Source organism: Limanda limanda, chromosome 14, assembly GCF_963576545.1.
Source record: "Limanda limanda chromosome 14, fLimLim1.1, whole genome shotgun sequence".
Taxonomy (NCBI): domain Eukaryota; kingdom Metazoa; phylum Chordata; class Actinopteri; order Pleuronectiformes; family Pleuronectidae; genus Limanda; species Limanda limanda.
This window is the reverse complement of record NC_083649.1, coordinates 352,026-469,525: the sequence shown is the minus strand read 5'-3', so window position 1 is coordinate 469,525 and position 117,500 is coordinate 352,026. Positions and strand designations below refer to the sequence as shown.

Genomic DNA, 117,500 nt, shown 5'->3' with positions numbered 1-117,500 from the left:
AAACTGAGCCAAACTGAGCCAGACTGAGCCAAACTGAACCAAACTGAACCAAACTGAGCCAAACTGAACCAAACTGAACCAAACTGAGCCAAACTGAACCAAACTGAGCCAAACTGAGCCAAACTGAACCAGACTGAACCAAACTGAACCAAACTGAGCCAAACTGAGTCAAACTGAGCCAAACTGAACCAAACTGAGCCAAACTAAACCAAACTGAGCCAAACTGAACCAAACTGAGCCAAACTGAGCCAAACTGAGCCAAACTGAACCAAACTGAACCAAACTGAGCCAAACTGAACCAAACTGAACCAAACTGAGCCAAACTGAACCAAACTGAACCAAACTGAGCCAAACTGAACCAAACTGAACCAAACTGAGCCAAACTGAACCAAACTGAACCAAACTGAGCCAAACTGAACCAAACTGAACCAAACTGAGCCAAACTGAGCCAACCTCAACCAAACTGAGCCAAACTGAACCAAACTGAACCAAACTGAGCCAAACTGAACCAAACTGAGCCAAACTGAACCAAACTGAACCAAACTGAGCCAAACTGAGCCAAACTCAACCCAACTGAGCCAAACTGAGCCAAACTAAACCAAACTGAGCCAAACTGAACCAAACTGAGCCAAACTAAACCAAACTGAACCAAACTGAACCAAACTGAACCAAACTGAGCCAAACTGAGCCAAACTAAACCAAACTGAGCCAAACTGAACCAAACTGAGCCAAACTGAACCAAACTGAGCCAAACTGAGCCAAACTGAACCAAACTGAGCCAAACTGAACCAAACTGAGCCAACCTCAACCAAACTGAACCAAACTGAGCCAAACTGAGCCAAACTGAGCCAAACTCAACCAAACTGAGCCAAACTAAACCAAACTGAACCAAACTGAGCCAAACTGAACCAAACTGAGCCAAACTGAGCCAAACTAAACCAAACTGAACCAAACTGAGCCAAACTGAGCCAAACTCAACCAAACTGAGCCAAACTGAGCCAAACTGAACCAAACTGAGCCAAACTAAACCAAACTCAACCAAACTGAGCCAAACTGAGCCAACCTCAACCAAACTGAGCCAAACTGAGCCAAACTAAACCAAACTGAGCCAAACTCAACCAAACTGAACCAAACTGAGCCAAACTGAGCCAAACTGAGCCAAACTGAGCCAAACTGAACCAAACTGAACCAAACTGAGCCAAACTAAACCAAACTGAGCCAAACTGAACCTGTACCGGAGAAAGTCACAACATTTGAAATAACCCCTTTTCAAAATGTTGCCGTGTTGAGGAGGCTCATGAGGGATTTGAACCGACAACCCTCCAGCAGACGCTGCCGGCCTCGGTCCGATTCCCCCCCGCTGCCTCCTGAAGAGGAATTAACTGCCTTTATGGATTTATTGGAGATTTATTGTTTTACACTGATGAGTATTTAGTTTAGTCTAGTGCAGTAAAATCACATAAACACTACAATAATTATCATTACACACCACTATTGGTGTTTTCAACAGTTTGACAGATCTTATATTGATGTTATATTGACATTGTATTGATGTAGTATAAATCTTACATTGATGCAGTATTTATGTTATATTTATCTAGTATTTTGTAGTAATTATGTTATATTGATATATTGTTTATATAGTATTTATATTTTATTTATAATGTATTTATGTAGTGTGCATAATGTATTTATTTACTGTTAACAGCCTCTGTTTATCAAATATTTTTAATGAACAGAAATATTTTTCAATTTGTTATATACTTAAATCTTGACCTCTTATTGTGTTATTCTGTTGCAAAATTTATATTATAGATTAAATCAAAAATAACTAAAGATTATTAGTTAGATTTTTTTTTTGATTTTTTTCCTTTTAATGAAGATACGGCAGGTGAGAGATTTTGAGATTAAATATAATAATTAGACACATTGATGAATTTAGTTTGACGTCCATTAAACTCACAGTAAAATGAACTTTACAATAACATATTTAATATAATAAAATATAATAATATATATATGTAGTTTATACAATAAACTATAATATAGCTGATCTCTGTTAATCAAAGTATCTGTTAAAAACTGCATAAACCGATGATAAACGACGACACTTTACAGCAAATACAAATCTCCTCGTGTTTCAGACACATTTTCGTCCGGTGTTCAGATTACACTTATGTGATGAAGCATTTCATAATTAAAATCATATTTAATTATGAATAATGAACAAACAGATTTAATTGATAATGATCAATTGATTATTTGTATTATTTGTATATTATATGTTTAATATTGAAATTAGTTAAATTGAATCACAGAGCTGGAATATTTTCTTCACCTGGAAGTTTAATATAACATTTAATTACACACAGTGTGAATTTAAATGGTTTAATAAACTTACAATAATTTATAGGGAGAATCCAGATAAATCCAAATAAAATTTAGAGCGAAATTTAGAAAGAGAAGTATTAAAAACCACAAACAATTTCCTTTGAAAGGTTGTGAGGTAGAAAAATAAAGTTGCATGAAATGGAAATAACCAGTAAAATAACATGTACATCACATTTAGTTGATTAAATGTTCGATAAGTTACTTTGATTTAATTCATTTAACATGAATACAATCTTAAGAAATGGAGTGAGGTTAAAATGAGAAAAGAAAAGGAAGAATGATGACGCAGATGTTAATGAAAAGACGATAAGGAGGATTGTGTGTGGGCGTCCATCTTGTGTTTCCCTCGGTCACCTGTCCCCCGGTGAACCATTAACCCGCTAACGGCCATAAAACTCCATTTTATTGGAAGGTGGATGATGACGGGTCGTAAAGGCTGAAAACCTTTATGGCCTCGCTGCCGCTCGCTCTTCACCTTGACACAGTTTGTGTGAGAATGAGAAACCTCGACCAGGTTTTTAATCCTGAAAACTACAAGCGCCAGCTGCTTCCGCTCGGTTAGCCTAGCATGCGCCGCTAGCGGGTTGAGACGAGACAGGAGTTACTGCTTCATCAACGTTTCACTTTTTAAAATAAATCAAAAACATCAGGTGTTAGCTTAGCATTAGCTTCTCTTGAAAGCATATCAGTTATTGTCCTGAGCCTAGATGAACTGGGATGATTCGATGTGATGATCTGATAACATGTGATGATCTGATAACATGTGATGATATGATGACTTGTGATATGATATCAAGCTCCTCTCGTGTGGAATCATCTCTCACTTTCAGATCGGGAAGCAGACTCCATCTGTGCATTTAAAAGGAGGATTCAAACCTTCCTTTACGATAAAGCTTATAGTTAGAGCCGGTCCAGGTTCGTCTTAGACCTGCTCTTAGTTCTGCTGCTATAGGTCTAGAAGGTCGGGGGTCACATGACACACGGAGCTTCTCTTTCCAGCTACTCCTTCCTCTTCTCCATCCTTATCACATCAAAGTTCCTCCTATCTCATCAGTACATGTTTCTGACCCTTGACCCCTTCCCCGGAGTCCCAGTGCCTTATCACCCGCAGATCCAGGGCCCCAGCTGTGGCTGCACCATGGATTATCCCTTCACAGCTGACTGCTGCCCCCTAGTGGTCAGCTGAAATACAAGTACTTCTCTGAAAATGAACACGTTCACCTGTCGTGAGTTCAGTTCCTTCAGAACCTCGTGATCCACAGGAACAACACGTGTGTGTGTGTGTGCCCCCCCCCCTAAGAAGAACTGGTGTCATGACGACCAGCTGCTGTCCTGAAATCAAACATTCACACAATAAGGACAGATTTCGTTGTTTGGATACAAGAGAAGAAGATGACTGACGTCAGGACGCACACATGAGCAGTTTGGTGGGTTTACACTTTATTACACTTTTATTTTAACTTTGTAAGCACAACAGGATTTACAGTAATTCACGTTCACTTCTAAAGCAGAAACATTAGGTGGCGCTGTCATCAAAACTTAGGCTCCAGTAATTTGGTTCTGAAATTTTTTTTGTATCGAAATGTTTTTCACCTAGAACTTAAATAAAAATTTAGACAACGTGTAAAAGAACTATTCAAAAAATGTGAATAACAAATTAATAAAAAGCGTCAGATGTGATTTAGTTAAAAAACTGAAAATACTTGTTTGAAATTAAATGTAAGTAAAGAACTTGTTGTGACACATTTTATTTGTGTGACATATAAAACACAGATCAGATGGTGCGAGCGGAGGAATGTGTTCCTGAAGTCCTCTGCAGCGGAGGGTGGGCTGTCGTCATGGCAACACAATGTCCAGAAGCAGGCCACATGTCGTGATCGTCATTGGGAGTTTCCCAGTGTTGGCGTCGTCATGATGGCCCTACTGCATGATGGGTAAAGATGAGATGTCAAAGGTCAGCCAAGGTGAGAGGTCAACATGTTCCAGAGGCAGCGGCGGAATAGGCTCTCTCTCTCTCTCTCTCTCTCGCTGTCTCCCTCCCTCTCTCTCTCTCTCCCTCTCTCTCCCTCTCTCTCTCTGTCTGTATCTCTCTCTCTCTCTCTCTTCTGAGAACAAGCAAACAAACATGTTTTTATATTTTCATCTGTTTATTGATGTCATGAAGGGACACACCAAGGATTCAACCAATCAGGAGGCAGCATGAGAGCCTGTTGCTGACTAACGTTCAGTGTCAAGCTAACGTCCAGTGTCAAGCAAACGTCCAGTGTCAAGCTAACGTCCAGTGTCACGCTAACGTCCAGTGTCAAGCTAACGTCCAGTGTCAAGCTAACGTCCAGTGTCACGCTAACGTCCAGTGTCAAGCTAACGTCCAGTGTCAAGCTAACGTCCAGTGTCACGCTAACGTCCAGTGTCACGCTAACGTCCAGTGTCAAGCTAACGTCTAGTGTCAAACTAACGTCCAGTGTCAAGCTAACGTCCAGTGTCACGCTAACGTCCAGTATCACGCTAACGTCCAGTATCACGCTAACATCCAGTGTCACGCTAACGTCCAGTGTCACGCTAACGTCCAGTGTCAAGCTAACGTCCAGTGTCACGCTAACGTCCAGTGTCACGCTAACGTCCAGTGTCAAGCTAACGTCCAGTGTCACGCTAACGTCCAGTGTCACGCTAACGTCCAGTGTCACGCTAACGTCCAGTGTCACGCTAACGTCCAGTGTCAAGCTAACGTCCAGTGTCACGCTAACGTCCAGTGTCACGCTAACGTCCAGGGTCACGCTAACGTCCAGTGTCACGCTAACGTCCAGGGTCACGCTAACGTCCAGTGTCACGCTAACGTCTAGTGTCAAGCTAACGTCCAGTGTCACGCTAACGTCCAGTGTCAAGCTAACGTCCAGTGTCACGCTAACGTCCAGTGTCACGCTAACGTCCAGTGTCAAGCTAACGTCCAGTGTCACGCTAACGTCCAGTATCACGCTAACGTCCAGTATCACGCTAACATCCAGTGTCACGCTAACGTCCAGTGTCACGCTAACGTCCAGTGTCAAGCTAACGTCCAGTGTCACGCTAACGTCCAGTGTCACGCTAACGTCCAGTGTCAAGCTAACGTCCAGTGTCACGCTAACGTCCAGTGTCACGCTAACGTCCAGTGTCACGCTAACGTCCAGTGTCAAGCTAACGTCCAGTGTCAAGCTAACGTCTAGTGTCACGCTAACGTCCAGTGTCAAGCTAACGTCCAGTGTCAAGCTAACGTCCAGTGTCACGCTAACGTCCAGTGTGATTACGTTTTTAAGGGGGAATCTGGGCTCAGAGGTTTATGGGTTTTAAGGGATGTTAAAGGGATTTTCTGACACACAGATAATATTTAAGTTATTTCTTGACATCATCCCTTCATTCACTAACCAATACTTTACTATTTAGGCTCTTCTATAAAAAGATATCTCTACGCAGGTAATGACGTCATTGTCGCAGGATCATGATGAACCATTTTTAAAAGTCTTTTTTTACACCTAGTTTTACGCTTGAAGGCAGCAGGACATCAAAGGACTTGAGGCTAAAAACATGGTTTAAATGAGGCTTTTTTAAATGGATCGTTCCCCAGAAAATGAAAACTCCCTCGGTGGGGGGGGCGGGTTCATGTGGTTACCTCCATCATTGTGGTGAGGAGATAATCAGGGAATTTTTCAGTGAAGTTTGTGTTAAAAACATTTTGATCATCTTTAAATGTAGAAATAAACTTGTCTCAGTTTGTGACGCTCTGCTCATATTTACATTCAGACGACAGGACTTCCTGTCGCTCATCTCGGCGCCACCAGTGCAATGCATGATGGTCGACATTGCTCTGTTACAGACCATTGGTTGTTAACTATTTGTAATGATGCATTATGGGAAATGAGTGCACTATATAGGGAATAAAAAACGTCACCAAACATCCCAACAGTTTAGTGATTTCGGACACAGCTGCCGTCTCATATTTCAGTTTTATAGGTTTAATAAAGGTCACATGATCCTGGGTCGCAGTTCTGATCACGTGATGTCGTGGTGATGTTTCCTGGGCGGATCCACGTCTTGGTCACATGATGCTCCTGCTGTTCGCTCCTGCAGCTTCCATTGAGCTCCAGCGACGAGTGAGACCAGTTCAGGAGTCAGTTGGACCAACGGAGCCTCGACTTCAAGTTATCAGAGGTCGTTGTGGATCGTGACATGGTTTAGTCCCGAAGGAGCGAAGACACACCTCTTCTGATGTCTGGCTCTCACGTCTTTAGAACGTGGCGGTCTGTCGGTGTCGAAAGGTTTCGAAAAACGCTATCATCCCCTTCCTCACGCCGCCGCTGCCCTTCGGTATCCTCGCCGTCATCATGGTGGAGCTGCTGCTGCTGTGGTATCGGGACGCGAGAGGAGGGAAGGCGGCGCCGTCCATGGAGTTCGCCCGTTTGACCTTTGATGGGTTCGCACGCCACGACTTAGACCTCGGAGGAGGAGTCTGAGCCACCAGACACTTCTGATACTGGACCTGACAGACAGGAAGAGAGCGACCAATCAGAGTCCAGTCTGATGACTCGAGTGATGGAGATAGGTCAAGAGACAGACAGACAGGGAGAGAGACAGACAGACAGGGAGAGAGACAGACAGGGAGAGAGACAGACAGACAGGAAGAGAGACAGACAGACAGGGAGAGAGACAGACAGACAGGGAGAGAGACAGACAGACAGGGAGAGAGACAGACAGGGAGACAGACAGACAGGGAGAGAGACAGACAGAGAGACAGACAGACAGACAGGGAGAGAGACAGACAGACAGGGAGAGAGACAGACAGACAGGGAGAGAGACAGACAGGGAGAGAGACACACAGACAGGAAGAGAGCGACCAATCAGAGTCCAGTCTGCCGACTCGAGTGATGGAGATAGGTCAAGAGACAGACAGACAGGGAGAGAGACAGACAGAGAGACAGAGAGACAGACAGACAGGGAGACAGACAGACAGACAGGGAGAGAGACAGACAGACAGGGAGAGAGACAGACAGGGAGAGAGACACACAGACAGGGAGAGACAGACAGGGAGAGAGACAGACAGACAGGGAGAGAGACAGACAGGGAGAGAGACAGACAGACAGGGAGACAGACAGACAGGGAGAGAGACAGACAGGGAGAGAGACACACAGACAGGGAGAGAGACAGACAGACAGGGAGAGAGACAGACAGACAGGGAGAGAGACACACAGACAGGGAGAGAGACAGACAGGGAGAGAGACAGACAGACAGGGAGAGAGACAGACAGGGAGAGAGACAGACAGACAGGGAGAGAGACAGACAGAGAGAGAGACACACAGACAGGGAGAGAGACAGACAGGGAGAGAGACAGACAGGGAGAGAGACAGACAGGGAGAGAGACAGACAGACAGGGAGAGAGACAGACAGACAGGGAGAGAGACAGACAGGGAGAGAGACAGACAGACAGGGAGACAGACAGACAGACAGGGAGACAGACAGACAGCTGTCTCACCATACACGCGGCCTGCACGGCCTCAGAGACGACCCCAGCATCCGGCTCGCACCAGAACACGTGACACTCGAACCGCTGCGTGCCGCCGTCAGCGATCACAGCGAAGGTGTGGCTGTCATGGCCGACGCCCAGAAAAGTGAGGAAGCGAACTTGACACTCCCAGAATGGCTCCTCCCCCTCCTGTCGAGATCAGAAAACAGATTAAACGCAGCGATGACCTTTGACCTTTGACCCGTGTGACATGACGTTACCTCGCCCCTCCACAGCGACAGGACGTTGTCAGTGACGTGGATCACCGTCGGTTCCCACTCGTCTCTGTGGGAGGAGTTCAAGATGCTCTCGATCGCCCGGTTCAACACCTCCATACCTGCACACACACACACACTAACACACCCACACACCTACCTCTTTGTGTGTGTGTGTGTGTGTGTGTGTGTGTGTGTGTGTGTGTGTGTGTGTGTGTGTGTGTGTGTGTGTGTGTGTGTGTGTGTGTGTGTGTGTGTGTGTGTGTTACCCATGGCTCTGGACACCGGCAGGTTTCCGATGTACTGGACATCAAACTTCTGGACCTGCTGCTGCACGGCCTCTAGAAACTCAACTGAAACAAAGACAGGTCATCTGTAAAGAACCAATCAGAGAGCGGGTGATGTCAGAGAACGGGTGATGTCAGAGAACGGGTGATGTCAGAGAACGGGTGAGGTCAGAGAACGGATGATGTCAGAGAACGGGTGATGTCAGAGAACAGGTGATGTCAGAGAACAGGTGATGTCAGAGAACGGGTGATGTCAGAGAACGGGTGATGTCAGAGAACAGGTGATGTCAGAGAACAGTGATGTCAGAGAACAGGTGATGTCAGAGAACAGATGATGTCAGAGAACAGGTGATGTCAGAGAACAGGTGATGTCAGAGAACAGGTGATGTCAGAGAACAGGTGATGTCAGAGAACGGGTGATGTCAGGTGATGTCAGAGAACGGGTGATGTCAGAGAACGGGTGATGTCAGAGAACGGGTGAGGTCAGAGAACGGATGATGTCAGAGAACGGGTGATGTCAGAGAACGGGTGATGTCAGAGAACAGGTGATGTCAGAGAACAGGTGATGTCAGAGAACAGGTGATGTCAGAGAACGGGTGATGTCAGAGAACGGGTGATGTCAGAGAACGGGTGAGGTCACCTTGTCTGGGCAGATCTTCAGGTGAGATACTGTCCGTGGTCAGAGAGCGAGACGTCCTCATCAGCGTCTTCTCTGACATCATCTGCAGACAAAGATACAGACTGTAAATAAAGATGGACGTCATCACCACAAGATGCGACTTCTGTATCTGAGATATTTGGCTTCGTTCTTGTGCAACAGGAAGTGGGAGGCGTCATCCATCTTTAAGGTCGGATGTATGTGAGCTACTAAACTCTTGATACACTGTAAATCACAGAATTACTGGTTTAATCAAAACATCTACATCAACTGGAATCTGTGTTTACTGCTGAGGAGCTAGCATAGCATGCTAACACAGGATGCTAAGCTAGGTGATGATGGAGGATTCTCTGACCTTGGAGCACAGCTGGTGCAGAGCGGTGGCGATGGCCTTGGCCGGAGCGTCGCAGCGGAAGACGTGACACTTGAGGACACACGTGTCCTTGTCTCCGGCCACGAAGGCAAAGTCCCTGAACACACCACACACACACACTCATGTCTCACTGACCTCAGAGGACATCACATGTCCTGTGAGGACAATGTGTCCTGATGAGCAGGTTCCATCAATGACCCTGACGTACGTGACAATGACAACATTACCTGTCCCTGCCCAGGTGAGGGGGCGTGTCCAGGTGAGGGGGCGTGTCCAGGTGAGGGGGGTGTGTTCAGGAAACAGAGAGTGGCAGTGTTAGTGTCAACACACACACAGACCAACACGTAAAACACACATGTCGACAGCAACAGAGACACACACAGAGAGAGAGACAGGTGGATTGACCACTCTGATTGGTTTACCTGCCGTTGTTGCAGCCCACCCCCCACACACGGATGTTAATGATTGGCTGACAATGGAGGGGGGTGTGGTCCAAAGGGTCCAACAGCGTCAGAGTGTCTTTCTTCAGAACCAGCATCATCTCCCGCCCCTGCAGACAGACAGGCAGAGAGACAGACAGGTGAAGACGGAGACAGGTGGAGACAGATAGAGAGACAGACAGGCAGAGAGACAGACAGGTGAAGACGGAGACAGGTGGAGACAGATAGAGAGACAGACAGGTAGAGACAGACAGGTGGAGACAGAGACAGGTAGAGAGACAGACAGGTGGAGACAGATAGAGAGACAGACAGGCAGAGAGACAGACAGGCAGAGAGACAGACAGGTGAAGACAGACAGGTGGAGACAGAGACAGATAGAGAGACAGACAGGTAGAGAGACAGACAGGTAGAGACAGATAGAGAGACAGACAGGCAGAGGGACAGACAGGTGGAGACAGAGACAGATAGAGAGACAGACAGGTAGAGACAGAGACAGGCAGAGAGACAGACAGGTGGAGACAGAGACAGATAGAGAGACAGACAGGTAGAGAGACAGACAGGTGGAGACAGAGACAGGTGGAGACAGAGACAGAAAGAGAGACAGACAGGTGGAGACAGAGACAGGTGGAGACAGAGACAGGTAGACAGACAGCAGGGTTCAGGAGACCATGTGTCTCACCTCCCCCCAGGCTCCCTGCCGGTCGCTCTGCTCGGGAGCGGGAGTGCAGTGAGACAGCTGCTGGATGACATTACTGACAGCGAGACTGCTGCGACCTGGAGACAGGTCCTCCTCCTCCACCTGCAGCCAGCCCAGAGAACGCACTGCAAAACACTGAGAGACAGACAGGTGGAGAGAGAGGGAGACAGGTTCAGGACCCTGAACCACGAAGCACGGTTTGTGGTCTTCAGGTTTAACTCAGAGGTTTGTCTCCTACGAAGCTCCTCCCCTTGTTATCAGGGTAAATCACCATGGTAACGCTGAGCAGCTGACCTGCTCAGGTGGAGTTGGAGATGAGAGATCAAACAGTAGAAAGCTCCGCCCACTGACCAATCACATCAGACACACAATGAGAACACGTGTAAACGACACGTACAGAAATACCATCAAATATCTCACTGACACATTCAAGTATAAGTAACTGTTGAATTAGATTTATGTGATTGTTGTGTTGAGACCTTGGAATCAGGCTCGTGGTTGGTCAGATAGTCTTCATGTCGCCATGACGACCTGAAAGACAAAGATGTGTCTCATCATATAAACATTTTCTATATGTGTGTGTGTGTGTGTGTGTGTGTGTGACTGTGTGTGTGTGTGTGTGACTGTGTGACTGTGTGTGTGTGTGTGTGTCTGTGTGTCTGTGTGTGTGTGTGTCTGTGTGTCTGTGTGTGTGTGGTGTCTGTGTGTGTGGTGTCTGTGTGTGTGTGGTGTCTGTGTGTGTGTGTGTGTGTGTGTCTGTGTGTGTGTGTGTGTCTGTGTGTTACCTGTCCTCAGGTGCTCTCTGTCCTCCAGCTTCCTCCTGCTGATACAAACACCACAGAAGAAGACATGAGCTAACCTGAGCTAGCTCAGCTAAGCTAACACAGGGGGGGGGGGGGTCTAACCTGTAGGTCAGGGGTCGGGGGCTTTCCAGTGATGCTGGGGTGTTGCCACTGGGTGGCGCCGGAGGGAACGTGCCAGTAGTAGGTTCCCGTGGAGTCTCTGATGGTTCTCCAGTCGGGGGGGAGGTCCGGGTCCAGCTGCAGGTTCTGGTCGGTCCAGATGTTGTCTGCACACACACACACACACACACACACACACACACACACACACACACACACACACACACACACACACACACACACACACACACACACACGCACACACAGACACACACACACACACACACACACACACACACACACACAGACACACACACACACACACACACACACACACATCCAGGACCTCACTGGGATGACTTCAAAATAAAAGCAGCTGAACTGACTGTGATCACTTCCTGTTTGCAGGGAACTCAGAATAATTGATGAAGAGTCAAAGACAAAACGCTGAATCAGCTGATTGACAGCAGTGAGATGACCAGAGACTGGGGGGGGGGGGCACAGCTTCTCGTCTCTGAAGGTCACGACCTTTTCCTCATAACCTGCTGCTTCATCTCCCAGCACTTTGCACAGAGTGGTCTTAGTGAGGTCCAGTTTAATAATTATAATATTAATAATAACTTTATTAGTATAGCACTTATCTAAACCAGGTTACAAAGTGTAAAAAGTCCATTGTATAAATAAAGAGTCGATTGTAATAAAAGAGATTCTGTCCAGTCCAATGTTGAAGCCAAATCATGACATCATAAGGTCGTGACCTCAAGTTGGAACCCCGAGAGTTCCCGGATGAGTCGGCACTTTCTGTGACCTCTCACAGGTCAGACAGACGTACACAACCCCGAGCTCCGCCCCTCCTTAGTTACAGTTGCTAACCTGTGAACTAACTCTCATGCTGGTTTTCTTCTTCTCCTTCAGGTCACATGGTTACGACAGCGTTTCTCTACCAGTCAACATCCTGAGGTCTTACCGTCATAGTTCACGATGATAATGGCCAACATGTAATCCTTCCCCATCATGGCTCCGCCCTCCAACCTGTGTGTTCCAATCAGCTGATCGCACACACACACACACACACACACACAGGCCCAGATGAGGTTAAAGTCTTCTGCTGCTCTCTCTCTCTCTCTCCTTTTTGTCTGTGTGTCTAAGTGTCTCTCGTCCTTCGTTCGTCCACACCATCAGTTGTCTTCTTCTCCTTTATCTTTTATCTTTTCTCCGTCTCGCTCCTCTCTCGCTCGTCCTCTAACTCGTCCTCTCTCTCTCTCCTCTCTCTCTGATGAAGGATGCTGTTGTCCTTCTCTCCCTCTCTCCCTCCCTCCCTCCCTCTCTCCCACTCCTACTGATGTCATCACCCCTCCCTCTCTGACTCAGTCGCCCCCCCCCAGTTGTGACAGTGAAAGGTTCTCTCAACCTGATGCAGCTCTGTGCAGCGCTGACACAATGCATGCTGGTCCGAATGCAATCCATGATGGAGAAGTCCGGCAGATGTTCTCCAGCTACAGTGATTATATATACATATATGATCATATATAATATGTGAATGTATAATATCATTGTCTTTGTTTCTCTTATCTCATGTGGATCTTCACCAGGTGACCTGATGGTGAACAAGCAGCCCCCCCCCAAAGTCTCATCCTGGAACCGCCCCTACTCTGACTCCACTACATGACGTCAGCAGGACACAGTCGGCAACGTGTCCCGGAAAACATGACAGGAAGTCAGACCAGTTCTCCTGCAAAATAAAAGCCTAGTATTTACTATAATTAGGATTGTGTATAAAAACACTGCGGTGAACCAAAACCTCACGACTCATTTTTTTTTTTTATACAATTCCAAAGGTATATCAAATTATATACAATATAAATTATTATCTACAAATTCTAACAGATCATGTTTTAATTCCTCTCCTTTCCTCTGCAGTCATGTCTTCTGCTTTTCGTCATAGCATAACAGAATTATTAATTATTAATTTGACGACATTCACGTCCCCTTAATTACTATTATGTCTACTGCACTGCGTTTTATATATATATATATATATATATATATATATATATATATATATATATACGACAAAATAAAAACCTTTCTTTTGTTTTGAAATTAGAGCGGAAGTGACTAGGCGTCGCAGGAGATCGACAGGACACTTCCGTGTTCGCTCGACGTCGCTTCGTGTTTGTTAAAATATTAATGTTTCCTTGAAGCCTAAACACTGTTTTCACGTTAGCAGTTAGCCGTTAGCTTCGCGTCCTCGGCGGAAGAGGAAGCTGGAATCCAACATGGACGACATGTACGTGACAGCAGGTGAGCACGGAGCCGGTGTGAGGTTCTATAGAAACAGAACGGTGTGTTTGAGGTTCTATAGAACCAGATCAGTGTGTGTGGTTCTATAGAACCAGATCAGTGTGTGTGGTTCTATAGAACCAGATCAGTGTGTGTGGTTCTATAGAAACAGATCAGTGTGTGTGGTTCTATAGAAACAGATCAGTGTGTGTGGTTCTATAGAAACAGATCAGTGTGTGTGGTTCTATACAAACAGATCAGTGTGTGTGGTTCTATACAAACAGATCAGTGTGTGTGGTTCTATACAAACAGATCAGTGTGTGAGGTTCTATAGAAACAGAACGGTGTGTGTGAGCTCCTATAGAACCAGATCAGTGTGTGTGGTTCTATAGAAACAGAACGGTGTGTGTGAGCTCCTATAGAACCAGATCAGTGTGTGAGGCTCTATAGAAACAGATCAGTGTGTGTGGTTCTATAGAAACAGATCAGTGTGTGTGGTTCTATAGAAACAGATCGCTGTGTGTGAGGTTCTATAGAAACAGATCAGTGTGTGAGGTTCTATAGAAACAGATCAGTGTGTGTGGTTCTATAGAAACAGATCAGTGTGTGTTGTTCTATAGAAACAGATCAGTGTGTGTGAGGTTCTATATAAACAGATCGGTGTGTGTGAGGTTCTATTGAAACACATCGGTGTGTGAGGTTCTATAGAAACACATCAGTGTGTGAGGTTCTATAGAAACAGATCAGTGTGTGAGGTTCTATAGAAACAGATCAGTGTGTGTGAGGTTCTATAGAAACAGATCAGTGTGTGAGGTTCTATAGAAACAGATCAGTGTGTGTGGTTCTATAGAAACAGATCGGTGTGTTCGAGGTTCTATAGAAACAGATCAGTGTGTGAGGTTCTATAGAAACAGATCAGTGTGTGTGAGGTTCTATAGAAACAGATCAGTGTGTGTGATTCTAAAGAACAGATCAGTGTGTGTGTGGTTCTATAGAAACAGATCAGTGTGTGTGGTTCTATAGAAACAGATCAGTGTGTGAGGTTCTATAGAAACAGATCAGCGTGTGTGGTTCTATAGAAACAGATCAGTGTGTGTGGTTCTATAGAAACAGATCAGTGTGTGTGAGGTTCTATATAAACAGATCGGTGTGTGTGAGGTTCTATTGAAACACATCGGTGTGTGTGGTTCTATAGAAACAGATCAGTGTGTGTGAGGTTCTATAGAAACACATCAGTGTGTGAGGTTCTATAGAAACAGATCGCTGTGTGTGAGGTTCTATAGAAACACATCAGTGTGTGAGGTTCTATAGAAACAGATCGCTGTGTGTGAAGTTCTATAGAAACAGACCAGTGTGTGAGGTTCTTTAGAAACAGATCAGTGTGTGTGGTTCTATAGAAACAGATCAGTGTGTGTGGTTCTATAGAAACAGATCAGTGTGTGTGGTTCTAAAGAAACAGATCAGTGTGTGTGGTTCTATAGAAACAGATCTAGAAATGATCCTTATGATGAACGTGGCTCTTTACGCCACCTAGTGTTTCAAACTGTCCTGGCACACGAGCTTCAGCCTCTTATAGTTTGAATGAATGAAGGTTTATTAGTTCTCATTATTTATTATTGATATTATTCATAACTTATTAATTATGTATTGGCTCTTGTCCTGTTGTTTTCTTCCTCCATGTTTAGTGGACACATGTTGTCTCATCATGTAAACATGTTGGACTGAGCTGAACGTGTCAGATTAAATCTATCTGTGTTGCCAAGGTAACCAGGAGCGGGGCTGGAACGACCCCCCTCAGTTCTCATATGGCCTTCAGACGGCCCGCGGACCCCCGAGGACCCTCCTGAACAAGAGAGCAGCGCCACCTGCAGGTGAGAAACACACTGAGTGAGTGAGTGAGTGAGTGAGTGAGTGAGTGAGTGAGTGAGTGAGTGCGTGCGTGTGAGTGTGAGAAGCATCAGCCGCTCAGTGACTCTGTAGAAGTGAAACACAGAGTTCATCTGGTCTCAGCTGCTCTGGGATCAGCTGCTCTGGGATCAGCTGCTCTGGTCTCAGCCATAGATATAAACACTACATATCTTGGCCGTGTTGCCGGCCAACGGAGACGAACGTCACCACATGGCGGCCATCTTGCTGAGGGCGGCTCGCTCACCCATAACATTGTGTTGTAGTGGTGCGTACTGTTTGGTTTGTTATAAACGTCAGAGATGTAGATATGACACTGCATACTTATGAATAATTATGTTATTTTTCTAAACAATTTAATAATTTATGCAGTGTCATAACTACATCTCTGACGTTTATAACAAACCAAACAGTTTAAAAATCGGTTGAAAATTGAGCAAGTTATGGTTATTTTAAAAAGTACGCACCACTACAACACAATGTTATGGGTGAGCGAGCCGCCTGCAGCAAGATGGCCGCCATGTGGTGACGTTCGACTCCATTGGCCGAGGCATCTATGTCTATGGTCTCAGCTCTCACTGGAACTAACTCACTCCTCACTGGTTCCCAGGACCTGAACAGGAAGTCACTGGTGCTGGTTTGATTCCTCAGTTTATCAGATTGAAACGTCCTGAACTGACTCGTCACATGTTCCACACGAGACGCTCACACTCAGAGTTAAAACGAGACCTGATCCGACTCCATCGCTTCAGAACCAGGACCAGGACCGGACGTCACCTGAAGTCTCCAGCTGAAACAGGAACTGGGAACTCGTTCATTTTAAGTGTGAACTGGCACAACACTGAGTTTAACTCAAATAAAACTTTATAAGCTGTATCATCACATATGTTTTGCGGCTCCAGACACTTTTATTTTGTGGAAAAGGGGAAATGGATCTTTGATAGTAAAGCTTGTGACAGCTCACTTTCTTATCACGTGTTCAGTGATCACTCACATGTTTACTGAAGAGACAGACAACTGTCTTTAATGCTTCACACGTCCTGTCTCTGATTGGCCCCCAGGTGCAGGAGCTCCACCCCCTATGTATTCCTCGGCCAACCCTCTGGCTCCAACTCAGTGTGGCTTAGCCCCGCCCCCTCTGCACAAAGGTAAGAGCCGCAGTCGTCATGGCAGCAGAACGTGATTTCATGCTTTTTAATTGTGATGCGTCTCTGAACTCCTACAGCGGGTCCTCCACCTGGCTGCGTGGCCCCGCCCCTTCCTCCGTCAGGACCAATGATGAGCCAGCAAGAGGCTGGCAGGAGCCAATCGGAGCGTGTGCCTGATGTGGAAGCAGTGGTGCTGGTGCTGAGGCGAGCGCTGGCCGCCTGCAGACAGGCCATCGCTGTGAGTTCAACACAATCACACTTCCACATACTTCCTGTTGTCTTCACAATAAAAGCCTTTCAAATATAAATGTCAAAGGAGCGCAGCTGGTGCTTCACAGTATTATTCTCTCGTCGTCACCTCGGCCCCCCCCACGGACTGTCGGGGGGGGGGGTGTCCTCACTGACGTCCTGAACCCTGTTCATGGTTCGGTTCAGTCACAACAACTCGTAAAGATCCTTCTGAAGCACAAGAGCAGTAAATGTCTGGTGGTTGTAAATCCTCTAACTGTAACTATAACTAACTAACTGTAACTATAGATATAGCTGTAACTAACTGTAACTATAACTAATAAACTGTAACTATAGCTATAGCTGTAACTATAACTAACTAACTGTAACTATAGCTATAGCTGAAACTAACTGTAACTATAACTAACTAACTGTAACTTTAGCTATAGCTGTAACTGACTGTAACTATAACTAATAAACTGTAACTATAGCTATAGCTGTAACTAACTGTAACTATAACTTACTAACTGTAACTATAGCTATAGCTGAAACTAACTATAACTAATACTTAAATGTAACTGTAACAATAACTAGCTATAACTGTCACTGTAACTGTAGCTATAACTAACTAAGCTGTAATTAACTGTAACAGTAACTTAACTGTCACTATAACTGTGAATACCTGTAACTATGCCTGTAATATAACTAACTTTTACTATAACAGTAACTTTACTGTAACTGTCACCTAATTATAGCTGTAACTATGATACTATTTAACCGTAACATAACTTTAAATAACTATACTTATAACTTAACTTACTATCGCTGTAACTATAAGCTTTAACTTTAATTTTAACTAAAACTATCTGTAACTATACAAGTATAACTGTAACTATAACTGACTGTACCAATAACTAACTTTAACTGTAATTATAACAACTGTAACTGGGATTGTAACTACAATTAACTATAACTACAATAGCAACTATAACTTTAATTATATCCATATCTTACTGTCACTGTAACTTACTGTAACTGTAACTATAATTGTAACTATAACAGTAACTATATGTACAACTTACAGGACCTATAAGTAACTAACTAAGTGTAACTATAACTGTGACTGTAACTCAAGCTCAAACTGTAGCATTGACTGTAACAGTAACTAAGTGTGTTTCCAGGGATTGTAACTATAATTGTAACTATAAAAGTAACTATATGTACAACTTACAGGACCTATAAGTAACTAACTAAGTGTAACTATAACTGTGACTGTAACTCTAGCTCAAACTGTAGCATTGACTGTAACAGTAACTAAGTGTGTTTCCAGGGATTGTAACTATAATTGTAACTATAAAAGTAACTATATGTACAACTTACAGGACCTATAAGTAACTAACTAAGTGTAACTATAACTGTGACTGTAACTCTAGCTCAAACTGTAGCATTGACTGTAATAGTAACTAAGTGTGTTTCCAGGGATTGTAACTATAATTGTAACTATAATTGTAACTATAACAGTGTGTTCTGGTTTCAAACCAGTTTCCAGACTGAGAACCGGTTTAAGATCAGGCTGTTAATCCGATCTCCTGCTGTGTGACCTTTGACCTGCAGGATCAGGTGTGTAATGATGTGGACAAAAGGCTCCGCCTTCTGGAGGATGGCTGGAGATCAGGTCAGCTGAGTCTTCCTGTCCAGAGACGCATGGACGCCCTGTCTCAAGGTAACTGTCCCACCTCACATGAGAGTGTCAGCACCTGTCTCTGTCCCCCTGCCTGAAACCTGTCTGTCTCTCAGAGCTGCAGTCGGGTCACTGGGACGCAGCTGATGAGATCCATCGCTCTCTGATGGTCGATCATGTGACCGAGGTCATTCAGTGGATGGTCGGCGTTAAACGACTTATCGCTGAGACGCGAAATCTGAGTCCAGAACTCCTCCTACAACTTCTTCACAACCCTGAAGAACCGGTCCAGGAGCCTGTCTCCCAGTCCTGACTCGGCAGCAGGTTTCCTTGGTCTCTTGACTCGGACCCTTGGAACCATCTCAGGACCTGGTGGCAACCATCTCACATCCACACTTCAGGTTCACAGCTCAGACCACAGGGAAGGAGGAGGTCCAGCAGTTTGCTCAAGGGAACTTCAGCGAGGATGGATTGTTCAAAATGAAACCTTCTGTTCTGGACCATGAACATCTGGATTCTGGATTTTACACTATTATTGGTGTCTGGACCACAGACGGCGTATAAGATCAGATGTAGGTTCCAGGTCCAGAGAGTGAAGCTGATGCTGAAGTGTCTGAAACCTGTGTTCTCTCTACTGACCAGCAGGGGGCGACTCCTCTGGTAGTGACCAGCAGGGGGCGACTCCTCTGGTACTGACCAGCAGGGGGCGACTCCTCTGGTAGTGACCAGCAGGGGGCGACTCCTCTGGTACTGACCAGCAGGGGGCGACTCCTCTGGTAGTTTCTATAGAAAGTGACTTCTCACTTTATAACGTCAGTAAACATTCAGGAGTTTCTGTCTCAGTCTCTAGTTTCACCTTTTCTTCAAACAACTGATGTTCATCTAGTGAATTATGATCGATACGAGTATAACAGACAATAAAGCACTGTGGGGGGGGGTTGGATACCACAGTGTGATTGACAGCTGGTACCGTCCAATGGGTGCAGGTAGCAGCTGTTGGGCGTGCAGGTCCTCGAGCTTTCAGTCAGGCTCCACCCCCTCCTCCAAAGATGGTTACTTCTAAGGGCTAGCGATCGCTATCGGACGATATTCATGTTTTCTTATTGTTTCTCCGATTTACTGAGTGAAATGTCCTCGACTCCTTCATAATTCAGTTCTTAGATAATTAATCCACCTTCATTGCTCTGTATTCCTCTGTTTGCTGGTATCCAAATAAATCTTATTGTTGATGAAAATGACTTGAACAACATTAATGCTGAATATGAATCTGTTCATAGAACAACCTTCTGGTTTCTACTCTTCTCTGTGATGCTGCTGTCGTTCTGATCCTCTCCACTGGAACCTGTAGTCTGCTCTAATCAAACCACAACCTGTTCTTCCTCTGATAGGATCTTTGGATCATCTGTAGAAACTGAAATCAATCTTCCACCAAAACTGCATTATTGCCACAATCTGCATCCGTTTTGCAGAAAGTAGAAATCAGTCGTCACTGAGGGGAACAGCCAATCAGGACTTAGAGACAACTTTCATACATGTTGTCTCGTCTGAATTTTGACTACACCTTTGATCAAAATAACAAAATAAAAAAACACAATTTATTACCAATTACAAGTAGCACTTTGTAGTTTGTCTTTCTTGAAGATTATTGTTCTGACTTGATTCTTGTGGCGGTTTGTTCCCTCGTGGTCGATGCTCTTACTGTGAGTCGCTCTGGATAAAAGCTTCAGCTCAATGAAATGTGATGAATTCAAATCTCCTTTTATTGGACCTCGCGACACTGAGCCACGTTTCCACCAATCACAGCAGAGCGTCGGCGATTCATGAATTGATTTCGATGTATTCGGAACAAATTTGGTTCAATCGTTTCAATTCCATTGCTCAGCCTTTTTTATATCATCAAATAACTGATTCAATCCAAACTGATCAGAAACTTGAACAAACACCAGAGATCAGAACGAGCTGAAGACAGAATCATCTTTACAAACATTAATTTAAAGGTTCAGTGTGTAGAATGTTGTGACATTACATTACATTTCATTTAGCTGACGCTTTTATCCAAAGCGACTCACAGTAAGTTCATCAACCCCGAGGGAACAAACCCAGAACAACAAGAATTAAGACAGTACAATTTCTTCAAAAATGAAGCAAAACTACAAAATGCTATAAGTCAGAGCCATTTCAGTGCTACTAGATTGTTAGTTTCAAAAATTGTTAGTAATTTCTTTTTATTCAAGGTATAGTCTGAAGGGGTGTGGTTTTATCTAGTGGTGAAGTGTCATGTTGTAGCTGAACACCCCCCCCCCCCTCCAAACATGAAAGAGAACCAGTTGTAGCTTCAGTTGTCATAAAAACTCAAAAGGTTTAATTAGTCCAGTCTGTGGCTACTGTAAAAATCATGGCTGCCTCCATAGAGAGAACCCGCTGCTGGTGTACAGATAGAGTATTTAAACATAAAATATTTAAATATTAAGTATTTGTATAAATAGTATTTAAATATAAAGACCTATTCTATTGTAAAGATAAAAATTGGTACAGTTTAGATCAGCGGTCGCCAGCCCGTCGATCAAAGTCTTCACTGTCGATCTCCCAACTCTCTGGACTCGGTAGTCTGTGTCGGTTGTGTGTGTGTCGCTTGTGTGTGTCTGTGTGTCGGTAGTCTGTGTCGGTTGTGTGTGTGTCGGTTGTGTGTGTCTGTTGTGTGTGTGTCGGTTGTGTGTGTCGGTTGTGTGTGTGTCGGTTGTGTGTGTCTGTGTGTCGGTAGTCTGTGTCGGTTGTGTGTGTGTCGGTTGTGTGTGTGTCGGTTGTGTGTCGGTAGTCTGTGTCGGTTGTGTGTGTGTCGGTTGTCTGTGTGTCGGTTGTGTGTGTCTGTGTGTCGGTAGTCTGTGTCGGTTGTGTGTGTGTCGGTTGTGTGTGTCTGTGTGTCGGTTGTGTGTGTGTCGGTTGTGTGTGTGTCGGTAGTCTGTGTTGGTTGTGTGTGTCGGTTGTCTGTGTGTCGGTTGTGTGTATCGGTTGTCTGTGTGTCGGTTGTGTGTGTGTCGGTTGTGTGTGTGTCGCTTGTGTGTGTGTCGCTTGTGTGTGTGTCGCTTGTGTGTGTGTCGGTTGTCTGTGTGTCGGTTGTGTGTGTGTCGGTGATGCTTTGGCTTCACTTTTGTAGAACTATCATGTCTTCGACACTCCAGCACACCTTCCTGATTGGTCACATGTTTGTTACGTAATCTTATTCACTCGTTTTTTTTCTTTCAAACGTTCTCTGATGAAGTGAAATCAGTTTGTCTTCACTTTGAACATCAGGCTAGCAGCTGTTGAGACTAGCTGCTAGCTTTGTAGATTAGCTGCTAGCTGTAGAGACTAGCTGCTAGCTGTTGAGACTAGCTGCTAGCTTTGTAGATTAGCTGCTAGCTGTAGAGACTAGCTGCTAGCTGTAGAGATTAGCTGCTAGCTTTGTGGATTAGCTGCTATCTGTGTAGATTAGCTGCTAGCTTTGTAGCCTAGTTGCTAGCTTTGTAGACTAGCTGCTAGCTTTGTAGACTAGCTGCTAGCTTTGTAGATTAACTGCTAGCTTTGTAGACTAGCTGCTAGCTTTGTAGATTAGCTGCTAGCTTTGTAGACTAGCTGCTAGCTTTGTAGACTAGCTGCTAGCTTTGTAGACTAGCTGCTAGCTTTGTAGATTAGCTGCTAGCTTTGTAGACTAGCTGCTAGCTTTGTAGATTAGCTGCTAGCTTTGTAGACTAGCTGCTAGCTTTGTAGACTAGCTGCTAGCTTTGTAGACTAGCTGCTAGCTTTGTAGATTAGCTGCTAGCTTTGTAGACTAGCTGCTAGCTTTGTAGACTAGCTGCTAGCTTTGTAGACTAGCTGCTAGCTTTGTAGATTAGCTGCTAGCTTTGTAGACTAGCTGCTAGCTTTGTAGATTAGCTGCTAGCTTTGTAGACTAGCTGCTAGCTTTGTAGACTAGCTGCTAGCTTTGTAGACTAGCTGCTAGCTTTGTAGATTAACTGCTAGCTTTGTAGACTAGCTGCTAGCTTTGTAGATTAGCTGCTAGCTTTGTAGACCAGCTGCTAGCTTTGTAGACCAGCTGCTAGCTTTGTAGACTAGCTGCTAGCTTTGTAGATTAGCTGCTAGCTTTGTAGACTAGCTGCTAGCTTTGTAGATTAGCTGCTAGCTTTGTAGACTAGCTGCTAGCTTTGTAGACTAGCTGCTAGCTTTGTAGACTAGCTGCTAGCTTTGTAGACTAGCTGCTAGCTTTGTAGATTAGCTGCTAGCTTTGTAGACTAGCTGCTAGCTTTGTAGATTAGCTGCTAGCTTTGTAGACTAGCTGCTAGCTTTGTAGACTAGCTGCTAGCTTTGTAGATTAGCTGCTAGCTTTGTAGACTAGCTGCTAGCTTTGTAGACTAGCTGCTAGCTTTGTAGACTAGCTGCTAGCTTTGTAGACTAGCTGCTAGCTTTGTAGACTAGCTGCTAGCTTTGTAGACTAGCTGCTAGCTTTGTAGATTAGCTGCTGGCTTTGTAGACTAGCTGCTAGCTTTGTAGATTAGCTGCTAGCTTTGTAGATTAGCTGCTATCTGTGTAGACTAGCTGCTAGCTTTGTAGATTAGCTGCTAGCTTTGTAGACTAGCTGCTGGCTTTGTAGACTAGCTGCTATCTGTGTAGATTAGCTGCTAGTTTTGTAGATTAGCTGCTAGCTTTGTGGATTAGCTGCTAGTTTTGTAGATTAGCTGCTAGCTTTGTAGACTAGCTGCTATCTGTGTAGATTAGCTGCTAGTTTTGTAGATTAGCTGCTATCTTTGTAGATTAGCTGCTAGTTTTGTAGATTAGCTGCTAGCTTTGTGGATTAGCTGCTATCTTTGTTGATTAGCTGCTAGTTTTGTGGATTAGCTGCTAGCTTTGTAGATTAGCTGCTAGCTTTGTAAATTAGCTGCTAGCTTTGTGGATTAGCTGCTAGCTGTGTAGATTAGCTGCTATATGTGTAGATGAGCTGCTATCTGTGTAGATTAGCTGCTAGCTTTGTAGACTAGCTGCTATCTGTGTAGACTAGCTGCTAGCTTTGTAGATTAGCTGCTAGCTTTGTAGACTAGCTGCTGGCTTTGTAGACTAGCTGCTATCTGTGTAGATTAGCTGCTAGTTTTGTAGATTAGCTGCTAGCTTTGTAGACTAGCTGCTAGCTTTGTAGATTAGCTGCTAGCTTTGTAGATTAGCTGCTATCTGTGTAGACTAGCTGCTAGCTTTGTAGATTAGCTGCTAGCTGTAGAGACTAGCTGCTAGCTGTTGAGACTAGCTGCTAGCTTTGTAGATTAGCTGCTAGCTGTAGAGACTAGCTGCTAGCTGTTGAGACTAGCTGCTAGCTTTGTAGATTAGCTGCTAGCTGTAGAGACTAGCTGCTAGCTGTAGAGATTAGCTGCTAGCTTTGTGGATTAGCTGCTATCTGTGTAGATTAGCTGCTAGCTTTGTAGCCTAGTTGCTAGCTTTGTAGACTAGCTGCTAGCTTTGTAGACTAGCTGCTAGCTTTGTAGATTAGCTGCTAGCTTTGTAGACTAGCTGCTAGCTTTGTAGACTAGCTGCTAGCTTTGTAGACTAGCTGCTAGCTTTGTAGACTAGCTGCTAGCTTTGTAGACTAGCTGCTAGCTTTGTAGACTAGCTGCTAGCTTTGTAGACTAGCTGCTAGCTTTGTAGACTAGCTGCTAGCTTTGTAGACTAGCTGCTAGCTTTGTAGATTAGCTGCTAGCTTTGTAGACTAGCTGCTAGCTTTGTAGACTAGCTGCTAGCTTTGTAGACTAGCTGCTAGCTTTGTAGACTAGCTGCTAGCTTTGTAGACTAGCTGCTAGCTTTGTAGATTAGCTGCTAGCTTTGTAGACTAGCTGCTAGCTTTGTAGACTAGCTGCTAGCTTTGTAGACCAGCTGCTAGCTTTGTAGACCAACTGCTAGCTTTGTAGACCAGCTGCTAGCTTTGTAGACCAGCTGCTAGCTTTGTAGACCAGCTGCTAGCTTTGTAGACTAGCTGCTAGCTTTGTAGACTAGCTGCTAGCTTTGTAGACTAGCTGCTAGCTTTGTAGATTAGCTGCTAGCTTTGTAGACTAGCTGCTAGCTTTGTAGACTAGCTGCTAGCTTTGTAGACTAGCTGCTAGCTTTGTAGACTAGCTGCTAGCTTTGTAGATTAGCTGCTAGCTTTGTAGACTAGCTGCTAGCTTTGTAGATTAGCTGCTAGCTTTGTAGACTAGCTGCTAGCTTTGTAGACTAGCTGCTAGCTTTGTAGATTAGCTGCTAGCTTTGTAGACCAGCTGCTAGCTTTGTAGACCAGCTGCTAGCTTTGTAGACTAGCTGCTAGCTTTGTAGACTAGCTGCTAGCTTTGTAGACTAGCTGCTAGCTTTGTAGACTAGCTGCTAGCTTTGTAGATTAGCTGCTGGCTTTGTAGACTAGCTGCTAGCTTTGTAGATTAGCTGCTAGCTTTGTAGATTAGCTGCTATCTGTGTAGACTAGCTGCTAGCTTTGTAGATTAGCTGCTAGCTTTGTAGACTAGCTGCTGGCTTTGTAGACTAGCTGCTATCTGTGTAGATTAGCTGCTAGTTTTGTAGATTAGCTGCTAGCTTTGTGGATTAGCTGCTAGTTTTGTAGATTAGCTGCTAGCTTTGTAGACTAGCTGCTATCTGTGTAGATTAGCTGCTAGTTTTGTAGATTAGCTGCTATCTTTGTTGATTAGCTGCTAGTTTTGTGGATTAGCTGCTAGCTTTGTAGATTAGCTGCTAGCTTTGTGGATTAGCTGCTATCTTTGTTGATTAGCTGCTAGTTTTGTGGATTAGCTGCTAGCTTTGTAGATTAGCTGCTAGCTTTGTAAATTAGCTGCTAGCTTTGTGGATTAGCTGCTAGCTGTGTAGATTAGCTGCTATATGTGTAGATGAGCTGCTATCTGTGTAGATTAGCTGCTAGCTTTGTAGACTAGCTGCTATCTGTGTAGACTAGCTGCTAGCTTTGTAGATTAGCTGCTAGCTTTGTAGACTAGCTGCTGGCTTTGTAGACTAGCTGCTATCTGTGTAGATTAGCTGCTAGTTTTGTAGATTAGCTGCTAGCTTTGTAGACTAGCTGCTAGCTTTGTAGATTAGCTGCTAGCTTTGTAGATTAGCTGCTATCTGTGTAGACTAGCTGCTAGCTTTGTAGATTAGCTGCTAGCTTTGTAGACTAGCTGCTAGCTTTGTAGATTAGCTGCTAGCTTTGTAGACTAGCTGCTAGCTTTGTAGACTAGCTGCTAGCTTTGTAGATTAGCTGCTAGCTTTGTAGACCAGCTGCTAGCTTTGTAGACCAGCTGCTAGCTTTGTAGACTAGCTGCTAGCTTTGTAGACTAGCTGCTAGCTTTGTAGACTAGCTGCTAGCTTTGTAGACTAGCTGCTAGCTTTGTAGATTAGCTGCTGGCTTTGTAGACTAGCTGCTAGCTTTGTAGATTAGCTGCTAGCTTTGTAGATTAGCTGCTATCTGTGTAGACTAGCTGCTAGCTTTGTAGATTAGCTGCTAGCTTTGTAGACTAGCTGCTGGCTTTGTAGACTAGCTGCTATCTGTGTAGATTAGCTGCTAGTTTTGTAGATTAGCTGCTAGCTTTGTGGATTAGCTGCTAGTTTTGTAGATTAGCTGCTAGCTTTGTAGACTAGCTGCTATCTGTGTAGATTAGCTGCTAGTTTTGTAGATTAGCTGCTATCTTTGTTGATTAGCTGCTAGTTTTGTGGATTAGCTGCTAGCTTTGTAGATTAGCTGCTAGCTTTGTGGATTAGCTGCTATCTTTGTTGATTAGCTGCTAGTTTTGTGGATTAGCTGCTAGCTTTGTAGATTAGCTGCTAGCTTTGTAAATTAGCTGCTAGCTTTGTGGATTAGCTGCTAGCTGTGTAGATTAGCTGCTATATGTGTAGATGAGCTGCTATCTGTGTAGATTAGCTGCTAGCTTTGTAGACTAGCTGCTATCTGTGTAGACTAGCTGCTAGCTTTGTAGATTAGCTGCTAGCTTTGTAGACTAGCTGCTGGCTTTGTAGACTAGCTGCTATCTGTGTAGATTAGCTGCTAGTTTTGTAGATTAGCTGCTAGCTTTGTAGACTAGCTGCTAGCTTTGTAGATTAGCTGCTAGCTTTGTAGATTAGCTGCTATCTGTGTAGACTAGCTGCTAGCTTTGTAGATTAGCTGCTAGCTTTGTAGACTAGCTGCTGGCTTTGTAGACTAGCTGCTATCTGTGTAGATTAGCTGCTAGTTTTGTAGATTAGCTGCTAGCTTTGTGGATTAGCTGCTAGTTTTGTAGATTAGCTGCTAGCTTTGTAGGCTAGCTGCTATCTGTGTAGATTAGCTGCTAGTTTTGTAGATTAGCTGCTAGCTTTGTAGATTAGCTGCTAGCTGTGTAGACTAGCTGCTAGATTTGTAGATTAGTTGCTAGCTTTGTAGACTAGCTGCTAGCTTTGTAGATTAGCTGCTTTCTGTGTAGATTAGCTGCTAGTTTTGTAGATTAGCTGCTAGCTTTGTGGATTAGCTGCTATCTTTGTAGATTAGCTTCTAGCTTTGTAAATTAGCTGCTAGCATTGTGGATTAGCTGCTAGCTGTGTAGATTAGCTGCTATATGTGTAGATGAGCTGCTATCTGTGTAGATTAGCTGCTAGCTTTGTAGACTAGCTGCTAGCTTTGTAGACTAGCTGCTATCTGTGTAGATTAGCTGCTAGCTTTGTAGATTAGCTGCTAGCTTTGTGGATTAGCTGCTATCTGTGTAGACTAGCTGCTATCTTTGTAGATTAGCTGCTAGTTCTGTGGATTAGCTGCTAGCTTTGTGGATTAGCTGCTATCTGTGTAGACTAGCTGCTAGTTTTGTGGATTAGCTGCTAGCTTTGTGGATTAGCTGCTATCTGTGTAGATTAGCTGCTAGTTTTGTAGACTAGCTGCTAGCTTTGTAGACTAGCTGCTATCTTTGTAGACTAGCTGCTAGTTTTGTAGATTAGCTGCTAGCTGTGTATATTAGCTGCTAGCTTTGTGGATTAGCTGCTATCTGTGTAGATTAGCTGCTAGCTTTGTAAATTAGCTGCTAGCTTTGTGGATTAGCTGCTATCTGTGTAGATTAGCTGCTAGCTTTGTAGATTAGCTGCTAGCTTTGTAGATTAGCTGCTAGCTGTGTAGATTAGCTGCTAGCTTTGTGGATTAGCTGCTATCTGTGTAGATTAGCTGCTAGCTTTGTGGATTAGCTGCTATCTGTGTAGATTAGCTGCTAGCTTTGTAAATTAGCTGCTAGCTGTGGAGACTAGCTGCTAGCTTTGTAGATTAGCTGCTAGTTTTGTAGACTAGCTGCTAGCTTTGTAGACTAGCTGCTATCTTTGTAGATTAGCTGCTAGCTTTGTAGATTAGCTGCTAGCTTTGTAGATTAGCTGCTAGCTGTGTAGATTAGCTGCTAGCTTTGTGGATTAGCTGCTATCTGTGTAGATTAGCGTCTAGCTTTGTAAATTAGCTGCTAGCTTTGTGGATTAGCTGCTAGCTTTGTAAATTAGCTGCTAGCTGTGTAGATTAGCTGCTATCTGTGTAGAATAGCTGCTAGCTTTGTGGATTAGCTGCTAGCTTTGTAGATTAGCTGCTAGCTTTGTAGATTAGCTGCTAGCTGTGTAGATTAGCTGCTAGCTTTGTGGATTAGCTGCTATCTGTGTAGATTAGCTGCTAGCTTTGTAAATTAGCTGCTAGCTTTGTAGATTAGCTGCTATCTTTGTAGATTAGCTGCTAGCTGTGTAGATTAGCTGCTAGCTTTGTGGATTAGCTGCTATCTGTGTAGATTAGCTGCTAGCTTTGTAGACTAGCTGCTAGCTTTGTAGATTAGCTGCTATCTGTGTAGACTAGCTGCTATCTTTGTAGATTAGCTGCTAGTTTTGTGGATTAGCTGCTATCTGTGTAGACTAGCTGCTAGCTTTGTAGACTTGCTGCTAGCTTTGTAGATTAGCTGCTAGCTTTGTAGACTAGCTGCTAGCTTTGTAGACTTGCTGCTAGCGTTGTAGATTAGCTGCTATCTGTGTAGATTAGCTGCTGGTTTTGTAGACTAGCTGCTAGCTCTGTAGACTAGCTGCTATCTTTGTAGATTAGCTGCTAGCTTTGTAGAATAGCTGCTAGCTTTGTGGATTAGCTGCTATCTGTGGAGACTAGCTGCTAGCTTTGTAGAATAGCTGCTAGCTTTGTGGATTAGCTGCTATCTGTGGAGACTAGCTGCTAGCTTTGTAGATTAGCTGCTATCTTTGTAGACGAGCTGCTAACAGCAAAGGACAGTATGAGGAAAGAGATTTTTTCTTAACATTAGAGCATGAAAGCATTTTACAGTCAGTCATTGAGATCATCAACATGAATATGAACAGAGAGTTGTTTTATACTGTGTCTGTCATGTAGCCTGCAGCCTGTAGGAGGCGCTAGAAGTTTGCTTCTCTGACAGACCAGAGGTCTTCATCTCAGCTCCTGGAGCGTTGGACAGTTTTCCAGATGTTTGCAGCTCCAGCAGAGCTCAGTACGAACCCTGCTGACCAACCAGCTCTGCCTCCTCCTCTCCAGGGACGAAGAGGAGGAGGTGGAGAGGCTCGAAGAGTGGAAGCCAAGCAGAAAAGATGAGTGACAGAAAGAAAGAGAGAAGCTTGTTCCCACAGAGACAAACAAACCTTAAAATAGACCCAGAGAAGGAGAAGAGAGGAGGAGAGCTCCGGTCTCCGGTCAGAAACTGAAAGTCTTTATTCATCGTCTCACAATCAATATTAAAACAGCAAAAACATATCAAACAATGATCAACATGACAGTTTACAGATGATCTGGATCGCCCCCTGGTGGCTGGCTGCAGTATAAATCATAACGCCCGCCTCCATGTTAGCAGATGGGACATGGAACAATGTTTTTTATAAATGTTTGTCAAAGATGGTTTCTGTCTTTTCTGGTATTTCTTATCTCACTGATGTTTCTGATCCGTTTGGTTTGAATGATTTTATGTGATAAACACGGGCTGTCTCAGATCTTTACTCAGTTACCACCTGCTAATACACCGCAGAAGAAGAACCACTATACGTATAAGTAGTTGTGTTAGTAGATACATATTATTAGCAGTATCAGTAGAAGAGTATTAGTTAGAGTTGCAAGAGTATGTGTAGTATCATTACCAGCATGTAGGCAGTATATTATCAGTAGTACTGTATTTTTTGTTCCTGAATACTCCTCCAGAGCTGGCGGTGTTTGCAGTCTTACTTTCCAGCAAAGACAGAAAGGATGCAATTACCATGACGACCGTGTGTGTGTGTGTGTGTGTGTGTGTGTGTGTGTGTGTGTGTGTGTGTGTGTGTATGTGTGGGTGTGTGGGTGGCTGGATCCTGGCCTGTGATTGGCTGACGGGGGAGTGGGCGGGCAGGTTGAGCGTCTGAAAGCGTCACTCAGTCTCTCTCAGATCAGGACAGAGACACACTGCTCTCCTCTTCTCTCCATCATCCCTCCATCTTCCTCCTCCTCCATCCAGAACTCTCTCTCTCTCCATCCTGTGTCCGCTCTCCTCCACCCTGCAGACGGGTCGAACTCTTCATCAGCACCATCATCATCCTCCGAGGAACAGGGAGCCCTCTGACCCTAGCCCCGCCGGGTCACCATGGCAACGGTCATCTGCACTCGATTCACCGAAGAGTTTCAGCTGTACGAGGAGCTGGGCAAGTGAGTGTCATCTTCATCTTCATCTTCATCATCACTTAACTTTTCACAGGCTTTTACAGTTAGACTTTTCTAACGTAGTGATATTTCCTGTATAATTAAATTCATACAGATGTGTGGACTCTAGTTATTTTACACAATCCATATTCTTTCTATTATAAATGTTTTCATTGTGACAAAATAACATGTTGATAATCATTTGTAGTGATTTTAATTAATTCGGTCGGAAAGATATCATTACTTTTCTATGGGATTGATCATATTTGACTTCAAATAAATATATATATAGATTATTGATTGTGTTGAAGACAGATAGAGAGAGAGAGAGAGAGAGTGAGAGAGAGAGAGAGAGAGAGAGAGAGAGAGAGAGAGAGAGAGAGAGAAAGAAAGAGAGACAGACAGACAGACAGATATATGGATAGATGGATAGATGGATAGATGGATAGATGGATAGATAAAGAGATAGATAGACAGATAGACAGATAGACAGAGAGAGATAAAGAGATAAAGAGATAGATCGATAGAAAGATAAAGAGAGAAGGAAAGAGAGAGAGAGAGAGAGATAAAGAGATAGATAGATGAGATTGAGACCCTTTTGACCTCCATCCTACTCACCACCCACCCGCCCACCCACACACACACACACACACACACACACTCACACACACACACACACACTCACACACACACACACACACACACACACACACACACACACACACACACACACACACACACACTCTATGCCAGGTCTCTTACATAATGTGGTGGTGGGAGGAAGAGCAGCTTTCATAAGAAACACACTCAGGAGCTTTTCTCAGTCACAGCTCCACAGAGCAGGAAACATGATTAATATGATCATAATAAGCATTATTATGAATATTGTTGTTGTTGTGTATTATGTAAATTATTATTTTTAATTAAGCAAATTATCAATATTACTATAGCGATAATAATAATGATTAAAAATAGTAAATATAATAACAATAACGATAATTTATATATAGTGTTATAATAATTTTGATAATTAGCTGTGCAGTATTAAGTGGTGTTAGCATTAGCGGTAACTGTACCAGTAGCATCTTCAGTGTTGTCATCATGTGGAAAGGGTGTTGTTCATTGGTTCCTCCTGCTGTGTTTCCAGGGGAGCGTTTTCGGTGGTGCGGCGCTGTGTGAAGGTGTTGTCCGGTCAGGAGTACGCCGCCAAGATCATCAACACCAAGAAACTCTCTGCCAGAGGTGAGCAAGTAGGGGGTCAGGTGACAGGTGATGACAGGTGGTGACAGGTGATGACAGGGAAAATATCCTAATGGAACAGTTAATGTGATTATTGAAAACGCTCACACACACACACACACACACACACACACACAGACATTGCTTTTTTTCTCTATTTCTGTGTATTTTTGTTCTAGATCAAAATTCTGGTTTGGAGATTTCCTTTGGTTGCTTAGCAACACCCTGGAAAGTTAACAAAGAAGTGTGTGTGTGTGTGTGTGTGCGAAAGTGTTTGTGTGTCTTTATGTGTCGTTGCTTTTGTGTGTGTGTGTGCTTGTGTGTGTTCACACTTTGAGGAGAAACTTACTCTTGAATTCTTGAAATGATGCTAAAATGAAAGTGATTGGGTGATAACTGAGAAACAGTCAACACTGACAAATTGATCTGTCTGTAACAACAGCTGATCCATAATTGTGTTTGTGTTGTAGATCATCAGAAGTTGGACCGTGAAGCTCGGATCTGTCGTTTGCTTAAACATCCAAACATTGGTGAGTAAAACTACTCACTAGCTGTGAGTCCACAGAGCTGTGAGTCCACAGAGCTGAAGGTCCACAGAGCTGTGAGTCCACAGAGCTGAAGGTCCACAGAGCGTCCACAGAGCTGTGAGTCTACAGAGCTGTGAGTCCACAGAGCTGTGAGTCCACAGAGCTGTGAGTCTACAGAGCTGAAGGTCCACAGAGCTGTGAGCCCACAGAGCTGTGAGTCCACAGAGCGTCCACAGAGCTGTGAGTCCACAGAGCTGTGAGTCCACAGAGCGTCCACAGAGCTGTGAGTCCACAGAGCTGTGAGTCCACAGAGCTGAAGGTCCACAGAGCTGTGAGTCCACAGAGCTGTGAGTCCACAGAGCTGTGAGTCCACAGAGCTGAAGGTCCACAGAGCTGTGAGTCCACAGAGCTGAAGGTCCACAGAGCTGTGAGTCCACAGAGCTGAAGGTCCACAGAGCTGAAGGTCCACAGAGCGTCCACAGAGCTGTGAGTCCACAGAGCTGTGTGGGCAGGTGATGCTCCACAGATACTGTCGACAGTTACATAACTGTGTGTGTGTGTGTGTGTGTGTGTGAGTGTGAGTGTGTGTGTGTGTGTTGCTAGGCAACAGTGTCCTTAGGTGAAGGCAACAATACCCTCTCTCCTCCTACACACACACACACACACACACATACCTGTGTGGAAGCACTCAGAAAGAAATAATCAGGTTTTCTCTGGGAACTCCCACACAGTGCAGCAGTAAGATTTGATTTGTGTGTGTGTGTATCTGGCTCAATACCATCATTGTGAGGACATTTTGTCTGTTCCTCACAAATTCAATGACTGTGAGTTCAGACCTGATGTTAGGGTTAGAGTGTCCTCACAACTACAGACAGACATTTATATGTGTGTGTGTTAATCTCCCACACAGTTCTGAATGAATCGATTCTAACTCTACAGCTACAGCTAGCTTAGCACAAAGACTGGCTAGCTTAGCTCCTAGAATATTTCATATTGTTGAATATTACCTGTTGAGTAATGAGCATTGTGGCTCAGGAAGTGGAATGGGTCGTCTGCTAACCTGAAGATCGGCTGAGCCCCGTCTCCTCCATCCTGTGTGCCAAAGTCTCCTTGGTCCAGATCCTGAACACAAGAGTATGAGTGATGTGATGAGGTTCTGCAGATGAATGAATGAACGTGTGGATGATTCACATAAAAACAGAGAATTTACTATGAAAGTTTTCTGTCTTCCAGTTCGGCTTCATGACAGCATCTCAGAGGAGCTGCATCATTACCTCATCTTCGACCTGTGAGTCCTGCTTCTTCCACGCTGTCATACATATGTGATGTCACAGGTGTTATGTAATTATTTCTGATCGTGGTTTCGTGATGTCATTTTGTACGTTGTACGTTTTTTTACGATGTGTTACATCTCTCTATGGCATTAGGTTAAAGTCGGCCGAGTTACATTAAGTTACGATAGATTTACATTGTGTCATTTTTCATCTCGTGACTTGACACTTTGTTTCTATCAGTTTGTGTTGTGACGTTAGCTTGTTGTTGTTGTGTGGTCCTGTGTGAAGTGACATAAACCTGTGTGTGTGTACATGTTGTGTCGTCTCCTCTGATGCAGGGTCACAGGCGGCGAGCTGTTTGAAGACATCGTGGCCAGAGAGTATTACAGTGAAGCTGATGCCAGGTAGGAAACAGTCGCTCCTTCACACTGTAACACACGTGTGAGCTGATCACACACACACTTCACACATGAACTCTCTCTCTGACAGCCACTGCATCCAGCAGATTTTGGAGGCGGTGCTTCACTGTCACCAAATGGGCGTGGTCCACAGAGACCTAAAGGTCAGGTTTTATATCTACTTCCACCAAGGAGGTCATGTTGTCAGTGTTTGTTTGTGTTGTTCATGAGATCGCAGAATTATGAAATATTTTGTCACGCACCTCATCGACCAGATCCTGGCTCTTCACCACAGTGGTTTTCTTCTGCTGCCTCTCGGACCTTCTGCATCAGAAGTGCCCTCCTGCCTTTGGCCTTGCTCCACTCATTGGCTTTGTATTGTCCAAGTCCTAGTCATCCTTGACAGACCCAAACAACCATCTCCTGATGCTTCAGTTTTCCTTCCAGGATACATTGACGCCTTCATTTTCCTGGGTTGAAATGCATCCATTAGCAGGTAGCCAACTTCTCCAGTAAGCTTAGGATCCATCATTTGATGCACAGAGTTATTTTGCATCCTCCCATGATGCACTTGTTGTTCTCTGGGAAAACTACTGAACTTGTTGAAGGAGCAAAAGCAGTTCTAGTCATTAATTTTGTATTGTCATGCTTCAATGTGAGTCTGCTGAACACTCATCACCATATGTTAGCATTGCTACCTTCTCCAATGAAAACCAATGGGAAGAGTTAGCCTGTTGGCATCTGTTCTGTGTTTCCAGCCAGAGAACCTGCTGCTGGCCTCGAAGTCCAAAGGTGCGGCTGTGAAACTGGCCGACTTCGGCCTCGCCATCGAGGTGGAGGGAGACCAGCAGGCCTGGTTTGGTGAGACCTCACAGTAATACTGTTTTAACACTGTTACAACACTGTTACAACACTGAAGTACATTTAATGAATACTTTAGTAATGCTGTAGTAACACTGCAGTAACGGTTTAGTAATATGTAATAACATTTCAGTAATGCTGTAGTAACAATCTCTTAATACTGTAGTTATACTAGTAACACTAAAGTAACAGTTCTGTAACATTGTAGTAACCGTTTAGTAATGCTGTGGTAGGGGGGGTGTTCATGCTCCAACCAGAAGGTCGGAGGTTCGATCCCAGTCTACATTTGCATGCCGAAGTGTCGTTGGGCAAGATGCTGAATCCCAAATGGATAGTAATAGTTATACTGTCGTAACATTTTTGTAACACTGTAGTAATTCTAGAATAATGCTTCAGTAACATAGTAGTTACACTTTAGTAACAGTTTAGTAATACTGTAGTCATACTATAGTAACACTGTAGTGACAGCTTAGTAAGACTGTAGTAACAGTAGTAACACTAATATTGTAGTAAAGTTGGGTGTGTGTTTTACAGGCTTTGCAGGGACTCCAGGTTACCTGTCTCCAGAGGTTCTAAGGAAGGACCCGTATGGAAAAGCAGTCGACCTCTGGGCCTGTGGTCAGACTCGACTGTCTCTACTGTCTGTCTCTACTGTCTCTATCTAATGTCTCTGTGTCTTTCTTTACTGTCTTTGTCTCTACTGTCTCTGATTATACTGTCTCTACTGCCAGTTTCTTTACTGTCTCTTTCCCTACTGTCTCTATCTTTACTGTCTCTACTGTCTCTGTCTCTTGTGTCACTGTCTCTACTGTCTCTTTATTTACTGTCTTTGTCTCTTCTGTTTCTACTGTCGCTGTCTCTAATGTCTGTCCTCCTTCTGTCAGGTGTGATTCTCTACATCTTATTGGTCGGTTATCCTCCATTCTGGGATGAAGATCAACATCGTCTCTACCAGCAGATTAAAGCTGGAGCATATGATGTAGGTCACCTGACTCCTCACCTGTGTCACCTGACCTCTCACCTGTGTCCCCTGACCTCTCACCTATGTCACCTGACTTCTCACCTGTGTCAACTGACTCCCCACCTGTGTCACCTGACTCCTCACCTGTGTCACCTGACCTCTTACCTGTGTCACATGACCTCTCACCTGTGTCACCTGACTCCTCACCTGTGTCACCTGACTCCTCACCTGTGTCCCCTGACCTCTCACCTGTGTCCCCTGACCTCTCACCTGTGTCACCTGACTCCTCACCTGTGTCACCTGAGTCCCCACCTGTGTCATCTGACTCCTCACCTGTGTCACCTGACTCCTCACCTGTGTCACCTGACTCCTCACCTGTGTCACCTGACTCCTCACCTGTGTCACCTGACTCCTCACCTGTGTCACCTGACCTCTTACCTGTGTCACCTGACCTCTCACCTGTGTCACCTGACTCCTCACCTGTGTCACCTGACTCCCCACCTGTGTCACCTGACTCCTCACCTGTGTCACCTGACTCCTCACCTGTGTCACCTGACTCCTCACCTGTGTCACCTGACTCCTCACCTGTGTCACCTGACCTCTCACCTGTGTCCCCTGACCTCTCACCTGTGTCACCTGACTCCTCACCTGTGTCACCTGAGTCCCCACCTGTGTCATCTGACTCCTCACCTGTGTCACCTGACTCCTCACCTGTGTCATCTGACTCCTCACCTATGTCACCTGACCTCTCACCTGTGTCACCTGACTCCTCACCTGTGTCACCTGACTCCCCACCTGTGTCACCTGATTCCTCACCTGTGTCACCTGACTCCTCACCTGTGTCCCCTGACCTCTCACCTGTGTCACCTGACTCCTCACCTGTGTCATCTGACTCCTCACCTGTGTCACCTGACTCCTCACCTGTGTCACCTGACCTCTTACCTGTGTCACCTGACCTCTCACCTGTGTCACCTGACTCCCCACCTGTGTCACCTGACCTCTCACCTGTGTCCCCTGACCTCTCACCTGTGTCACCTGACCTCTCACCTGTGTCACCTGACTCCTCACCTGTGTCACCTGACTCCTCACCTGTGTCATCTGACTCCTCACCTGTGTCACCTGACTCCTCACCTGTGTCACCTGACTCCTCACCTGTGTCACCTGACCTCTCACCTGTGTCACCTGACCTCTCACCTGTGTCCCCTGACTCCCCACCTGTGTCACCTGACTCCTCACCTGTGTCACCTGACTCCTCACCTGTGTCATCTGACTCCTCACCTGTGTCACCTGACCTCTCACCTGTGTCACCTGACCTCTCACCTGTGTCACCTGACCTCTCACCTGTGTCCCCTGACTCCCCACCTGTGTCACCTGACTCCTCACCTGTGTCACCTGACTCCTCACCTGTGTCATCTGACTCCTCACCTGTGTCACCTGACTCCTCACCTGTGTCACCTGACTCCTCACCTGTGTCACCTGACTCCCCACCTGTGTCACCTGACCTCTCACCTGTGTCACCTGACCTCTCACCTGTGTCACTTGACCTCTCACCTGTGTCACTTGACCTCTCACCTGTTGCTCTCGTCCTGTCCTAGTTTCCGTCTCCGGAGTGGGACACGGTGACTCCTGAAGCCAAAGATCTCATAAATAAGATGTTGACCATCAATCCGGCAAAACGCATCACAGCTGCTGAGGCCCTCAAACATCCGTGGATCTCAGTGAGAGCCTCTTATATATGATCACAGTGACTCACCTTCATCCTGACATGATGATGATGATGATGTGTTCTCGTCCTCCCAGCATCGCTCCACGGTGGCGTCCTGTATGCACAGACAGGAAACCGTCGAGTGTCTGAAGAAGTTTAACGCCAGGAGGAAACTGAAGGTAGGCGGGGCCAACATCACATGAATGAAGACGACACCCACCTCCGATTTATACACGTTTAATTTTCAATCGTAGATTGTATTATGTTGTATTGGATGTGATTATTAAATAACTATTATAATATTCCCTCCCTCAGGGGGCGATTCTGACCACCATGTTGGCTACCAGGAACTTCTCAGGTAAGACGTCCACCTGTTCTTAGTGTTTGGGGTCAGAGGTCATATGACTCAAGGTGGGTTCTAGGTCGACTTGGTGTGACTGACTCGGATCCTCTGACATCATCAGCCAGCAGCTGTAGGGAGGAGTTAAAACAGGCGTCAAGTCCGAGAGTTTCTACTTCTCGTAGCGTCCGAGACAAGAACTACGATCTCACTGCAGTTTGTCTTCTACCTTTCCTTACAAAAAACACCAGGACACTACGGTATGGAGACGTGTGTGTGTGTGTGTGTGTGTGTGTGTGTGTGTGTGTGTGTGTGTGTGTGGGTGTGTGTGTGTGTGTGTGTGTGTGTGTGTGTGTGTGTGTGTGTGTGTGTGTGTGTGTGTGTGTAGCAGCTGTTCTTCTATACTTAGCATGGAATCCACCGACATGCTGCGTCCACACTGACGAGTTAAACGACAGAAACATGAGACGTCACATGATCAACCTTGTTTGATCCACAGGGTCTAACCTGAAGGGACCAGGCACAGATCAGGGTCATGGTTCATCATGTGGGGGCCCCTGACCTCTGGTGGGGAGGGGGGGGGGGGCTATGGTTTTCAAAAGTGTTTGTGAGTTTTCACACACATGTGAACACGTGACAGAGCTGCTGTTGATAAGAACCTAAATCTGGACTCAGCTCCGAGACACAGACAGACAGAGAGAGAGAGAGAGAGAGAGAGAGAGAGAGAGAGAGAGAGAGAGAGAGAGAGAGAGAGACAGACAGAGACAGACAGAGACACACAGACAGAGAGAGAGAGAGACAGAGAGAGAGAGAGAGAGAGAGACTGAGACAGACAGAGATAAAGAGAGAGAGAGACTGTGAGACAGACAGAGAGAGAGAGAGACAGAGAGAGAGAGACTCACACAGACAGACAGACAGACAGACAGACAGACAGACAGTATTTATTTTTTCATTATGAATATGTGACAGAATCTTTTTTAACTAGAATCTTTTCTTCTTCTGGATTCATATTTTTGTTTTATAACATTGTTTTATTTTGAAGTGTTTCCTGTCGCTGGTTGTCGGTACGATGCCCTCGCTCCTCTTCTCTGCCTTTGTTCCCTTCTTCCTCACTCTGCTGCTTCTCTCTCTCTTTATTCTCATCCCTCGTTCAGGAGGAAAAAGCAACAAGAAGAACGATGGAGTCAAGGTGACGTCATCGTCTTCATCATTATTTCAGATCTTTATTACAGAATCAACTGATTCTTTCTTTTTCTGTCAGTTGATAAAGCTTTCACTCCACCTTCAAAGTAAAAGAGTGTAAGCAGCAGTTTGAGCACAAGCTTTAAAACTCTGACTCATGAAGAAGAAGAAATCAGCTGAATTCTACAAAACTTTATTTATAACTGAATATGACACAGTAATAGTTTTTGTTGTAGGAATCATCAGAGAGTACGAACACAACTATAGAGGATGAAGACACCAGAGGTACACACAGACACACTTACACACACTGACACACACACACACAGACACACTAACACACACTGACACACACACAGACACACTAACACACACTGACACACACTGACACACAGACACACAGACACACAGACACACCAACACATACTGACACACACACAGACACACTTACACACACTGACACACACACAGACACACTAACACACACTGACACACACAGACACACTAACACACACAGACATACACACACACACACACACGCACACACACACACACACACACACACACACACACACACACACACTGACACACACACACAGACACACTAACACACAATGACACACACACAGACACACTAACACACACTGACATACACACACACACACAGACACAATGTAAGATTCATTGTTGACCTGTCTGTCTGCCTGTGTTTCTCTCCACCTGTCTGTCTCTCAGTGAGGAAGCAGGACATCATTAAAGTCACGGAGCAACTCATCGAGGCGATCAGCAACGGAGACTTCGAGAGCTACACGTAAGTAAGACTCTTATTGTGAAAGCCTCTCCTCTGTGATCGTAAGACTCTTATTGTGAAAGCCTCTCCTCTGTGATCGTAAGACTCTTATTGTGAAAGCCTCTCCTCTGTGATCGTAAGACTCTTATTGTGAGTCTGTCTTCAGTAAAACCTGTCTGTCTCTCTTCAGTAAAACCTGTCTGTCTCTCGTCTGACTTCAGTAAAACCTGTCTGTTTGACTTCAGTAAAACCTGTCTGTCTCTCTTCAGTAAAACCTGTCTGTCTCTCGTCTGACTTCAGTAAAACCTGTCTGTCTGTCTTCAGTAAAACCTGTCTGTCTCTCGTCTCTCTGCAGTAAAATGTGCGACCCAGCTGTGACGGCGTTCGAGCCCGAGGCGTTGGGGAATCTGGTGGAAGGGCTGGACTTTCACCGCTTTTATTTTGAAAACTGTGAGTTGACGAAGACTTCCTTTGTGTTGAGGTGCTTGTGTGGTCTCAGCTGTGCAGGTAACATGTGTGTGTGTGTGTGTGTGTGTGTCAGTGTGGTCTAAGAACAGTAAACCCGTCCACACCACCATCTTGAACCCTCACATCCACCTGGTCGGGGACGAGGCCGCCTGCATCGCTTACATCAGAGTGACTCAGTACATCGACGCCAACGGGACGCCACGCACCGCCCAATCAGAGGAGACCAGGGTGTGGCACCGTCGCGACGGCAAGTGGCAGATCGTCCACTTCCACCGCTCAGGCTCCGCCTCCACGCTCAGCAAGTATGAACAAGGTCAAAAGTCATGAGGAGCACGACCAGTCTGCTTGATTAGTGATTGTTCAGACCAGTGGTTCTCAGACCTTCACACCATGTGACCTCACTGTCATGACGTTTAAACACAGAAGCGTCGGACTAAACTATTCACGCAGTTTATTCCTAATAAAGAAAATGATTTGTTGTTGTCAGTCACAGCCGCGCTTTACAAGTGTGTTAAACTTAAACACTTCCGCACACACTGGTGTATAGATATAGGCCCGCCTCCGTCCAATGTAGCTCCGCCCCCCCCGTCTAAACTCTACTGTGGAAACTTCTAGTGATCGCGTTTGCTCCTCCACGTCCCGCTGGATCCAAATTGGAGGGAACCTCCGTGGTACCTCCTTCTGTTTGGCGCTGTTTGCTGCTAACGTAGCTACTAGCACTTGAGCTCGGTTTAGTGCCACTTCACTTTCAACACGACATATTCTCTTCCTGATACGTCTTTTCTTTGGAATAGTTCCAGCTTGGACCGTGAAACGTCCACTTTATAATAAGAATATTTATATTTCTGAGATTCTCCCGCGTACCACCAGAGGGAGCTTGTGTACCACTGTTCGACGCGTATCCTAGTTTGAGAATCAGTGGTCTTGACATCTGTTGATTATTGATAATTTTTGTTGTTTATTGATCAGCTTTGTTGTTTTGACATCAGATTTTTTCCCTCTGCAGTTAACTTCCAGAGTGGGCGTGTCTTCGATGGGGCTAGCGTCACCTTGACAACAGATTGATCGACAGCAGACCAGGCAGGACTTAAGTTTGATAAAAACCAAAAGAAGGAGGAGGAGACATGGGCGGAGCTTCCTGCAGTGACCTGCACAATCAATCAACCAATCAGCTTCCTCTCTTTAGCTTGTTTGGACCCTTGTGATCAACCAATCAGCTGCCCAGCACAGGGTCTGTGAAGGGGTGGAAACCTCGTATCTCATCAACATCTGATCCATGATCAATAATAACGACGAGTTTAACATGAAATATTTTCCGACATTTGAAGAAACTGTTCGTCATCACGAGGCGTTTCATCAGTTTCCTGTTTCAGTTCATAAAAAGAAGGAAACGAGAAAATATAATGTCATAAATGATAAGAAGAATTAATCAATGAATAATAATTGTTTTTAAATTCACCTTGAGTGGTTGAATGTTTCCAAAGAGATATGAGGTTTCCACCTGAACATAAAGAAAACGACATACACATCATATCATATCATTACAAACATGAGTCGCCATGGTTACCAGTTAGCATCTAGAGCTGTGACTTTAAGAACGCAGTTTGTAACTGTTTAAGTTTTACCAACAAAACTGATCAGAAACAAGCAACAGTTTAAAGACGGAACATGTGAATCATTTTATCTTGAGATGAGAAGATGAACGGCAGCTCTGGCCTTCTTTACGTGGATGATCTAATATATAAACTTTATATAAATGTAATATATGTAACGTTTTATTTCATGTTGAGATAAGCAGGTAACGCTGACGACACGTCGACGATAAAGTTCGGATCCACGATGCTCTGCTTCCTCATTGGTCGGAGAGCTGCAGAAACTTCCATCGCTCTCCGTCCTGCGATCTTCCATGAACAGCCACACCCCCTCAGCTGTCCTCACCAGGACGACCTTCGACCTTCACCACGAGCCACCACGAGAATCTGTCGGGTTGAGTTTACGAAACGTTTCAGGTTGAAAATTAAATGAATTAGTTAGTTATTATTAATACTGTTATCGATCGTTTGATGGATCACATCAAACAGAATGAGAGAAACGTCTCTGTTCTCGACCTCTGGCAGCCAATCAGAATCATCGTCAGTAAACTCAGTACGGAGTCCCAGAAGGGACAAAAAGAAGTCCAGCTCTTCTCGGGCTCCGTAGAGAGACCCATCTGACCGTGGCGTTCCCGCGGCGTGGCTCTGTCGTCGGCGTGGTCGCTCTGTGAAACCTCGTATGTCCGTTGGTTTTCCGCCTTAATGGCGTACAACTGATTTGACCAAGTGAAACATTGACTCGCTCTGATTGGACGGAGGATCCTTGGTGATGTGTTTTGATTGGATGGAGCGTATTTCTTCCTCTTCAGTGATTCGTTGACTGTACAGATTTCGTGATGCATGCCAGACGTGCTTTGTGTTTTGGTTTTCGGGCTCCGCGGCGTTCTGTTGTTCGCAGATGTCTCTTTGTTTCCTGCTCTGCGACGACTTGACTCTGACTTGTTAGCTTTGTTAGCATTCCTCACTGGGAGCAACGGCGCCTGCTAGCTGCCAACTTGCTTTGAGATGTGAATGTTTTTACAGTCAGAAGTTTGTACGATCAGAGGAAATGATTCTTCTCGGTATCGCATTTGTAACTTTCAAAGCTTTTTCATGTTTGAATCAAACTTCCTGATGTTGCGACTCACCCGTACAGAGCGCAAACGCAAATGATTATTATTAGCTTCATGATTTTTATCAGTACGATGTGCATTAACGAGTGTGACATGTGTTCCTTAGCAATCGCTAGCTGACATCTCGTCCAACTGGAGAGGCTGAATCAAAGGTCAGAGGTCATGTTGGGACTGTGGAGAGCAGGCGGGGCTTCCTTGATTTTGTCACAACTCACACCAGGTGGTCAGGGCGGCACCCGGTATTGAAGCCACGCCCCCACACCACGAGGCGTCTTCACTTCACTTCCACGTCTTGTTAGTCAACAACAGATTCAGATCTCGTGGCCCCGGTTTATAAATCTTGTTCGCACGTTATTATTTTGTGTTCAAGTCATGTATCTTTTACCAGATGCCACCAGGGGGCGCTGTAACGCACACATTGACACAAACCCAGATGTTTTACCAGCTGTTCTTTCTGCATTTAGCAGCTGGAACATTTTCTGTTATTCTGGATGTTTGTTGACACTTGATCCTCGACTCTGCTGTCAGTCAAACTGTCCATGTCTGTGATTGGTCATACGCAGTAAACCCCGCCCCTTTATGTGCATGTGATATCTGGAGGAAACCTGAGTTAACTCAACAAGTTGATAAGCAGCGTCATGTGACCGTTTAGCGGCTGGGACTGTTGAGCTGGAAACCGAGATCCTGGATCTGTTGAACTTCGTAGAACAGACTCTGATGTTTAGTCACTTTTGTTTCTCAGTTCAGACGATGTCCCCCTAGTGGCTGCCTATAGAATAGCGTCTGTCTAATTTCAAAGGCTCCTCCTCCTCCTCATGAGGACCAATCCCAGAGCAGCTGATGAAACAGCGTCTGAGACGTCTGAGGAGGAAACAAGATGTCGGCTTGTTCTTGAAGCTTCTGATTCAGCCTCTTCCAGTGAAATGACCTCTGACCCCGTCCGACTCCAGGTGGCGCCGGCAGAGTGAATGTTTTCTGAAGCAACACGTCCACTTCTAACTTTACGACACTTGAACGTATATTTATCAGTAACTCATCCCTGAAAAAATCTGTGATGTCATTTTCTACGAATATATTGATGTTTACGCTTGAAACTGAAGAATTGATCGTAACGTTCACGTTGTTCCTCTGACCAGATGTTACCAGGCCACATGTCTCCTGCCTCACCACAGGAAGTGTGTCATCCGCGTGACAGGAAGCAGCAGGACGGGGGGGGTGTCACTTCAGTAACAAGCACCGTTAGCGTTCAACAAGCTAACGTCTTCATTTATGACTAACCCTAACCCAGTCTTTGTTAACAGATACGGGTGTTGCTAACAAGCTCATGGACAATTTCCCAGGAAAGTTGTTGAACTGAAGCTAAAATCTATAAAACACCTTGAAGTGTTTTTTATTAAGATTTAAATGATCATCGATCGGATGTGATCCATGTTTTGATAAGAACATTTTCACAGAACAGTCGGAGTTCAGTCAATTCTCTTGTGACGTAGAAACGATTGTTTCGGGTGTTTGACCTTTAGAATCAAATGGTCCCGATGTCCTCGCTGTTCCCTCTCACGACGGTGCCGCTGTGAACTATCAATCATCAATCATCAATGATCAATAATCAATGATCAATGATCAATAATCAATGATCAATAATCAATGATCAATAATCAATAATCAGCTCTTTTACTGTGATGATGTTGTTGTGTATGAACTGATGCTGCATGCTCGCTGTGTAATTTCTTTTCTTCTTCTGCATCGTGTTCAAAGTGTTTATGTAAATAAACAGAGGTGGTTAAATGGAGCCTTCTCATTGGTCCGTTCTCACCTGCAGTCGTTCATCACATGACGCTCACAACACGTGTATCACATGACGCTCACAACACGTGTATCACATGACGCTCACAACACGTGTATCACACGCATAGAAGCGAAGAGCAATGAGGACCTGTTCCTCCACAGACAGACCAGGACTCCTTTGGGTTCTGCGTTGGAGGTTGGGCCTGAGAAGGTCCACAATATACTGAATATCAGCTCTTCCGAAGCGAAACCGAGCATACAGCTCCTCATTGGTATATTTCTGAGTCCTCTGAGAAAGGCTGGATATACATATGGCTGTGTAAATTGGTCTTCCCAAACACACCTGTTAGCTTAATTGCCCTGGCTTGTGTTCAATTAATGGAATCATACCCAAGGCCTATAAAATGATGCTTGCTACATCAAAGCGGTGGAACCACGGACTCAAAAAGCCCGAATTTCTCTGCTGCTGAAACCCACGCCCTACTGGAGGGTGTTAGGTTCCATTATAGGTCATAAGTAGGATCTTTTAGTTCTGCCAAGGGTGGTTAGGGTTAGAAGGAAATTTGGGCTGAAATCACACAACATGTGAATGCGATGGGGTTTGGCCAGAAGAGGAAAACAGAGCAACTAAGATTTCGGTGGAAGAATCTTAAGGCCAGGGCAACAAAAGACCACGCTGAAGCCAGGAACAGCCAAACAGGCAACAACCCATATAAGAGGGTGAATACACAGACATAGTCCTTGATATTATTGGAGGTGAAAAGTCGGAAGCTCTGCATGGGATCCAAGATGTTGCAGAGGATGGTGAGCCTGTGATGACAGCAGAAAGTGAGCCTTCTTCAGAAACATTTATTCTTAATCTCAGCCCTGTAATCGAGGGAGAAGGTCAATCACAGATGGAGCCAGAAGGCCTAGTTCCCACAGGACCCCCAGAGGGAGGCTCAAAGCACCCAAAGAAAGATGACGCCTATAAGGTACTTCTGCAAAAAGAGACTGAAAGGGCAGAAGTACAGATCCATCTAGCAGAGGAACCGCTCATTCTTGCCCGACTGCAGCAGATGATGATGATGAAGAAGAAGGAGAAGAAGAAGGAGAACTCATAAGAAGAACTACTCATAAGAAGAACTAAGAGGTCATTTATTTTGTTAAGTATTGGACATTTAAGCCTTTTTTTATCCAGTTAAATTCAATAAATCTTTGTTTATTAATATATTATATTAATAATAAATTACTTCTTAGTTCTTGTTATGAGTAGTTCTTCTTATGAGTTCTCCTTCGTCTTCATCATCATCATCTGCTTCGTCTGCTGTGGAGAGACCAGCTTGTCCAAGCTTGGCCTTTAGGAGGCGGATCTCAAGTCTGGCCTTGGTTTGCTGCAGTCTGGCAAGAATAAGCTGTTCCTCTGCTAGATGGATCTGTTCTTCTGCCCTTTCAGTCTCTTTTTGCAGAAGTACATTATAGGGGTCATCTTTCTTTGGGTGCTTTGAGCCTCTCTCTGGGGGTCCTGTGGGAACTAGGCCTTCTGGCTCCACCTGTGATTGACCTTCTCCCTCGATTACAGGGCTGAGATTAAGAATAAATGTTTCTGAAGAAGGCTCACTTTCTGCTGTCATCACAGGCTCACCATCCTCTGCAACATCTTGGATCCCATGCAGAGCTTCGGACCTTTCACCTCCAATAATATCAAGGACTATGTCTGTGTATTCACCCTCTTATATGGGTTGTTGCCTGTTTGGCTGTTCTTGGCTTCAGCATGGTCCTTTGTTGCCCTACATAGCCTACCTACTTTATTTACTTCCTGTTGAACAATTCAAGTGAAATTGATGAATAAATATAAATACTGTAAAATGCATGATATAAATGTTGTATGATTTAACTAACCAATTTAGTTACCTAGTTTTATTACTGATATCCACCATGAATCCACCCTCCTGCTGGGATCAGTTTAATCCTGATTTTTGGGATCACAATGATCCCAATCCTACCAAAAAGTTTTGAAAAACCCAAACTCAAGGTTTGATCCGGATCAACAACAAGATTAGATTACGTGATCCAATCCAATTTCTGAATCCTTTTTTTCTTTTGAAATACCCATTTTCAAGATTTGATCCAATCCGATAGCCGTAATCCAATCAGATTACTTTTGAAAAACTGGCCCCTGGAGACGGGTCCTCACATGTGTCTCCTGGAGACGGGTCCTCATATGTGTCTCTGTCCTGGGAGACGGGTCCTCACATGTCTCCTGGAGACGGGTCCTCACATGTGTCTCTGTCCTGGGAGACGGGTCCTCACATGTGTCTCCATCCCTGGAGACGGGTCCTCACATGTGTCTCCTGGAGACGGGTCCTCACATGTGTCTCTTGGAGACGGGTCCTCACACATGTCTCCTGGAGACGGGTCCTCACATGTGTCTCCTGGAGACGGGTCCTCACATGTGTCTCCTGGAGACGGGTCCTCACATGTGTCTCCTGGGAGACGCGTCCTCACATGTGTCTCTGTCCTGGGAGACGGGTCCTCACATGTGTCTCCTGGAGACGGGTCCTCATATGTGTCTCTGTCCTGGGAGACGGGTCCTCACATGTCTCCTGGAGACGGGTCCTCACATGTGTCTCTGTCCTGGGAGACGGGTCCTCACATGTGTCTCCATCCCTGGAGACGGGTCCTCACATGTGTCTCCTGGAGACGGGTCCTCACATGTGTCTCTTGGAGACGGGTCCTCACACGTGTCTCCTGGAGACGGGTCCTCACATGTGTCTCCTGGAGACGGGTCCTCACATGTGTCTCCTGGAGACGGGTCCTCACATGTGTCTCCTGGGAGACGCGTCCTCACATGTGTCTCTGTCCTGGGAGACGGGTCCTCACATGTGTCTCCTGGAGACGGGTCCTCATATGTGTCTCTGTCCTGGGAGACGGGTCCTCACATGTCTCCTGGAGACGGGTCCTCACATGTGTCTCTGTCCTGGGAGACGGGTCCTCACATGTGTCTCCATCCCTGGAGACGGGTCCTCACATGTGTCTCCTGGAGACGGGTCCTCACATGTGTCTCTTGGAGACGGGTCCTCACACGTGTCTCCTGGAGACGGGTCCTCACATGTGTCTCCTGGAGACGGGTCCTCACATGTGTCTCCTGGAGACGGGTCCTCACATGTGTCTCCTGGGAGACGCGTCCTCACATGTGTCTCTGTCCTGGGAGACGGGTCCTCACATGTGTCTCCTGGAGACGGGTCCTCACACGTGTCTCTTGGAGACGGGTCCTCACATGTGTCTCCTGGAGACGGGTCCTCACACGTGTCTCCTGGAGACGGGTCCTCACACGTGTCTCCTGGAGACGGGTCCTCACATGTGTCTCCGTCCTGGAGACGGGTCCTCACATGTGTCTCCTGGAGACGGGTCCTCACATGTGTCCCCTGGAGACTGGTCCTCACATGTGTCCCCTGGAGACAGGTCCTCACACGTGTCTCTGTCCTGGAGACGGGTCCTCACATGTGTCTCCTGGAGACGGGTCCTCACATGTGTCTCCGTCCTGGAGACGGGTCCTCACATGTGTCTCCGTCCTGGAGACGGGTCCTCACATGTGTCTCTGTCCTGGAGACGGGTCCTCACATGTGTCTCCTGGAGACGGGTCCTCACATGTGTCTCCTGGAGACGGGTCCTCACATGTGTCTCCTGGAGACGGGTCCTCACATGTGTCTCTGTCCTGGAGACGGGTCCTCACATGTGTCTCTGTCCTGGAGACGGGTCCTCACACGTGTCTCCTGGAGACGGGTCCTCACATGTGTCTCCTGGAGACGGGTCCTCACACGTGTCTCCGTCCTGGAGACGGGTCCTCACACGTGTCTCCTGGAGACGGGTCCTCACACGTGTCTCCGTCCTGGAGACGGGTCCTCACATGTGAATATGAGACGAAACTAATAAAATGTGACTGATCTTGATGAATGAATTATTCAAAATGAAAATCTTTATTGATGAACGTTCTAACAGTCAATGGAAAATCAAAGTGAAAAACTGAAATCACTGATCCAACCTGCGTGACAACTCATCATGTGACTCAGTGGGTGTGGCCTGATGCTCCTGATGAGATGGCGTCCTGGGGATCTCCTCCCAGACCTGGACCACGACATCAGCTCCTGGACAGTCTGCCGGATGCACCGACACAGAACGTCCCTCGATGACCTCATGCCGTCGTCCACCAGGAGGCGCCGCTCCTGACACCAGGCCTCAGGGTCTGGTGACACGGAGCCTTGTTCACTAACACGTGTGCAGCAGCTGATTGATTCTCAGCACCTTGCGTACGTTTGAGAATCAGAATCATTCTGAATTGAAGCTGCATGTCCTCTCTCTTCAATTAGCATACTGCCACGCCTCTACTTGTCCTTATAAGGACATGTGTTTGTCATAAAGAGGCGCAAGTGTAACTTGTTGTTTAATCATGTGTTGTGCATAACGTGTTGTGTGTAACGTGTTGTGTTGTGTGTAATATGATGTGTGTAATGTGTTGTGTGTAAGGTGTTGTGTGTAAGGTGTTGTGTGTAATGTGTTGTGTGTAACGTGTTGTGTTGTGTGTAATGTGTTGTGTGTAAAGTGTTGTTGTGTTGTGTGTAATGTAATGTGTTGTGTGTAATGTGTTGTGTGTAATGTGTTGTGTGTAATGTGTTGTATGTAATGTGTTGTGTGTAAGGTGTTGTTGTGTTGTGTGTAACATGTTGTGTGTAACGTGTTGTGTGTAATGTGTTGTGTGTAACATGTTGTGTGTAATGTGTTGTGTGTAATGTGTTGTGTGTAAGGTGTTGTGTGTAATGTGTTGTGTGTATTATGTTGTGTGTAATGTGTTGTGTGTAAGGTGTTGTGTGTAAGGTGTTGTGTGTAATGTGTTGTGTGTATTATGTTGTGTGTAATGTGTTGTGTGTAAGGTGTTGTGTGTATTATGTTGTGTGTAATGTGTTGTGCATAACTGAACAAGAAGCTTCAGATCTCCACAGACAAACTCTCACATTCACCTGGATTCAACTTTATTTACTCTTTTTATTTGATTATTATTTATTTCATTTTGACTCATTATTTGTATTTATTTTATTTCCGTTTTACTGATTTGATGTTAAAATGTGTGAAGGAGTCGCGGATGTTCCCCGTGAGACCACGTGGCGGCAGTAGCTGCTTCCGGCGCTGGAACGCGTCATCTTGTGCGCCGGAACAGGAAGCCCTTTCTTTTCTGTGTCAGAGTGAAGACCAGACGCAGCTCGGTGAGTTCCCGCTTCTTCATCTTCATCTGCGAACATCTGCGCTTCCTCTTCTTCATCTGCGCGTCTAACTCCGCTGCGCGCTGCTCCTCTTCCTCCTCAGTGTCGATCTGTGACGAGTTCCTCAGTGAGTCCAACTGAGTCTTTATAAAACATCCGTGTGTGAGTCCGTGTGTGTCCGTCTGTGTGTGTGTGAGGCCGGGGCCGCCATCTTGTCTCTGCGCTCGGTGCAGCAGCGAGGAGACGAGATCTAGAGTGTTTGTCACGGGTGAGACGCGTGCGTGTCACGGTGTGCACGAGCCGACGTGAAGCGGCTGCGTGTGTTAGTCCGGAGAAGCTAACATGCTACAGAAGCTAGCATGCTACAGTGGCTCACGCAGAAGCTAACATGCTACAGAAGCTTACATGCTGATGACGCTTCGGCTCCAGTTGATTTAGTTTAACTCACGTCAGACCTATAGGCCTCCCGTGACGTCAGAGCCCCGTAATTATGATTTCATTCAGTGATCTGTGTTCACACGCAGTGACGTCATTGACCGTAGGTGGCAGAAGGTTGTGTTGGTCCCGTGATTGACTTGTCTTACCAGCTTGTGCCACTGTCACCTAGCAACCTGCGCACGAAAACGTCTCTTGTTTGATTTGAACGTTGAACTTGTTCCGACAGCTCGTTTGAGTTCTGACGCTCCAATGAAAACTGTTGTTATCGTTTCAGTTTTACATCTTTGAAACCAGTTAGTCTCTGAAGTGCAATGCATCATGGGATTGCTGTTCAGTGGTTGAGACGTGTCGTCGTGACGGAATCTGTACGAAGGATAAGATTCTTTACTGAGGCAAAGCTACAGGGATCGTTGATCTCGTGTCGTACGACGTCAGACATGAACACGTTTATCTCTCGTAGTGACGTCACGATGTTGATGCTTCAGAAGGTAAAGACGTACAAAGGGAATAAATAGACGTGTGTTATAATCTCGCAGCTACTCTGTTCGTCTGAAACAGGATTGTGTTGCGTCAGTTCCATCGTAACGTTTCAGTGACTCGCACTCAAACAACGTGACACTAGTTAGATATCGTAGTTTTTTACATTTCATACAGTAACGAAACCGCGATAATGGTAAAATCGTTTAGACCCAGTACCGTAATCTCTCCTGACGTTGACCAATAGCAGTGCAGCTGACAAGGTGATGTCATGAGGTGGTCAGTGACTCACAGGTGGTAAAAGACGGTGATTGGTTGGAGCGTGTGGTCGTCGGCCATTTTGAAGCTGTTAAACCGTTTGTCTGAAGTAACTCTTTTTCACCTCCCTCTCTTCTCCTCCTCCATCAGAACAATGGCTCCTCGTAAAGGGAAGGAGAAGAAGGAGGAGCAGGTGATCAGTCTGGGTCCTCAGGTCGCGGAAGGAGAGAACGTTTTTGGCGTCTGTCACATCTTCGCCTCCTTCAACGACACCTTCGTCCACGTCACCGACCTCTCTGGGAAGTAAGTGACCCGCTGCCGTCTCCATGGCAACAATCTTACTACAGTTCTCACTGTCATGGAGACGCCTGTAGCTTGATGATTGGTGATAAATGAGACATTTCGTTTTTTAAACAAATTCATAAATATGTTAGAGAAGGTTTCCTGGTTTGTATGGATCCGATTGGTTCAAACTGAAAGTTCACTGTAAAACATTAGAATTCATTTCTGTCCTTGAATATAAAAAAAACTTAGCGGCATCAGTATTCTGGTTGCTATGGTTACCTCCCATGTTTGTCTCAGATATAAAATGAGCTGATTGGTTTAAACGTCTCATTAATAACTGTTGAACCGAACCGTGTGTGTTGCTGCTGAGATGTGATGTGTGTTTGTGTTTCCAGGGAGACGATCTGCCGTGTGACCGGCGGGATGAAGGTGAAGGCCGACAGAGACGAGTCATCCCCGTACGCCGCCATGTTGGCAGCGCAGGACGTGGCTCAGCGCTGCAAAGAGCTGGGAATCACCGCCCTGCACATCAAGCTGAGGGCGACCGGAGGAAACAGGTGATTACTCTTCAGCGTGTCGACCATGAGGTCGCCCGTCTCCCGGAGGTTCTGTCCACGTGTCCGTCGTCATGACGACTCTTCAGTTAAACCCTGTCTTGTGTGTTTCAGGACAAAGACTCCAGGTCCCGGAGCTCAGTCTGCTCTCAGAGCGCTGGCTCGGTCCGGCATGAAGATCGGACGCATCGGTAAACATCTCACACACCCCCCCCAGGAAGTAGTTTCTAAGTCACATGACCAAGAGTCTAACTTGTTGTTGTTTTTGTTTGTCCAGAGGACGTCACTCCGATCCCGTCGGACTCCACCCGGAGGAAGGGCGGACGTCGTGGTCGCCGTCTGTAAACTGCAGGACGTTTTCTGATAATAAAAAGATTAAAGTCAAACCTTGAGCCCGACTTGTTTCCTCTGATCAATCACCAGTGGGAGAACATAGATGAGATAATTTATTTTGAAGCCTCCAATACAGTCCCTGACAAGTCTTGTTGCTTGGGTACAAGTTGACCTTAAGTGCTCCTCAAATATATTTGTAATCAATTTTTTTACAAGAAATGGCAAATTTCAATCCCAACAGCTTTTGAACTAATGTTTTGGTGCCAAACGAAACCGCTGAAGAGCATTCTAACGTTCACAGCTCGGTAACGCCCACTGAGTCAGTTTTTGCAAAGACAAAAGTCTTGTCGCCTTGTCATATGATGCACCCAATCCTAGATTACAGCCCTACCTGGGATCCATTATTGATCAATCAATTAGTGGGGGTGTATAAAAAGAACCCCAGCACACCAGACCTTCACATCAACTGCAACTTGACCTCTGACAACATGCCTAAGATTCACCCTGAGACCAAAGCGTTGATTATCAAGAGGCTGAAGACCAGATCCACTGCTGAGGTGGCTGACACCTTCAATGCTTCTCAGCGTCAAGTACAAAGAATAAGAACAAGATTTGAGGAGACTGGAGATGTTTTTGACAAGCTCAGGTCCGGCAGACCCCGCAAGACAACTGCTCGGAAATCCAAGGCCGGCCCCTTCTCCACTGCAGCAGAGCTCCACCAGGCCTGGTCACCTCAAGTCCCCGTGGCAACCACGACAGTTTGTAGAATTCTGTCTCGAAATGGCCTCCATGGTGGAATCAGTGCCCACAGCATGCTGAAAGGATGGACGCTGGAAAAGTGGCAGAAGGTTGATTCCTCAGATGAATCTTCGGTTGAATTACATCACAGCCGCCACAAATATTGCAGGAGACCTACTGGAGCCCGCATGGATCCGAGATTCACCCAGAAAACAGTTAAGTTTAGTGGTCTGTAGTTACATCCAGTGTGGGGGTGTGCGAGAGATTTGCAGGGTGGAAGGCAATATCAATAGCCTAAAATATCAAGGAGTATTAGCTACCTCTTACATTCCCAACCATACAAGGGGTCAAATGTTGCAGCAGGCTGGTGCTCCATCGCATCCTTCCATCTCTACATCAAAGTTCCTCAAGGTGAAGAAGATCAAGTGCTCCAGGACTGGCCGGCCCAGTCACCAGACATGAACATCACTGAGCAGGTCTGGGGTCGAATGAAAGAGGAAGCATGGAAGACCAAACCAAAGAATCCTGATGAACTCTGGGAGGCATGTGAGCTTCCTTTGCTGTTCCTGACTTCATCAATAAATTGTATGAATCATTGTCGAACCGCATGGCTGCAGTCCTTCAAGCTCATGGAAGTCATACAAGATATTAAATATGGATCTCACAGCAGCACTACTTAATTCAGATGTTATGCAACATATTTTTGTATTTGAAGTAAATTATTTGTTCAATTTTCACATTACTCTCTGTAGGCGAGATCTGACCTTTCTGTGTTCAGTAAATGATCAATCTTCAGTAAAGCAAATTTGAGTATATTAAACATAATTTGGGAGGGTTTTAGCTTTCATACGAGCCATTTCTAAAACCAAAGGATAAATTAAAAGTCAGGTTATAGGCTGTTTCTACAAAATGGATAAGTGACAAGACTTGTCAGGGACTATGTGCAGATCATACACTGTCCACACGTCAGAACTTTCAATGTATCGTAGTTTTGGAACCAGTTGCTTCAGTCGAGTACTTCGACTGCAGATTCCATCAGTTTGTTTAATTTCAAAATAAAACATTCAAACATCTTGAACTTTGACCGTTTGTTGTTGTTGAACAAAACGAGTCCAGAGACGACTAACCTTTCCCATCATGCAATAGTGTTGTGTGGAAAAATTAAACAACGTTTGCTCAGTTTAACTTTATTGACTTTTAAATATGACAGGAAGCAGAAAAGATAGAAAAATAACACAAATGAAGGCAACTTTTACCCACAATGCACTGCAGGAGCTTTTGGATAAATATGAAGTCGTTACTCCTCAGTTTGACGACTGACTGCGTCCCCCTCTGCGTCGTAGATGATGTCTTCAGGGTTCGGAGCTGGAGGACAGAATTCCTCCTGAGGGAGAATCTTCTGGAAAATCGACTCCGCCTGAAAAACAGCAATCGATAGTTTCAAGTTGTCAATGGTCAGATTTGAATCAGTCATCAGGTTCTAACTAGTCACAACTAATATAAACAACAGACGGAGGAACTTCATCCTGTGTCTTTAATTCTTCAACTCTTCCGGTTTGGGAAACTGATGGAGGTAGAAAAGGCTTAACCGTGGTTTTTGTGGTCCAATCACAGGTGGACATGTCGTCTCAGCCGCTGCAGAAAGAATCAAACCTTTTGTTTCTCTTCTATTTGTGTGTAACCATGAAATCAACACATCCACTAAAGGGCCCTTATTGTGTCAAATACATGTTCTGACTTTACTATCGGTAATGACTTGAAAGGGCCAGTAGGGGGCCTCAGAGTATGAAACCTGTCCATTCTAAGAGATACGTTATCCAAACGTCTTGTTTCGTACTTCCTCTCCGTATGATGTCATCATGGAATGTCTTCCTCAGTCTCCGAATTCTGCCCCCCCCCCTCCATAGGGGTAAGTAGTATTTTTTCATAAACTGGGGAAATCCTTTGTTCACATTCAGACACAAACGTAAACTCGGACTCAAAACAGCATAGTGTGAACTGAACTAACACAAATGGTTTGTGTTAGTTTGATGAGTCGCAGGACACATGTCAACACCAGATGTGAGAGACGTCACCTGTGTGATGGCGTGTTCGTGGCCCAGCTCTCCATCTGGTCCAGAACACACGTGCACGTTTGATGGGAGGTTGTGACCATCGACCTGGACCGCCGACCCGTCGGCCATGTTGAAGTACAGACACCAGAGGACAGACGGACGCTTGCCTGCACACAAACACACACAACCCAACGCTTACGACACAGTCAGTTTTTAGGAACACGTGTTAACTGTAACACGTGACAGAGCAGCAGAAAGAGTGTGTGCCTCACCTTGGTCATGTGACTCTGGTGTGTGGAACATTCTGGTTACCAGTGGCGACAGGTCCTGGTAGGCGGAGCCAGTTGACTGACAGGTGAGGTGGACCAGATCTATGGAGACAGAACAACTGTCATCTTCTGTAGTTTCCATGGTAACCGATGGAGTCGATAGGATATATTAAATCTCAAACTTGAGAACTGATTGGTCGATGAAATGAGACATGACAGATCATGTTTTGGAGGCGTGTCCACTCACAGGTTCCTGGTAAACACGTCATCGTGGACGGACAGAGCTCCACCATCTTCACCGACGGACACCCCGCTGCTGTTGGAGGAAGCGTAACCATGGAAACCTGAGCACACAGACAGGTCGACACAAGTCAGGAATAAAACGTTGCAGAGAATCACAAGTGATAGTGGTGTGCAGGAACTACATGTGACCTGATGGTGGCGCTGGAGGGTTTACCTGCTGCTCAGAGTCAGTGGGCAGGACGGAGCCGTCGGTTATCAGGACGGCTCGGCTGATGAACCTGAACGCACAAATCACACACATCAGTCCATGATGTCACTCCAGTCAGTCGTCATGTGACCCCGTGTGTCCTCACCTGGTGGGTGTGGCCACCTTCTTCCTCTCCGCGGCCACATAGCCGTCCTCCACCACAAAGTGGCTGCAGCTGATTCGCTGTCCTCTGATGTCGATCACCGCCTTGCACCTGAAACCAGGAAGAAGGAGGTCAAATATTCAGCTTCTGTACAAACTGTTGATCAATAAAGCTTTTTATTATTGTCCTGGTGCAAATTTGAACAAAACTTTATCCACATATCACATGATCATTCACATACATGACAAGTCACTGGTCATGTGCTGTAATCAGGAAATAGATTGTCTACTCTTAGTTGCTTAGTTACAGAAAATACTATGAATGAGGAAGAGTGATGGTGAAGTGCACCCTGGGTTCCTCCTGTACAGTGACTGTATATAAAGAGAATCAGTGACTGTATATAAAGATGATCAGTGACTGTATATAAAGATGATCAGTGACTGTATATAAAGAGGATCAGTGACTGTATATAAAGACAATCAGTGACTGTATATAAAGAGGATCAGTGACTGTATATAAAGATGATCAGTGACTGTATATAAAGATGATCAGTGACTGTATATAAAGACAATCAGTGACTGTATATAAAGATGATCAGTGACTGTATATAAAGAGGATCAGTGACTATATATAAAGACAATCAGTGACTGTATATAAAGATGATCAGTGACTATATATAAAGATGATCAGTGACTGTATATAAAGATGATCAGTGACTGTATATAAAGATGATCAGTGACTGTATATAAAGATGATCAGTGACTGTATATAAAGATGATCAGTGACTGTATATAAAGACAATCAGTGACTGTATATAAAGATGATCAGTGACTGTATATAAAGATGATCAGTGACTGTATATAAAGATGATCAGTGACTGTATATAAAGACAATCAGTGACTGTATATAAAGATGATCAGTGACTGTATATAAGATGATAAGTGACTGTATATAAAGATGATTAGTGACTGTATATAAAGACAATCAGTGACTGTATATGAAGATGATAAGTGACTGTATATAAAGACAATCAGTGACTGTATATAAAGATGATCAGTGACTGTATATAAAGATGATCAGTGACTGTATATAAAGATGATCAGTGACTGTATATAAAGATGATCAGTGACTGTTTATAAAGATGATCAGTGACTGTATATAAAGATGATCAGTGACTGTATATAAAGACAATCAGTGACTGTATATAAAGATGATCAGTGACTGTATATAAAGACAATCAGTGACTGTATATAAAGATGATCAGTGACTGTATATAAGATGATAAGTGACTGTATATAAAGATGATTAGTGACTGTATATAAAGACAATCAGTGACTGTATATGAAGATGATAAGTGACTGTATATAAAGACAATCAGTGACTGTATATAAAGATGATCAGTGACTGTATATAAAGATGATCAGTGACTGTATATAAAGATGATCAGTGACTATATATAAAGATGATCAGTGACTGTATATAAAGATGATCAGTGACTGTATATAAAGATAATCAGTGACTGTATATAAAGATGATCAGTGACTGTATATAAAGATGATCAGTGACTGTATATAAAGATAATCAGTGACTGTATATAAAGATGATCAGTGACTGTATATAAAGATGATAAGTGACTGTATGTAAAGACAATCAGTGACTGTATATAAAGATGATCAGTGACTGTATATAAAGATGATCAGTGACTGTATATAAAGATGATCAGTGACTGTATATAAAGACAATCAGTGACTGTATATAAAGATGATCAGTGACTGTATATGAAGATGATCAGTGACTGTATATAAAGAGAATCAGTGACTGTATATAAAAATGATCAGTGACTGTATATAAAGATGATCAGTGACTGTATATAAAGACAATCAGTGACTGTATATAAAGATGATCAGTGACTGTATATAAAGACAATCAGTGACTGTATATAAAGATGATCAGTGACTGTATATAAGATGATAAGTGACTGTATATAAAGATGATTAGTGACTGTATATAAAGATGATAAGTGACTGTATATAAAGACAATCAGTGACTGTATATAAAGATGATCAGTGACTGTATATAAAGATGATCAGTGACTGTATATAAAGATGATCAGTGACTGTATATAAAGACAATCAGTGACTGTATATAAAGATGATCAGTGACTGTATATAAAGACAATCAGTGACTGTATATAAAGATGATCAGTGACTGTATATAAAGACAATCAGTGACTATATATAAAGATGATCAGTGACTGTATATAAAGAGGATCAGTGACTATATATAAAGACAATCAGTGACTGTATATAAAGATGATCAGTGACTATATATAAAGAGGATCAGTGACTGTATATAAAGACAATCAGTGACTGTATATAAAGAGGATCAGTGACTGTATATAAAGACAATCAGTGACTGTATATAAAGAGGATCAGTGACTCTATATAAAGACAATCAGTGACTGTATATAAAGATGATCAGTGACTGTATATAAAGACAATCAGTGACTGTATATAAAGATGATCAGTGACTGTATATAAAGACAATCAGTGACTGTATATAAAGATGATCAGTGACTGTATATAAAGACAATCAGTGACTATATATAAAGATGATCAGTGACTGTATATAAAGAGGATCAGTGACTATATATAAAGACAATCAGTGACTGTATATAAAGATGATCAGTGACTGTATATAAAGACAATCAGTGACTATATATAAAGATGATCAGTGACTGTATATAAAGATGATCAGTGACTATATATAAAGACAATCAGTGACTGTATATAAAGATGATCAGTGACTGTATATAAAGACAATCAGTGACTGTATATGAAGATGATCAGTGACTGTATATAAAGAGGATCAGTGACTATATATAAAGACAATCAGTGACTGTATATAAAGATGATCAGTGACTATATATAAAGATGATCAGTGACTGTATATAAAGATGATCAGTGACTGTATATAAAGATGATCAGTGACTGTATATAAAGATGATCAGTGACTGTATATAAAGATGATCAGTGACTGTATATAAAGATGATCAGTGACTGTATATTAAGATGATCAGTGACTGTGTATAAAGACAATCAGTGACTGTATATAAAGATGATCAGTGACTGTATATAAAGACAATCAGTGACTGTATATAAAGATGATCAGTGACTGTATATAAAGACAATCAGTGACTGTATATAAAGATGATCAGTGACTGTATATAAAGATGATCAGTGACTGTATATAAAGATGATCAGTGACTGTATATAAAGACAATCAGTGACTGTATATAAAGACGATCAGTGACTGTATATAAAGATGATCAGTGACTGTATATAAAGATGATCAGTGACTGTATATAAAGATGATCAGTGACTGTATATAAAGATGATCAGTGACTGTTTATAAAGATGATCAGTGACTGTATATAAAGATGATCAGTGACTGTATATAAAGACAATCAGTGACTGTATATAAAGATGATCAGTGACTGTATATAAAGACAATCAGTGACTGTATATAAAGATGATCAGTGACTGTATATAAGATGATAAGTGACTGTATATAAAGATGATTAGTGACTGTATATAAAGACAATCAGTGACTGTATATGAAGATGATAAGTGACTGTATATAAAGACAATCAGTGACTGTATATAAAGATGATCAGTGACTGTATATAAAGATGATCAGTGACTGTATATAAAGATGATCAGTGACTGTATATAAAGATGATCAGTGACTGTTTATAAAGATGATCAGTGACTGTATATAAAGATGATCAGTGACTGTATATAAAGACAATCAGTGACTGTATATAAAGATGATCAGTGACTGTATATAAGATGATAAGTGACTGTATATAAAGATGATTAGTGACTGTATATAAAGACAATCAGTGACTGTATATGAAGATGATAAGTGACTGTATATAAAGACAATCAGTGACTGTATATAAAGATGATCAGTGACTGTATATAAAGATGATCAGTGACTGTATATAAAGATGACCAGTGACTATATATAAAGATGATCAGTGACTGTATATAAAGATGATCAGTGACTGTATATAAAGATAATCAGTGACTGTATATAAAGATGATCAGTGACTGTATATAAAGATGATCAGTGACTGTATATAAAGATAATCAGTGACTGTATATAAAGATGATCAGTGACTGTATATAAAGATGATAAGTGACTGTATATAAAGACAATCAGTGACTGTATATAAAGATGATCAGTGACTGTATATAAAGATGATCAGTGACTGTATATGAAGATGATCAGTGACTGTATATAAAGAGAATCAGTGACTGTATATAAAGATGATCAGTGACTGTATATAAAGATGATCAGTGACTGTATATAAAGACAATCAGTGACTGTATATAAAGATGATCAGTGACTGTATATGAAGATGATCAGTGACTGTATATAAAGAGAATCAGTGACTGTATATAAAGATGATCAGTGACTGTATATAAAGATGATCAGTGACTGTATATAAAGACAATCAGTGACTGTATATAAAGATGATCAGTGACTGTATATAAAGATGATCAGTGACTGTATATAAAGATGATCAGTGACTGTATATAAAGATAATCAGTGACTGTATATAAAGATGATCAGTGACTGTATATAAAGATGATAAGTGACTGTATATAAAGACAATCAGTGACTGTATATAAAGACAATCAGTGACTGTATATAAAGATGATCAGTGACTGTATATGAAGATGATCAGTGACTGTATATAAAGAGAATCAGTGACTGTATATATAGATGATAAGTGACTGTATATAAAGATGATCAGTGACTGTATATAAAGATGATCAGTGACTGTATATAAAGATGATCAGTGACTGTATATTAAGATGATCAGTGACTGTATATAAAGATGATCAGTGACTGTATATAAAGATGATCAGTGACTGTATATAAAGAGAATCAGTGACTGTATATAAAGTTGATCAGTGACTGTATATAAAGAGAATCAGTGACTGTATATAAAGAGGATCAGTGACTGTATATAAAGACAATCAGTGACTGTATATAAAGATGATCAGTGACTGTATATAAAGAGGTTCAGTGACTGTATATAAAGATGATCAGTGACTGTATATAAAGATGATCAGTGACTGTATATAAAGATGATCAGTGACTGTATATAAAGAGGGTCAGTGACTGTATATAAAGATGATCAGTGACTGTATATGAAGATGATCAGTAACTGTATATAAAGATGATCAGTGACTGTATATAAAGACGATCAGTGACTGTATATAAAGATGATCAGTGACTGTATATAAAGATGATCAGTGACTGTATATAAAGAGGTTCAGTGACTGTATATAAAGATGATCAGTGACTGTATATAAAGATGATCAGTGACTGTATATAAAGACGATCAGTGACTGTATATAAAGACGATCAGTGACTGTATATAAAGACGATCAGTGACTGTATATAAAGATGATAAGTGACTGTATATAAAGAGAATCAGTGACTGTATATAAAGATGATCAGTGACTGTATATAAAGATGATCAGTGACTGTATATAAAGATGATTAGGGACTGTATATAAAGATGATCAGTGACTGTATATAAAGATGATCAGTGACTGTATATAAAGACAATCAGTGACTGTATATAAAGATGATCAGTGACTGTATATAAAGATGATCAGTGACTGTATATAAAGATGATCAGTGACTGTATATAAAGATGATAAGTGACTGTATATAAAGAGAATCAGTGACTGTATATAAAGATGATCAGTGACTGTATATAAAGATGATCAGTGACTGTATATAAAGATGATCAGTGACTGTATATAAAGATGATCAGTGACTGTATATAAAGATGATTAGGGACTGTATATAAAGATGATCAGTGACTGTATATAAAGATGATCAGTGACTGTATATAAAGAGAATCAGTGACTGTATATAAAGAGGATCAGTGACTGTATATAAAGAGGATCAGTGACTGTATATAAAGATGATCAGTGACTGTATATAAAGATGATCAGTGACTGTATATAAAGATGATTAGGGACTGTATATAAAGATGATCAGTGACTGTATATAAAGATGATCAGTGACTGTATATAAAGACAATCAGTGACTGTATATAAAGATGATCAGTGACTGTATATAAAGATGATCAGTGACTGTATATAAAGATGATCAGTGACTGTATATAAAGATGATAAGTGACTGTATATAAAGAGAATCAGTGACTGTATATAAAGATGATCAGTGACTGTATATAAAGATGATCAGTGACTGTATATAAAGATGATCAGTGACTGTATATAAAGATGATCAGTGACTGTATATAAAGATGATTAGGGACTGTATATAAAGATGATCAGTGACTGTATATAAAGATGATCAGTGACTGTATATAAAGAGAATCAGTGACTGTATATAAAGAGGATCAGTGACTGTATATAAAGAGGATCAGTGACTGTATATAAAGAGGATCAGTGACTGTATATAAAGATGATCAGTGACTGTATATAAAGAGCTCTGGTACCTGTTGGACTCCTTGTCGACGATCAGACAATGGACCGAGTGTCTCAAACAGTAGATTCCTCCGAACACAGCACACATTCTGAAACACAAGTGATTGACAACCATCATCCAATCAGCATGAAGGAACAGTCACAAGTGAAGCTTAGAGATTGGCTAGAGTCTGGACCAATCACAGCCAGCTGTCGTCCTCACATCTACAGAATGTAGTTTGGTTCTAAGATTTTACTGAAACTATAATAAATAAAGTCTGCACGCAACTTGCATCATGCGTGAGCACGGATCATCATATATGTAAATCAACGCAGGCTCAGGCGCCACGCTCCACGCAACTTTTCATACTCCACTCTAATGAGACAGCAGCGTCACCATGACAACAAACAAATCCGTTGCTACATGCTACAGACGACAGAGAGAGAGACGGGGGACAGACAGACAGACAGGTTCTTACCTACAGAAACACTGCGGTATCTCTCCAAGGCCATAGACAGGAAACAGGAAAGGCGTGTTGCCGTAGCGACCCAGGCAGCGCAAGAAGTGACGTGTGGAAGCAAGCCCCGCCTCTGTGGGTGTGTCCTCTGTCACCATGGCAATAGAGTGGACGAGGAAGTGTTGCAGGTTGTCTCCAAGCTGCTGGTCACGCAAGAACTCCAAATATGGCCGACCGTTGTAGGCTGGAAAGAAGTCAGCACTACTTTACCCATAATTCTCTGATGTTATGAATGTCATCATGACATCAGCAGACAGACAGGTGAGGTGTCTCACCTTGCTGCTCCTCAGTGTCCTCAACACAGGAAGTGAGGAAACGCATCAACTTCCTCTTTTCTACCACGGAAAGCTGACGACTCGCAAACACATCAGCTCTACTACAGGGCACCTGAGAGACAGACAGGTACACAGAGTCAGACGGGTACAGAGAGACAGACGGGTACAGAGAGACAGATAGGTAGAGGGACAGACGGGTAGAGAGAGAGACAGACGGGTACAGAGAGTGAGACGGGTGCACAGAGTCAGACGGGTACAGAGAGACAGACGGGTACAGAGAGACAGATAGGTAGAGAGACAGACAGGTAGAGGGACAGAAGGGTAGAGGGACAGAAGGGTACACAGAGTGAGACGGGTACAGAGAGTCAGACAGGTACACAGAGTCAGACGGGTACAGAGGGACAGACGTGTACACAGAGACAGACGGGTAGAGAGACAGACAGGTAGAGAGGGACAGACGGGTACACAGAGTCAGACGGGTAGAGAGACAGACGGGTACAGAGAGACAGACGGGTACAGAGGGACAGACGGGTACACAGAGTCAGACAGGTAGAGAGGGACAGACAAGTATAGAGAGTCAGACGGGTACAGAGAATCAGACAGGTACAGGGACAGACGGGTAGAGAGACAGACGGGTACAGAGGGACAGACGGGTAGAGAGACAGACATGTAGAGAGGGACAGACGGGTACACAGTCAGACGGGTAGAGAGACAGACGGGGTAGAGAGACAGACGGGTACATAGAGTCAGACAGGCACAGAGAGACAGACAGGTACACAGTGTCAGACGGGTACAGAGTGACATACAGGTAAAGAGAGACAGACAGGATGACTCACCTGTTCCACGTTGTCATGGCGATAGGTGAGAATCCTACTGACGTTCTTGAACTCTGCGTAACGACTGACGTTCGACTTGATGAGCAGATCAACCAACGAGCCACGAGAATACATCAGCTGGAAAAGAACAGGTTATAAAGTTAGTATATAATGTTTTTATTGTTATAGTGTTGGTATATAATGTGCTTATTTATATATATAATGAATCTAAAGCACGCAGGACAGTCGTCTGTACACCACCCTGCCAGGATGCTTTGTTATTAGAGGAGCCGTTAAGTTCAGTAATATCGCTGCTATACACCAGTTCAAAGAGGGGGGGTGTGATATTACAATCATTATGGTAATTATTAAATCCTTATTAATGGAGAAAATACTACATCTGTGAGCTTGCCGGTGTTTCGCAAGGAATTCTGGGTAATGCTCCGTCTGAAGTGAGGGTCTGACAGATCTCCGTTTCGAGGACTATACGTCCGAGCACTTGGCCCCACCCCTCCGTCCCAACAGGGACAGCCCACCCCGACACACAACACAAAGGGGAGGGGCTAAGGGCTGCGGTGGGATTGGGCCTTGATGTTTCGTTACCTTGGAGACGAGGTCGATGTTAAACCTGCGTCCTTCCTTCACCAGCTGAGCGTAGCTGATCTTCTTCCTCACTGGCTCCGATTGGCCTTGAGGGACAGAGAGGCGGGACTGAGCTGTCTCTGGCTCCTCCCCAACAGTCTGAGCAGCCTGTGATTGGACACAACATCTGTCTGTCACCATCATAAAGATCTGTGAATGGCTGTTAGACATAATTTTTGACCCCGCCCTCCACACCTGTTCTTCCTCTTCTCCTTCAGCCACTTCCTCTTTCCTTTCTTTGTCCTGTAAACCTGGAATTAAAACAAAAAGATGTTCATGGATCATAACATGTGGCTCATGGATCATAACATGTGGCTCATGGATCATAACATGTGGCTCATGGATCATAACATGTGGTTCATGGATCATAACATGTGGCTCATGGATCATAACATGTGACTCATGTTAATAAATGTAAATATGTCAGTCCACAGTAACGCTGCTCATTAAAATGTGATTCATCATCAGTGTCACAGTGAAGAAACAATATTTAACACAAAACTAAAACCTGAAGATCCTGTCTCTGTTTCTTTAACAGCATCCTCGGCTCCTTCTTCTTCTTCTTCTTCTTCTTCTTCTTCTTCTTCTTCTGTGGTGTCTGGGGGATCAGGAGCTTCCTCCTCCTCCTCTTCACTGTAAACACACCTGAGAGTCAGAGCTTCCGGGGACTAACCAAGACAAACGTTACAAACAGGAAACTGTTGATCTGATAACAAGCGAGCTCCGGTACGTGTCACAGCTGTGTCTCTCTGGTGTTTCACTGATTCTCAGTATTAACCTGCTCGTGGAGACTTTCATTTACCTGGTGAAACAGAAAACCTGCAGGTTAGTGACGGAGGCGGAGTCAGAGCTACACAGGTAGATCAGCTCTTCCCCTTCCTCCACCAGGCTGGACCAATCCTGGAGCGGCTCGGACTGAGACTCCTCCTACCACACACACAGGTTGCATCATTCACAAGACTTCTGACATCACTTCCTGCAGTAAATCAGCAGCCAATCAGACGCGTGCTCACCTGGTGCTGCTGGATCCAGCTGAGCAGGCTGTTGAAGGTGAAGCTGGCCCAGTTGGCTGCGTAGTAACTCCTCCTGAAACCACAGGAAGCTGCCGTCACTTCCTGCTGGACTTTACACTTTACACTTTACACTTTACAGTGCTCCAGTGAGTTTCACATTTCATATCAATAAATGATTCACTGATCAATTCCTCCCTTAAGACAACTATAATACCTGGTACATGAATACTATTTAGTTAGTATGTATTTACAGTTAATAGAATATATTTATGGATTTTTTTTACTTTACTGTTTTATCTATTTTAGTTTTATTCTTATTTCTGTTTCTGATGTTATTCAGTCCATTGAATCATAGGTGAGGATCACTCAGTGATGACAGACAGACAGACAGACAGACTGATTGACAGACAGAGAGACAGACAGACAGACAGAGAGACAGACACAGACAGACAGACAGACACACACAGACAGACAGACAGACAGACACAGACAGACAGACAGACAGACAGACAGACAGACAGACAGACAGACAGACAGACAGACAGACAGACAGGTTACCTGTCGACATGCAGAACTCTCTGACCGACCCTGGAACAGGCAGCAGCCACCACCGACTCCACGAGCCCTGCAGGAGCATCAAGAGGACTGTTAGCATGACGCTGTTAGCATGTCGCTATGCTGTTAGCATGTCGCTGTTAGCATGACGCTATGCTGTTAGCATGACGCTATGCTGTTAGCATGACGCTATTAGCATGACGCGATGCTGTTAGCATGATGCTGTCAGCATGACGCTATGCTGTTAGCATGAAGCTGTTAGCATGTCGCTATGCTGTTAGCATGACGCTGTTAGCATGTCGCTATGCTGTTAACATGACGCTGAGGAACTACGCTTTAACCAGAACGCTCTTTCCCCAGAGCAGCTAACAGCCGGGCGCTAGCTGCTAGCCGTTGCCTTTCAAATGAAGGGGTCGTTAGCCGCTAGCTAACCCCGCTGTTTATCCCGGGTTGTCCCAGGTTAACCCGGGACTCGGTGGCATTAGCGCTCAGACGTCACAGAGCCAGGAGATCGTTTACCTGTTCCCAGAATGATGACGTCAAATTCAGACGGTAGATCCTCGGCAGCCATGTTGTTTGTTTGCAGGGAAACTCTGTCACATGACAGGGATCAGTGATGACGTCACAGCCGACAAACACTTGATTTTTCAAAATAAAAGTCACATTATACTTTTTTTTTTTTTTTACAACTTTATTTATCATTTTTCCATATTGAAAACTTTTACATCATTAGTTATGCATTTCTTACAAAAGTTGCGCACCCGCCCCCCTCCCCCCACCCCAACCAGGTGGCATCCCCACAAATAAATCCACAAAAACACTCACGTATCACACTGACAGACAGAACACCAAAAGAAGAAAGCAAATATCGACAAATACAAAAAAGAGACAGGCCAAAGGAAAAAAATAAAAAAATAAAAATAATAATAAATAAATAAATTTAAAGAAAAGACTCAAACCAATCTATGTTGATCATTATGTTCATAACACCAACATCCAGGACCTTTAACATAAGAAAAAATTCCCAACAGTCAGAATATGAGCATTGAGAAGACTAGGAAGGCAATCAGAGAAGGAAAGAGGGAAAGATAAATACATATTAAATAAGAACAAGGATTCAGGCAAAAGGCAAACTCTTGATATGTGTCATGAACTGTGACCAGGTTCTGTCGTATTTAACCTCCAACCCGTGTACTGTATATCTTATTTTTTACAGAGCCAATCCCAACATCACCTCTCTAATCTAATGAATATAGGCAGGAGGATTCTTCCCCTTCCAATTCAGCAGAATCAGAGGTCGGGCATGCAATGATGCAAAGGCAATTGCATTTTTGTGGAGACGGGACAGCTTTAGCTCATCCCTTACTACACCGAAGATAGCTATCAAAGGGTCAGGCTGCAGTGTTTTGCCAGATATTGCTGAGAGTGATTGGAAGACTGAGGACCAGAAGCCATACAAAGATGGACATGACCAAAACATGTGTTCCAAAGAAACAGGAGAATATTGACATCTAGGACAGTTTGGTGTAACATTAGGGTATAATTTAGACCAGTGGTTTTTAACCTTATTGGAGATACTGAACCCTGCAAGCTTCATCAGTGCATTCACCGAACCCTTCGTCATTGGACAAATAAAATATTATTTCTTCAAAACATAGGTATATATTTTGTTAGTGCACAAAATTAACCATGCATCAAGTGCACACAAAATCACTGTGTTCAAAGAACAAAACCAACAAACAGGAATTTCACACAAAAACATAACTAATATAATAAATAATATTTATTGCAAATCAATGTGACTTTTGCTGTTGCCTTTCAGATACAGCTTCAGAAATGCGCGGCTTCACTTTGGCAAGTGCGACTCTCATATCATTTTCACAACAAAGTCTGTTCCTTTTCTTAATTTTCATGTCTTCCATCCTCGAAAAGTATTGCACGCAAAAATAAGTTGTAACAAACGGTGTGAGTATCTCAAGGGTCACCAAAACGTTGAGAGCGTTGTTGTTCTGAAGAGTTGCTGTTGAAGCTGGCTCTGCTGAATGACGCACAATCACAACAGCCACAAGTCGACTACTGAGTGCACCAAGTTCCCTGCAGCACAGATATCAAAGCTAAGCAATGTGGCGTGATCAGCTGCAGCCAATGACGGCCAAGCGGAGTGGGACTTCAAGAATAATACCAGTGGGCTGAATTTCTTTTGTGTACCTAATTTTTACTAAGCAACAAAATATTTGTAATCTGACACGGCGAAGAAAAATTGTGTGTTGCCAAATTGTCTGCAGCCAATTTTTTTGACGGCCGACAAAAACGGCCAGATATTGCCAGTGTGAACCGAGCTATACTGTGTGTGTCTTGACCCCTGCCGAACCCCCGAGAGTGCCTCACTGAGCCCCTGGGGTTCGATCGAACCCAGGATAAGAATCACTGATTTAGACAGTCTATCGTTAGAATAATGCAACCTGTGGACAACCTTAAATTGAATCAAGCCATGTCTGATACAGAAAGATGATGTGTGTATACGCTGTATGGTATTTTTCCAGGTGTCTTCTGGTATTACTTCTCCAACCTCTCCCTCCCATGCTGCCTTAATTTTGTCCCACGAATGAGGGCAGCCATCCAGAATTAAAGCATATATTTTTGATATTGCTCCTTTATTGAGTGGATTAACATTGAGCACTGAATACAGTAAATCTTTAGAGGGTGGGGATACCCTGGGAAAAATTTAGAGGCAAAACTTCGAACCTGAAGATATCTGAAGTAATGAGACTTTGGTAAATTGTGATCTTCACATAAAAATTTAAATGATGCAAAGCCATCATCGGTAAAGAGATCCTGAAAGTAGACCAAGCCCCTTCTGTGCCAAATTGCAAATGCCTGATCTATTTGAGATGGTGCAAAAAGATAATTTAACATTATTGGGGAGAAGCTACATATATTTATCAAATTAAAATGTTTTCTGAACTGACGCCAGATCTTAATCGAATTTTGGACCACCAAATTTGAGTTCAAATCAGGCGCTTTGATATTTACTGTGAGAGGGGCAGTTAGGATCGAAATCGGGGAAACTGGGAGTGTTGCACTCAGCTCCATATCAGTCCAGACTGGACCCTCCTTATCTGCGAACATGGTGATCCAATATGTCAGCTTGACAATATTAGCTGCCCAATAGTAGAATAAAAAATTAGGTAAACCCAAGCCACCGTCAGATTTAACTCTCTCCAGGCTTGCCTTCTTTATACGTGCAGGTTTTTTATTCCATATGAACACAGAAATAAAGCGATCCAGCCGAGCAAAATAGGATTTTGGAAGAAAAATGGGAATCATTTGGAATAAATAAAGAAACCTGGGCATTACAGTCATCTTCACTACATTTATCCGCCCTGCCAATGAGAGTGGGAGATTCGACCACCTATCCAAATCAGTTTTAGTACGGTCTAAAATCGACCTATAATTATACTGAAAAATAGCTTTAATTGAACCTGCTATTTCTATTCCCAGATAGGTAAATTTGTCATTTTCAATTTTAAAAGGCAAATTTTCATACGTGATCTGTTTTGCCAGATTATTCAGTGGAAATAATAAAGATTTTGACAAATTAACTTTATACCATGATATGCTACTGAATTTTTGCAACCAGTGGAGAAGGTAGGGCATGCTCTCAGTTGGGTCTGATATTTGCAAAAGCAGATCATCAGCATAAAGCAAAGTTTTATGGTTTGTTTCACCCCTGGATATACTTTTTATCCTGTCATCTGATCTAATAGCAATCGCCAGTGGTTCTATCGCAATATCAAATAGAAAAGGCGACAGACAGCAACCCTGTCTTGTACCTCTGTGGAGCGGAAAATATTCCGAAATCAGGCCATTTGTCCTGACTGCCGCCATGGGTGTTGAATATAGGACTTTGATCCACTTACAAAAAGTGGGCCCCATTCCAAATTTTTCTAGAGCTGCGAAAAGATAGGTCCATTCAATTCTATCAAACACCTTTTCAGCGTCAAGGCTTAGAATAACTTCAGGTTGTACAGTTGAATGGGGGGAAAATAACACATTAAATAATCTTCTCACATTAAAAAATGATTGCCGCCCAGGAATGAAGCCGGTTTGGTCCTCATTAATAATGGTAGGAATAACAGGGTCTAATCGTTGTGCAAGGGTTTTAGTTAAAATTTTATAATCACAGCACAAAAGACTTATTGGCCTATATGAGCTACACTGTACAGGATCCTTATCTTTTTTTAGTAAAACTGAAATTGTGGCCTGGGTAAGCGTTTGCGGCAATCTTCCATTGGCCAAAGATTCATCATAGACTGATTTCAGAATAGGTGTGAGTTTTGAAGAAAATTCCTTGTAAAACTCTGTGGGGAATCCATCCGGACCTGGCGCCCTTCCTGTTCGAGACAATCTGATGGCACTCGCTATTTCCTCAAGCGACAATGGCTGCTCTAGAGATGACTGATCATCTGGAGAAAGCCTTGGGGTATCCAGAGAATCAAGAAACGAGTAAATCTCAGATGAGCTACCATCTACCTCTGACTGATATAGAGTAGAATAATATTGCTTAAACTGGTCATTAATGACTCTGGGACTGCGAGATATCGAGTCAGCGCCTGTATTAATTCCTGGAATCATTTGTTCAGTTGACTGCTGTTTAAGTTGAAGTGCAAGGAGTCTCCCCGCTTTATCTCCATGCTCATAATATACCTGTCTGAATTTTAAAAATATTTTTCTCGGCTTTCCATGTCATAAGCTTATTGAATTCAGTTTGCAACAGTAATTTCTCCTTAAAAAGATCTGGTGTGGGCGAAAGAGCATAACGCCTATCAATATCTGCAATTTTGTCAGCAAGTTCTTTAAGTTGTTTAGAACGCTCCTTATTCCTATGTGCCACATAAGAGATAATTTGGCCCCTAAAGTAGGCTTTCATAGACTCCCACAAAATTCCCCTTGAAACATCCTGAGTATCATTAATTTCCAAAAAGAAGTCAATCTGATTGTTGAGAAATGTTCTAAAATGTTTACATAAAAGAAGCTGGGGATCTAACCGCCAAGTTCGTTGGGGCGCTACATTGGCTGGAAAAACTAGATCCATCTGTACTGGGCTGTGGTCTGATAGCACTATACTGTGATATTTGCTGCTGGAAATTAAGGGGAGTAGCTGGTTATCGACAATAAAATAATCAATCCTGGAATAACTATGATGAACGGAGGAAAAGAAGGAGAATTGCTTCGTAGTTGGATTTTTTATCCGCCAGGGGTCTGATAAGCCATAAGAGTAGAGGAGGGAATTAATAACCACTGCGGCTGATGAGAGAGAATTATTTGCCCTTACACTTGACCTGTCTATCTGGGTATGAAGGACGCAGTTGAAGTCTCCACCTAAAATTAACTTGTAGGAATTAAGGTCCGGAAGAGTTGAAAAAAATTAAGAAATAATTGTGCATTGTCCCAGTTTGTTTCATAAATGTTAGCCAATATTAATGGTGTATTAAATAGCTTGCCCACTACAGCAATATATCTGCCATTAGCATCTGATATTACCTCAGAGTGTTCAAATGGGATCCCCTTCCTAATTAGGATTGCTGTTCCCCTGGCTTTGTAATTAAAACGTGAATGATATATTTGTCCAATCCACTTACACCTTAGTCTTTTTTGGGAATTAATATTTAAATGTGTCTCCTGTAGCAATATTACATCAGGTTTTAATGATTTCAGATGACTAAATATTTTGCTCCGTTTAACCATGTTATTCAGGCCTTTGACGTTCCAGCTAATGAACGAAATTGCTCCTTGTTGATTATTTGCATTATTCAGAATCATAGAGCAACAGTCTGTAGTGAGCCGGTCCTGCATGTTGGCTATATCTGAGTACTTTAGTGCATGTTTGAGTCAAACCATAAACCACAAATGAAACCAAAAGAAAACGGACAAAAACAAACAAATAGACATATATAAACCCCTTACCATCCTGGACTCCCGGGCTGGTCTTCCCTAAACCTGAGACTGCCCTGAAAACTCTCCTCTCTCTCCTAAGCATATAACACGTCTACACTAACTTAAACTCCTGCATGAACTCTGCAAAGGCAGAACAAAATGTAAAAGGGCTTTCCTCTCAATACTATTCTTGCTGCGTGTGTGCTGGCACTATTTGTTCACAGGCTGATAAGGTTCTTAACACTTACAGTTGGAAGATTACCCCACCAGAAAAAAAAAAGAGAGTAAAATCAACTAGAATTAGTACTACTTGTGGTGGGTGAATTAAACAAAATTTTTTACATTTTCATTTATATTCCTCAGATGACTGAAAAATATCACTTAAACTTGTCCATAGTCCAAACATAAAATGCATCCAACTGCAGTGTGGTGACGACCATCAGTCAACAACAAAAAAAAAAACTCAGCATGTGCAGACTAGTGCAATATTAACACGCAGCATATGATACCTGTTATGGCCCCGTGAATTAACTCTCACTCTCCCTCCATCTCCCGTGGGTGCAGATTGGTCTCGATGTAGTGCTTTGCCTTGATCGGGTCATCGAAAGATCCCCGCTCGCCAGCTGGGCCCGTGATCTTCAGTGTGGCTGGAAAAAGGAGACCGTACTTCACGCCCGCACACCGGCGAAGCAATCCCCTCACCTCGGTGAAGGCGGCTCTCTTTTTTCTGACTGCGGCTGAGTAATCTGGGTAGATGTAGAAACGCTTGCCTTTGTGGGTGATGGGACCTGCACCCATGGCCTTTCGAAGAATATCCACTTTCTCCTGAAAGTAGTGGAACTTGATGATTATTGGCCTCGGGGCATCCCCATCCTTCGCTCGCGGCTGCAGGCTCCGGTGCGCACGGTCGAGCATCGGCGTGTAGTCGAGGGCCAGATCTTCCTTCAGTAATTTGGCCACGGCACTCTCCGGTCGTATGTTTCCGAGTCCCTCTTCCACTCCAATCAGCCTGCAGTTATCTCGCCGCTGCCGGGACTCCAAATCATCGGTCTTATCTGTCAGCCGGACGACTTGTGTAGACAGCGTATTAACTTTAGCTTCAAGTGCTATAACTCGGTTAGCCTGACAATTAGCTTCCTCCTCGAGATCACCAATGCGAGTTGAGAATGTGGCGTTTTCTTTCCGAATTTCTTCCGTCACCCTCGTAAACTCTGCGCGCACCTTCAGGATTACTTTCTTTAAGTCACTTGCCAAGCTGTCTATTTCCTTGTGCAGTTTATCTGCAGCCGCTGTCACAGATGATTCGATCTTGGTGAGCACACTCCGCTCCGACTGCTTAATGGCCGCCATGATTGCCCCGAGACCCGGCCCTGAACTTGCTTCCGCGATCGGATCAACATCAGGCGAGTCCGTGGCGTCCGGCCCTGACTTCGGCTTCTGATATTTAGGCATTCTGAGCAGCTTAGAAATAAATAAAAAACGACTAATTCGAGGGACCTGGCACTTTAGAGACACTTTCGCACCGGAAAGGATGAGAAGGAGAGGAGGAATATAAAGAAAATGTTCAATCTAAGCAGAGCTCACCAAGACACGTCTTCACATGTCGCTGCTCCGCCGTCCCTCCACATTATACTTTTTAACATTAATTTTAAACAAAGGAAAAACGACTAAAAAAAATTAAATTCAGCTAAACTAACTGCTGATGAGACAGTGTAATGTATTGTTGTCAGGGTGAGGTGAGGACATGTTGTCATGGTGAGGTGAGGACACTGGACCAGAGGAGCAGAGGAGAAACATCAGCTGATCAGTGGTGACGCTTCATGACGCTCTGAAGCTTTCCATCCAACTGGTTCACTCGCTCCACTGCGCCATCAAGTGGACAATGCATGTCAAACAGGCAGAGTGGTTATAATGACACCGTGGCTTTGGTGCTTAAAGCTTTGAATTGAATAAATGAATTAATGGTGTTTGTTCCTACTTGTTGACCCGTGGGAGCCAATCAGAAGAGTCCGTCTGTTTACTGAAAAGCGGAGGCGCGACATGTTTTATTGTGGAAACCTCAACAGGATATAGTTTTTCTTTACGGGTTAAGATCAGAAGAAGTTGCACCTTGTGAACTCTGATGAGACAAGTCAGATTAAAAAAGAAAATTAAATGATAAAAATTAAAAACTGGATCATTTATAATTTATATTTATTGGAATATGCAGAGCTGAATAGTGTTACTGTTCAATTATTTTCCTAATGTGCATTTTATGCACTTTTTAATACCTGGAAGCTGTAAATAAGCCTCATGTTCCATGTTGTTAAGACTCTGCAGAGCACAGAGTGGAGTTGATCAGCCACAGTTGGAAGTCAAAGCTAGTTTAAACCACCACAACAAAAGTTTAGATTTACTAACAAACAAACACTCTGATTAACGCTTAAGCCTGACAGCTTCAGTAAATCTCTATTAAGAAAGTGAGAAACCATTTTGTAATATCACACCAGCTCCGACAGCCAGTCCATGAGCAGGTGATTCAGACGTCGTTACTTAAATATTATATGTGAACAAAGAACTCGTGGGTCCAACCACAGCTGTTTTCCATCTCGGTCTTCATGTTGATCTCAACGACACACCTTTAAAGTATTGTGACTGCATTGAGCAGAAATGTGCTGTGACTGCTGCACACACACACACACACACACACACACACACACACACACACACACACACACACACGCACACGCGCACACGCACACGCACACGCACACACACACACGCACACACACACACACACGCACACACACGCACGCACACACACACACACACACACACACGCACACACACACACACACACACACACACACACACAACCTGTGAGTTAAACTTTACAAACGTTTGAAACTCTTCTCAACTCTTCGTTCACACATGACAGGGATCAGTGATGACGTCACACACGGCCAACATTTGATCTTTCAAAATAAACCTCACATTATAATTTTAACATTCATTTTAAATAAAGGAAAAACGACTAAAGATTTTTCTTCATTCAGCAAAAACAAATTCAGCTAAGCTAACTGCTAATGAGACAGTGGAGTGGATGTTGGACCATGTGAGGGTGAGGTGAGGACACTGGACCAGAGGAGCAGATAATAAAGATCAGCTGATTACAGATCATATAAAGACCTGAGTAATAAGGAAACTTCACTTGAACTCTGACGAGACTTCACTGACAAACATGTTCAAGAAACAAACCTGTGAGTTAAACTTTACTGGATTTATATTCTCATCTTTTCTCTTTCTCTTTTTAACTTCCTCTTTTCCAATGAATGATATTTAACAGTCAAGTATTTACACCAATTCAATCTTTAAACCTGAGTCTGAACAGAATGTGTCTGATTTGATGGAGACCATAACGACTGGAGGAGAAACCGTTAAAATGCTTCCACACTAACTTCACGGGACAAGTTGTTCCTACTTGTTGACCCGTGGGAGCCAATCAGAAGAGTCCGTCTGTTTCCTGAAAAGTGGAGGCGAGACATGTTTTATTGTGGAAACCTCAACAGGATATAGTTTAACTCTGCAGGTTAAGATCAGAGGAAGTTGCACCTTGTGAACCCTGATGAGACAAATCAGATTAAAAAAGAAAATTAAAAGATAAAAGTTATAAAACGGAGCATTTATCATTTATATTTATTGGAATATGCAGAACTGAATAGTGTTAATGTTCAATTATTTTCCTAATGTGCATTTTATGCACTTTTTAATACCTGGAAGCTGTAAATAAGCCTCATGTTCCATGTTGTTAAGACTCTGCAGAGCACAGAGTGGAGTTGATCAGCCACAGTTGGAAGTCAAAGTTAGTTTAAACCACCACAACAAAAGTTTAGATTTATAGCAAACAAACACTCTGATTAACGCTTAAGCCTGACAGCTTCGGGTAAATCTCTATTAAGAAAGTGAGAAACCATTTTGTAATATCACACCAGCTACGACAGCCAGTCCATGAGCAGGTGATTCAGACGTCGTTACTTAAATATTATATGTGAACAAAGAACTCGTGGGTCCAACCACAGCTGTTTTCCATCTCGGTCTTCATGTTGATCTCAACGACACACCTTTAAAGTATTGTGACTGCATTGAGCAGAAATGTGCTGTGACTGCTGCACACACACACACACACACACACACACACACACACACACACACACACACACACACACACACACACACACACACACACACACACACACACATCATATAAAGACCAGAGTAATAAGGAAACTTCACTTGAACTCTGACGAGACTTCACTGACAAACATGTTCAAGGAACAAACCTGTGAGAAAAACTTTACAAACGTTTGAAACTCTTCTCAACTCTTCGTTCACACATGACAGGGATCAGTGATGACGTCACACACGGCCAACATTTGATCTTTAAAAATAAACCTCACATTATAATTTTAACATTCATTTTAAATAAAGGAAAAATTACTAAAGATTTTTCTTCATTCAGCAAAAACAAATTCAGCTAAGCTAACTGCTAATGAGACAGTGGAATGGATGTTGGACCATGTGAGGGTGAGGTGAGGACACTGGACCAGAGGAGCAGATAATAAAGATCAGCTGATTACAGATCATATAAAGACCTGAGTAATGACTTTCTGTTTAGTTTCCTGTTATTAACTTTGTATACAAACCTTCCTCTGGTGTCACTCTGAGCCATGTGGGTGTAACCCTCTGCAGATTCAATCATTAAACCTCTAAGACAACTCCGGTCTGAAACTCATTATCTCAACCTGATAGAGTTTAACTCTGCAGGTTAAGATCAGAGGAAGTTGCACCTTGTGAAGCCTGATGAGACACATTGTGATTGTAAATGTGATTTAAAACATGAGATTCATTAACTTGAAGTTTGTTCATGTGTTTGAAATTCTCCATCAGATCCAGAGGACTATCTCAGGATGGTTCTTGTTGGGAGAACTGGAGCTGGGAAAAGTGCAGTAGGAAACACCATCTTAATGGAGAGAGGTTTTGAATCATCAGGTTGTTCTTTCTCAGTGACGAAAGTATGTCAGAGAGAATCAGGGAAGGTTCAGGGCCAAAAACTGGAGGTTATTGATACTCCAGGTCTGTTTAACACCGAGCTGAGTAATGAGAGGGTGACAGCAGAAATCGCTAATTGCATCGCATACGCTTCTCCTGGACCTCATGTGTTCCTGATCATCCTCAAGGCAGAGAGATTCACTAAAGAAGAAGAAGAAACAGTGGAAATCCTTCAGAATCTGTTTGGAGAACAGGCTGCACGTTACACCATGGCTCTGTTCACCCGTGGAGACGATCTGGAGGCAGATGGCGTCACCATAGAAGACGTCATCTGTAAAAATCAGGTTCTCAGAGCCTTCCTCCATCAGTGCAAAGGAGGATACCATGTTTTTAACAACAGAAATAAAGATCCTGCTCAGGTCCATGAGCTGCTGAAGAAGATCAACACAATTGTTAAGAGAAATGGAGGAAGATGCTACACCAACGAGATGTTCCAAGAGGCTGAGAAAGCTGTGGAAGAAAAGAAGAGAGAAGAAAGGAAACGTCCCTTGAACTCTGACGAGACTTCACTGACAAACATGTCCAAGGAACAAACCTGTGAGTAAAACTTTACTGGATTTATATTCTCATCTTTTCTCTTTCTCTTTTTAACTTCCTCTTTTCCAATGAATGATATTTAACAGTCAAGTATTTACACCAATTCAATCTTTAAACCTGAGTCTGAACAGAATGTGTCTGATTTGATGGAGACCATAACGACTGGAGGAGAAACCGTTAAAATGCTTCCACACTAACTTCACGGGACAAGTTGTTCCTACTTGTTGACCCGTGGGAGCCAATCAGAAGAGTCCGTCTGATTCCTGAAAAGCAGAGGCGCGACATGTTTTATTGTGGAAACCTTGTGATGTATAATTCCACTGATCAATGTCCTTCTACTGTTTTGACTGTTTTCTGTGCACGTAGCTGATGCAACCTCAAGGTTCATGCCCTTATTTGGTAATTCCTCCTCCTGTTCCCACCTCCTGTGCAGCTGTGTGCTGGTTTGATTCCTCTTTCTGTATCAGTGATGCCAGACAGCAAGGCGTCTCCTGTTTATCACTTTGTATACAAACCTTCCTCTGGTTTCACTCTGAGCCATGTGGGTGTAACCCTCTGCAGAGTCAATCATTAAACCTCTAAGACAACTCCGGTCTGAAACTCATTATCTCAACCTGATAGAGTTTAACTCTGCAGGTTAAGATCAGAGGAGGTTGCACCTTGTGAAGCCTGATGAGACACATTGTGATTGTAAATGTGATTTAAAACATGAGATTGATTAACTTAAAGTTTGTTCATGTGTTTGAAATTCTCCATCAGACCCAGAGGACTATCTCAGGATGGTTCTTGTTGGAAAAACTGGAACTGGGAAAAGTGCAGTAGGAAACACCATCTTAATGAAGAAGGAGAAGGTTTTTCCTTCATCAGCTTGTGCTGACTCATTGACGAAAGTGTGTAGGAGAGAATCAGAGAAGGTTCAGGGCCAAAAACTGGAGGTTATTGATACTCCAGGTCTGTTTGACACCGAGCTGAGTAATGAGCAGGTGAAGGCAGAAATCTCTAAGTGCATCGCATACGCTTCTCCTGGACCTCATGTGTTCCTGATCATCCTCAAGGCAGACAGATTCACTACAGAAGAAGAAGAAACAGTGGCAATCCTTCAGAAGCTGTTTGGAGAACAGGCTGCATGTTACACCATGGCTCTGTTCACCCGTGGAGACGATCTGGAGGCAGACGGCGTCACCATAGAAGACGTCATCGGTAAAAATAAGGTTCTCAGAGCCTTCCTCCATCAGTGCAAAGGAGGATACCATGTTTTTAACAACAGGAATGAAGATCCTGCTCAGGTCCATGAGCTGCTGAAGAAGATCAACACAATGGTTGAGAAAAATGGAGGAAGATACTACACCAACGAGATGTTCCAAGAGGCTGAGAAAGCTGTAGAAGAAAAGAGGAATGAGCTTCTGAAGAAGAGCAACACAATGGTTGAGAGAAATCCAAGAAGATACTGCACCGGCAAGAGGTTCCAAAGGGCTGAGAAAGCTGTGGAAAAAAAGAAGAATGAGCTTCTGGAGAAGAGCAACACAATGGTTGAGAGAACTCCAAGAAGCTACTACAACATGGGGATGTTCCAAGAGGCTGAGAAAGCTGTGGAAAAAAAGAAGAATGAACTTCTGAAGGAGAAACCACAGAGAGACCGGGATGACGCAAGATCTGAAGCAAAGGAATATGTGGCAGTATATGGAGGTGGTTTCTCAACCCTTATTGCAGCACTAACTCGATCTCTGGCTAGAGAGGAGGCATTGGCACGTGCGCTTGAATCAGAAAAGAACAAAAAAACGATCGTCAAAAAATCGTGCGTCATACAGTGATATTTAATATCAAGGCGTCATCAGCTCATTGCCGCTAAATGAAAATAGATACATATTAAAAAATGTAATTGTTAAAACAGTATTTGATCATGTTAGGTCATAGTGACCTTCAGTCTAAATGATATTTTGTACCAAGTTTGAAGAAATTGCCTCTAGGTGTATTTGAGATGTCCAGAATGTGGACGTACCAACAGACAGAGGGACAACCCAATAACCTGCCCCCCCCCCCCGAACATAATCATGGAAACACTTTAACTTTGATCCTAATGTTTATCAGAGAATGTCTCATCTGTCCCAGGAGATGGTTTTCTACTGAAGAGTTTGACTGATCACTACTCACGTGATTAATGACCTCACACACGTCATATGTGTGATATGTGATTTAAAACCAGAGAAGACTCTGGACCTGATTAGCTAAATGATTCTGTCATGAAAAGTTTGGATCAATATGAATAGAATATGATTTTCTGGCCTATGTGCACCATGTTGAGTGTTTGTTAATGTGGAGGAGCTGAGAGGACACAAACAAATAAAGGTCGCTGCCTAAACACAAGAAGCTCCTGTTCTTATTTACATCTTTCTACAGAAACACTGAGACCTGTTATAAACCAGTTATTATTCCACATCACTAAAATTATTTATATTACATTTCTGCCAATAAATCCTTTCACCTGAATGTTACACACTGAACCTTCAAAGAGAGATCCTGTCACCACGGTGATGAAAGACAGTGTCACTTCCTGTGTGTGTCTGCCCCGCCCCCTTCATCAACGCTGCATTAAGTCGACTGCAGCCATCATCTGTCAGGTGGGGGGGGCTGATCTGAGGGGTGGGAACTGCATCATATGACAAACCGGCCCCACCCCCTCTGGACCAGTAGGGGGCGGAGTCAGACAACAATTAAAAAAAGATTCCTGCTGTCACCTTGTGTTTACATGTTAAGATTTTAATAAAACCTGCTCAGTGTCAATAAATCAGAGATCACGTGATTATTGATGTGATCGTCCTCACGAAGGTAAAGAGTTGTTTGTCTTTTCCGTTGTGTTGAATATTTAAATTTGTTGATGTTTTTTTGTATTAAAACTCGACTTCCTGTCAGAGCTCCTGGTGGGCGGAGCTATGAGACCTGGTTAACGTCTCATCAGAAACATGTAGATGTAGAATGAGTCCTCGTTAGCGTCGAGTCCAGTCGTCAGTCAACGTTAAACATGTTCATCAACAACCAGCTTCAGTAACGACTGTGAGTCCTTAACGAGGTCAACAGGTTCATTAACATGGACACGCCCCCAAATTCATCTCAACTGACATGAAATTACTAAAATCACATCAACACATTCATGAATTTGACTTTTGAGAAGAAACCAAAAAAACTGAGGGTAACATTTTATTGATTTTACATTAAAGTAAAAACTTTTACATTAAAAAAACAAAACAAATCATCTGTGACCTTTGACCTCCCACTGGTCACATGATGCTGTTACATCTCATCAATAATCCAGAGGAACACGGAGGAAGAGGAAATCAAAGTGGAGATTTCAGATTCAGTATTTCGGTCTCTTCACGTCCACCCTGAAAAACAAAATGATATCAGATGTTACAACTGTCAGCTCTGCTTTGATTGGCTGATGATAATGATGATGATGATGATGATGATGATGATGATGTTGTACTCACCCGTCGGCCTCCATCTTCTTCCTCTTCTCTATGATCTGATTGAGAGAGAGAGTTTAAATAACCTGGTTATACTAAAGTAAAAATACTTTATAACTTGTACTTTAGAGTATTTCTTTTCTACATTTAAACAAATATCCTAACTTTTACTTCTTGTAACTTTGGTTTAATGTGTTAGAGGATTATAGTTTTTTATTTGCAGCATCAAACAGATTGAACCTGAATGAACAACAACACAGATGATTGTTGTTGTGCATCAGTTGAGATCAACACAACGTAACAAGGTAAAGACTCGACTGATGAAGAGGAGCACGAGTCTGATGAAGACAAACCAGGTGGAAGAAAGAAGAATCAAACATCAGTGACACAAAGCTTCCAACGTCTCATCCAACCTGTGAAATCATCTTCATCCCTGTTGGATACGTTCTTACCTCCGGTCTCATCAGTGGAGAGAAAAGATCTTCAGAGGGAAACTTGTACTTTTACTCAAGTGAAGACGTGGAATCAGGACTTTAACACAAATATCTGACACACAAATATCTGACACACAGACTCACACGCAGACTCACACACAGACTCACACGCAGACTCACACGCAGACTCACACGCAGACTCACACGCAGACTCACACACAGCTCAAGGACACTTCAGCATGCAGATGGGAGAGAAAGGATCGAACCGCCGCCCGCTCTGCCCCCTCAGCCACAGCTGATAGAATGATCCCAGGTAAAGTAGGCGTGTCTGTTTCCACGCCTGCTGACGAGTCATGTGACCGTGGATCAGCTGACTGAGGTTTGTAAACACTGGCGTCTCACCGCGCTGATCTTCTTCCACTGCCGGTCCAGCTCTGCCTTCTCATTGGTCTCTTTGAAGCGACGCGTCTTACGACCCTCGGACATCTTGATGCCGTACTGGAAGGCCGCCCTGTGGGGTCAAAGGTCATGATGACATCAATCAATCAAGTTTTATTTGTATAGCCCACATTCACAAATCACAATTCGTCTCATGGGGCTTTAACATGGTGTGACATCCTCTGCCTTTAACCCTCAACAAGAGTCAGAACAAACTACTAAAAACACTTTTCACAGGTAAAAATATGTAGAAACCTCAGAGAGACACATGTGAGGATCCGTCTCCCAGGACGACACAAGAGCAATAGATGTCAAATGTTAAGAAAACATCATCAGGATTAAAGTTTTTAGCAGCATCGATGAGGGTAAACATTTTTTCGATACTATATGTGAAGCAGTCCCGCTGCAATCACAGTCTCTGGCCAGCAGCAAGATCACGATCCAGCATCAGGATCAGATCCACTATAATCCACAGTCATTGTCCACTGCCACCAGTTAGAATCCATTATCAGCTGCCGCCTCGGTCGTGGTCCCTCACCATCCGATGCCAACGCGACAAAGGATCCTCCATTACCACTACGATCAGCTGGCACGATACAGAATCCACTAAACTGGATCCACCATTGCGACCTCTGACGCGCGATCCACAATCATAATCCATGGTGCGGCCACAGCTGTGGCCCGGCATCCGCGGGCGCTAAGGCACAGAAACTCCGGGAAAGGGGTCAAGTTAGTAACATGTACTGATCAGATAAGAATTATCTTGATGTGATAAATATGGAGAAAAAGGAAGGAGAAGCTCCGTGTGTCTTGTGTCATAAATTCCACTAATTAGCTCTAACTGTAAGCTTTATCAAAAAGGAAGTCTTCAGTCTACTCTTAAACGAACAGAGCGTGTCTGCTTCCCTAACTGAAAGTGAGAGATTATTCCACAGCAGTGGGGCTTGATGGCTAAAAGCTCTGGCTCCTACTCTACTTTTAGAGACTTTAGGGACAACAAGTAAACCTGAGTTCTGGGATCGGAGTGCTCTAGTAGGTTGATATGGAACTAACATCTCTTTAAGGTAAAGAGGTGCCATATCATTAAGGGCCTTGAAGGTGAGGAGGAGAATTTTAAATTCTATTCTAGATTTAACAGGAAGCCAGTGTAGCGATGCTAATACTGGAGAAATGTGCTCTCTTTTCTTAGTTCTCGTCAGGACACGTGCTGCGGCATTTTGGACCAGCTGCAGAGTCTTTAACGACTTGCTGCTGGAGCCTGATAATAATGAATTACAATAGTCCAGTCTCGATGTAACAAAGGCGTGGACTAGTTTTTCTGCATCTTTTCGCGAAAGGACATGTCTGATTTTTGAGATATTACGCAAGTGGAAAAGGGCGGTCCTAGAAATTACTTTTAAGTGACTATTAAAGGACAAATCAGGATCGAAGATCACTCCCAAGTTCCTGACTGCGTCATTGGAAGCAAGGGCAATGTCATCTAGCGCAGCTATATCATTAGATAATGTATCTCTAAGGTGTTTAGGGCCGAGTATTATAACCTCTGTTTTATCTGAGTTTAATAAGAGAAAATTGCGGGTCATCCAGGTTTTTATGTCCTTGAGACATGCTCGAAGTTTAGTTAATTGATTACTTTGATCAGGTTTTATTGACAAATATAACTGGGTGTCATCCGCATAACAGTGAAAATTTACCGAGTGTGTCCTGATAATGTTTCCTAGTGGAAGCATATATAATGAGAATAAAATTGGGCCGAGCACAGACCCCTGTGGGACACCATGGTTAACTTTGGTGCGCACAGATGACTCATCATTAATTTGTACGAATTGGGAGCGATCAGAAAAATAAGATTTAAACCAGTTTAAGGCCGTTCCTTTAATGTTAATTAACTGTTTTAGTCTCTGTAATAAAATTTGATGGTCAATTGTGTGGAATGCTGCACTGAGATCTAACAGAACGAGGACAGACACAAGTCCCTGATCTGAAGCTATTAGAAGGTCATTAGTGACTTTTGCCAGGGCTGTCTCTGTGCTGTGATTGGTTCTAAACCCAGACTGAAAGTCTTCATATATATTATTTTCCTGGAGAAACTCACACAGCTGATTGGCTACAACTTTTTCTAAGATTTTAGATAGGAAGGGGAGATTAGATATTGGCCTGTAATTTGCTAAAACCTCTGGGTCTAGGGTGGATTTTTTTGAGTAGGGGTTTGGTTACAGCTATTTTAAAAGACTGGTACATAACCTGATGATAATGACAGATTGATTGTGTTAAGTAACGAATTATCTATTAGGGGCAGAATTTCTTTAAGTAATTTAGTTGGAATCGGATCTAAGATACAGGTTGTTGGTTTAGAACCTGAGATTATTTTGGTAAACTGATCACGGGTGATCAGAGAGAAGCTGTCTAAATAATGGGAAGGATTCTCAGCCGTTTCTGAGATCTCTATTGTTGGGAGGGTATTAGTGCCAATTGAGGGCAGGAGATGGTTGATTTTATTTCTAATAGTTAGAATTTTATCATTAAAAAAGGTCATAAAGATATTGCAATTTAGGGATCGAGGAATACTGGGTTCGGTGGAGGTGTGACTCTCTGTCAGCCTGGCTACAGTGCTGAAGAGGAACCTGGGGTTGTTTTTATTCTCTTCTATTAGTTTTGAATAATAGGCAGCTCTTGCTTTGTGGAGAGCCTTTTTATATTCTGTAACACTACTCTTCCAGTCTAGGAGATTTTCAACATTATTGCTGGAGCGCCACTTCCTTTCTAATTTTCTTGATATTTGTTTCAACTCATGTGTCTTGGAATTATACCACGGAGCTAATTTACTATGTTTTACACATTTCTTTTTTAGAGGCGCTATTGAGTCTAATGTTAATCGTAATGAGTCTGCAGAGCTTTCTACGAGGTGGTCAATCTCAATAGAGCTCGGGTTTTTAAAGAATTTGTTGTTTATGTCGACGGATAATACGGGTTTAAATGTAATCGGAATTATTTCCTTAAATTTAGCTACAGCACTATCAGGTAGACATCTAGAAAATGAGTTTTTTATTAGTGGCATATATTCAGATAGTGAAAAATCGAAGGTTATTAAATTATGGTCTGATAGTATTGGATTGCGCGGAAGTACTGTTAAATGTTCAATTTCGACACCGTACGATAACACAAGGTCAAGTGTGTGGTTACAACAATGAGTAGGTTGATGTACACACTGACTGAAACCAATTGAGTCTAGTATTGAAATAAATGCTACGCTCAGGCTATCTTTATTATTGTCAACATGAATATTAAAGTCACCAACAATAATAATTTTATCGGTCTTTAGGACTAGGTTTGATAAAAACTCAGGGAATTCTGTTAGAAATTCAGTATAAGCCTGTTACGGACCTATAAGAAATGGCTCGTGAGGCCCGGAACACATCAAATAAACGAATCAGAAACAACTGTTGCCACTAAATAATAACAAATGTTTATTGGTTGAAACAAACAAATATTTAGAAAGGCAACAAACCAAAAGGGTTGGAGGTTCCCGGCCAAAATCCGCACAATCCTCAACTCGGGGAAGAGGATAACAATCAGGCCTAGTGACTCCATTCACTTTCCTAAAGTCTGTACAGAACCGGTCTGAACCATCAGATTTCATAGCCAGCAGACAGGGACAACTCCAGGGACTACAGCTGGGTTCAGCAATACCGTGGCCCAACATGTAGTCCACCTGCTTCTGCAAGCGTGCACGTTTTTCTGGATTAACTCTGTAGGCATGTTGTTTAATCGGAAACGAATCTCCTACTTCAACATCATGTTGCAGCACCTGGGTCTGAGAGGGCACATCAGAGAACAGTGACATATGTGAACCAATCAAACGGACCACATCCTCACCCTGAGACAGAGGCAGATGCGAAACACAACCATCAAGATTAACCAGCAGTTCAGAGTTCTTCAAACGCCCATGAACAACAGCACTGGACAAGGCAACGACATCACCATCAAAATCCAACTCCTCAGACTCCGGCAAATCGGCACCGGACAGCGCCACAGCCGCCTCACCCTGATCAATCACTTCAGCACCGGGCAGCGCCACAACAGATTTCAATACAACAGGGGAGGGTGAAACAGACCCTCGCTCCAGATAGGGCTTCAACATGTTGACATGACAAAGCCGACTTCGCCTCCTGCGGTCCGGGGTCGCGACCACATAGTCACGAGCGCCAACCTTCTCCCGGACAACATATGGCCCACTGTAACGTGCCTGTAACGATGAGCCAGGAATGGGCAACAGCACCAACACTTTGTCCCCTGGGCTGAAGCTACGGCTCTGCGCATCTTTGTCGAACCAACGCTTCATCTTGCCCTGGGCAACAACCATGCTCTGTTTAGCCAGCTCACAAGCACGATGAAGTTTTGAACGAAAATCACACACATAGTCCAGCAGATTCTGTGGTTCTGCACTACCAACCCATTTTTCATGTAGCAATTTAAACGGACCGCGCACCGTATGGGCAAACACAAGCTCAGCAGGACTGAAACCCAGCGACTCCTGTACCACCTCACGCACAGCAAAGAGAAGCAGGTGGACACCCTCATCCCAATCCTTACCATACTCGAGGCAGTAAGTGCGCAGCATAGATTTTAGGGTCTGGTGAAACCGCTCAAGCGCACCCTGACTCTCTGGATGGTACGCGCTGGAATGACAATGAGAAATGTCAAGCTGCTTCACCACCTGTGCAAAAACCTTAGACATAAAATTCGACCCCTGGTCCGTCTGCACCACCCGTGGCAAACCAAACAAGGAAAAAAACTTAGTCAACGCTTTAATGACTGCAGGGGCGGTGATCCTCCGCAGAGGAATAGCCTCAGGAAAACGAGTGTTAACGCACATAATGGTCAGGAGAAACTGATGACCCGCCTTTGTACGGGGAAGAGGCCCTACACAGTCTACGATAACACGTTCGAAAGGCTCCCCTACAACAGGAATCGGATAGAGTGGAAACGGGGGAATGGTTTGATTGGGCTTACCAGAGAGTTGACAGACATGGCAGGTCCTACAGTGCTGACGCACATCGGCTTTAAGACCCGGCCAAAAAAAAACGACGCAACACTCTATCATATGTCTTATTTACCCCAAGATGGCCAGCCAGAGGATTATCATGGGCCAGCTTCAAAACTTCTGGTCGAAACAGCTGTGGAACTACAACTTGCTTCACAACCCCCCAATCCTCTTGAAAACCCAAACGTGGTGGCAGCCACGCACGCAGCAGCACCCCGTCCTTCAAGAAATACCTGGGAGACCCACCCCCATCATCATCATTCAAACCCACAGCCGCAAAAAGAGAAACCAGCGTGGGATCACGCTGCTGTTCGATAATAAGCTGTTCACGTGACATGGACAATTTAACATCTGAACTGTCCAATATAGAAAGGGGAGATGGCGGGGGAAAAGGAACCGGGCCTGGGGAGGGAAGAGAAACCGGGTCTGGGGAAGGAAGAGAAACCGGGTCTGGGGAAGGAAGGGCTGGTAACACTGACGAACCGTCCCCAGCCATAAAACTGTCACTCAATTCTACTTCCTCATCACCGGACTCAGGCTGCAGCTGACGTTGCTTTGCTGCCATGGCACGGGTAATGGCGCAGACAGAAAACACCCCTGGGAACTTTCTCACCAACTCATCTGAACACCCAGACCGGGGAACAGCTGTTACTTCAGGATTAAGCAGGACCTTCCCCCCCGCTAAATCGTTCCCCAGGATGAAAGACACCCCCCCGACAGGAAACTCATCACTGACACCGACAATAACAGGCCCCGTAACCAACTCCGAGTCCAGGTGAATGGTGTGCAAAGGAATCCCCACAAACTGCATCCCAAACCCACGGACTAACGCAGCCGAGTCGGTTGAAGATTTCTCAGACAGAGGCAACACTCCACTCAAAATGACCGACTGAGAGGCTGCACTGTCCCTCAGAATAACGACAGGGACTTTCGGGCCTCCCGCAGTCAGCGAGACCGCCCCCTTCATGACGAAAGGCAAAAACACATCATCAAGCTCCGGAGACTGCCCAGGATGAGAGCGTGAGAGAGATGAACTGGGAGCACTAGGAGACTGACTCAATGAGCTTTCGGTTTTTAACAAATTAACAGCTTTAGGAGGCTTGTCCCTTTTGTTCAAAGCGAAACAGTAATTAACTGTATGGCCACGCTTCTTGCAAAAGGAACAAACCCTGTCACTCTCCTTACCCCCTCCACTCTCCCTACGCGTCACAGGGGGCCTGGGCGCAGAGAAGCTGCGACCCAGGGAGGACTGTGGCTTATCATAACTGTCCCTATGAGTCAAAACGTATTCATCAGCAAGTACCGCAGCCCTAGAAATTTCTAGCACGTTACGGTCATTAATGTGTGTCACAATTCGTTCAGGCAAACAATTCTTAAAGTCTTCCAGCAACATCAACTCACGCAAGCCAGCAAAATCAGAAACCTTCATAGAGCGACACCAACGATCAAATAACACTCCCTTCTCATGACCAAACTCCACGTATGTCTTCTCATACGACGGTACCTCTGGCGATATGCCTCGGGCACTAACTCGTAGGCCCTCAGCACCGCCTCTTTGACATGATCATAATTCAGGCTCATACCAGACTCCAAAGACGCGTAGGCATCCTGGGCCTTTCCCGTGAACACACATTGTAAAAGCAACGGCCAAAACTGCCTAGGCCACTCCAGGGTCTCAGCTACACGTTCAAACAGGGTGAAATATTTGTCAACATCTTTATCATTAAAAGACGGAACGAAACGGATGCATCTACCTATATCAAAACCACTGGCGGCAGGAGAAGGAGGTGCATGCTGTAACTCCAGCTCCTTCAGATGCACCTGCCTCTTTGTCTCTTCCTCCAGCTTCCGCACCTCCAGTTCACCCAACAGCTCCTTCTCCCTCAGATCCAGACGGCGCAACTCAATCTGCAGCTCCAATCCCCTGAGACGAGCCGCTTCATCCACATCTGACCGTGACTCCACCCCCTTCATGACCGCTTCACTCAAAAGACCCTCTTTATACAACACAGACAGCAGCTCAGTTTTTATAGCCTGCTTCTTCATCTGCTTAGTCACCGTAACTTTAAGAAAACTGGCCAGAGAAATTAACTGCTCTTTAGTGCAAGAACAGAACTGCTCCATCGTCGGATGAGCAACAAACTCCTCAGCACTAAACGCCATGACGAGACTGGCCACACTGATCAGACCAGGGCGAGAGGAAAAAAAACAAAAAAAACAGACCGCTCACCAACCTACTCCCTCAAAAATACCACCCAAGAGGGCAAAACACAGCAGCACCAAAAAGAAAACCATGGTGCACAAACGTGCCGGCCGAAAAAACACTGGCAACCACACTAGGAAGTCCAAGCCAACAAACTCTGTCAGTGACGACCAAGTCACACCACAAAATCAACTAGACACGGCCTATCACAATAGACACGGCACTCACAGTTGGAATCAACAGAAACACTGAAGACCCAACATGTGATCCCGGACGAGCCCCCAAATATGTTACGGACCTATAAGAAATGGCTCGTGAGGCCCGGAACACATCAAATAAACGAATCAGAAACAACTGTTGCCACTAAATAATAACAAATGTTTATTGGTTGAAACAAACAAATATTTAGAAAGGCAACAAACCAAAAGGGTTGGAGGTTCCCGGCCAAAACAAACAAAAGAGAGGGGAACACTGAGCCAGCCATCGGCCGTCGAAGTCAGTGTTCACCCCCGAACTAAGTCTGCCTAAATAACCCACTACCTAAATGAAAGAAAAAGGTTATCCGAAAACAGGACTACCGGGAACCCCCGAACCAACTACCAACATAACAAAAGCTCAAAAGGACTTCTGGCATGGGGGAAACCGGAGCCTCGGTCTCCTCACCCGTTCACCTGCATGGAAGAATAGAGAGCAAGAAAGAAATTCACAGCCTCCTTAAGTCAGCTCCAGCTGACGAGGTGATGAGTCTCACCTGAGGACTGGCTGCGTGGAGAGAGAGAGAAAGGTGGAGAGAGGCACAAACACACACACACTCACACAGAGCCCCACCTCCTGGCCACACGTAACAGTTGTGTATGAAGCACCACAGATGTTGTGTGTTGTGTGTGTTCTAGCAAAGACTGGTTCATACAGTTGATTCTGTGTCCAGCAGGTGGAAGCACCACAGAGTTCAGACAGAACCGATGTACTGGGCTCTGGGTTTGTACCCTGATGGTTAAATGCACATATTGTAAGTCACTTTGGATAAAAGAACTGAAAGAAATAAAACATTTTACAAAAAGATAAAATGTCTTTCGACCTCATTTGTAATATTTAAGGTGATAATCTCCACAACAGTCCACGTCAAGTCTCTCCAATTCCCTCAGTGTGAAAACAAAATTATATGATTAATATGAGAACTGTTTACAACACTAGTGTGTGGAAATTATAATCTTATCTAAACTGTCTAATTCACTCTAACATTCCATAACAGGCTAAATAAACGAGGTGGCAATAGTAATGGAGGATGTACCAGCCTGTATCAAAACATCATTAGACGTGTTAAATAAAGCGTAACTTTTATAAAAATTACATATTAAGGCATGTAAGCATATGATTATGATGATATATAAAGAAATAGGTTTTGTCGTTGTATAGTTTTAAGGTTACCTACCTCTTATTCATGGTAAAGTTTGCGACCATCCGGTAGCAGCTCCAGCACAGCGCTAGCCATTAGCCCCGGTGGTTAGCATGTCGCGGGTAGCCGGTTAGCCGTAGCCTGAGCTAACCAGGCAACTAGAGCTCGTCTGGCGTCGCTAAGCTGTGAGTCGACACTCGCGCTTCTCGTCCTTGCCCATTGATTGGTCAGCGAGGAACGAGGAGGAGTCAGCACCGGCAAGATGGCGCCGGGGGAACACCTCCTACGAGCCTCATTCACCCTCTGCAGAAACCAACGGGAGACGTCACGGACCCTCCGTCCATTTATATATCCAGTCTATGGGTGAAACACAAAACCTGCAGGTTAGTGACGGAGGAGGAGTCAGAGCTACACAGGTAGATCAGCTCTTCCCCTTCCTCCACCAGGCCGGACCAATCCTGGACCGGCTCGGACTGAGACTCCTCCTACCACACACAAAGGCTACATCATTCACAAGACTTCTGACATCACTTCCTGCAGTAAATCAGCAGCCAATCAGACGCGTGCTCATTAGGTGAAGGATTATAGCACCAGCTTATTTGCTCCTGCTCCTGTATCAGCTTCTCCTATAAAATTATCCAACAAAGTGATTCATTCACGTGTCACTGAAGCAGCAACTTCAACCAAACAGCTTCATTTAGAATATTTCAATGAAACGAAGGAATTCACCTTTGCCTTCACCTCACTCACCACGATCCTCATGCGCCTCAACAACAACGCACATCCTCCACCACGCACCTATATGATGAACCGACTTACAGCCTCATCAACTGTTGCAAAAAAGGCGCAAAACAGAATATAATTGAATATAGAAGACACACCATACAAAATAGAATTTAACTGTACAAAACTTAAACTACAAACATGGATAACATAAGAAAATATCAAACCAACATAAATATTTAACTATACACACGCAGGCTCCATAGTGACTCTTACAGCCCGGATGTAAGACAACAGTGTTTTGGTGAAGAGCCTTTTTCATGAGCACATTTTAAGTATGCTTCATACAAATTGTGTGACGCATATGAAGCTCCCTGGCACAAACACCCATAGTTGCTGCTCCATCAGTCACAAGGCAAGTCACTCTGTGTGTTGGACCCCACTGTGACATCAGGGCTGATTTTACTGTTGCCACATTTGCAGCAGTATGCGCCTCAGGGAAATGCAGCACCCCTAAAACAACACAATGCAAAGATGCCTTCGACACGATGGCTTTCTCCTTGGAGATATCTGTCCTCCACCATAGCTTTCAAAGCCTAAAGGAAAGAAGAGAACGCTGGAGGAGTGGCAGAAATGGGGAAAGAGGGAAACATGCTTCATGTGCTCACAGACACACCTGCCTTGTGAGGAGAACAAAGGGTTGAAAGCTTCAACAAGCTTTCAACCCTTTGTTCTCCACAATAGTGACAGGCTGGGAATCCTCCATCACCATATTGACCAAGGCCTCATCCACATCATTCTTCAGTCCTGATCCGCATTGATTTAAATGTATGTAAAATATGTCAGGCCTGGACTGGAATGAGGACTCAGAAGCAGAGAATATCACGTACCAGCACACTTTATTGAATTCAGAACCTCAATGCAGAGTGACAAACAAGAAGGCTATGAAAATCTCACTAACTATATCTATATAATAATATAATACCTGGCAAGAAATAACTGGGGGAAAAGAATACTCCCTAATAAATACAAAACACTCACTAGAAAAAGAAAAAGGTCTTAAACATAAATAACTCCCGAAGGAGGACAAACAAATGGCAAGAGCAAGAAATCAAAAGCGCTCCCGCAGGAGGAAAACCAAACTTCTAATGAACGGGGCAAAAGAAAAGGCTCACCTAAACAGGAGGCTCAACAAACTAACTAAATCTCTCTAAACATATATCACTCCAAAAGGGAGGAAGAAAAACAGATTACAAACAACACAAAACAAAGCTAAACTGGAAAACTTTAACAAACGAAAAATCACTCTCAAGGAGGAAACAGAAAACAACTTACGTGGCGTAGCAAGAAACTCTTTGGCAAAAAACGACAATGACTGTGGGTAAGGCTTAGGTGCACGAACAAGAACGAAACACTTCGGCACAAGACAAAGGGGAGACGCAGACTATAAGCACATGAGGGTGAAGGGAACAGGTGGAAACAATCAGAGACGATCAGACCGGTGACACATGAGGAAGGGCAAGTGACCTGAAACGAGAGGAGAGTTAGGATTTCAAAATAAAACAGGAAGTTACGAGACAAAAACCCCAAGACAAAACAAACCTCACCGCGGTGTGACAAAATATTAATTAATGATGTCTAATACAAACGTCCCATGTAATTTATGTTTGTATGCTGTCTTATATCATTGCATTCTAAATGGCTTACCTGAGCTTGGTCCATGTTAGTGTTGTATCCAAGTTATTTTGAACACAACAGACACTTCACCTTCTAAAAACCAGAAATTAGAATTAACACATGAGAGGAAGGGATGCGCTGTCACATCTATATACAGTATATTTCACTAGTTGTTATTTCTATGTTCATTCCTCATTAGGAGAGTTCAGCTCAGAAGGAGAATCTCCTCTTTCTCACTGGTTCCATCACAGGAAAAAGAAGCCATTTCCTGAATCAGTCAAGTGGTACGGCCGGCTCGCGAGGCCTCGAACGCCAACACATACATTACATTACACTACATGTCATTTAGCAGACGCTTTTATCCAAAGCAATTTACAATTAGTGCATTCAACATTCTATCAGGGGACATTTTAAGGGGGGGAAGACTGAGGATTGAACCGCCCACCTTCTGGTTGGACGACGACCACTTTACCACAGCCACATACGTCATCAACACAAACCTCGATACGCTCTTCACAAAAACCTTCCTGGGTGATTTGACACGTGCTTAACCCCGAACCCACAAAGACCCAAGGAAGAAGGAAACTTCACTCTGTATTTGACGAGACTTCACTGACAAACATGTCCAAGGAACAAACCTGTGAGTTAAACTTTACTGGATTTATATTCTCATCTTTTCTCTTTCTCTTTTTAACTTCCTCTTTTCCAATGAATGATATTTAACAGTCAAGTATTTACACCAATTCAATCTTTAAACCTGAGTCTGAACAGAATGTGTCTGATTTGATGGAGACCATAACGACTGGAGGAGAAACCGTTAAAATGCTTCCACACTAACTTCACGGGACAAGTTGTTCCTACTTGTTGACCCGTGGGAGCCAATCAGAAGAGTCCGTCTGTTTCCTGAAAAGCGGAGGCGCGACATGTTTTATTGTGGAAACCTCAACAGGATATAGTTTAACTCTGCAGGTTAAGATCAGAGGAAGTTGCACCTTGTGAACTCTGATGAGACAAATCAGATTAAAATAGAAAATTAAAGGATAAAAATTATAAACTGGAGCATTTGTAATTTATATTTATTGGAATATGCAGAGCTGAATAGTGTTACTGTTCATTTATTTTCCTAATCAGCATTTTATGAACTTTTTAATACCTGGAAGCTGTAAATAAGCCTCATAGTACAGGTCCTGGGGAAGATTTGTATGTGCTTCATTTAGCGGAGAATATCTCAACTGTTATAGACTAATATGACCCCACTGAACAACGTGGGATGTGTGCCAAAATCTCTATCCAGGACGAAAGTCCTGAAAAAGACCACTACAGGTGACACTATTATCACACTACAGGTGAATGGGAACCAGAACACTGTCCACAAACCAGACAACTCTTCTCTGATTCTCAATTTCAACTGTTCACAGCTAACAGAGAGTGCAATACAAATGGCGGAAACATTCTTGGTCAAATGTCTCAAACCATCAACAGACATGGAGACATTTGACGACCTGCGCATTGCTGCGTTCGATAGTAATGTCCTCAAGATGGACTTTGAGAGGACTGCTTGCACCTCAGCTAATGCAAGAAGACATATACAAAGAGCCTATTATCAACAGCAGCTTTGGGTCCAAGCACCATTTACAGACGCCACCCCAATCTCTAATGCAGATGCTTATGGTTTTGTAAGAAAGGGCAGTTTATTAGTCCCTGAGATTGTAATCTCAAAACCTGAAGGTTTGCCAGATCCCTGCTCATGTGGCAAGTGTGCACACAAGAATGGAAGTCCCTGTCGGGTAGCTGGTATCCGTTGTTGCAAGTACTGCAAATGCAAGGGAGGCAATAGTTGTTAAAATCCTATCACTGAATGAGCTCTCATCATCATCCCCATACCTGGACTCCTACCAGTACCTGGACCTGAAGTGTTACCTTGCAACACAGGGAATAAACCTGCTGTTTTGTATTTTTCACTGTAAGTTAACGTTCCAATGATAATAGCAAGGTTGGATATAAAATGTCTGTATATCAATTAAATGCTTGTTTTCTTTCTTTCAAAAAAGTCCTGTGTTTGTAAACAATTGTATTTATAATTCCACCCCCCCACCCCCCACACACACACACACAGCATCTACCCTGGACATCTACAGAGACACAATTAGAAATATCAAACCAGGGGCCTAATTTATAACCGTTGCGTACGCACAAAACGTGCCTGAAACGTGCGGACGCCACTTCTCACGCCAACGTTGGGATTTATAAAAACAAACTTGACGGGAAAATGTGCGTATTTCTACGCAAACTCTGACCCTCCCGTAAGAGCGTTTTGGGGAGATGGAAAAACGGCGACACAGACGTGAGGTGGTGAACTGCAGCAGATTATTGATCCAATTCATAATTTACATTAAAACCAACAGTTTTTCTCGCGCAACGTATCTGCTCCACATGAGCCTTTTAATTAAAAAATATAAAACAACTTTAAGCAAATTAGGTTCAGATTCGATTTAACGGCAGAGTTACGGAGCCGAGTCATTAATAGGTTTTAATAATATCTTCTAACACTGTGCGTGTATCATCAGATCGCTGCAGTGAAGGGACTGAGACACAAAGCGCACATAGCACAGAGCGCACTGGAGATCACTTATAAGAAATGAAGAAACTTTCCAAATAATATCCCAGAGGAGCTGAGGATCCACTGATGTGAGGGAATCGGTCTGATGCTCTAAATAAATAAATACTGCCTTGACAGTGGAGCGAGGTTCTGCTCGATGTGTGAACGTGACTGGAAGGACGAGGAGGAAGTGAGGGTTCAGTGATCTCTGATCTCACACATTGTGTTATGTGATGTCTGATCTCACACAGTGTGTTATGTGATGTCTGATCTCACACAGTGTGTTATGTGATGTCTGATCTCACACAGTGTGTTATGTGATGTCTGATCTCACACGTTGTGTTATGTGATGTCTGATCTCACACAGTGTGTTATGTGATGTCTGATCTCACACAGTGTGTTATGTGATGTCTGATCTCACACAGTGTGTTATGTGATGTCTGATCTCACACAGTGTGTTATGTGATCTCTGATCTCACACAGTGTGTTATGTGATGTCTGATCTCACACAGTGTGTTATCCACAGCAGCAGCAGCAGAGTATCAGTGTATTTTCTTTATTAGTGACATCACTGCTGTCCCATAAAGTCGCTCTTCACCTCCACCTCACTAACAAACACCTCCATGTCAGTGTCAGAAAGTTTCACTTCCTCTTCACATCGCTTGATGCCGTGACTCCGTCAGGACTCACGGTGGAAACCCATTGGTCAGCAGCATCATTTAATATTCACGCTGTGCTTTGCATTGACCATTTATGGTTGAAAGTGGGCGTGTGGAGGGCGGATTTGGAGGCAGATCCACGTACGAGCGTTTCCAAGTGGACTGTGATTTATAAAGCGAACATTGCGTTCAGGTGTACGTGCGCACGGTTTTATAAATCGGAATTATCTTTTGCGTACGCCATTTCCGGATTTTGTACGTACGTACACTTTTAGTATGAATCCTACGCACACTTTTATAAATGAGGCCCCAGAATTGTTTCACTTTAAACATTGTGATCACCTAAGAAAATCTGTAGCTTCAAGAGTTTATAAGTATGCATATTTAATGAGATATTGCCTAATTTGCATATTTTATTTTATTTTTGAGACAAAGTGTGATACAAAAAGTATTTCTCTTAATATGAAGATTAATCTGGTAGAAATTGATCAGGATATCTATAAAGAAAAAAGAAGTCCCATTCACCTGTAGTGTGTTATGCCCTCTGCCTCACCTGCCTACTAGGCTCTCTCTTTCACTCTCTCTCTCTCTCTCTCTCTCTCTCTCGGTGTGTGTAGGGTGCGTGGCTGATTTCTAATGAGAACCTGGTGTGCTGGAGTAGGGTCTTGATTGAGCAGCTGCCTTCAAAAGCTCCACCACTGCTCTCAGTCTGCGCCGGACTATAGACTGTTCACGTCAGTTATAGCAGTCGCTAATCGTTCCTAATTAGATTTTGTAACGTCCTGTCATTCCTGTGATCTGACTTTGCTCTGTCTTCCTGCTCAGGACCAGCAGCTGGATTATTGCCCTGACTCCAGCTCCAGGATTCTGCCTGCCTGCCTGCCTGCTTACTTATTGGACTTTCCATAAAACTCTATTTTGACATTACTTCTGCCTCAGCCTCTGTCTCTGCCTCTACGTCTGAAGCCTGGCCTTAACAGTGTGTAATAATAGTGTCACCTATCAACATGGTCTCATGAAACGGTTCGTAAGGTATCGTACTGAAAGCAATCTGTACAAATATCCGTACAGAATCTGACGAACTGCTCAAAACGAACAGTGCGCCTGCGCAGACCTCTGCCCTGCTCTCGCACGGCCGTGCTCTCAAGATGGCGCAGATTGCAGTATTCTTGGTGGAAAAGGCTATATTTTAGCAATGTTTCTTAATAAAAATGTGTTTTGATGATATTTATGGCGAGATATGTGTGTTTCAGTTTCCATATTTTCATTCAGTGAACCTATACGATGTTTGGGTTGTTAGTTATTACGAAGATTTTTCGAATTTCTGTCGTATCTAATGTGGTTGCTATGGATGCTTTTGTCGTTCCTTGCCTTGAAACCGGAATACTTTGTAAATTGCCCCCGTTACTATCTTTTCAAATAGTGCAAGGCATCAGTAGAAGAAGGACACACAAGATGTGTATTGAATCAGGACAAAATACCTTTTTATTTTCCTCCCCTCGTCAATTCCTCGCTCTACAGTACATAACCACCTCCGTTACACGAGCAGTGCGCCAGACGTTGCGTCATTCTCCTTCGCCCCCCTCCTCCACCCCATCTGCCTCGCGCCGGATGTTGATTTATTATCCATGACCTACCCCGCATCGGTGAGTCCTCAAATTTCTTTATATCGCAAATTCTAATACTTACGTATTAAACGTTAAAAAGCTTTCTTTTGACCATACTCTCATCGCTAATTTTACTGTTTTACAGATAACCTGTCCCATCCTCCTAACTACTACCCTTAACCTAGTCCTCTATAAATAAAAAAACGGCTCTTTTAAGAGCCAACATCTGTCCTTCGTTCTCTCTCTTTGTGCGAGACAGTGTGTCTCATTTGTTTGTGTGTGTTTGTGTGTGTTTGTGTGTTGTTTTTATTTGTCCTTCCCCCTGTTGGACCTGTGACCCCAATTTCAGTGGCATACTAAGTCTCTGGTAAGTAGTTCCGTATACACAGCTTCAAAAGTGACCACAAACTTACATGAAGTTTAAACAAGGGGGGGTGGGGGGGTGGGGGGGGGTGCCCCTCTGCCTAGTTGCTTGACTGCTGGAAAGCCTGCTATTTTCTAATCTAATTTTAAACAGAAATTAGCCTGGCTCACATCAAAGTTAATGGTTTAAACCTAAGAATAGTCAGATCAGCACTAGAATCTCAACACAATTGTAACACCACTTGTGTGCCAGGGGATGTAAATGTTCATCCTTAGCTCTTTATTTTTCATATATTTATAGTTTGCTAAATTTTTCCTTTGCTGTATGTCTCACTAGCTTAATGTTTCAATATCAAGAACAAAACACGTTGTATTCGAGATCTAGGGCACCTGGCTACTGTGGCCCTATCATGGCTTTAACATGTTTAATCTGTATTGTTTAGGCAACATGTCATTAGTAGATGATGCAGAGACTCGTCTTGATGAGATGGACAAGGTAGCACAATCTCTGATCAAAGAGCTCAACGCAACTCTGGTATTGTAACATTTTCAATACACTTTCCATTTTTCTGTTTTCATTAAATGATTTGCCATGCCAGTCTATATGGTTTTATTTTCTTAACTTAGATTTTTTTGTCCTTGTTAGGTGAAGAAAAAGAGAAAATCAAAACCAAAATCTCAAACAGAAGTGTTTACGTCTCAATAGACCCTAAACTTCCTCTCCTCACTCTTCAACAAATGCAACTAAATTTATCTTGAACCAAGGCCCACACTTTGGCTTGGTATGAAATATTGAAACATTGTATTTATTATTTTATCAGGGACCATTCACATTAACACATACATTTTAATTCCGCTATTTCCAAGAGTACCATTAATATACTGTACTGTGAACTCTGTCATAATGTCTGTCTATGTTTTGTTGTCATATACTATGACAACTGAAATAGTAACTTGACCAAATTTCACGCAATGATGTTGTACAAAACAGACCTGGCCCAAAAGGATAAACAGCAAAGAGATCCACAGACAAGAGCAGTTCGATTGGGAACTAATAAGATTCGTAGTGATTGACATTGAAACTGCAATAAAATGTTGGCATTCTTCACTAACCCTCACATAAAACTTTCTCTTCTTAGCAAAACGGTCCAGATCATCCACTCCCAGTGTTCCTGAGGGGATTTCTGTACAGATGCCCGATGACCAAGAGGAAGGACTTGGTAAGTGATCATAGTTTCTATATTTATATTTCTGTGCCATGTCCCAGCTGATGGCCCAGCCCATACTTTTCCTTATCAACACCATTTTCTCTTCCTGAAACAGAGAACGCACTTAAAGAACTTGAGAGTCTTCTCAGTGTTTCCCATTATGACACTGATGTCATTATTGATGCCAGCACACCAACAACAGCCAGCGACTGGAAGACTCGAAACATCTTCTCGTCAGAGAGATGGAAGGAAGCCAGAAATCAGCTTATGGACAATATGCTCAGAGCAAACTGCATCACACCACAGCTCTGTCAAAGATGCTTGAAGAAAGACGCCACAATCAGATGTGCTGAATGCATGCCCATGCAATATTACTGCTGTGATTGTGACATTAGCCATCATCAGTCCCAAGCACTGCACAATCGGGTTTCAAGGATTCATGGCTTCCACAAGCCACTGCCGCCAACAGTTGTTGTGAATGATGATGCTGACGGGCACTATTCTCATCACACATGTGGTAAGTAAATATATTTTCTTTTCTTCTTAAAAACACAAATCTATTTATTTATGTTTTTAATCTCTTTTCCCTTAGTAAGAATATTGCCAATGGAAATGCCAGAACATATTTGTAAATGCCCTCCAGAGAATCTTAATGTTGTTCCAGGGAGGCCTATAGTCTTCATAAACATGAAAGATAACTCATTAGCATGAACATTCCATACTGTCTGACAAGTTTAGACTTTTAAGCACCCTTTCTTTATATTCTAATAAGAGAATATAACAGGATTTTTGTTTTTTTCCAAGGGCGTTGATCTGAACCTCCCAGAGCTGCGATGTGGAAGCTGCTGTGCTAGCTGGAAACCAGAGCTCCAAGATGTCCAAGTTAGCGGCTACTGGCCGGCCACCATTAATTTTTACACACTGTATGATGTAGCCATATTTCAGGGGTTCAAGGAAATGAAGCTGGTTGCTCCAGGGAATTCTCGCTTGAGCTTCATGAGAATGCTCGATGCGCAAACAACAGAGTGTGGCAGGGTTGGTTGGCATATATTATATGTTTACAATATTTATCATTGTCTCCTTATAATTCTGCATACTTTTAACTTAAATTGTAATGTATATTTCAACAGACTGGTAAAGTGTGTTCTGACACTTTCTACAAGAGCTTCATGGAGTGGGTTATATGCTCTTACGAGGTGAACAAATTGTGTTCGGAGCAGCCGTTCATCTGCCCAGCCTGTTGTCCACAAATGCTGGCTGTGTCCGTCGATGGAAACAGGAAGCACTACCGCTTCAAAAAGGATGGGTGGTGTGTATATGTTTTCATGTTACATTGTCCCATCATGTCCATGTATCAGCTCTTTTTTGTTTTGTGAGAGTGTTTGTGTAAATTCTTAAGCAATGCAAACTGTTGTTAGTGGGAGCCAAACATCAAAAAACTCACTTGAGGGATTCTTAACACATTCAACCTCGTTGTGCTCAAGTGACGGAACCTTCTATTTGCATTTAAATTGTTAATGTTAACAGATTTTATTTCAACGCCTACAAATAATGAACTTGTGAGTATCTATCAAGAAACTCATAGATCCACACGTGGTTGAAAATCTGTGTTTTCCTCAGATTGGGATTTCCCACAGCTGGGACTCCCAAATATAGATTATGTGACTGCTGCAGCAGCAGCCGCAATATTTATGTTTATTTATGTTAAAATTATTTAAATGATCATATATTGCTATGTATGTTCTCTAGTACTGATGAAGCAGGTTACTTTGAGGGTGTGCTTCTCTGCAAAGATGATGAGGTGGCAGCATTCGTGGAAGACATCCAACGGAGGACCAAGCATGTAAGAGTGTCTGTTTTTAATCACATAATTTGTCATTGTACTTTGTATACTGCAAGCCCAACTTTATTTTAGATGAGTACCACCATTTGTAAAAAGAATATCCTGCGAAATTACACCAGAAAATGTTCATAGATGAATTAAAATGACTACTGTGACTATGTTTTGTCATTTTTAGGTGCCAGGAAAGGGGGTTTGTGGCAGGTCTCAGCTGAATGCAGCCAAAGAGACCAGTAAGAGGAGTAGCTCCAGCCTTGATGAGCAGGTATGTGATGTAAGAGATTTCTCTTGGGTTTACTATTTACCATACTATTTACCAGTTTTATTTTGTTCCTCAGTAACATTGTTTTTTTTAGCAAATTCTTTACTGGAAGGGTAGATAACTTTTCTACTATGCAGACAAATTATGTGAAATTAAGTGTACCATTGTTCCACAGGGTATAGAAGTAGCTGTTTGCCGACATGGGATTATTCTTCGTGCTCTGAATATGTTCAGGCAAGTTTGATAACCCTCTTACTAACATCAATTCCAAAAAGGTTTCACCATTTCAGGAAATATACTTGCTTACACCATATACTCATCTATTAATCGTAAACCTAACTTCTGTCTTTTTGTGTGCTTATTATGTATTGTTGACATCATTCTGTGATGCAATCCGACAGGGGTGAGATCTTCGCTTATCCCATGTTCCTGCAGAAGGAAGTCTCTGCCATCAGTCCTCCAACCTTCTTTTGCATGGATGTTATTTGCAAATATTGGCCTTACATCAGCAGAATTTGTGAAGCCTACCCTGAATATCATCACCTCACTGCCATGAAACCATTTCTGTCTGTGCTTCATGCTAAAGCACACGGTATCAAGTGTGAGGTAATTTTAACATCAATTTTATTTTCATTTGTTAAAGTACTCGTGGGGCTACTATGTGAAAAAGGGTATGACTCCTACATGGTTTTACTAATATGAATGTAACCGCCTCAGGTTAAAGCTTAAATTACACACTTTATTCTCCATCATTGTTATATTTAAATGTGCTGGATCACAGAGCCAAAACAACAGCGAATGTTTCTCTGGCCTTCTACTAATGGGATGCACGGTATCATCCTAAAATGACAGATAAAATGGGGAGGAGGAAATCAGGATGGAGCTGGTTCCACCTTGGGAGAGGAGGTGGAAATGGTCAACTCCTTCCTATCCAGGACTGCCATTAACGCCAAGTTTATGGGCAAAGGAGGTTGGTTGCAGTTTCTGACTTATCTAATATAATAATTGTACATCCAGGCTAATCAATCAATAGCATTCCATGACAATTAGCATAATTAAGAGTGTATCACTGATTGTATTGTTGGTAATTTGACTTGTTAGGTGAGCACAACCTGTACTAAAACAGTCAATAAAACATTGGTGGGATTAAAAAACAACTGAATGGTATTCGGTTCATGTGAAAGTGCTGTAAAAAGAATTCTGTTTGTAACAGCCCGCACAGACATGCTGACTGTCCAGATCATGGACTGGAACAAAAGGAAGGTGAAAAACATGTGCAATACCTTATGCTCCAGATTTCATAAGGTAATAGTCATATATTTTTTTTAAAGGCCACATTGCAATCTCACTGATGAATAGATAACATTTGTATTCTCTATTTTCCCCACAGACACAAAGGGATCTTCAGAGGGAGAGGCAGAGCCTAGAGGCTATCAAGGAGGACCTGTCTGTGAATGATGAGACTGTGCAGCAGTGGGTCACAGATGTACAGGATTGGGCTGAACATGGTAGGTGTCTTATTATCTCCATGTTCAAATAAGATCAGACAACATACTTGGTAACATTGCATTACACAATGTACATCAAAATTAAAGTATTGCTTTGTGTTGTTCAGATTCACCAGCTGGAAGCAGTGATTCCCTCCTGGAAGTGAGGAGAAGAATTGAGGAGAATTCACTGGGCTTAAGACAGCGTAGAGCCGTCTCTACAGTCATACAGGTACACACATTGTGTGATACATTAAATCTTTCAAAAATGTTTTAACACTGGAATATTTAATATGTTTTGTAATGTGTCATTTGTAATGTACCGCAGACACCAACTCAGGACGCTCTGTGATTCGTAGCCGCATGTGGAGGGAAAGGAACCAGCTTGAGGTCCATGTGGCTCAGCATGACGAGATGGTCCAGCCACAACAGCAAATTGGCGCTGTTGAAAATCTCTTAAAAGCTGGGTACATTTTTCCATGGCTGTTGCCACCCAGTGGTATATTAACCTATTTAATTATTTGTCATGATTCTGATTGAGGGTTTCCCAGGTGCCAGCAGGTGAACTAAGCATTGTGGACGATATGGACACAGCTTGATTCGTATTGTCGTAGCATATACATTGGTCAATGGTTTGCTTAGACCACCTGCCTTAACTTTTTGCGAATATGGGGAGAGAAGAGTCATAGGGAAAAATGATGATGCTATTATTTTTGAAATAATGTATCCGATTTGTTTTTTAGTTTAAAATCTGTGTTCCTCAATGGTTTTTCTCCTTCCACCACTGTGAACTAATGCATGGAATTGTCATGGATGTATTTCTAGATGGCATTGATTTCCTAGCAAAAAAGAAGGTGTTTGACAAAGTCATGCATGTTAAAAGACTTGAGGAGGAGGTCAAAATCCTTGCGACTGAAGTAAGGCAGCATTGGGAGTTCCTCAAGAAAAGGGAGGATGACTTGAGTGGTCTTTTCACCAGCATAGAGGGTAAGCATTGACCCACAAATTGTTAGGAATTGTCTCTGTTTAGGCACCATTTAAAAATGTAATCGTAATACATTTTTTTCTTCATAATTAATAAGGTAGCCACAGGAGTCTCTCCAAAGAAGGCCTTCAAGGTCTCCAGGGAGAGCTCAAGCGTAGATTGTTTAACCAGCGATCTCAACTTGCCTCAGTGAGGCAAAAATACTTGGAGCTGATAAAGGCAGGGCTTCAGGGATCAGTGCTGGACCTTGTTTGGGGGGAAGAGCCTGAAGAGTCTGAGGAGCAATCTATAAGAAGCGCTTATGAAAGCTGCTCAGATGAGGAAGACATGGACATGCAGGTGATTAATGACATTTTAACATGGGACAGTAATCATAGATACTGTGATTAGTTCAATATTGTTTTAAACATGTATGAGAAATGCATTTTCCTGTGGATCATACACATTGAACTAAATGCAAATTACCGTGTCTTTCCTTATATCTTCCTATATAGGGTCTTGACAGTGGACAGCAGATTCCAGGGGAGGACGTTGTTGGACCTTAGCAATCCTAAATACTGCTGTTAGGGTTAAGGCTGGCGCATGCTTCTGCGTTGTCAGGGGCCCACAAGCGCAAGAGCTTACGTGCGTCGCCCAATTTTTCTAACTAGACGGCAAAGCTCCGCAAGCCTCACGAAGCCCGCAAGGCTGTGATTGGTCTGCTAACTACATCCTTTCAGGAGTCGCATTTCCGATTTCATGCCCAATAATACTGGCGGAAACCACGGAAGATTTAGAAGAACGAACATAGACCAAATAGAAGAGCACAGAAGCATGAAGCATGCACCGGCCTTTAGGGTTAGTCTATTTTCTGCATAGTTATATTATCTGGGTGCATAAACCCGTAGTCGGACCAATATATCTCTTGTAAGTGTTTTGAGTCATAGTGGCACAGTGGTATTGGCTGGATATAGTATTTACATTACATCTGAAATGACTATCAAACCAAGTGGCACACACTCTTACTTGACATAAAGAAATGAGACAGGGATGAGAAGCAGCTCCACTGAGGACAACAGCAGTGCAGTTCCGGAGATCCAGATGCAGAATATTTTTATAAATATGATCATTGTAGGGAAAGCCATTGAATACATTGATATTAAAACATATTTTTCAACAACACAATTAAGCCATCATAATTTAGTATGTTTTCCAATGTATTGATGTTCTACTTGTATTCAATAAAATATTGTCACTGCATATCTGAGTTATTCCTAATTCAAAGTGTAATTTGTATTGCCAAGAAAGTAGTTTTAAAACAAGTGTACGAACAGTCTACATTATTATTCATTCTGTTAAACAACATATGTTAAACAATCGTATTTCCTGCAACATTAAACCTTTTGTGGTTACTCTATATTCTAAATGTTCAAACGTGAGTTGTCTGACTGAACTTGAGGTATGTTCACAAGCCATCTGATGCTATTAGCCATCTGAAATAACTGTTTTGTTTGGAAGGCAGATTGTATATAACCAAATTGTAAACCATTTTAACACATAATACCAATAAATAATTCTGGTAATAGGCCCTGACGATTTGTGTGAAAACGGTGATAAATCCGTTGGGCAGTGAATGCACCCTTTTCTGTCCTCGAAACAGCGCGGTAACAATAAAGTGCGACAAAGCATTGGTTAACGCATATATGCTGTTTTTCATAACGATATTTATTTCAAGGTTTGAACACATATGCTTTGGTTAAGCATATTTGGTTAAAAACAAACCGCTAATATGTTTTCTAAACCCTATTCACACAACCCTAATCTTAACCCGGAAGAAGGATACAGAGAACTACAAATCGTTGGTGTTTCCGTACGTGTGTGTGTGTGTTGTTCCGACATTTTTGTAGTTCTAAAGTGTTTTCATTATTATGTGAGATTGTGACATGGAACCTTGCATGCTTCTTTGTGTTATTTTGGTGTGAGAAAAACACCTGTTTAGTCAGATTTATTTTTTCTTACTAATAAAACGGTAAAATCAATTTTTTTCAAGGTTTTAGCCCCACTCAGTGAAGCCCCCCATAGGTTTGCATTGGGTTATGGTAGTGGAGTTCAAGACCTTTTCAAAACAGTTCATACAATGTCTGTTGCATATTTAGTTTCCATCCTGTAAGCTATCAAAACTGACTCAGGTGCAAGGTTCAAAGGTCATCCATGAGGGGCAGGAGCCATGCACAATTGTTCCACTGACATAATGTTACTCCCCAGGTTAAGACCTTTATGATGATGTCTTTATTTTTGTCCTACGACAAAATATTACATTTCATCTTGCTCCAACAACAGGCCCTCTCAGGTGAACATTCTCAGACCCCTTTGTGGTCCAAGCTGGATCAAATCTGTCAAATCTGTTTTAAGTGGTATTTAATGGCCAGATATGGTCAAAATATGTATGTTTGCTTTATACACAATCATATGTTTCACTTTTGGACCAACTTAGAGACACTTTTGTTCATTAACAAATCAATTTCTCACGCCCCAGTTTCAGACTACTTGCCCTCCTCACCTCTGGGAGGCACTACAGGGTCCTCCGTTCCCGGACCAGCAGGTTCAGGAACAGGTTCTTCCCGTGGCGGTCACTCTGCTAAATCACCGTGGTGCAGAGTTCATATGTATTTTTCATATTAACTTGATATGACCAACCATCCCTCGGCTGACAGAGTGGTCATATATGATTAAAGTGTGTAATAGTTCTATTAAAAATATGAGTAAAGACAAATATCGTTGAAAATTACTGTAGCATGACCTCTATTAAATAGCTTGGTAGCCTAGGCCTTTTCCATACAAGAACATGCTGTGCCTGGAGATGGGAGTTGCAAAACAATTGCTTACTGTGAGGTGCAGATGTTTAACCCATTTTAAGTCACACAAACACCGTTTTAAAATAACATTTTATTTAAAAACAGTAAAATAGAACAAGTAACAGTAAATTTAACAGTAACACAATATACAATAACATCTAAAATAACAAATTACACAGAAAACAAGCAGAAATCTAAGCTGCATCCTGCCCGGATTATTGGAGCTCTGCTTGAGTGACCCAGGAATCTTTCCACCTCAAATTGCTACAACAAAAAAGAGAAAATATTTTTAGTGTCAATGGATCATTAATAACCATGGGCATATAAATGAACGGGAACATGTGAACAGAGAACCAATGGTAAATATGGTACGGTGTGGTATTGTAAATTGTTTACATTATATATTACATTATAAACAATGTGTATGGAAATGGAAATATTTCTTTCAACATATTTATATATAATATATATCAATCAATCAATCAAGTTTTATTTGTATAGCCCACATTCACAAATAACAATTCGTCTCATGGGGCTTTAACATTGTGTGACATCCTCTGTCCTTAACCCTCAACAAGAGTCAGGAAAAACTACTAAAAACCCTTTTCACAGGTAAAAATATGTAGAAACCTCAGAGAGAGCCACATGTGAGGATCCCTCTCTCAGGACGGACAGAAGTGCAATAGATGTCAGGTGTAAGAAAACATCATCAGGATTTTTAGCAGCATCCATGAGGCTAAACATTTTTCAATACTATGTGTCAGGCAGTCCCGCTGCAATCACAGTCTCTGGCCAGCAGCAAGACCACGATCCAGCATCAGGACCTGATCCACTATAATCCACAGTCATTGTCCACCGCCGCCAGTTAGAATCCATTATCAGCTGCCGCCTCGGTCGTGGTCCCTCATCATCCGATGGCAACGCGACAAAGGATCCTCCATTACAACGACGATCAGCAGGCACGATACAGAATCCACCACTGGATCCACCATTGCGACCTCCGACACGCGATCCACAATCATAATCCATGGTGCGGCCACAGCTGTGGCCCTGCATCCGCGGGCGCTAAGGCACAGAAACTCCGGGAAAAGGGGTCAAGTTAGTAACATGTACTGATCAGATAAGAATTATCTTGATGTGATAAATATGGAGAAAAGGAAGGAGAAGCAGGAAAGAGAAGCTCTGTGTGTCTTGTGTCATAAATTCCCTGTGCGTCTTAGCATCATCAGGGGTTTTTGCCATTTAATCAAATTTGGAACATCGCACTAATTAGCTCTAACTATAAGCTTTATCAAAAAGGAAGGTTTTGAGTCTACTTTTAAACAAACAGAGCGTGTCTGCTTCCCTAACTGAAAGTGAGAGATTATTCCACAGCAGTGGGGCTTGATGGCTAAAAGCTCTGGCTCCTACTCTACTTTTAGAGACTTTAGGGACGACAAGTAAACCTGAGTTCTGGGATCGGAGTGCTCTAGTAGGTTGATATGGTATTAACATCTCTTTAAGGTAAAAAGGTGCCATATCATTAAGGGCCTTGAAGGTGAGGAGGAGAATTTTAAATTCTATTCTAGATTTAACAGGAAGCCAGTGTAGCGATGCTAATACTGGAGGTGCTCTCTTTTCTTAGTTCTCGTCAGGACACGTGCTGCGGCATTTTGGACCAGCTGCAGAGTCTTTAACGACTTGCTGCTGGAGCCTGATAATAGTGAATTACAATAGTCCAGTCTCGATGTAACAAAGGCGTGGACTAGTTTTTCTGCATCTTTTTGCGAAAGGACATGTCTGATTTTTGAGATATTACTCAAGTGGAAAAACGCGGTCCTAGAAATTACTTTTAAGTGACTATTAAAGGACAAATCAGGATCGAAGATCACTCCCAAGTTCCTGACTGTGTCATTGGAAGCAAGGGCAATGTCATCTAGCGCAGCTATATCATTAGATAATGTATCTCTAAGGTGTTTAGGGCCGAGTATTATAACCTCTGTTTTATCTGAGTTTAATAAGAGAAAATTGCGGGTCATCCAGGTTTTTATGTCCTTGAGACATGCTCGAAGTTTAGTTAATTGATTACTTTGATCAGGTTTTATTGACAAATATAACTGGGTGTCATCTGCATAACAGTGAAAATTTACCGAGTGTGTCCTGATAATGTTTCCTAGTGGAAGCATATATAATGAGAATAAAATTGGGCCGAGCACAGACCCCTGTGGGACACCATGGTTAACTTTGGTGCGCACCGATGACTCATCATTGATTTGAACGAATTGGGAGCGATCAGCAAAATAAGATTTAAACCAGTTTAAGGCCGTTCCTTTAATGTTAATTAACTGTTTTAGTCTCTCTAATAAAATTTGATGGTCAATTGTGTCGAATGCTGCACTGAGATCTAACAGAACGAGGACAGACACAAGTCCCTGATCTGAAGCTATTAGAAGGTCATTAGTGACTTTTGCCAGGGCTGTCTCTGTGCTGTGATTGGTTCTAAACCCAGACTGAAAGTCTTCATATATATTATTTTCCTGGAGAAACTCACACAGCTGATTGGCTACAACTTTTTCTAAGATTTTAGACAGGAAGGGGAGATTGGATATTGGCCTGTAATTTGCTAAAACCTCTGGGTCTAGGGTGGGTTTTTTGAGTAGGGGTTTGATTACAGCTATTTTAAAAGACTGTGGTACATAACCTGATGATAATGACAGATTGATTGTGTTAAGTAACGAATTATCTATTAGGGGCAGAATTTCTTTAAGTAATTTAGTTGGAATCGGATCTAAAATACAGGTTGTTGGTTTAGAACCTGAGACTATTTTGGTAAACTGATTACGGGTGATCAGAGAGAAGCTGTCTAAATAATGGGAAGGATTCTCAGCCGTTTCTGAGATCTCTGTTGTTGGGAGGGTATTAGTGCCAATTGAGGGCAGGAGATGATTGATTTTATTTCTAATAGTTAGAATTTTATCATTAAAAAAGGTCATAAAGATATTGCTATTTAGGGATCGAGGAATACTGGGTTCGGTGGAGGTGTGACTCTCTGTCAGCCTGGCTACAGTGCTGAAGAGAAACCTGGGGTTGTTTTTATTCTCTTCTATTAGTTTTGAATAATAGGCAGCTCTTGCTTTGTGGAGAGCCTTTTTATATTCTTTAACACTACTCTTCCAGTCTAGGAGATTTTCAACACTGTTGCTGGAGCGCCACTTCCTTTCTATTTTCTTGATATTTGTTTCAACTCATGTGTCTTGGAATTATACCACGGAGCTAATTTATTATGTTTTACACATTTCTTTTTTAGAGGCGCTATTGAGTCTAATGTTAATCGTAATGAGTCTGCAGAGCTATCTACGAGGTGGTCAATCTCAATAGAGCTCGGGTTTTTAAATTTGTTGTTTATGTCGACGGAAAATACGGGTTTAAATGTAATCGGAATTATTTCCTTAAATTTAGCTACAGCACTATCAGGTAGACATCTAGAAAATGAGTTATTTATTAGTGGCATATATTCAGATAGTGAAAAATCGAAGGTTATTAAATTATGGTCTGATAGTACTGGATTGCGCGGAAGTACTGTTAAATGTTCAATTTTGACACCGTACGATAACACAAGGTCAAGTGTGTGGTTACAACAATGAGTAGGTTGATGCACACACTGACTGAAACCAATTGAGTCTAGTATTGAAATAAATGCTACGCTCAGGCTATCTTTATTAATGTCAACATGAATATTAAAGTCACCAACAATAATAATTTTATCTGTTATAATGATATTTCTCATGGTTGACCTTCAAATTAAAGACCAATAAAACAATTATAAAAACATGCAGATTTAGATTGACTTGAATCCAACATCATATCAGAGCTACCTTCTATGGAGTAAAATAAAAATGCAGAACTTGTGATGGTGCATCATGATGTGACATCAGAAATGAAGCTTTATACATACCATTTGGGGCATGGCAGCCACCTCACCTTCACATCCTTTACCCCCTGAAAACAATCAGTGGTCAAAAAGAATAAAAATTTGAATCATTAAAAATGAAAACAATCATGTGTATATGAAGCAGTTATTGGCATATTCCAATAAAATATGAGAATTGACAGTAGAATACCCTGAAAGGATCTTCCTGCAAAAGTCAGTCAGATGTCAAATATAAAGTACCACATTATTAATCTTTGTAAACAGAATATTTTATATATTTCACAAAACTAGTGGTGAGTAAGAATTCACTTGGATAATTGCACACAGGGCAGTTCTTATCTGCATGTATACTGTTGAAAATTCAAATCAAACCATCTTTTTTAAATCAGCAGTTTTCTTACCAGATTAACAAACACATATCATTTCTAATCCAGGAATGCACACATTAACACATTCATTTAGACATTTGGTGACAATTTAAAAATTTCCCTGGAAACATAATTGTAAAACATTAACTGTAAAACATAATAGTGTACCATAAAATATTTTAATTCATTAAATGTGCAATAGTCAACTTACATGTCGAACTCTGTTGGCGCAGATTTTTGAATATGGGTACTTTCCCATGGAGTTGTGGTAATTGCAGTCTCAAAAATTAAAATGACAATTCATTGCCTAGTCAGAGGAATATAAATATTAATAGTTAGCCACAACTCTAAATGTCATATTTAGATCTAACTTGAGAAAGTATTTGCTTAACTCTGTTAATAATGTGAAATGAAAATCTGGAAAATGCAAAATGGAATAGTGATTAAATCTCACTTTTTGGGTTCACTTTTTTTCCACCTTTGCGGCCACCTAGGGAGTTGGGGGAGGAAAATGTTTAAGGTCCAACACATAAAAGAATGTTACTGACAATCTTTTCAAAGTTTCACTTATTAATACCTATATTTATCTGCCAGGCACAGAAATAGGGAAGTAGATTCTGTATCCACTCGGCACGTGAAATATCATACTTTCAAAGTCTATGCTCCTTTAAGTTTAATAACAAATTCTTCTCATCAAAACAAATGGGATCTGTTTTTGAAAACTGAAAATGTAGCAATTTTTTCTGGGCCACAACATGGTTTATTTGCAGGGTCTTACGTGGATATTTTGTTGGACAGCGCTCTTTCGAGTTGGAGAGAAGGGGAGATGAGGATGGGGAACTTGGTCCAGGAGGTGAATGGGAGGTGGATGGGGCTGTGGCAGGGGCTGTAGGTGCAGGGTCTAATGTACAGTTGCCAAAAGAGAATAAACATAAATGATAAAGTAAATACTTTTGAATGTATTCCAGGATGTTAATTGATGTTAATAAGATTAGACTTGTAAACATAAGGAAAAATTCCTTTTAAAGAGTGCATGATTATTGGATGGTCCACAATCTCAATGTGCAAATGTTGTCAATGGAACAGCAAAGTGGCCAATTTGCATGAACATTATATTACAATCATAAAATCTGAGAGACTTAGGCTGGCCACAGACCATCTCAGTTAAAAACTCTATCTTACACACATCTTTCAATGCTTGTAAGATAAGGGCTTAATTCAGATTTGGGATATGTGCACAACAAAATTATAAGACTCCTCATTCAGACCTCTGGCTTATCCTTGGTATGAAGTAGCTCAATATCAGCTGTACAGTGCCTTGCATAGGTATTCACCCCACTTGGACTTTTTCCCCTTTTGTACTGTTACAAACTGTAATTCGAATAGACTTAAACAGACTTTTACCCATTTGATCTGCATAGTACTTTGAATGGGCGAAATACCTTTAATAAGGACACACACAATAACGAGAACAAAAAAGTTGACATCTGTTGGATGCATAAGTCAATTCCAGAGTAACCATGGGCCTCTTTGTCGCTCCTCTGATTAATCTTCTCCTTTTCTGGCTTGTCAGTTTGGGTGGACGGCCTTGTCTTGGTAGGTTTGCGGTTGTGCCATATTCTTTCCATTTTCTGATGAAGGATTTAATGGTGCTCAGTGAGATGTTCAAAGCTTGGGATATTTTTTAAAACCTAACCCTGCTTCTTACTTCTCCACAACTTTATCCCTGACCTGTTTGGTTCGCTGGTCTTCATGATGCTGTTTGTTCAGTAATGGTCTATAACAAACTCTGAGTCCCTCACAGAACAGGTGTATTTATACTGAGATTAAATTGCAGACATATTGACCGTATTTACTAATGCTAAGACTTGAAAATGTGACTTGTGAAGGCAATTGGTCGCACCAGATCTTTGTTAGGGGTTTCACAGTAAAGGGGGTGAAAACATATGCACTCAATACTTTTCAGATTGTTATTTGTAAATAATTTTAAAATCCATGTAATATTTCCCCCCACTTCCAAATGTTGGACTATTTTGTGATGGTCCATTACATAAAACCACAATGAAATAAATTATAATCTGTGGTTATGGCATGACAAAATGAAGAAAAGTCCAAGGGGGGTTTGTTTATTTGTTTTTGTATTCCTTGTGGAATACATATATAAAATAATTAATATTTACTATTTGTTATCAGTGACCTTCATAGATGTTCAAACATTGTGTATTTAATGATAAAGTCAAAAAATAAAGTAAATACTGTTGATAATTCAAAATTCTGATTGAAGTTAAAGCTAGCTGTTGTTGACTCATCCAGAGAAAAGCTACACAGGTCAATTGCAGAGTTCCGTAAATCTCTAAATGAAGCAATGGGTACCGTCACCTGGCCAAACTCATTTTGCACAGTGTAAACCAAAGAAAGATTCAAGCAGCTGAAAAAACACTAATTATCTTGGCAAGTTCCTCCGTTTTTGTAGTCATGAGACTGATAACGTTGTGCATATAAAAATCTTATGGTAAATAAAGTATCATGTGGCCCTTCTTACCACAAGGTGTCAACAAGAGGTTGAATGTCTCTTCATCCTCCCCTTCCTCCCCTTCCTCTCCCTCCTCCTCCGTGGCTTCTGGATGAAGAGGGGATTCAGCCAGTTCACTCGGTCCCTCTGGGTCCACCGGAGTGAAAGTGTTGGCCCTCTCTCTATTAACTATAACTGTTTGAAAAAGAGTTATCTTAGGTCATGATTAAATAGTGACACCATACATGTCTTCTGCACATGTCATAGAATATGTAGCTGTATTATGCCATAACGTTGTATAAGGGCACTCAATTTATTAACAATTATAATAATAGGCTTTCTCAAGTACTGACAAAGTGTGAGGAAAGGTAAGTATCTACACTATTACCTATTTGTGAGTGTTAATCTATCTTGATCCTGTACATTACACGAGGACAATTAATGATACTGTCTCTATTCACAACATGTCTGGCATTATTAGAGATTCATTATAAATGCCTAGATAGACATTACATAGCTACAAGTGATGTCTCAAAAAAGGTTATTTTCCATGATATAAACATTTGCACACATAGGAGTGAACACAAAGATACGCACAAAAAAAACCCTTGACAAACGCATACAGACCTAAAAAATGCCTGACCCTCATAAAACCATACTGAGCTACATTTGGTAGAACGACTGTGGCTTCTGTGGCTGGGTTGGCCTTGCTGATATAGCCAAAATGTTATCTTAAGGTAGTTCCAAATTTAAATAATGTGGTTGTTTGATTTAGTAAAATTCCACTCTACTGAGATGGAAGTCTGGTGACATCATAAAACTGTCAACTTTTAGTTCTGATTATTGTGACTACCCTACTTTTTAATTCCACATTTATAAATTTCAAAGTTGTACTTCATCTCACATTATTAAACATCCCCTGATACACAATGGCAATCTTAGTGTAGTAAAGCCTGTGAAAGACATAGTCAGCAGCACAGGAGCTAGGTCATGAATAAATGCTAAAGCGTATTCAGTGTGCAGCGTATATGTTTAGGATCTAATCTGTGCTTATTAAAAAATAGAATGAGTCTGTTGTTAAGGGAGAAACTTTTATAAGCTTAAAGGTTCCTAATCACATGTTTATGGACTGCATGTGTACAAATAAAGCTACAAAAATTGTTGGGCAAATATAACCCAGGAATTTGGATAGCTTGGACAATTTGTGGAGAAAGTGCAGCAGATGGATAAGGGAGCATGAAGTCATGAACAACATTGTTGATAAAACGAAGGCAGAATACAAATATTGCAAAAGAATATTTACAATTTGATTTTCATGTTAAATGCTAGAGTTGCTGCCAGTAGTGTATGCTTATTAATAATGTCCATACACCAAGGATGACTTCAAAGAGAGAAATATATAAAGAAATAAACATATTTGGATGATAACTCTGTTATTCTATATATCTGGTCCAAGGGGTTGCGGTTTTCTTCTAATATGGTTTCTGATCACAAAATGTATAATGATTCAATGACGGTTCAAAGCTCACTGTAGACTGTATCCCCCCAGAGTTGGTGTCGTGAGATCTTGAATTGTAACCAAAAATATTTAATAAAGACTACACTAGCACAAACAAAACATTTTGTGGACTAACCTGTCAAGAGGTTTCCATACAGTGTTTGAACTGTTTTCAACGACCTGTTTTCTGGGTCTGTGACTACCTCCAAGCCACTGATGTAGTCACAGGACAGAGAGCCCTTCTTATCTCTCCCAAAAAGAAGCATCGGATGCAACCCTGCCATCTTGAATTTGTGAACCTGAAAACAAATCGGGAACATAATCAAAATGGATGAACGATTAAAAATATCCTTATTGTTCCAATTGACCATGGCCCTGATCTGGTCAAACAGTGGCTTATGGCCTATAACCTGTCCACCTTATAGTATTAAAAATATTTTAATACAGTTTTTTACAGTTTTCTGGGCAGTAAGTTTAGTAAGAAGTGGGGCTATGACCTTAGGAGGGTAGAAAAAACAATGACTATCAATTTTATATGTTGTATTGTACGATTAGCCGATTTGAGCATGAATGTTTGACATATATTGACTGATTTTCTTACTTCTTTGTATTTACCAAGTTTTCGTACAAGAAATATAGCACTTCACTAAGGCATCTAAAGTTAATCTCTACACCTTTTCTATTTTTATTTTAATCTGTGATTCATTTATGTAATAAGTGTCTTTTAACTGCTATAATGTTACCTTATTGTTATTGTTTTTACTGTAAGTGTATTTTTACTATGCAAAGTGCCTTTGAGTACCTTTTAAAAGTGCTATACAAATAAAATGTATTATAATAATTATGATAATTATTACTATTATACATTCATTCAACCGGGATATGTAGCTAGTGTGAAGAGTCAGCAGGCTACAGGAAAGTGAAGAATTTACGAGGATCTGGGCAGCATTGATCAGCTTGTTTACATTTCCACCTCTTTTTAACTTGGCTCCCCATTCCTCATCCGCTTTTTCCTTTGCTTTTTGTACAGCCTTTTTCATTTGTTGTTGGGCTCCACAAAGTTTGCATATCTTGCATGCAACACGAATATGCTGCATGCAAGATAAGCAGGTTTTCATGGTTGACCCTGGCATTTCAACTGAAAAGGAAAAGAGAACAAATATTAGAGTTCATCCACCACTTGGTGTGCAAGGATAGATTTGTCAACCTGAGGGAAAACAGACAAAACTTAGGTTGCTATAAAACACCTATGAACTAATTAACAGTTATTAACAATTTGCAGTTGCAAATAGTGATCAGGATACAGGATCATATTACTGTAGGTTCGGGTTTATTTGTGAGTGGAAACCTATGTCAAGGTGCATTACAGAATATTACCCTAGTTCTTCCAAAGTAACGTTAAGCATTTTATGATAAGCATTTGATTTAACTAACTACTTGTAAACAATTGCATATGGAGAACATGTTTTTCCACATTTGTTGATTATTATCATCATTTTTATTATTATTATTAGAGTATATTTTAGATCAGGGACAGACATTGTACCTGTACATTGTTACTTGAGTATAAGAACATTCCTGTGTGAGAATCCTCGACTCTAAGATTCTTCCTGGACTTTGCAGACATATTACTACTGCTAGTCAATACAACAAAATGTGTGGCCTGTACTTTTAATGGAGTTAAGTAGCGTTAGCAGTTACAACTGACTAATGTTGGTCTTCAAACCACCATCACAGAGAAATACATAGAATTTGAATAATCAATACATGCAGACTGTAGCATTGACTAATCATTTTCATAGAGCTGAGTTTTGCTTTAAGTGTCATTAGCAGTTAACGATAATCAACTTACTTACTTGTCAATGAAAATTTTACCTGCGAGCGAATGATGCATTCTCACTCGTTTGCAATCTCAGTCGGTAGAGTTGACGCCACACAACATCTGCAGCGCCATCGCGCGACATGTTGACGTAGCAACCTCTGTAGGACTATCGTAGATGAGAATCATTGCTAATTTGCAGAGTAAAAATATACACTTTGTTTGCTCTCACATTGTCTCCTCTTTAGCTAAGTTCCGTTGTGCCATATCCCAGCTCTCCCCTCTCTTCTCCTGGGACGCTCGTACCCTTCTCTGCTGTTTTCAGCCATTCGGCGTCCGGACTCGGTAGAAAGAAGAAAAGCTCTCAAACTCAGGGAGGTGAATAATTCCAGGCAGATGTTCAGCAGTACA

The 117,500-nt window shown here is 42.7% G+C and overlaps 6 protein-coding genes and 1 long non-coding RNA gene across 10 annotated transcripts in view; 4 read left to right on the top strand and 3 right to left on the bottom strand.

Moving 5' to 3' along the window:
- Positions 1-6,649: 6,649 nt before the first annotated feature.
- On the bottom strand, positions 6,650-12,509 carry apbb3 (amyloid beta (A4) precursor protein-binding, family B, member 3). Its single transcript, XM_061086247.1, has 12 exons — positions 12,461-12,509; positions 11,497-11,660; positions 11,071-11,130; positions 10,574-10,726; positions 9,877-10,004; positions 9,682-9,687; positions 9,437-9,551; positions 9,064-9,145; positions 8,406-8,489; positions 8,143-8,258; positions 7,892-8,071; positions 6,650-6,901 (listed from the first exon to the last, which is right to left on the bottom strand). The coding sequence occupies exons 1-12, from the start codon at positions 12,507-12,509 to the stop codon at positions 6,650-6,652; spliced, it is 1,389 nt and encodes a 462-aa protein (XP_060942230.1).
- Positions 12,510-13,616: 1,107 nt separating this feature from the next.
- sra1 (steroid receptor RNA activator 1) lies at positions 13,617-19,973 on the top strand. The gene is made up of 6 exons (XM_061085691.1): positions 13,617-13,797; positions 15,540-15,647; positions 16,743-16,829; positions 16,907-17,067; positions 18,672-18,780; positions 18,855-19,973. Exons 1-6 carry the CDS (start codon positions 13,773-13,775, stop codon positions 19,049-19,051), a joined length of 687 nt encoding a protein of 228 aa, XP_060941674.1. The 5' UTR covers positions 13,617-13,772; the 3' UTR covers positions 19,052-19,973.
- Positions 19,974-30,088: 10,115 nt separating this feature from the next.
- Positions 30,089-44,629, top strand: camk2a (calcium/calmodulin-dependent protein kinase II alpha). 3 transcript variants are annotated; one of them, XM_061085640.1, is made up of 18 exons: positions 30,089-30,397; positions 31,539-31,633; positions 32,101-32,160; positions 33,391-33,445; positions 33,770-33,835; positions 33,921-33,993; positions 34,588-34,690; positions 35,225-35,308; positions 35,575-35,669; positions 37,247-37,369; positions 37,452-37,535; positions 37,672-37,714; positions 38,851-38,885; positions 39,115-39,163; positions 39,614-39,689; positions 40,024-40,118; positions 40,210-40,449; positions 41,143-44,629. In XM_061085640.1, exons 1-18 carry the CDS (start codon positions 30,336-30,338, stop codon positions 41,199-41,201), a joined length of 1,497 nt encoding a protein of 498 aa, XP_060941623.1. In that variant the 5' UTR covers positions 30,089-30,335; the 3' UTR covers positions 41,202-44,629. The 3 variants fall into 3 exon arrangements, with proteins under 3 accessions (XP_060941623.1, XP_060941624.1, XP_060941625.1); XM_061085641.1 differs by having other exon boundaries at positions 40,210-40,438; positions 41,143-41,208; XM_061085642.1 differs by lacking the exons at positions 30,089-30,397; positions 31,539-31,633; positions 32,101-32,160; ... (1 more) ...; positions 33,770-33,835; positions 33,921-33,993 and adding an exon at positions 34,320-34,484.
- A 5,153-nt stretch (positions 44,630-49,782) lies between these two features.
- rps14 (ribosomal protein S14) lies at positions 49,783-52,260 on the top strand. 2 transcript variants are annotated; one of them, XM_061085498.1, is made up of 5 exons: positions 49,783-49,865; positions 51,186-51,338; positions 51,716-51,877; positions 51,989-52,065; positions 52,152-52,260. In XM_061085498.1, the coding sequence occupies exons 2-5, from the start codon at positions 51,190-51,192 to the stop codon at positions 52,217-52,219; spliced, it is 456 nt and encodes a 151-aa protein (XP_060941481.1). In that variant the 5' UTR covers positions 49,783-49,865; positions 51,186-51,189; the 3' UTR covers positions 52,220-52,260. The 2 variants fall into 2 exon arrangements, with proteins under 2 accessions (XP_060941481.1, XP_060941482.1); XM_061085499.1 differs by lacking the exon at positions 49,783-49,865 and adding an exon at positions 49,886-49,989.
- A 1,856-nt stretch (positions 52,261-54,116) lies between these two features.
- On the bottom strand, positions 54,117-66,781 carry chm (CHM Rab escort protein). The gene is made up of 18 exons (XM_061085236.1): positions 66,720-66,781; positions 66,204-66,270; positions 65,646-65,718; positions 65,435-65,559; positions 65,373-65,381; positions 65,141-65,265; positions 64,828-64,883; positions 64,594-64,740; positions 64,012-64,128; positions 63,176-63,287; positions 62,862-63,084; positions 62,415-62,492; positions 55,865-55,972; positions 55,726-55,789; positions 55,516-55,612; positions 55,272-55,370; positions 55,021-55,166; positions 54,117-54,362 (listed from the first exon to the last, which is right to left on the bottom strand). Exons 1-18 carry the CDS (start codon positions 66,769-66,771, stop codon positions 54,243-54,245), a joined length of 1,818 nt encoding a protein of 605 aa, XP_060941219.1. The 5' UTR covers positions 66,772-66,781; the 3' UTR covers positions 54,117-54,242.
- A 9,897-nt stretch (positions 66,782-76,678) lies between these two features.
- LOC133019686 (GTPase IMAP family member 8-like) overlaps positions 76,679-117,500 on the top strand; it is a 47,317-nt gene continuing 6,495 nt past the window's right edge. Inside the window, exons 1-5 of the mRNA XM_061086244.1 lie at positions 76,679-76,700; positions 77,064-77,677; positions 78,009-78,012; positions 78,528-79,141; positions 94,025-94,028. Of these exons, the coding sequence (XP_060942227.1) occupies positions 76,679-76,700; positions 77,064-77,677; positions 78,009-78,012; positions 78,528-79,141; positions 94,025-94,028 (1,258 nt within the window). The remainder of the gene's footprint in view (positions 76,701-77,063; positions 77,678-78,008; positions 78,013-78,527; positions 79,142-94,024; positions 94,029-117,500) is intronic.
- On the bottom strand, positions 80,945-82,162 carry LOC133019827 (uncharacterized). The gene is made up of 3 exons (XR_009682895.1): positions 82,060-82,162; positions 81,248-81,282; positions 80,945-81,142 (listed from the first exon to the last, which is right to left on the bottom strand). It is a non-coding gene; the product is annotated as an uncharacterized LOC133019827 (long non-coding RNA).

Coding starts and splice junctions, on each gene's coding strand:
- rps14 (XM_061085498.1), top strand. CDS start 51,190: ATGGCTCCTCGTAAAGGGAAGGAGAAGAAGGAGGAGCAGGTGATCAGT. Junction 51,339..51,715: donor GTCACCGACCTCTCTGGGAA/GTAAGTGACCCG, acceptor TTGTGTTTCCAG/GGAGACGATCTGCCGTGTGA. Junction 52,066..52,151: donor CATGAAGATCGGACGCATCG/GTAAACATCTCA, acceptor TTGTTTGTCCAG/AGGACGTCACTCCGATCCCG.
- camk2a (XM_061085640.1), top strand. CDS start 30,336: ATGGCAACGGTCATCTGCACTCGATTCACCGAAGAGTTTCAGCTGTAC. Junction 34,691..35,224: donor AGACCAGCAGGCCTGGTTTG/GTGAGACCTCAC, acceptor TGTGTTTTACAG/GCTTTGCAGGGACTCCAGGT. Junction 39,690..40,023: donor GGAGACTTCGAGAGCTACAC/GTAAGTAAGACT, acceptor GTCTCTCTGCAG/TAAAATGTGCGACCCAGCTG.
- sra1 (XM_061085691.1), top strand. CDS start 13,773: ATGGACGACATGTACGTGACAGCAG. Junction 16,830..16,906: donor CCCGCCCCCTCTGCACAAAG/GTAAGAGCCGCA, acceptor GAACTCCTACAG/CGGGTCCTCCACCTGGCTGC. Junction 18,781..18,854: donor CATGGACGCCCTGTCTCAAG/GTAACTGTCCCA, acceptor TCTGTCTCTCAG/AGCTGCAGTCGGGTCACTGG.
- apbb3 (XM_061086247.1), bottom strand. CDS start 12,509: ATGATGGGGAAGGATTACATGTTGGCCATTATCATCGTGAACTATGAC. Junction 10,005..10,573: donor GGCAGGGAGCCTGGGGGGAG/GTGAGACACATG, acceptor GTCTGTCTGCAG/GGGCGGGAGATGATGCTGGT. Junction 6,902..7,891: donor CCGTGCAGGCCGCGTGTATG/GTGAGACAGCTG, acceptor CCTGTCTGTCAG/GTCCAGTATCAGAAGTGTCT.
- chm (XM_061085236.1), bottom strand. CDS start 66,771: ATGGCTGCCGAGGATCTACCGTCTGAATTTGACGTCATCATTCTGGGA. Junction 66,271..66,719: donor CGTCATCATTCTGGGAACAG/GTAAACGATCTC, acceptor ATGCTCCTGCAG/GGCTCGTGGAGTCGGTGGTG. Junction 64,741..64,827: donor AAGGAGAAGAGGAAGAACAG/GTGTGGAGGGCG, acceptor GTCCAATCACAG/GCTGCTCAGACTGTTGGGGA.